The sequence below is a fragment of the Oncorhynchus masou genome, chromosome 20 (assembly GCF_036934945.1).
Source record: "Oncorhynchus masou masou isolate Uvic2021 chromosome 20, UVic_Omas_1.1, whole genome shotgun sequence".
In the NCBI taxonomy this organism is placed as follows: domain Eukaryota; kingdom Metazoa; phylum Chordata; class Actinopteri; order Salmoniformes; family Salmonidae; genus Oncorhynchus; species Oncorhynchus masou.
The window spans coordinates 65,618-209,796 of NC_088231.1; the positions used below are offsets into that span (position 1 = coordinate 65,618).

Sequence of the window (144,179 nt, forward strand, 5' to 3'; positions counted from 1 at the left end):
CAGTTAATACAGGTGATGAGTGGAGAACAGGGGGGATTCTTAAAGAAAAACGAACAGGTCTGTGAGAGCCGGAATTCTTACTGGTTGGTAGGTGATCAAATACTTATGTCATGCAATAAAATGCAAATTAATTACTTAAAAATCATACAATGTGATTTTCTGGATTTTTGTTTTACATTCTGTCTCTCGCAGTTGAAGTGTACCTATGATAAAAAATCCAGACCTCTACATGCTTTGTAAGTAAGAAACACTGACGATTTTGCAGGTTATCAAATACTTGTTCTCCCCACTGTATATAGATATATATATAGAGAGTGATATTTTCCTGCAAAGAGACGGAATCACTTAATAATTTATTCTGGTAATTCCCCTATGTAGCTGGTTTCTGATCACAAGTTCAGGAATAAAATCACAACATTCCCTTAAAATGAACCTTTGGAAAGCCAAGTCGGTCAATAATAATACTCGTAGGAAATGTTTTCGTGCAATTAGAATGGTTCAAAATGTATATAAAACATTTACAGCACAATTAAGTATATGGCACATGGAAACCAACCGAGGGTGGTCTATGGTGATAGGTGGGACAAAAGTGCTTATGTTAGGTAATATATTATTGTAATGTGATTGCTGTATATAAAAGTACCATGTTTGTCAAAATTATATGTAAAATGTACAGTACCAGTCAGTACTACTCATTCAAGTGTTTTTCTTTATTTTTTACTATTTTCTATATTGAAGAATAATAGTCAAGGCATCAAAACTATGAAATAAAACATACGGAATCATGTAGTAACCAAAAACGTGTTAAAAAAATCTTCAAAGTAGCCACCCTTTGCCTTGCACACAATTTGGCATTCTCTCAACCAGCTTCCTGAGGTAGTCACCTGGAATGCATTTCAATAACAGGTGTGCCTTGTTAAAAGTTCATTTGTGGAATTTCTTTCCTTAATGGGTTTGAGCCAATCAGTTGTGTGCCTCGCTTCCAGACCCTAGTCAGGGGAGCCCAGGGGAGCCTTCACTAGCCTGCTCCAAGGCCAGATGTTATGGTGTAATTCCAACATTTGAGGATCTTATCAGCTGCTAATGATGAGTTACTCTGGAATTCCACTGAAGTAGTTAACTTTTATTAAAACTTCTACATCATTTGAGGTAGTCCGAATGACAAAATAAAATAGTGGTCTAATGGAGCAAAAAGAGCGTGGCTCACAGTTCAGCTTCATCCCCGTCACAATTGCATCAAAACCGAAAGTTACCTTACTACGTTACCCATAATGCACTTCGGTGTTTTAAAGCTATAACCCTACTTTACCAACACTACCCCCACTCTGGATGGTGATTAGATCTAACACCACTCCAACACTCATACAAAGGCACAATACCCAATGGTTTTCATTTCAGTTACATGGACATTAGATATGTTACCCCTTTGGGTTCTTGAAAGTTAACATTTTCTCTTCTTCTTTTCAGTCCACAAAGACCTCTGAACTTGTCCTGTTCAGTAATAACTCCACTTGAAGGAGCAAGAAGTCCATTTACCCTAATTTCCCGAAAGCACATGGAGCGGTGGGTAGCACCATACAAGGGCTGTTGGTTTAAGAGGAGGATACCTAGAGAAAAGGAAGGCAAGTCAGTGGTTCCAGTACCTAGCAGTACATTATGTTGTTCCAGTATCTCTTCTGAAAAAGTAAGAAGGTTAACACTGTTCTATTTCAAGAATGTTACTTTCCGTTTACAGAAATACCTGGCTTTCTTCCCATACAAAATTATGGGAAGAAAGTTCCCAAAACATAAATGGCCCACGTCTCAATGCATAGAATATAAAACTGTCACAATTTACAGTCCCAACTACTTCAGTGTGTTTTGTTCTTTTTTATTTTTTAACACACATATATATATATATATATATTATATATGGAATTCCAGTCTGATTCATATATATATTTTAGCAAAAACAACAAATTGTTTACGTCCCAGAACAGTTTGTTTGTAACAGTTCAGTTCAACATCAACACCCAATCACCTAACCGGTTCCGTGGCCTTTTGTTCCTCTTTGGCCACCCTGTGGGAGTCTGACCAAAGCAGGGTGAGTAACAGTCCATCCTTGGTCTTGTTGCATTATGCTACCCCCACTAGACTGAACTCCATCTGTTGTCGCAGACCCACTCACAAAATAAGTGGTATCAAAAGCAAGCTCTGCGTCCTTCTCACTACCTTTGGCACTTTTGTTCATCCATGATCAGGTTGGGTAGATCCAGATCAGAATCGTGGAGGCCTGCATCCTAATCAGGCTACAAGATCTCTGCAGGTTGCCATGCTTCGGCGTGTGTGAACACCCAGCTGTTGTCTAGAGTCGTCCCGGAGTTGTATGGCTTGAGTTTGTATGACGTAAGGACCCTTATAGGATGGTAGGGGCTTCATAACTTTGTCCCACACCCACTTTATACGATTAATTAAGTACCATACTGTGTCACCAACGTTGTTGTGTATCCTTGCAGCATTCTTGTCATACTGCTTTTTGGCATGCTCCACAGACTGACCCAGCTCTTCCCTTGCATTCTGGTGAGCAAGTTCCAATCTGTCTTGTAGCTGTGCCACATACTGTGGAGGTGTCTTGGTGTGCTCATGATCGGGTGGCAAGCCAGCCACCAGGTCGATGGGTTCTGTTACTTCACTTCCAAGGAGCGTCATATTCGGAGTGAACCCTGTTGAGCTGTGCTTTGTTGCTCTATAGACCATCACGGAGAATGGAATCATGAGGTTCCGGTCCCAATGACAACGTTCTGTGGTGGTGGCTAAGATATTCTGTAGAGTGGCATTAAATCTTTCGGCGTGCCTTTCTGATTGTGGTCTGATTCCTATTCCACACATTCTTTGGAAGACTTCAGACTCGAAGTTGGAGCCTTGATCGCTGTGGAGTGTCTGTGGGGCTCCGTAGCGACACCACCATTCAGCTGTCAGAACTTCAGCCACTGTCACAGCTTGATCGTTTTGCAGAGGGTAGGCTTCCACCCACTTTGTGAAATAGTCTTGAACCACCAATATGCAGCGATTGTAGCATTCTGTCTCATTCATGGGGCCCATGAGATCAATGGCGATCCTCTCCATGGGTACTCCCATGCAGACAGTGCCCATGGGTGCTTGGGGCTTCCTCGGAGGTCTGGCTTTAGCTGGTACATGGTACATGTACGAGACCATAGTGTGACATCCTCTCTCATTCGGTACCAGTAGTATCTTGTCTGCAGCCGGGCAAGTATGCGTTCCACGCCAAAGTGACCGGCTACTGGGCCGTCATGCATCTGCTTCATGATGTCCGACCAGAACATAAGAGGTCTGAGTATCTGTGGGTAAAACACTGCACCTTCGGTACAGTAGAAGTGTCGTAAGAGAATGCAGTCTTTGACATAGTCTCTTCAACTGGCTCCAATAGGCCTTAGTCGCTGGCACGAAAGGCGACACATCTCCCCATGATGGGCGGTCCTTCCTTGAGCCATCTCTTGACGGGGCCTATATCAGAGTCAACCATCTGAGCTTGACATAATTCCTCAGTAGTCCATCCATGGAACAGAACAGTGTCACTTGCTTCAGTGAGGCAAATCTTTTCCATGTCCGATGTGCCATCTTCACTCTCCCGAACACCTGACTCCACGTCAACGGCAGCTCCAGGGAGTGTTGGCTGGGGTCTTCCCCCTGAACAGAGCTCCGTAGAAGTAGCTTCCACAGCATTATCTGCTATGCTGGAGCCGAAGTCACAGTGCACTTCCTGGTTCCTGAAACAGTCATTGTTCTGGGTAGGGTCCTGTATAGTGCAGGGGCAAGTCTGGCGGCAGGGCCTCCTGGACAGGACGTCAGCATTTTCGTGGTGCGTCCTAGACGATGCATGACCGTGAAGCAAGACCAGGCTTCTCGAGCCACCCCGCCAGTTGACCTTCTGGTTCCTTCATCCTTATGAACCACCGAAAGCTGCTGTGGACGGTGCGCACGATGAGCAGGTATTGACGACCGCCGGCTCCCATACGCTAGTACGCGTTCCTCACTATCCTGCATTTGGGACAAGACTGCTCCAATACCGAAGTTGCTGGCATCTGTATAAAGTTTGAGGTCGCCGCTGTTGAGTGGATAGCCCAAATTGGGCGTGGTGGTGAGTAGCTTCTTTAATTCTTTGAACGCCTCCGGGCACTCTCGCATCCACTGGAAACGAGCATGTCTCTTTGTAAGCTCATGAAGGGGCTTGTCTACAGCAGCAAAGTTTTTGACAAATCGTCGGCAGTACGAGGCCAGGCTACGAACTGACGGACTACTGAAACACAGGTAGGCTGGGGGCATTCTTGGACTTTCAGATTTTTCTGGTGATCTGTGGCGATGCCATGTTCAGAAACTATGTGTCCAAGGTAGGTAACCTGTCGGAACCCACTTGGAGGGTTTCAAATTCAGGTTGGCTTGGCGTCACCGATCAACCACTTGTGCCAGGCATTGGATCATCTCTGGGACATCCCTTCCCAGGATGATGATGTCATCAACATATACGAGGCAGGTCTCCCATTGCATTCTAGCCAGGATGCCCTCAATTAGATGTTGAAACGTCGCTGGTGCGTTGCAGAGCCCAAAAGGCATCACATTCCATTCAGAGGCCCTTCCTGCTGCAGAAAGCGGCCGCCTTACGGGCCCTGGGGGTAAGCTCTACCTGCCAATAGCCTGACGCTAGGTCCAATGTGCTAAACCATTTGGCCGTTGACAAGGTATCGAGGATACGAGGAAGAGGATCTACATCCTTAACAGTACGCTCATTTAGAGCCCTGTAAGTCCACACATAGACGGTATGTCTGGTCCTTTTGTGGCTTGGAGAGGCTACTCCAGTTTCAAGACTGCTGGATCTACTGGTCAGTTACTGCATCACAGGGGGCCCAGGAAATGTCTAAATGTCATGCTGTACAAGACTAGTGCGACCAATATCAGTGGGAAGAAGAAGAAATCACCGTAGGTACTAAGGAGTTGAGCCAGCCCGCAACTTTGTCTGCACTTAGCGCAGTAGAGTTTTCTGTTTACACCGACTGTAAGTGATCAGGAACTGCTGGGGAGACGAGACTAGTTTGTGGTGGCATGGAAGAAATATCAGTGGGTTGAACAACATCTGCTGCCTGGAGGAATCCGGCAGAGATGGTCGCCTCGCTTCGCGTTCTTAGGAAACGATGCAGTATTTTTGTTTTTAAATGTATTGTTTCTTACACTGTTACCCCAGGAAATCTTAAGTCTTATTACATACAGCCGGGAAGAACTATTGGATATAAGAGCAATGTCAACTTACCAACATTACGACCGGGAATACGACTTTCCCGAAGCAGATCCTCTGTTTGGACCACCACCCAGAACAATGGATCGGATCCCAGTAGGCGACCCAAAACAAAGGCGCCGCAAAAGGGGCAGACGGAGCGTGGTCTTCTCATATGCCTTATGATTAACGAGTCGTGGTGTGATCATAACAACATACAGGAACTCAAGTTATTTTGTTCACCTGACCTAGAATTCCTTACAATCAAATGCCGGCCGCATTATCTACCAAGAGAATTATCGTTGATCATAATCACAGCCGTGTATATCCCCCCCAAGCAGCCACCTCGACGGCCCTGAAAGAACTTCATTGGACTCTATGCAAACTGGAAACCACATATCCTGAGGCTGCATTTATTGTAGCTGGGGATTTTAACAAAGCTAATCTGAAAACAAAGCTCCCTAAATTTTATCAGCATATCAAATGCGCGACCCGGCTGGCAGCATTTCTGGATCATTGTTACCCTAACTTCCACGATGCATACAAAGCCCTCCCTCGCCCTCCTTTCGGCAAATCTGACCACGACTCCATTTTGTTGCTCTGAGCCTATAGACAGAAACTAAAACGGGAAACTCCCATGCTCAGGTCTGTTCAACGCTGGCCCGACCAATCTGATTCCACGCTTCAAGATTGTTTCGATCACGTGGACTGGGATATGTTCCGGATAGCCTCAGACATTGATGTATACGCTGATTTGGTGAGCAAGTTTATTTTGATGGCAGCATTTGCACAGAACTGAAAGCGCAAACCCAATGCTTTTCATCATGGCAAGGCGACCGAAAATAACATAACCAAATACAAAGAGTGTAGCCATTCCCTCCAAGGTAATCAGACGAGCTAAGCGTCAGTATAGAGACAAAGTAGAGTCGTAATTCAATGGCTCAGACACGAGACATATGTTGCAGGGTCAATCACGGATTGCAAAAAGAAAACCAGTCCCGTCGCGGACACCGACGTTGTGCTCCCAGAGAAAGTAAACAACTTCTTTGCTCGTTTTGAGGACAATACAGTGCCACTGACACGGCCCGCTTCCAAAACCTGCGGGCTCTCCTTCACTGTGACTACGGTGGGAGACGAGGAAGACCGGTATGTTTACTGTGTCTAAAAATGTTGACAGCGGACAGCATGAAGCCAAATAAATTAAGGCGTCACTTAAAGACATTACACCCCAATCACGCTGATAAGCCGCTTGAGTTTTTTCAGCGAAAACATGCCGAATATTGCCAACAATCGTCCCGCTTTGTGAACGCAACTTCAGTAAACCAGCAAGCACTGTTAGCATCATATAAGGTGGCGTACCAAATTTCTCAGTGCAAAAAAAAACACTCCATAGCAGAGGAGCTGATACTGCCTTACAGCATTAGACATGGTCTTTGTCATGCTGGATGACGCAAGTGCTGCAAAAATAAAAAACTATCCCTCTGTCCAATGACACTGTCGCCAGATGTATAAATGACATTGCTAACAATCTTAAAGAACAGCTGGTAGATTAACTCAAAGACAAATGTTTTGCCTTACAGTTCGATGCTGAGTGGACACACTGTGTTATACACAGAGAAGCACTGGCATCAAGGCACCTTTCCTCTGAATTAAGTGAGGTTATGATTGACATTGTAGGTGTAGTCAATTTTATAAAGATCAGACCACTAAAATAAAAACAAGAGTCTTCTCTGCTATCTGTGAGGAGATGGGAGCTGAACATCAAGCTGTGCTGTTTCACAGTGAAGCAAGGTGGCTGTCACAAGCAAAAGTCTTGTCTCGAGTTTTTGAGCTCAGAGAGTAGATAATGTTTTCGGAGCAGGAGCACGACCTTGCAGAAAAATTTAGTGATGAGAACTTTCTGGCAAAACTGGCCTACCTATGTGACATATTTGGAAAGCTAAATTAACTAAATCTACAGCTTCAAGGGAACGATAAACACCTCGCTCAGGTCACAGATAAGATCAGCTCTTTCACTCGAAAGCTTGCAATGTGGGGCAGGCGACTTGATGAAGGAAATACTGATTCATTCGAGAACCTGCATGAATTTGTTGACACTACTGACTATGATGCCACCTCAGTGATTCCATATATTAAGGAGCATCACTGATGGGATTCTTTAAAAAGTACTTCCCTGAAAACAGTTCCCAATATGACTGGGTGAGAGATCCTTTCAATGCACCAGCTCCAACTGGTTTCAGCTCTGCAGAGGAGAACTAGTTCATTGATATGACGTCTGACACCACATTGAGACTGAGGTTCACATCACAGACACTGAGTGAATTCTGGCTGAGTGTAGAGAGGCAGTATCCACTCCTAGGGCAGAGGGCCATGGGCATTCTTCTTCCTTTTGCAACATCTTATCTTTGTGAGACTGGCTTCTCTGCTGTTGCTGCACTGAAGACCAAGTACAGGTCCCAGCTAACGTTGAGCAGGAGCTGAGAGTTGCAGTATCATGCTTCAAACCCCGCTTCGAAAAGCTGTGCTCTGCAAAACTTGCTCATTGTAGCCATTAATCCTGACTTCCTCATTTTGATTTTAAAAAATCAGCACAAATTGTTTTATTCATTTTTGTTTTATAGGTCAGTGTTTCATATATTGTGCTCCTGAGTTAATGTTGCTGATCAATTTGAATGTATTATTATTTATTGATTATATTCCTTTTTTCATTTTTTTCAGGTGAATTGATGCACTTTGTCTTTTCTGTTACAGACTAAAAAACAATGTTATGCAGAGGTGTACTTTTAACAATTTTATAGACAAATTATACTATTTACAGTCGTGGCAGAGAGTTGGGGGGCGCGAAATGTTCACTTCTTCCTGGGGGGGACGGGGGGGACGTAACAGAAAATATTTGAGAAGTACTGCCCTAGACCCACTCCAATTTGCTTACTGCCCCAATAGATCCACAGACGAAGCAACTCGCAATCACACTGCACACTTCCCTAACCCATCTGGACAAGGGGAATAGCTATGTAAGAATGCTGTTCATCGATTAGAGCTCAGCATTTAATGCCATAGTACACTCCAAACTCGTCATTAAGTGTGAGAACCTGGGTCTCGACCCCATCCTGTGCAACTGGGTCCTGGACTTTCTGACGGGCCGCCCCCAGGTGGTGAGGGTAGGAAACAACATCTCCACCCCGCTGATCCTCAACACTGGGGCCCCACAAGGGTGCGTTCTTTGAGCCACTTCCTGTTCACCTCGCTATCATCCAGAAGGCGAGGTCAGTACAGGTGCATCAAAGCTGGGGCCAAGAGACTGAAAAACAGCTTCTATCTCTTGGCTATCAGACTGTTAAACAGCCATCACTAACATTTAGTGGCTGCTGCCAACATACTGACTCTAATCCAGCCACTTTAATAATAAAAAAATTGGATGTAATACATGTATCAAGTTCAAACAGGTGCCATTAATAAATGTAATGAGTGGAGGACAGGAGCCTCTTAAAGAAGTTACAGGCCTGTGAGAGCCAGAAATCTTACTTGTTTGTAGGTGACCAAATACTTATTTTCCACCATGATTTGCAAATAAATTCATAAAAAATCCTACAACGTGATTTTCTGCATTTTCTTTTCTCATTTTGTCTGTCATAGTTGAAGTGTACCTATGATGAAAATTACAGGCCTCTCATCTTTTTAAGTGGGAGAACTTGCACAATTGGTGGCTGACTAAATACTTTTTTGCCCCACTGTACATATTCTTATTCATTCCTTTGTGTGTAGTTGTTGTGAAATTGTTAGATATTGCACGGTCAGAACTAGAAGCACAAGCATTTCTCTACAATCACATTAACATCTGCTAACCATGTGTATGTGACCAATCAAATTTGATTTGATACTGCCCTTTTTTACTTTCACTGACTCGGTTGTAGAGCCTGATTGGGGATTTGATTATTGGTCTGTTCGTCAACCACAAACCTTTTCAATTAATCATTTAGTTGGGTTTAGTACCACGTTGCCCCTGACAGGTTCATGGAAGTGTGCGTTCCCGGGCACAATGTACTCACACCCTGCTTAGAGAACGGCTGCGCGTGCTACTGTTATGACATGCACCTTTGGTCTGTTCTTTGCGTTGAAGTAGGGCACCTGTTCACCAAACAGCAGTCCTCTGGCTCCTGAAATCAAGGCATGCCCGTGACTGCTCCTTCTGAGTAGTTTATTCGTCTTCACTGTCAGATGAGATATCTTAATGTACACGCCTGGGCTGCCTACCACGTAAACTGGATCTTGCTCACTTGGGGCGAGACTGTTTTCATCATTACATTCAGTGTGTAGAGCATCACTACGGATACATCCATGGCTGTCCTGCGACTTTGAGCGGTGGTTTTCCACAGGAGGCATGACTGGAGAGGAGGGCAGAGCTGCTGGCATCCTGTGTGGGTAATGGGAGTAAACAGCATCTACGGGGTATTTGCTGCATAGAGTATATGGTTGGCAGAGTTCAAAGGGTTAGTGCATCGAGTATACAGCATTTCAGTAATTGGCTGAAACACATTTCCAGAGAGAGCATTTTTAGGTGAGCATCTATCATGCCAGCTGGCATAGTTTTGGTTCTGACTTAGCTGTGATTCGATTCACTGTCACCCCCAATTCCGTTTTTCACATGGGACTTGAATGGATTTGTTTCTCTCCTTGGCTGTTTAGCTGACGTCTTTGACTCACAGCATGAGTCAGCCATATTAGCTGCGGTGAGCTGCATATTAGCTACATCTGAACTTGGCATACAGTTACTGTTAGCATTTGCAACATCATTCGCTCATCCAGTCGGCAAATGAGATTTGTGATTGCCTTTCATCAGTCGCTGTATTTAGCGACATGAATGGGTTTGAGTAGCACATTGAATCCTCACCATTTTACAACTTTAGCTAGAACATCAGCCACCACTCAGACAATGATGATTAACTTTATTAGCCGTTGTCTCGTGAAAGTCAAATTCAATTTATTTTGTGTTTTTCTTTTCATTTTGATTTCTCTTTGATATTCCGGAAGAATGTAAATAACTCACCGATGCAGTCAGGATAAATCCCGGATTAATCACCAATGTTACCTTTCCTGGCTGTCTTCCAGATTGTAGTCGGGGCGGTTCAGAGGAGCCTTCACTTGCAAGCTCCATGGCCAGAGCAACTTACAGATGTTCTGGGGTAATTCCCACATTTGGGGATCTTATCCGCTGCTAATGACGAGTTAGTCTGGAATTTCACTGAAGTAGTTAACTTTTATTAAAAATTGTACATCATTATGGTGTTCCGAATGACAAAATAAAATAGAGGGCTAACGGAGCAAAAAGAGCGTGGCTCACAATTCAGCGACAGTCACACATCAAAACCAAAAGTTAGCTTATTATGTTACACAAAATGCACACCAGTGTTTTAAAGTTATTCCCCTATTTTACCAACACAAGGTAGGGTTGGTATACAGAAAGATAGCCCTATTTGGTAAAAGACCAAGTTCATATTATGGCAAGAACAGCTCAAATAAGCAAAGAGAAATGACAGTCCATCATTACTTTACGACATGAAGGTCAGTCAATCCGTAAAATGTCAAGAACTTTGAACATTTCTTCAAGTGCAGTCACAAAAACCATCAAGCACTATGGTTATACTGGCTCTCATGAGGACCGCCACAGGAATGGAAGACCCAGAGTTACCTCAGCTGCAGAGGTTAAGTTCATTAGAGTTACCAGCCTCAGAAATTGCAGCCCAAATAAATGCTTCACAGAGTTCAAGTATCAGACACATCTCAACATACACTGTTCAGGGGAGACTGTGTGAATCAGGCCTTCATTGTCGAATTTCTGCAAAGAAACCACTACTAAAGGACACCAATAAGAAGAGACTTGCTTGGGCCAATAAACAAGAGAAATGGACGTTAGACAGGTGGAAATGTGTCCTTTGGTCTGGAGTCCAAATTGAAGATGTTTGGTTTCACCCGCCGTGTCTTTGGATGATCGGATGATCTCTGCTTGTGTATTTCCCACCGTAATGCATGGAGGTGGTGGTGTTATGGTGTGGGGTTGTTTTGCTGGTGACACTGTCTGTGATTTATATAGAATTCAAGGCACACTTAACCAGCATGGCTTCCACAGCATTACGCAGCGATACCCCATCCCATCTGGTTTGGGCTTAGAGGGACTATCATTTGTTTTTCAACAGGACAATGACCCAAAATACACCCCAGGCTGTGTAAGGGCTATTTTACAAAGAAGGAGAGTGGTGGAGTGCTGACATTGATTTGTTTAACACTTATTTGGTTTCTACATGTATCCATATGTGTCATTTCATAGTTTTGATGTCTTCACTATAATTCTACATTGTAGAAAATAGTAAAAAATAAAATTAAAACCTTGAATGAGTAGGTGTTCTAAAACTTTTGACCGGTACTGTCCAATTTCATGAAATACATTAAAAATAAATGAAAGGTTGGCTCAATAATAAAGGATCTGTAAAATGTAGTCTGGATGAACTTGTCCACCTCAAAAGAGCTCTATCCGTTCTCCCCAATTAAGGTGCCACCAACCTCCTGTAATTGAGACACAGACCATTCAAATATCTCTATCTTAAACAGATGCTTTTTTATGGGGATTTTTTTAATGCTAATTAGATTTCCGCAGGGGAGTGGACATTGACTCTAGGGGTATCAGACCGTGATACAGTGTCTTGGGAAGTTTTCAGACCCCTTGACTTTTTCCACATTTTGTTAGGTTACAGACCTATTCTAAAATTGATTTAACCTTTATTTAACTTCTTGGTGACGGGGCATTTTCACGTCCGGATAAAATATATGCCCAAATTCAACTGCCTGCTACTCATCCCCGGAAGTTAAGATATGCATATTATTAGTAGATTTGGATCGAAAACACAAGTTTCTAAAGCTGTTTGAATTATGTCTGTGAGTATAACAGAACTTATTTTGCGAGGACAAACCATTCAGATTTTTTTTTTTGAGGTCACTCTCTTTTCAATGGGTTTTCATTTGGAATCCAGATTTCTAAGGGACATTCTTGCAGTTCCTGTCACTTCCACTGGATATCAACAGTTTTTAGAATTTGGTTGAGGTTATTCCTTTGTGTAATGAAGAAGTACGGCCATCTTGAACAAGGGTCACTTAAAGTGTACTGTGAGATAGAGGCGTGTGACCAGAGAGCATGCTTCAGTTTGTTTTCTTCCTGTATTGAACACAGATCATCCCATCTTCAATTTGATTGATTATTTACGTTAAAAAAATACCTAAAGTTGTATTACAAAAGTAGTTTGAAATGTTTTGGCAAAGTTGACAGGTAACCTTTGAGATATTTTGTAGTCCCGTTGAGCAAGTTGGAACCGGTGGTTTTCTGGATCAAACGTGCCAAATTTATGGACATTTTGGATATATATCGACAGAATTAATTGAACAAAAGGACCATTTGTGATGTTTATGTGACATACTGGAGTGCCAACAAAAGAAGCTCGTTAAAGGTAAGGCATGAATTATAATAATTTATTTCTGCATTTTGTGTCGCGTGTGCAGGGTTGAAAAATCCTTTTCTCTCTTTGTTTACTATGGTGCTATCCTCAGATAATAGCATCGTTTGCTTTTGCCGAAAAGCCTTTTTGAAATCTGACATGTTGGCTGGATTCACAACAAGTGTAGCTTTAATTTTCTATCTTGCATGTGTGATTTAATGAAAGTTAGATTTTTATAGTAATTTATTTGAATTTTGCGCTCTGCATTTTCCATGGCTTTTGGCCATATCCCAGAGAGGTTAACTTGGCAAGTCAGTTAAAAACAAATTCTTAATTACAATGATTGTGTGCCTCCCTATGGGACTCCCAATCACAGCCAGATGTGATACAAACTGGATTTGAACCAGGTACTATAGTGACGCCTCTTGCACTGAGATTAATTATGTGCCTTAGATCGATGAGCCACTCGGGAGCAAAAACTGGTTTTCAGAAAATTTTGCAAATGAATAAAATAAAAAAAAAAAAACTGATATCACATTTACATACAGTTGAAGTAGGAAGTTACCTTAAACTGGTTTTTCAACCACTCCACACATTTCTTGTTGATAAACTATAGTTCTGGCAAGTCGGTTAGGACATCTACTTTGTGCATGACAAAAGTAATTTTTACCACAATTGTTTACAGAAAGATTGTTTCACTTATAATTCACTGTATCACAATTCCAGTGGGTCAGAAGTTAATGTACACTAAGTTGACTTTGCCTATAAACAGCTGTGATGATGTCATGGCTTTAGAAGCTTCTGATAGGCTAATTGACATAATTTGAGTCAATTGGAGGTGTACCTGTGGATGTCCTTCAAGACCTACCATCAAACTCAGTGCCTCTTTGCTTGACATCATGGGGAAATCAAAATAAATCAGCCAAGACCTCTGAAAAAAAATTGTAGACCTCCACAAGTTGGGAGCAATTTCCAAACGCCTGAAAGTACCATCTGTGCAAACAATAGTACACAAGTGTAAACACCATGGGACCACGCAGCCGTCATACCGCTCAGGAAGGAGACCTTTTCGGTCTCCTGTGGATGAATGTATTTTGGTGCGAAAAGTGAAAATCAATCCCAGAACAACAGCAAAGGACCTTGTGAAGATGCCGAAGGAAACATGCACAAAAATATCTATATCTGTCACGCCCTGACCTGAGTATTCTTTGTTTTCTTTGTTGTTTTGGTTAGGTTAGGGTGTGACATGGGTGATGTATGTGTTTTTTGTACTGTCTAGGGGTTTTGTAGGTTTTTGGGGTTGTGTACTATCTAGGTGTTTTTATACTGTATGTCTATGGTTGGTTCTCAATTAGAGGCAGGTGTGTATCGTCTCTGATTGGGAACCATATTTAGGCTGCCATCTTCTTTGGGTATTTTGTGGGTTATTGCCTATGTCTAGTTGCCTGTGTCTGCACTGTTTATTTAGAGCGTCAAGTTTGTTTGTTGTTTTGTAAGTTTGTTTTAGTGTTCTTTCTTCATTAAATATAGAACATGTATTCATATCACGCTGTGCCTTGGTCTCCTCTTTACGACGATCGTGACAATATCCACACCAAAACGAGTCCTATATCGACATAACCTGAAAGGCCACTCAGCAAGGAAGAAGCCACTGCTACAAAACCTCTATAAAAAAGTCAGACTATGGTTTGCAACTGCAAATGGGGACAAAGATGGTACTTTTTGGCGAAATGTCCTCTGGTCTGAAACAAAAATAGGACTGTTTGGCCATAATGACCATCGTTATGTTTGGAGGAAAAAGGGGGCGGCTTGCAAGCCGAAGAACACCATCCCAATCTTGGAGCACAGGGGTGGCAGCATCATGTTGTTGGGGTGCTTTGCTGCAGGAGGGACTTCACTTCACAAAATAGATGGCATTATGAGAAGGAAAATTATGTGGATATATTGAAGCAACGTCTCAAGACATCAGTCAAGAAGTTAAAGCTTGGTCGCAAATGGGTCTTCCAAATGGACAATGACCCTAAGCATGCTTCCAAAGTTGTGGCAAAATGGCTTAAGGACGACAAAGTCAAGTTATTGGAGTGGCCATCAGAAAGCCCTGACCTCAAGCCTATAGAACATTTGTGGGCAGAACTGAAGAAGCGTGTGCGAGCAAGGAGGCCTATGAACCTGACCCAGCTCTGTCAGGAGGAATGGGCCAAAATTCCCCCAACTTATTGTGGAAGGCTACCCAAAACGTTTGACCCAAGTAAAAACATGTGAAGTCATTGCTACTAAATACTAATTGAGTGTATGTAAATTTCTGACTCACTGGGAATGTGAGGAAAGAAATAAAAGCTGAAATAAATAATTCTCTCTACTATTATTCTGACATTTCACATTCTTAAAATAAAGTGGTGATCCTAACTGACAGGGAATTTTTACAAGAATTAAATGTCAGGAATTGTGAAAAATGTAATTTAAGTTTAAATGTAATTGGCTAAGGTGTATGTAAACTTCCGACTTCAACTATTTAGGTATTTAGACCCTCTTCTCAGTATTTTGTTGAAGCGATTACAGCCTTGAGTCTTCTTGGGTATGATGCTACAAGCTTGACACACCTGTATTTGGGGAGTTTCTCCCATTCTTCTCTGCTGATCCTCTCAAGTTCTGTCAGGTTGCATGGGGAGCTTTGTTACACAGCTATTTTCAGGTCTCTCCAGAGATGTTCGATTGGACTCAATTCTGGGCTCTGGTGGGGCCACTCAAGGTCATTCAGAGACTTGTTCCGAACCCAGTCCTGCATTGTGTTGGCTGTGTGCTTCGGGTCATTGTCCTGTTGGAAGGTGAACCTTCACCCTCGTCTGAGGTCCTGAGTGCTCTGGAGAAGGGTTTCATCAAGGATCTCTCTATACTTTGTTCAGTTCATCTTTCCCTCAATCCTGGCAAGTGCGTTAAGAACAAATTCTTATTTACAATAACGGCCTTCCGGGGAACAGTGGGGCTGCAGGTAGCCTAGTGGTTAGAGCGTTGGGTCGGTAACCGAAAGGTTGCTGGATCTAATCCCAGAGCTGACTAGGTAATAATCTGTCGTTCTGACCCTGAACCCACTGTTCCCTGGTAGGCCGTCATTGTAAATAAGAATTTGTTCTTAAATGACTTGCCTAGTTAAATAAAAATCCAGTTCATTCTGCTGAAAGTCCTCCCCACAGCATGATGCTGCCCCCATCATGCTTCACCTTAGGGATGGTGCCATGTTTCCTCTAGATGAGACGCTTCGCATTTAGGCCAATCTTGGTTTCATCAGAACAGAGAATCTTTAGGTGCCTTTTGGCAAACTCCAAGTGGGCTGTCATGTGCCTTTTACTGAGGACTGGCTTCTGACTGGCCACTCTACCATAAAGGCCTGATTGGTGGAATGCTGGAGAGAGATGGTTGCGCTTCTGGAAGTTTCTCCCATCCACAGAGTGACCATCGGGTTCTTGGTCACCTCCCTGACCAAGACCCTTCTCCCCAATTGCTCAGTTTGGCCGGGCGGCCAGCTCTAGAATGAGTCTTGGTCGTTCCAAACTACTTCCATTTAAGAATGGAGGCCACTGTTTTCTTGGGGATCGTAAGGTAATAAGGTATTTCAATTATTTATTTTAATAAATTAGCAAAATTTTCTAAAAACCTGTTTTAGCATTTTCATTATGGTGTATTGTGTGTAGATTGATGAGGGAAATTTGGGGGGGAATACATTTTAAGATAACGCTAATGTATTTTTGAGGAGGAAAAGTAAAGAGGTCTGAATACTGTTTGACAGTGTGCTGTTCTGAACCTATATATATTTTACGGACACAGTATATTTTACATTAGTTATGTTGTTATTTTTAGTCCCACCCTTCAGCTCCACCCAACCCCTCCCATCTATCTCTGAACCATCCATATTGGATTTTTTTTGCCATATATTTTTCAACTGTGCTGTGACGTTTCAGAAAAGTTCTGAACCTTTCTATTCTCATAGTTTCTAAAGATTGTAAATTAAAGATAAACATTTTTACTAAGATTATTATTATATTATTGATCGATTGACCAGGACTTTTCAAATCACCCAGCAGTTCTATTTGCAGATTTAGCTCCAGGTAAATGTTCCAAGACTTCAGTCAATCTTGAACCTGTGACCAAAAACAAGCTACATATGGACAGTGCCAAAACAAATTATCTAATGATTCTGTCTCTTCACAGCAAAATCAGCAGAGCTGGGAAGGTTATATCCCCCATATATGTATATAACATTCTATTGGTTGCAAGATTTTGTATAATCGTTTAAATTGAAAAACTCAAAGTTTTGTGTATCAGTACATTAACCATGTGCCATGAAATCGGTACATCAAAAATCTCTTCCCAACTATTTAGCCATCTATATGGCCCAGCTGTCAATTGTTTTTCTTTAAATGAAACTGGTATACTTTTTTATTCATCACAATTATCTTTAACCAATTTTGGTCTTTAATGCAGGGCCGACATACAAGTTGCCTCTTCCATTTTTGCAGTAATGCTGCAATTAGTTGGTTGTAATTTTGGGTGGGGCAGACATTTCCATATATTAATGTTAGCTACATGTATGAAATAACTCCACCAGTCCTATTTATGATATCATTTACAAAGATTATTCTGTTTTTTTAAATTTAATTAGTACATTTGAGTTTAACCATAATTGTCACGCCTGCTCCCGCTCCCCCTCTCTGGTGATCGAAGGTGCCAGGTGGCCCTTCATTGCGCACACATGTCACCTTCGTTACACGCATCAACCTTCAGCATCAGTTTTTTGTTTTGGTTGGTGACGTAGGGTCCGGGTGCTGCTGCCGAAGGAACTGGGGGTGCTTCATGCTGGCTCGAGAGGTTTCCTTGCCTCGGTTGGCTCGACAGGTTCGTACCCCACATCATGCCTCAGCCAGTTGGTCAGGCTCCCAAGCTTCAGCCGGCTTGTCAGGGTTCCATGCCCAGTCAGGCTCGCCCAGGTGGGATGCGCTCCATTGGACTCACCTGGACTCCTTAGTTTTGCTGATTGCCCCTCTATATATGTCCTTACAATAATAGTTGTTGTAATATTTGTTCTGTCTTTTGTGGTGGATTAAACTGAAATTGAAACCAACTTTTGATATATTACAATATACAGTGGGGCAAAAAAGTATTTGGTCAGCCACCAATTGTGCAAGTTCTCCCACTTAAAAGGATGAGAGAGCCCTATAATTTTCATCATAGGTACACTTCAACTATGACAGACAAAATGAGGGAAAAAAATCCAGAAAATCACATTGTAGGATTTTTAATGAATTTATTTGCAGATAAGTAAAAATAAGTCTTTGGTCAATAACAAAAGTTTATCTCAATACTTTGTTATATATCCTTTGTTGACAGAGGTCAAACGTTTTCTGTAAGTCTTCACAAGGTTTTCACACACTGTTGCTGGTATTTTGGCCCATTCCTCCATGCAGATCTCCTCTAGAGCAGTGATGTTTTGGAGCTGTTGCTGGGCAACACGGACTTTCAACTCCCTCCAAAGATTTTCTATGGGGTTGAGATCTGGAGACTGGCTAGGCCATTCCAGGACCTTGAAATGCTTCTTACAAAGCCACTCCTTCGTTGCCCGGGCGGTGTGTTTGGGATCATTGTCATGCTGAAAGACCCAGCCACGTTTCATCTTCAATGCCCTTGCTGATGGAAGGAGGTTTTCACTCAAAATCTCACGATACATGGCCCCATTCATTCTTTCCTTTACATGGATCAGTCGTCCTGGTCCCTTTGCAGAAAAACAGCCCCAAAGCATGATGTTTCCACCCCCATGCTTCACAGTAGGTATGGTGTTCTTTGGATGCAACTCAGCATTCTTTGTCCTCCAAACACGGCGAGTTGTGTTTTTACCAAAAAGTTCTATTTTGATTTCATCTGACCATATGACATTCTCCCAATCTTCTTCTGTATCATCCAAATGCACTCTAGCAAACTTCAGACGGGCCTGGATATGTACTGGCTTGGTGTGAGACATTCTTAATAATCTGCTAGAAAACCAGTTAGGTTTGAAGTATAACTTTGTATGACTGAAGCCTTCAGCCTTCAGTGAATATTTAATCATTTCTGCACTCCGAATTCATATTCATTATATAAATAGGCCCGTTATATTTTGTCTGTCTTGCCATTCTAATTTTAAAAAACAAGTCGCTAGGTTTAGGCAAGGCCATAAGCAAATAGATCACCTGGGACACCCTTAACTAAAGCGTTAAGGGTGATTTTTTTTTTCATGGTAGCAAGATATTATCTTGTTTTGTTAACTTTCTATTAAAATGTATTGTTGTGAGAATGTATTTATTTTTGGAAATGAATGTCGAGTATGTCCACTTCACCGTCAGACCCTTTTATTGGTAAACTAAACGTTAATGTAAAAGTTGTATTTTTTTGTGATCCAATAAGGTAGAGGCTACTCTTCCTGGGGCCCAAACACATTAAAGCACTTACATTACATGTAAAACAAAAGATAAAACGGTACATCATAAAACATTATTATACCACTACATATCTACAATACAAAATGTATAATACCACCATACAACAATATTACAATGTATGTGTGTATGCGAGTGCTAGTGCTTGTGTGCATATGCGTGTGTCTGTATCCTTGTGTGTGTCTCTTCACAGTCCCCACTGTTCCATAAGGTGTATTTTTCAGTTTCTTAAATCTGATTCTACTGCTTGCATCAGTTACCTGATGTGGAATAGAGTTCCATGTAGTCATTGCTCTATGTAGTACTCCCATAGTCTGTTCTGGATGAGCATTGTGAAGAGACCTCTGGTGGCATGTCTTGTGGGATATGCATGTGTGCTAGCAGTTTAAACAGACAGCTTGGTGCATTCAGCTTGTCAACACTTCTTACAAAAACAAGTATTGATGAAGTCGATCTCTCCTCGACTTTGAGCCATGAGAGATTGACATGCATATCATTGATGTTACCTCCCTGTGTACTTTTAAGGTCCAGCCATGCTGCCCTGCTCTGAGCCAATTGTAATTTTCCTCTTTGTGGCACCTGACCACACTACTAAACAGTAGTCCAGGTGTAACAAAACCAGGGCCTGCCTTGTTCATAGTGTTCTTAAGAAGGCAGAGCAGCCCTTTTTATTATGGACAGACTTCTCCCCATCTTAGCTACTGTTTTATGAATGACCATGACAGTTTACAATCCAGGGTTAATCCAAGCAGTTTAGTCACCTGAACTTGCTAAATTTACACATTATTCATTACAAGATTTAGTTCAGGATTTTAGGGTTTAGAGAATGATTTGAACCAAATACAATGTTTTTAGTTTTTGAAATATTTTGGACTAACTTATTCCTTGCCACCCATTCTGAAACGAACTGCAGCTCTTTAAGTGTTGCAGTCATTTCAGTCGCTCTAGTAGCTGATGTGTATAGTGTTGAGCCATCCGCATATATAGACACACTTGCTTTGTCTTTAGAAAATATTGAAAAAAGTAAGGGGCCTACACAGCTGCCCTTAGGTAATTCCTGTATCTACCTCGATTATGTTGGAGAGGCTTCCATTGAAGATCACCCTCTGTGTTCTATTAGACAGGTAACTCTTTATCCACAATATAGCAGGGGGTGTAAAGCCATTGCACATGTTTTTCCAGCAGCAGACTATGATCGACAATGTCAAAAGCCACACTGAAGTCTAACAAAACAACCCCCCCAAAATATGTTATCATCAATATCTTTCTTCATTTGTGTAAGTGCTGTGCTTGTTGAATGTCCTTCCATTTAAGTGTGCTGAAAGTCTGTTGTGAATTTGTTTCCTGTAAAATAGCATTGTATCTGGTCAAATGCATTTTTTCTCAGAAGTTTTCTAAGGGTTGGTAACAGGCTGATTGGTTAGCTATTTGAGGGAAAATGATCACATGTGGCAGCACTGATAAGGGGAGAGAGCCGTGGATTAGTGATGAAGGGGGTCGAGGTCAGTTCAGGTCACATTAAGGGAGAAGGAACAGTGTATTGCCCGTATCACTTAATATCCTGCCTAGCAATAAAAATGCAATGTTTCGAGAGAAGGAGGAGACTCCACACCAAATTGGGGTATATGGGTAATTCTGCAACTACGGGAACTTTTATGTCCACAGGGTCAATTTTGTGGATGTTATAAAATTCTTTATTTGTTAAGTTCGCACTACAATCACCCCATGTTTTTTTTCAACACCTCTCTATCAAGTATTTTAGCTACTTTTCAGATGCTCACTGTTTTGCCATTGTACCTGACAGACTTTTGAGCTTCTACTATGTTTTTCTATGAGAAAACATTACATTAATGTGTAATTATTCATGTTATCTTCGAGAGAAAGAGTCAATTAAATAAAATCTATATCAATATTTATTGTGAGTATGCCCTTTATATTGTTATTTACACAAAATATACCCGTCCTTTGGTAGTGGTGTCATTTTCACCACTGAGGGCAAATTCCTCTTTAATAAAGTTTTGTCAAGAGAATGTTAATTGAGTTACCATGGAAACATTGCGACACTGACCCACATGGCTGCAGAGGACAGTTGTTCCAGATGTGATGTCCAGAAGTTGAAGAAAAATCTAGGTAAATGTTGCTTGTGTAGATAATATTTTTATTGTCAGTCATTTCCAACCGGGCTGTAATTTGTGGTAGAATTTTGATTTTTAAAATATATTTGATGTATTTAGTCTAAACCATATGCTAGCTGTAATACTGGCCAAAGCATGCTAAGCAGTCTGTCATTTTTCTCCAAAAACAACAAAGTTTCATTTTCATCACAAACTTAACTGTGATGGAAATGACAGAACGTGGTGGAAATGACAAAAATCCTTTTTTTTTTACTTTAGGCTTTTATTTAATCATGTGTTAAATGACTTTAATCTAGAAAATGCTCCAATGTGTGCACAATTGCAAACCTTAAGTAGTATTTTTCTTTGTTTTTAGAAGATGCCACAAAAAAACAGCATAGAGGTCACAGACAAAAAAACGAAATAAAAAAATGATCATATACGACACCAGAAACATCTGCAAAAAGACGGGGAGTGATACTGGAAGAAAAAGAGAAGGGATAAGTGCTATCTATGAACTTACAAAGCCAGAACAAATAAGCAAGATATGGCAATGGAAATGCAACCAACGGAATAGAAGACAGACTTTAAAGAGAACAGTTGCAATGGAGATCTACCTATCAGGCAACGCAACACCTTATTGTCACCAGATGACTTGCAGCCAGAACATGAGGCCATCTTACCTGCCCTGATGCACGCCCTGATTTAAAAAAAATGTCACCTTTATTTAACCAGGTAAGCTAGGTGAGAACAAGTTCTCATTTGCATCTGCGACCTGGCCAAGATAAAGCATAGCAGTTTGACACATACAACACAGTTACACATGGAATGAACAAAACATAGTCAATAATAGAGTAGAAAAAAAGAAAAAGTCTATATACAGTGAGTGCAAATAAGGGAGTTAAGGCAATAAATAGGCCATGGTGGCGAAGTAATTACTATATGGCAATTAAACACTGGAATGATAGATGTGCAAAAGATGGATGTGCAAGTAGTGATACTGTGGTGCAAAAGGAGCAAAATAAATAAATACAGTATGAGGATGAGGTAGATAGATGGGCTGTATACAGATGGGCTATGAACAGGTGCAGTGATCTGTGAGCTGCTCTGACAGCTGGTTCTTAAAGCTAGTGAGCTGCTAGCTGATACCCCTTCCTCATCATCTACAATAGGAATGAGAAGTCTAATACTTGCTGGAAGGAAAAAGGTTGGAAGAGTTTGCTCAAAAACATAGAGATCTTTGCATGACATATGTCAAACTTGATAAAGCTTAACGGAAAACTGAGAAATACAAAAAAAGGTATGATCAACTGATGAAGAAGATGGATAGACAAGATTCCCTAAAGACAAAACAGAAAAAGGGAACTCCAAAGATCTTGAGAAGGATTTTATTGTTTTAAAATGCCATCACTGCAGAGTTAAAGCAAAAATATCAAAAAATGTGCAGTGCCAACGACAAACAAGTGGCTTCAAAAATGCTTAGAGGCAACATCCTGAGAAAGTATGGCCTGGTCAAAGCTGCAAACAGTGAATTTGGATTTTCAGTAAAAGCAATGTGTCAGGGTTTACCAGAATTGGACCCAGAAGCAGACCAGGACAAGGTGAGCATAAAGATGGTGAGTATTTATTAATCAATGAGAACGTGGAGGTAGATAGTTCCGGGTGGAGGAGCGGGCAGCGGAGGTGGGTTGATGGGAGTGGATAGGCAGATCCAATGGATAACAACACACTGGCGACGAGCAGACAGGGATGGGGTATGGGTTCCGGGTGAATGGCTCTACAGCAAAACAAACAGCGGTAAGTTAAAGGCAAGCAAGACGTACAAAACAATAAAACAAAACAAATTCTATAAACTGGAGGCTGGTTCGTGGGCACAACATACTGTTCATGGCTAACGATCCGGTAGGGAATGGATGTCAGGTCAGAGCTTTTAAAGGGGAGAGGTGATGATTAGGACAGGTGTGCAGATTACTGATGGGATACAGGTGCGGGTGAACATCGATCTCCCAACAAGCTAATTCGCCCGGCAACCAGACAGGGTGCGTTTCAGGACACCGGAAACACACTCCAGGGCAGAAACACAGGCAAACCCAGACTCAGGAAGCGGGATTCGTGACACAAAGAGAGCAAATGAAAACAGGCCAACAAGTCTTCAATACTCTAGGAAAAAGCAGTGTAACATAATTAGCACAGCCACAGAAGAGAAAATCACTAGATTCCATGAACATGATGTCAACAGTAGAGCAACAATTGGGAGAAAGGACACACTAACGAGGAACAAGAAAAAAAATCAGAAGCGCTTCTTGAATGGCATAATGCAGAACCATTATATTCAGAGATTAAAATGTACTACTATGAATCCTTTAAAATATGTATTTTGGGGTTGTCAAGACAACAATCCAGGATAGGGACACATGCCTCTGCAAAACCCACGCCAACCTCCAGTTCATGGTGGACAAACTACAACATCACAAGTGATCAGCTGCAGCAACAATCAAACCTTATTGAGTCTTTGTGCTGTGAGAACCTGAAGAAAGAGTGCATGTACACAGAGTTCTCCCTTTGCCAAGCCAAAGAGCTTTAAACATTTTCCTTTGATGCTGATGAGCAGACATGGTGGTTTGAGTGGAAAAATAAAGCTGAAGAGAGAGAGAAGGAAAATCAAAGAGGGAAACATGGAGAAGTTCACTGTCCATTTGACACTATAAGAAAAGATGTGTGGCACACTCCATATTCTACTGGAGGACATCAAACGATTGAAAGAGAAGTTGGGGAAACTCATGTACAACATTCGACACCAATACTCCAAACTGAGATAATTAAAATAGTATCTTGTGCATATTGACTTTGCAGAGAACTCAGGGGTGCAACTTTCACTGGGGATGGGGGGGCATGTCCCCCTCACATTCTGAAATTGTATTTTTGTCCCCTCCAGTTTTATCAAAATGAGGCAATTGTGTGCTTTAGGACCATACAGACACCTCCGAGTGGTAGGCTGTTTGGAGTGTTTATTCAACTGGTTCTACAGTGGTTGTTCAAAATGTTTGCAATAAAATATTGTTTTCAAGTTTGTTTGTTTTTTACATAGATTTTATTTCCACCACACTTTGTCATTTCCACCACACCCACAATTTTACGTAAATTAGTATATTATGTATAATTTACATTGATTGATTTGTTTTAGATAGGGAAATCATATGGTCACAAAAAGGTTAGGTGGAAATATCTTTTTTTTATGATAAATATTTTCAACTGTCTCAAAGGCAAGTTTAAATATTCAAGCATTGTGTTGAATTATTAATTTGAGGAAAACCTTTTCAAATAATATTCAATGCAAGTCAATGTACAAATGTATAAGAAATGTGTTATAAAATAATTGTATGATATTTCATTTTCAACTAAAATTGATGGGGTTTTTTTGTGTGTGAATTTTACCCCTTTTTCTCCCCAATTTCATGGTGTCCAATTGTTGTAGTAGCTACTATCTTGTCTCATCGCTACAACTCCTGTACGGGCTCGGGAGAGATGAAGGTTGAAAGTCATGTGTCCTCCGATACACAACCCAACCAAGCCGCACTGCTTCTTAACACAGCGCGCATCCAACCCGGTAGCCAGCCACACCAATGTGTCAGAGGAAACACTGTGCACCTGGCAACCTTGGTCATATTGGTATGAAGTGACGCTTATTATACAAGGTATGAAGTGCTGTGACCAATTAATAGGCACAAATACCCTAACTATTCTACAGGGAAGTTGGTAGCGCTACCTTGGAAAATAGTTAATAGAAGGTGGGGTTTAGAGATTGGAGTGAAGAAGTCTAAACATCCTGGACACCGTCCGGGGAAGCGGCAGAATAATAACTATTGAAATGGTGACCGGTGGACCCGGTGCTCCCGGAAATCAGGGCTAGTAGAAGAGAAGTTTAATGGAGCCATAGAGGTGCTGAAAAAGTCACACGAGCATTCTAGCAATTCGGCTCAAATATGGGAATATTTTGCAAACTGGATAAAATTGGTCAGCAATTCCCGGCTAACAGAAAATTCCAATCTAATAGAGAATTCAGGGAGGCAATTGTGACTTGGCACAATGACATAAAACCAGAATCAAAAGTGCAATATACCAGCGTTTTGATGTCAGCGTTCTATCAACAAAAATTACAAACCGATAAACCCGGAATTAGTAGATGTACTCAGTCTCAGAAAGACTGGGTACGTGAGTACATTGATGGAATTTGTACGTCGGCTTTGATGGTAGGTTTGAAACCTATGATCAAAACTGCAATTGCGAGGATATTTGACCAGCATTCTCACTGGAATGAAATAGTACAAGCGGTGTGGAGAGAGAAGCTAATTCCGTTTACTCCGCAGATGTATGAGCTGTTCATGCAGCCACAGTGAAAGTCACTAACAGTGGTTTCAATGGCCCAAGTAAGACAAGGAAACAGGGAGGAAAGGTGTGGGGCTATTCGTCACTGGAAAAGAGAGTGTAAGGTAGGAATTGAGCCCGCTGCATTCAGAGATGCAAGCATTGCATTTTTGTCAAAACAACAGCAACAAATCCTTTTGAAAGCAGCGGGACAGGAAAATGTTACATAGCAGTGTATGGCCTCGGTTCATCGATAGTGGTTCATAGAGATTACAGTTTCTATGTGAAGGGAGCCCAAGTCTCAAACAACATTTTAGAAAAGATGCCAGGGATCAAATATTGCGGGTTCCTTATCATGAGAAACGGGCTGAATTTGCCACGGGAAAAAGTATTTTGGATTGAAGAATCTGGGCGAAATGCCAGGGGGATGAATTCTAAAGGTAACAAATTAAAATGATCTGGCCAAACATTCCTTGCAAACTCAGAAAACCTAATCTCATGAGACATTATATGTTGTTTTATTATGAAATAGATTTACATTTTATGTCATCTTATTCTGAAATAGATTTATAGAATGGACGAAAAGGTGGAGGGGTCATGAAGAATTAGCATTGGCATTTTATGGGGAAAAGAGACCAGTGAATCGTTAGACTCAGTAGGTGAGATAATGTCGGCTAAATAAATGCTAATTAAACGATGGGGTGAATTAAAACAAACGTTTATGTTATGCACTTGAGTGAGGACCCAAAAGCGGATTAACAAAAACAGAGTTCTTTAATGAGAACACAGGAAAGACATAGATCCTCTTCAGACGTAGATAATGGCAAAAATAGACAACCCGCAGAGAGGGCGACAAATGAAACATAAAGTCCCTCTGATAAATAACAAGAGAGTCCCCTTCTTAGCAGCAGAGGAGAATAGCTGGGTTAGTGGCGACCGGCTGCAGGTCGCTCTGGGTAGGCGCAGGTCGTAGAGGAACAGTGGTACCTGATCTCATGTAGCATCAGATGAACTGGACACAGTGCAAACGAAAGACAGTTAGCTGAGTACAGGATGCACCTGCCAGGCAGATTCCGACAGGATAGGACAAGGATGAAGCAAACGAGACGATAGCTTGCTTCTGGCATGAGAAACTCAAACGAGAATCTGACACCGAAAGTAGCAGGAACAGAGAGAGAAATAGAGACCTAATCAGAGGGAAAAAGGGAACAGGTGGGGAAAGGGTGAACGAGGTAGTTAGAGGAGATGAGGAACAGCTGGAGAAGGAGAGAAAGAGAAGGTAACCTAATAAGACCAGCAGAGAGAGACAGAGTGAAGAGAAAGAACAGGAACAAGACATAATAAGACATGACGGTTTAATGATTGGAGTACGGGCAGTGGATTTACCATTATCATGTTTGGTTTAAAATTAATACTTCTGGATTGCTGATTAAGATTTCGCATAGTTTTATTTTAGTTTTATTTCACCTTTATTTAACCAGGTAGGCCAGTTGAGAACAAGTTCTCATTTACAACTGCGACCTGGCCAAGATAAAGCAAAGCAGTGCAACATAAACAACAACTCAGAGTTACATGTGGAAGAAACAAACATACAGTCAATAATACAATAGAAAAAGTCTATACAATGTGTGCATATCGTAGGATAAGGGAGGTAAAGGCAATAAATAGGCCATAGTGCCAAAATAATGGCAATATAACAATTAAACACTGGAGTGATAGATGTGCAGAATATGAGTGTGCAAGTAGAGATACTGGAGTGCAAAGGAGCAAAATAAATCAAATAAATAACAGTATGGGGATGAGGTAGTTGGATGGGCTATTTACAGATGGGCTATGTACAGGTGCAGTGATCTGCTCTGACAGCTGGTGCTTAAAGCTAGTGCAGGAGAAATGAGTCTCCAGCTTCAGTGATTTTTGCAGTTCGTTCCAGTCATTGGCAGCAGAGAACTTGAAGGAAAGGCGGCCGAAGGAGGAATTGGTTTTGGGGGTGGCCTGTGAAATATACAGTGCCTTGCGAAAGTATTCGGCCCCCTTGAACTTTGCGACCTTTTGCCACATTTCAGGCTTCAAACATAAAGATATAAAACTGTATTTTTTTGTGAAGAATCAACAACAAGTGGGACACAATCATGAAGTGGAACGACATTTATTGGATATTTCAAACTTTTTTAACAAATCAAAAACTGAAAAATTGGGCGTGCAAAATTATTCAGCCCCTTTACTTTCAGTGCAGCAAACTCTCTCCAGAAGTTCAATGAGGATCTCTGAAGGATCCAATGTTGACCTAAATGACCATCATTATTTGGACCGTATAGATTAATTAGATAAATATGTTTATGGTCCAATAACATATTTAAAATAATCCATCTACGTTGCAAATCTGTTTGAACAGTTTGCACATTCTGAAAAAAATATTGTTAATTAATATCAACACCCCTTTTGAGTTTCTTTGCCCATCGGAGAAGTTTATTTCGCCCCCAGTCCTTTTTCCACACAACTACATCTAAAATTGTTAAATACATTTCCTGTAAACAATAGATATTATATTCCTTCTCTTTAGCCAGGTAAATACTGATTGTCTTTTCTTATTAGCTTATTACCTGCTAAGCCATAACTGGCTATACTTATTTCACCATTAAATAAATCATAATACAGATTAACAAAGCATGTTTCTAGCACTCAAGCACGCTTTGCAATGGTACATTATTTATTAACTGATTATGCACACTCACACTTCATTTGCTCACACACACACACACACACACACACACACACACACACACACACACACACACACACACACACACACACACACACACACACACAATGACTCTACACATGCACACACACTCACATACAATCATTTGTGGCATACAGCAAGTCAGCCACCAGGGGGAGACTCGTCGAGGCCGGGTGACAGACGGTGTGTACATCATGAGATGATGGCTCCATCTTCTGGACATGCCAGGTCTCGACGGGTTCTCCAGCCAGGACTAATGGGAGCTGATTGGGAGTTGGTGTGTAAATCAAGGGCTGATTGCACACCAGCTGTGCAAGGCCCATAAAGCTGCCAGAAGGGCAGCACACAGGAAGAGAGTGGGGGGGAAGAAAGGACTCCCGTATAGTTGGGGATGGTTACAGAGGTAACAGGAGTGAGTGCAGTTTTGATCCTGGCAGGATACAGCAAGACCTGGAGCCCAGAAGACAGTATCCCGGAGAGGGTCTCATGGGGAGACCTATACTTTTCTTTTTGATTTCTTATTTAAATAAACACCCTTGAAACTGAGCTAATCCTACTCTGTTCGTGTCTGATCTGTGTAAACGTCTTGACCAAACCCCCTGGTCTGCCACATATCATATATCCTGATGCCTAGTCAATTTAGCCCTATACAAAGAGTGAGTTTCAAAAGTATTGGGACAGTTACAAAGTCCTGAATGAATAATGATGAGTGAGAAAAATATTTATGCCTCTAACTTTCTCACTCATTATTCACACTTCATTCAGGAGTATCCATAAATATAGTAGCACCCACTAATGTAGAAGTGTTTTGAAACATTCTATTGTTATTTACGGTAAAAGTGACCATGCATTTTTTTGGGACACAAAATAATCTGAAACACAACCAAAACAAGCAGGAAATGCATCCAACAGAGTCGCAAGCTTGATGTAGTCATTGCGTGCTATGAAAATGGGACCAAATGCTTAACTTTTTACTACTGTAATTACATGCAATTGAATTTGTCCCAATACTTTTGGTCTTCTAAAATGTACAAAAAGGGCAGTTCACCTGATATGGGTGACAATACCCTCAGGTTAAAACTGACAGTCTGCACTTTAACCTCACAGTCAGTCATTGTATCATTTCAAATCCAAAGTGCTGGAGTACAGAACCAAAACAACATCAAATGTGTCACTGTCCCAATGCTTTTGGAGCTCGATGTATCTACTCCTACCACTCCCAACACATTGTAAATATGGCATTGTAGATATGGTACTGGTACTGACCCTGTATATAGCTTACTTGCTTCCTCGTGTTCTAATTTCTATTTCTCGTCATTTTTTATTCTACTTTATACATTTTATAGTACTATTGATATTGATTACTGCATTGTTGGGAAAGAGCTCGCAAGAAAGGCATTTCACTGTATTTATGCACGTGACAATAAAGCATGAACATTGAAAACATCAAACAAGAAATGACAAACCGACAATATCTACTGAGATAAGCGAGTAACAGGACGCAGGGGGTAAAAGTTCCGATTGGAATCTGGCCAGAGCATTTTATCCAGAGCTCATGTGTCCCCCTCATCCTCGCTGGAAACGAGCCCAAGCTCCCTGTCCTTGTGCTGGCGTCACTCTCTACCCAGCTCCCTCTGGATACACTCTAACTCACTCAACTGTACATGCACACACTGAAGGTGCAGGGCCCATCTCTGACGGAGCAGCCTGAAAGGAAATGGGTTCATGTCGCTGAATGCAATGGTTGTCAGTCTTCTGTGAAGGGAAGGAAAAAGCAGTGTGTGATTTGTGTGTATCAGTTGTATATTTTGATGCTTATGTTGTCCAGTCACACACTATAAGTATATAGAAGTATTTTCAGCCCTGTTGACAATTGTTGACAAATTAATGGGAATTGTATTAAAATCGTTTTGGGGAGAAGAACAGTCTCTATAACCAGGTTTCCATCCAACCATTTAATGCGGATTAATTTCCTGAGGCATACTTGAGAGAATGGCACCGAAGGAGATGGCTGCTGTTTGATAATCCCGTATCCAATTGTGCTACTGTGTATGTCTTTTAGCGTTATTCGTAACTTATTTGTACATAATGTTTCTGCCACCGTGTCTTATGACCGAAAAGAGCTTCTAGATATCAGGACAGCAATACCCACCCATACCGGAGGAATACTTTTTCTTCAACGAGTCGAATGGGAAGGATTTACTTCAGATGCCCGACAAGGCCCTCATCCCCGTCATTTGCAGGAGAAATAGATGTCGGTATCGAGGACGAAGTTCCAGGTAAGGTCCAGATCTTGTAAGGATCTGTCGCCGAGAGGGTAATCTACCTTTACCATCAGTCCTATTAGCCAACTGTAATAAAATAAACAAACTACATTCACGTATATCCTACCAACGGGACGTTAAAAACTGTAATATTTTATGTTTCACCGAGTCGTGGCTTAACGATGACATGAATAACATACAACTGGCGGGTTTTAAGCTTTTTCAGCAGGATAGAACAGCGGCCTCAGGTAAGACAAGGGGTGGCGGTTTATGTATATTTGTAAACAACAACTGGTGCACAAAATCTAAGGAAGTCTCAAGGTTTAGCTCAATTGAGGTAGAGTATCTCATGATAAGCTGTAGCAATAGAGTATGTACATACCTGTTGGAGGAAATTATAGTTTAAATTATTAATTATGTATACATTTGTTTTAGAACCATTAAGTTTTAATATTATTATGTTATGGTATGAAATGTGTGGGTTCTTGGTTAAACTAGGACTGAAATTGTAGGTAAAACGAATGAATTGTCTGTACCTTGCTGGTTTAAGGGAGAAGGAGGGCCTCTTTTAGACAGATTGGAATGTTTGCTTTATGAGGGGAGTAGGAGACAATCTTCAGACCTGAAGACACTACGCTATTGTGTGGATCGGAGAGAGTGTGAGAAACTGATGACGTCATTTTTATCTTCTCTCTCTTAAATGTAGTGTTCTTTGTATTTTGGGTTAGTACTCTCTTGAATTAAACGCTGTTACCTGACTTTTGAGACTGGTCTCGATCTATTTCTTGCAAAAATGATAAACTTACAACTTATTATGAAATAGATAGAGTGTAAATTTGGTTTTGGCTACAAAACATATAGGAATTTAGAATTCCTCTAACAATTGGTCCTTCGAAGCCGGGATCTAAAAATCGTCTCTGCCATCTGGAGGTCGTCCGCCGGAAAAAATTGTGCACGTAATTTAAAGACTTATATAAATAATCATATAACCAAGCATCACTAGTTAGCCAATATTCTGGTTAACCCAGTTGTCCTCAGATAACTCTGGCCCCAGTGTCCAAGTCTAGAGCCTACGTGCAGCAACATGATTATCCTTGGACAACACAGCCCAAGGGAAGGACACTGCAGGATGGCTGCCATCACTCAAAATATACTCCCCGCAAACTACAAAGAACATCCTGCGCTTAGCAGATTCTCACAGCACAAACAAGTTTTGAGTGCCAAACTGGTTCACGGACATTTGCCTTTGGACGCACTCCTGTCAAAGCAGGAAACACCCTAGCCCAAGACAGTAACCACCTGTTCCCCTTATCTCACGCTTCCTTGACACACAGACATTTCATAAGCACGTACACTCACACTCCACTCCCCTCTCTACTGGTCGGGTGCCAAGAGCAGAGGACTCTGCTGTGCACCAATGGGGCTCCTGCTTTGGCTAGAGCAGGCCCACCCCCAACTCTTCAGGACCAGTCGGAAGACGACAAGACGAGAATCCACCTACATTATTCTGTGTACATATTCCGCTGCAAACTCTGTCTAAGCAGCCTTCTCAGCTGACTCCTTGCAGAGTCATATGATTAGGTCCATGCACGCTTAACTGCAAGACAAGATATCTCTGACTTAATAAACTGCCTTTTTGCTACACTTGATTCCACTCTGTCCAGCGTCGTTGATTTGGTCTCCCTCTCCAGTATTTGAACACCAACAAGACCTGGCCCCGGAATGGAGGTTAAAAACAGGCCGGTATACACTACAGATGGCAGATACGGTGACAGATTCAAACGAACACTGCTTTTCCCAGTCGGCAACAGGTCAGTAGAATTAATTCTCGATTCTCGGGGGATTTGAGTTCTTTGATTGGTGTTCTAAAATTTACAGAATTTATCAATAAGGGGAGATTTGCTATTCTCACAGGGTTTTGTATAACCGATATACACTGAAGCAGGTTCGAAATAACCTGTGGTAATGTGCACTACCGTAAATAAACTAAACTTAATCATGAGAGGCACACCCGCCCGAGATTAAGACGGGATATTAAATAGGTACTGGGGGATAGGACGGTGATCTTGTACAAATACTGGGCATGGGGAGACAGCAAGGGAATGCGCAAGATAACTGGATTGGTCATTTGAATTGTGGCAGTATTGATCATCGTTCTGATTCAACTAATACTACTGAAATATCCAAATAAGGAGGAGAGGGAACCTAAATCTAAAGGAATGGGATAAAAGCCAAATCTATAGACAGGAAAGTTCCATGCGAGAGGGAAGTCTAACAATTAGTGGCGTGAGATAACGATTATTAGCGTTCTTTAAAAGCTGACACAACCGGAAAATAAGATATTAACCAGGGATTTACAAACCCTGGGCTTATAGTTGTAAGGTAAGACCTAATATCTGATTCAAAAGTCAAAGCTATTGATAAGATTTCCATAAAAGAGACACACACATAGTCAGACAGAAAACCACTAAAAGTAATTAAGTAACGGTAAATTGCTAATTCGTAGAAAGACACGCACATATAATGTAAAATGAAATAAAGAAAGGCATAGATAAGTGATTAAATACCATAGCTAAGTAACGGTAAGGATGTTTAGAAATTCCTCAAAAGAAGTGTCGGAAACTAGCGGGAGATTACCGTTATAGGAGAACAAAGAGAATGGAAGGGAGGCGTCCAAATTCTGACTCAGACAAAGAACCTGAATGGAAACTGATATTACGAATATAGCCAGGAAGGGTTTTAAATTAGGACGATTTTCTGTGAATTCCCGATGTCGAAGTTTTGCGACTACGGACAATTATAATAATATAATTATTGGCGGGGAAACACAATCATTTTAATAGCGGAACACCAAGGTACAGTATTTCAGCTTCGAAACCGATAGACTAAAATTGATTTTAGATTGTAATTCACCTATTTGCATGTTTTGCCCGAAAAATACAGTCGCCAGTGTCAGTATAAAATATGAACTGAAACGTTAAAATGTGTTTAAGATAGAAAAAAGAAAGATGAAAAAAAACAAGATACTCTGCCCTCCGCTCCCACAGCGGGAAAAAGTGGTCAATTGGGTGGGGGTGGGGATCAAAACCTATAATCCTTCTCTAGTGGACCAGGCGTACAGAGATAATCCCGACGATGAGGTGGCTCAGAGGAGAGTGCAATTGCCGCTCCGTGCTGAGCCTCCCCCAGCTTATGATCTGGGAGTGGATGGTGTGAGTCCAGAGGGGCAGAAAGGCACAGAGAGAGAGCAGGAGCTGATTAGGGCAGTATTGAGGAAGGTGCAGACGGAAAGAGCATTGGTAGAGACTCAGATAGAGAAGGAGGAAAATAGGTCGGGGAGGGAAAAATATCAGACACCTTCACCGAATCAGAACCGATCGGGACTACTCAGAAAACCCTCTGATATAGGAGGAAAAATAGACCAAGGCATAGGAGAGATTCCCAGTAATATAGCAGGGAAGAAGATAGTGTAGAGAGAGAAGAGCAGTTTCTCCTGATAGAGCTACCCAACCCCCAAGCTGGGATAGAGGGCAACGAACCCACTGTTCGGATCTATCGACCCTGGACACAGAGGGACGTAGAACAGGCAGTAGAAGGAATTCCACACCCTAAAACCGGAATGGCAGGTTTTGAGAGAGATTTAAACAGACTGGCGTCCAGTTTCAGGCTAAACACAGGAGAGGTGCGGAACACCAAGGTACAGCAGTTAGAACCATAGTGGGAAAGGATTGGTTTGCTGTGCGCGGAGCCTGGGTGCCAACGGGGAATGAGACAGGGAGAAAATGAAACAGTCAGTCAGTACCTAGAACGTTTAAAAGATGTATTTAATGCCAACAGTGGTACGCCAGAACCAGCCCCCGGGGGGATCAAAATAATCCCCATCATCAGCAACTAAAAATAGCCTTATTAACTGGAATGCGCATTGAAATCAGTAAGGAGGTGAAAAAGAACTTAGTGGGGTGGGGGTTGGCAACTCTCGCAGAGTTAAAAAGATATGCGGTCCACCACGAACAGCACTGACAGACAGAAAAAAGGAAAAAAGATGTGGATGATATCCTGTTGTCTAACTCCTCACAGGAGGCCTGTAAAGAGGACACTCTTGCTCTGTTCCTCTTCTTAACTGACCAAGGTCACAAAGTTAATAAGGGGAAGTTACAGCTCTGGCAGAAACAAGTTCTCTATTTAGGACACACCATAACTCAGGGAGGGAGGACTCTCAATTCAACAAGGAAAACAGCCATTCTAGAAGCACCAAACCATTGAACAAAAACAGGGAATGATTAACTATTGTAGAGCATGGGTCCCACACTTTGCATTGCACACAGGGTTACTTAGTAAATTGATCTATGGTAAGGATCTACAGCTAAAGACAAAATAGTATGGACAAAAGTGGCGGAGGAACAGTTTGTGGCTATTAAACAGCTATTGATATCTGACACTGTTCTGGCATGCCCTAGGTATGACCGTGAATTCACACAGACTGTGGATTGCAGGGAGGGGTTCATGACATCAGTGTTGACCCAGAGACACGGAGGGAAGAATAAGCCGGTGGTCTATTATTCCTCCCGTCTCGATGCGTTGGCACAAGCAATGCCCCTGTGTTTGCAGTCAGTGGTGGCTGCAGCACGGGCTGTGGAGGACTCTGCCTGTGTAGTACTATACCATGATTTGACATTGAGGGTCCCACATGTCGTCTCAATTTTGTTATTGGAACATAAAATGGTGTACATGTCACCAGCAAGACATTTGTTTTGTACGATTATTCTGTTGAATATGCCAAACCTAACAATTGAGCGTTGTACCATTTTAAACCCCTCCACTCTAATTCCTATAGCCACAGATGGGAGCCCCCATGATTTGAGCCAGATCTAACTGATCTGCCTTTGCCAGATGCAGAAATAACTATGTTCGTTGATGGGTCTTCTAGGAAGAACCCAGATGGCTCAAATGCTACGGGTTATGCAGTAGTGACTCTCACTAAGGTGCTGGAAGCTGAAGCTTTACCAAAGAATTACTCTGCTCAACAAGCTGAAATTGTGGCCCTTACCAGGGCTTGTATATTAGGAAAGGGTAAATGCATTACGATACATACAGATATTGCTTATGCCTTTAACACTGTTCATGTATTCGCAGCACAGTGGAGAAACAGGGGCATGATAACCAGAGCAGGTAAACCCATTACACACACACAACTAATCTTGAATTGACTAGAGGCAATTCTACTACAAAAAAAATAGCCATTTGTAAATGCGAGGCACATACTAAGGACATGGACAGCGTCAGTATTGGGAATAGACGGGCAGATGAGGAAGCGAAGAGAGCGGGGGGGGAAACCACACTCACACATAGACTCACACTTAAAGGAGGAAGTTTATATCAACACCGAAATACTGAGGGAAAGTCAGCTTGGAGCCCCTATTAAGGAAATTACTAAATGGGTCAAAAAGGGTTTAGATCCCCTTTGTGCCAAATACCTCCCATCTACGGCTGTAGATAGGAGGTATTTGGCACAAAGGGGATCTACCGATTTTACCAAAGTCACTGTTAAAATATGCTGCTATATTGTTACATGGGCAAAGCCATGTATCAACAGGGGGTATGGTAGGGTTATTTAAACAACACTTTGTAGCATATGGAATAACTAACTATTTTAAAAACTTTTGCTCACGGTGCACTAAACGTAATTTGAGAGTCGCCAGGATAGTCAGGAAAGATGCTAAAAACTAGCAGCTGATACGTTAGGTAGGCATCATAAGATTTGTGGTGTTTCTTTGGATTGAATTAGGCTATGGGAGAGAGAGACTGGATGTCTGAATCGTAAAAAATTGTGGTAATGGATTCTGATGGTTGTGATTGTTTGATTTAACTTAGTTAAACATTGTGTTCTGACGTGTTTAGGTGGGATTCTTTGTTCCGGGACGGATGGGAGTTACCTAAAATAAGTAAATTAAAGGAGCCATGGGAGAATGCGAATGCATAATTATTAAATATCGGGGATTAAATTACGGATTTCTTACACTGAGAGATGTACGACATTTGCGGCAGAGGGGAAAAGGAATACATTGGATAATGTTATCAGGTTCAATTGTATCTAAGGGTAGCATGTTCATAGACGATAGACGATGTTAAAAAAAATGTATGATTAATGATTTGAGTCAAAGGGGAATTATAATTAGGTTTTAGTTATAGTTCACTTATTGAGTTTCTGAATCGAAGTAGCATAGTGAATGCTAGTTAGGCGTGTTGTGTCTCTCTTTTAGAAGTCTCCTGGGATTATAATTTTGGGGAGAGTGGGGGAGAGAGCGGCCATAAACGACCAAATTGAAAAAGGTCTGCAAATATATACACATAAAACAATTGTTAGAACTATTTGTTTTAGTGCAAAGGTATTAAGAGGACGCTCACATATGGAACCTTATGAGTTTTTATTTTATGGGTTTTAATTACATAGGTGATTATTTTAATTTAAAGGATAAGGGGTTCTTTGTCTAATATGGTATGACCTTTTGACCTTATCGTGGCTATCTTTTGGGGTCTGATCAGTCCCGGGGGAGAGCCATTTGTATAATGAATTGTGGTCAGTTGGGTTACTAATTTTAAGGTAAATTAGTTATAATGGAATAATAGTTTGGGGTTTAGAATTATTGGTTGAATCACTGAAGCTGATTTACAATATTAGCTGGGAAGTTTTTGAATTGGCTATTGTGGATATGAAAACAGAAAATTGTTATATTTATCATAGAGAATAAATAGGGGTGATAAATTACTGTAGATAAAGTGTTCCATGTTATTGTCAGATAGAATACTGCAGATCCCTGAAGTAGAGAGCTGGTAAGTGTAGGAAGGATTTCGATATGGTTAGCATTTGTTCAGGCTCTGGTTAACCATTAGGAGGTATTTTTAATAGTGTTGAATTTGACAGGAATATAGGACACCTGTGGTTATTTAGGATTATTGTAAGGATTAAGATAGATTGATTAAGGAAATGTAAGGACTTTAGACATGTTTTTTTTCTAAAATCAAACAGTGAGACGCTTAGTGGCATTTTGAGAGATAGTAGAGAAAGTAATTACTGTTTAAATTGGTAAATATATATATTTAAGAACATATATAAATAGCACAGATACTACTTAAACTAGATAAGCCACTGGACAGAGAATTGATACAGGATTGGGATGAATGGATGCCCAAGAGAGAATTGGACATACATGATATCGGTTATCAAAAGGGGGGTGGGTAAGTTAGTGGCCTATTGGATAAGAAACTAATAATAATAAATAAATAAAAACATTTTTTAGCTATCAGATAAACCATATGAGAAACTGTTTGTTAACCAAGCCTGTATGTCCAGGATTTTATGCATTACAGATGAACTACAGGTGAAGTCACTCAATCCAGTCCCAGAGGCTTGTTGGGGGGACCATACCAAGGACTTCTGGTGACAGCTAGCTGAAAGAGCTAGCCGGATTAATATCGCACGGCGGGAGGGTAAGACACATTGAAACTGTCAAACAATAACAGTGTTCGAGAGGAGAACTGGAATTAACAGAATTCCGGGGGCCATCTCTCGAATGAAGTATTCCTGCCTGTCCTATCACCCCTGTGTTTGTTCATAGAAGTGAAGATGTGTCTGGCTCTTGCTAAGTGATGTGTTCTCGGGGAGAGGGTGGGGCTTCACATGGAAGCTGTTCGTCTGAGCTGTCTTATCGTGGGTGACATATTCCTGATACAGCACGTCCTACTTGAGTATGCGGAGAGTGGTAATTTGACCCATGGTTTAGACGATGAGGATTTTGTTCCAAAATAAGCACAAGAGATCCGTAGTTCTGGGTAGACAGGAAGTTAGAGTAGAGGTTGGGAAGGATCTCTCAATGGAGTTTTATGTAGACCAAAATGGAGTCTAACTACATGGCAGTCTAGGACTCTGAGCCATTATGGCATATATCGGTGCAGGTTCCCATATTGATCGTGGACACAGGTCATAGCTCCTTTGGAGAGAGAGGGCTATATGAATCCACTCACCCAGTATGGAAGGAGGTGGAGTATAGTGAAGGTGAGAGTTTTTGATTGTAATCCGGAGAGAGGGATGCATTGCATAAAGATACGCCTAACCATTTAAACAGTAATGAAGGAGAATCTAGGGTTGTGGTATGATGGATATGACCAGTTCTTGGTCGACAACCTAGTACGGTTCTGGGTAGAGGAGTTTAGGCCGGTATGGTAAAGCTGTTCACGAAAGCAGGAATGCCAGATAATGACAGTTGTATTGATTTGCATCCCCAGGTTCCTCCCTTCACAGTAACCGGAGGAGATTATTACCGTTTGGCCCGGAACAGTACTCTTGGGAAATGATGTCAGGGCGAGATTGGACAGATTACCGACAGATTGGACAGGATTATGCTCCATTATAATGCCTTTCACACTCATTCAACACCAAGACATGAAGTATAGACAAATGGGAGAAAAGAGATTTTCCGTCCGGGTCTCTTATTGACTAAATATACTTTGATAACATTGGGGTTCCAAGGGGGGTGCCATATGAGTCAAAGCAAGAAATCAGATCCTAGCAGGATTAGAGTTAAGCATTTCCGGGGGGGGAGTCTACTCTCAATAAGAACGTGGACTGGATTAATTATATTTATGATAATCAACAGCGCTTTAACAAGTATACCAGAGATGCTATTAAAGGTTTTGCAGAACAGACTGCAGCAACCAGCTGGGTGGCGTGGCAGAATAGAATTGCATTAGATATGTTAATGGCTGAAAAGAGAGAAGTATGCGTGATTATCAGGACCATGTTTGTGCTTACATCCCAAGTAATACAGCTCCGGACGAATCAGTGCCCGAAGCCTGAGCTGGTTTGACCACCCTGACTCACGGTTTGGCAGAAAACTCTGGGGTGGATACTTCCTTGGGTTTGATAGTGTGTTTGGAAGATGGAAAAATTACAATTACTGTGTTATGGGCTACTTTCACCTGTGTGACTGTGTTAGTTTTGTATGGACGTGGTTGATTGTGTGTATGAAAGCTATCATTTCCAGGACTCTGGAGAAATTGATGACACTTCGGATGGAAATAAATGGACCAATCCTAAGCTCTGACCAGTGGAATACAAAATACATGGCTTGGACGTAATAGAAGAATCTGGATCCTTTCACTCGCAAGGAGACCATATTTGATGTTTAGGAAATTTAGATGTTTTCTTGTTTCAATGTATAGACTGTTTTTTCATGAAGATTAACGGGAAAATCCTGATAAGTAGAATTAAGATTCTGATGGTGGGTTAAAAACATTTGGTTTAAGGTTAGATTTGATTAATGATGGGTCTGATAAACATTTATAATAATGTTGGTTATAAGTCTATTCGTATGATAAATCTGATAAACATGTATAATAAGGTTAGTTATAAGTTTATTCATATTTTATTTTTTATGTTTGATAAAATTAGATGTAGATTTGAATGTATAATATTTCATCAAAGGGACAATTTGTTGGAGGAAATTATAGTTGAAATTATTAATTATGTATACATTTATTTTAAAAAAATTAAGTTTTAATACTATTATGTTATGGTATGAAATGTGTGGGTTCTTGGTTAAACTAGGACTGAAATTGTAGGTAAAACGAATGAATTGTCTATACCTTGCTGCTTTAAGGGAGAAGGAGGGCCTCTTTTAGACAGATTGGAATGTTTGCTTTATGAGGGGAGTAGGAGACAATCTCCAGACCTGAAGACACTATGCTATTGTGTGGATCGGAGAGCGTGTGAGAAACTGATGACGTCATTTTTATCTTCTCTCTCTTAAATGTAGTGTTCTTTGTATTTTGGGTTAGTACTCTCTTGAATTAAACGCTGTTACCTGACTTTTGAGACTGGTCTCGATCTATTTCATGCAAAAATGATAAACTTACAACTTATTATGAAATAGATAGAGTGTGAATTTGGTTTTGGCTACAAAACATATAGGAATTTAGAATTCCTCTAACAATACCCCAACCAGAAGCCATGGATTACAGGCAACATCCGCACTGAGCAAAAGGGTAGAGTTGCCGCTTTCAAGTATCCCTGAAGTTTATAATCCCGTTATGCCCTCCGACGAACCATTACATTTTTATGGCTGCAGGGGCAGTACTGAGTAGCTTGGATGAAAGGTGCCCATATCAAACGGCCTGCTCCTCAGTCATAGTTGCTAATATTTGCATATTATTATTGGATATAAAACACTCTGACATTTCTAAAACTGTTTGAATGATGTTTGTGAGTATACAGAACTCATATTAGCAGGCAAAATCCTGAGTTGAAATCAAAACAGGAAGTCAGAAATCTGAGTTTGTATGTTTTCACCAGAGTCCCCAATGAAATCCCCTTGAGATATGAATGTTGTTGCACTGCTAGGGGTTCCACTAGATGTCAACCATCAATAGAAATTATAATGAGGTTTCTATATTGTTGTGGGAGTGAATGAGAGCAGAATATATCAGATGTCCATCAAGCAGCCATTTTGTGATCGCGCTTTTTCCTCATGGTAGTCACTTGCGTTCCATTGCTCACGAAGACAAGAAGGAATACTGCGGTTGGAACTTTATTGAAGCTATATGTTAAAAACATCCTAATGATTGATTCTGTACTTAGTTTGAAATGTTTCTTCGACCGGTAATATATATTTTTGAAGTTTTTGTCAAATATAAGGCTGACCAGAATTAGCGTTTGGATATGTATTCCAAACGTGCTAACAAAAGAAGGTATTTGGACATAAATAACGGACATTTTCGAACAAAACAAACATTTATTGTGGATCTGGGATTCCTGTAGTGCTTTCTGATGTGGATCATCAAAGGTAAAGGAGCCATTTTTGCGGCTGTGGTGGTTTTACTTTTGAGCGCCGTCTCAGATTATTGCATGCATGTCTTTTTCCGTAGTTTTTTTTAAATCTGACACAGCGGTTGCATTAAGGAGAGGTATATCTATAATTCCATGTGTATAACTTGTATTATCATCTCAATTTATGATGAGTATTTCTGTTGAATGATGTGGCTATGCAAAATCACTTGATGTTTTTAGAACTAGTGAATCTAACGCGCAAATGTACACTCAGATTTTTTTTATATAAATATAAACTTTATCAAACAATACATGCATGTATTGTGTAACATGAAGTCCTATGAGTCATCTGAAGATAATTCAAGGTTAGTGATTCATTTTATCTTTATTTCTGGTTTTTGTGAATGCTATATTTTGCTGGAAAATGGCTGTGTTTATTGTGGTTTGGTGGAGACCTAACATAATCGTTTGTAGTGCTTTCGCTGAAAAGCCTATTTGAAATCGGACACTTTGGTGGGATTAACAACGGGAATAGCTGTAAAATGATATAAGACACGTGTATGTTTTAGGAATTGTAATTATGATATTTCTGTGGTTTGAATTTGGCGCCCTCTATTTTCACTGGTAGTTGTCATATCGATCCCGGTATCGGGATTGCAGCAGTAACAGGTTTTTAAATAGGCAAATTGCCAATACAGGACTAAGATTTTATCGTACAACACCGGCTCTGACGCTCGTCGGATGTGGCAGGACTTGCAAACTATTACAGACTACAAAGGGAAGCACAGCCACGAGCTGCCCAGTGACACGAGCTTACCAGACGAGCTAAATTAATGCTATGCTCGCTTCGAGGCAAGTAACACTGAAGCATGCATGAGAGCATCAGCTGTTCCCGGACAACTGTGTGATCACGCTTGCTGTAGCCCATTTGAGTAAGACCTTAAAGGTCAACATTCACAAGGCCGCAGGGCCAGACGGAATATCAGGACGTGTACTCCGAGCATGCGCTGACCAACTAGCAAGTGTCTTCACTGACATTTTCTATCCCTGACTGAGTCTGTAATACCAACATGTTTCAAGCAGACCACCATAGTCCCTGCGCCCAAGAACACTAAGGTAACCTGCCTAAATGACTACAGACCAGTAGTACTCACGTCTGTAGCCATGAAGTGCTTCAAAAGGCTGGTCATGGCTCACATCAACACCATTGTCCCGGAAACACTAGAACCACCCCAATTTGCATTCCGCCCTAAGAGATCCACAGATGATGCAATCTCTATTGCACTCCAAACTGCCCTTGCCCACCTGGACAAAAGAAACACCTATGTAAGAATACTATTCATTGATTACAGCTCAGCTTTCAACACCATGATGCCCTCAAAGCTCATCACTAAGCAAAGGACACTGGAAATAAACACCTCCCTCTGCAACTGGATCCTGGGCTTCCTGATGGGCCGGCTCCAGGTGGTAAGGGTAGGTAACAACACATCCACCACGCTGATCCTCAACATGGGAGCCCCTCAGATTTGCGTGCCCAGTCCCCTCCTGTACTCCCTGTTCACTCATGACTGCATGGCCAGGCACGACTCCAACACCATCATCAAGTTTGCCGATGACACAACAGTGTAAAGCCTGATCACCAACAACGATGAGACAGCCTTACAGGGAGGAGGTCAGAGACCTGACCATGTGGTGCAAGGACAACAACCTCTCCCTCAACATGATCAAGACAAAGGAGAGGATTGTGGACTACAGGAAAAGGAGTACCAAGCTCGCCCCCATTCTCATCGACAGGGCTGCAGTGGAGCAAGTTGAGAGCTTCAAGTAAGACAGTCGTGAAGAGGGCACGACAAGATTTGTCATGAGACTGAAAAGATTTGGCGTGGGTCCTCAGATCCTCAAAAGGTTCTACAGCTTCACCATCAAGAGCATCCTGACTGTTTGCTTCACTGCCTGGTATGGCAACTGCTCGGCCCCTGACCGCAAGGCACTATACAGGGTAGTGCGTACGGCCCAGTACATGCCATCCAGGAACTCTACACCAGGCAGTGTCAGAGGAAGGCCATAAAAATTGTCAAAGACTCCAGCCACCCTAATCATGGACTGTTCTCTCTGCTACCACATGGCAAGCGGTACAGGAATGCCAAGTCTAGGTCCAAAAGGCTTCTTAACAGCTTTTACCCCCTGCTGAACAGCCAATCAAAGGGCTACCCAGACCCCTCTTTTACGTTGCTGCTACTCTCTGTTTATTATTTATGCATAGTCATTTTAACTCTACCTACATGTACATATTACCTCAATTACCTTGACTAATCGGTGCCCCCGCACATTGACTCTGTAAACGTAGGTAGAGTGACCCTGTATATATCCTCACAATTGTTATTTTACTTCTGCTGTTAAATATTTGTTACTTTTATTTTCTATTTTTTACTTAACACTTTTTTTCTTCACTTCTTAAAGCATTGTTGGTTAAAGACTTGTAAGTAAGCATTTCACTGGAAGGTCTACACCTGTTTTATTCGGCACATGTGACAAATAAAATTTGATTTGATTTGAAAAGAAGTCATGACAGGCCTGAAGGAATTAATACATTTGTGGGTAAAATGTCCTAATGTTGACAAAACAAAATACGCTACACAAGGGTTAATCATTTTTTGGTCTGTGAAATTGATTGTGATAATTGCTGTGGAAACACCTTTATGTGCAAATATTGATATAATAACCGTCATAGCGAAGTAAGCGTAGAGTCACGCGTTTATATGTAACATTGTTTGTAGGCTTACCATCACCATGTGGAAAAGCATCAAGAGTGTCACGGCTTTCGTTGTGGGAAGGAGGAGCGGACCAAAATACAGCGTAGTTGTGATTAATTTTATTTAATAAGGAAACTATGCACGATGAAACTAGCAAAATAACAAACGTACGAAAACCAAAAACAGCCCTATCTTTTAATAAAAATAATTTATTACCTTCAATACCATTCATTCTTCACAACTCATAATTTTCATACATACTCCAATAATGGTATTTTAATTTAACTATACAACAACCCCAAACAAAACCTCAGGGGAGCATCTTCCCTCCCCGTCACCCTACAAACTACCTTTCCCTATCTCCCCGTCCCCTAATCTATCCCCTTACAAATCTAAATAACACCCAGCCCTAAACCCCCCTTCCACCTCTCCCGAGCAGCATGCTGCCCCCACTTCCTCTCCTCCCTCTTCATCCTTCCCCTCAAATCTCCTTCCACCCTCCTCACTATCCCTTCCACCCCCCAATCTCTCCCTGTCTTCACCATGTTCTGCCTGGCTTCCCACAGCCCCCTTTTAAAGAGACTCATGAGAAGCCAGAGCAGAAACCTGTCCCTATCTGTCCCTCTCGCTCTCCCTACACCTCTCTCTAACCTGGCCCACGTCAATACAACCCCCCCCTTACCAAACCTTACCAAAACACCCGTGCCCTAGCCCATACTACTCCGGCAAAGGCACAGTCCCAAAAGACATGGCGCACAGTCTCCTCCCTGCCACAAGAGGATCTTGGACAGGTGGGGGATTGCACCAAACTATACCGGTACATGATGGAACGTACCGGCAAGCACTTATGGAGGCCCAACCAATTAAGGTCCTTGAGCCTGTTGTCCAGACCCCGCGCCTGCACCCCTCCCAGACCACTTCCGAGATGCCCACTACAGGCGCCGGACTCCCTGCCTTTCTGACCTCCTCGTACAGGTGCCTGTGATCTAAACCTACTCGGGCAACTTCAACCTCAGGGTGCGCACGCAGCCACTTGGCCGCATGACCAAAGTGCCACGGCAGCTGTTCCGCCCGAGGACCCGTGTTAGACCACACCATTACGCTTCTCGCCTGATACGAGAAGAACACCCGCAGGAGGTAACCGGACGGGTGTATCACTGGATGAGCAAGCTCCGTTAACAAGAAAGAAACAAAAATTGCGTCCAGCTTGAGGGGGAAATGTGGTACCCCCCTACCTCCCTCCCCGATGGGACAGAGCATGCGTGCCCTGGCGACCCACTCGCACCTGCCACTCCACATGAACTGAAACACAAGCCTCTAGAGGCCTCCTCAGACAAGCCGGCAATGGGTAGATGTACGCCAAATACAAAAGAGATGGCAACACATCCACCTTTAGGACCAGGACTTTGCCCATAAAAGACCTAGCCTTCCACATTGCTAGCTTCCTCTGTACCACTGCGATACACATGTTCCAGTTTAGCGTCGCTGAGCCGGAGGTCTCAAAATGGACCCCGAGAATCCTCAGGGCCCCCTCACAGAGAGATAACCCCCCGGGCACATCCGTTCTACCACGCCGTCTTCCGAAAAACTTGACGGAAGACTTTGTATGGTTCAGAACCGCTCCCGACGCTCGGGTGAAATCGCCAAAGATGGCAAGGGACCTTGTCAGGCACGAGTCCTTGCACAGCAGCAAGGAAGTGTCGTCGGCGTACTGCGCATTCTTAACACGCAGCCCACCACTTCCAGGGATCAACAAGCCTTCCACCCTGTGTCTGCCCTAATGGCATCCCCCAGAGGCTCCATGTACAGAACGAAGAGGAGAGCCGAGAGTGGCACCCCTGCCTGACCCCAGACCAGAGGTCAAAAACGTCACCCAAGTGACTATTTACACTAACTCGGCACCCCGCTCCGACATATAATGTACGAATCCATCCTAAGAACTTCTCCCCAAATCCTAATCGACCTAACACTCTGAATAAAAAGGATCTATTCACGCGATCAAAGGCTTTCGCCTGATCTAGCGCTGCTACCATTAAAGGCAGTCCTCTATCTTCAACCCAAGCGATGGAGTCCCTGATTAACTGTAGGTTCCATCTAATAGAGCGGCCCTCTACCCCGCACGTCTGATCCTCATGGACGACGAGGGAAGGGCTGTGCGCAACCGGTCTGCTAAAACCTTTGCAAGTAGCTTGTAATCTACACACAGCATGGTCAACGGCCGCCAGTTGCCAAGGTCTGTTACTTCCCCCTTCTTATATAAAAGTGACAGCACACCAACAGCCATTGATCCCCCCGGGACCCCCGTCTCATGGATGGCCTTCAAGACTTCGAGGACCACTGGTCCAAGTATACCCCAAAACTTGAGATAAAACTCAGCCGGCAGCCCATCCATCCCAGGCACCTTCCCTTTTCCCATCCTCCTAAGAGCGCTCTCAACCTCTTCTAGTGAGATCTGGGCCTTCATCACTTCTCTAATGTCCTCCGGCAACCGCCTGGACAAGTGTTCTAAAAACACATTTCCCTGGTCTACATCCATTTCCCTTTCCTTAAATAAAACTTGGAAATGATCAGTTGTCACCCTGACCATATCCTTTGGTTCTCTAACTATACTACCATTTTCTTCCCTAACGCCATGCATTACCTTCCTACTCTGTCTGGCCCTAACCGACTTAAAGAACATAGCAGAACAAGTCTCATTGTGTTCTAGAAAGCCAATAGCTCCCTTCCGCTCCTGCAACTCCCTGAGCTGCGCCTTTAGGGTTGCGAATCCCTCCCAGTCAAACGACCCGCCGAGGTTGCCTGCCTCGTACTCAAGTTCAATTAACCTTTGGATACGATCCACCTCCCTCCTCTCCTCCCTTTTTTTCCTCTTGCAATACCCTATTATAAAAGCCCTAATTCTCACCTTAACTAATTCCCACCACTCTAACACCCCCTCGCACATGGACCGGAGGCCTTCAAGCCTCCAAAAGAAACCAAAAAACCCGTCAACAAAAGCCTGCTCCTCCTGCACATCCCGATCTAACTTCAAGTACCCCCTACCAAAGAGGCAGACTGGCGACCCCACCTGCAGGAGCACCCCGTCGTAATCCGAAAAGAAAACAGGCAACAGGCGCCCAGACAACTTACTCAAAGACCTGGGTACAAAAATATAGTCGAGCCTCCGCGCAACCCCCCTGGAGTTGCGCCATGTAGGACCGGCCATTTTCGTGTGCAGGCCACCATCAACCAGACCACGGCAAGCCATTAGCCCGGTGATGGCGCCTGCACTGCTATCCCCCCCTATTCCTAAATCTGTATTAAAGTCCCCCCCTATCACTAATTTATTATTTGTGACACACAGGGGCGTCAGACAGTCCACCATCTCCCTCCTGTCTGCCACCACTAATCTAAATTTACAATCCCTTATCGTGACATCCACCCATATAACCCTCCCCTGCATCACCACAAAAGAACCTTCCACTTTTACCTCCCTGTGCCCACACAAAATCCCTACCCCCGATGAGTGCACCCCCCCCCCCCAATACCCCAAACCGACTCCCCCTTGTCCCACTCCCTCTTAAACCTACTAACATCCCCTCCATCCCTCAGGTGAACCTCCTGTAAAAAACAAAAATCAAACCCCACACCCTCCAAATAACTAAAAACCGCCCTCCTCTTAACAAAATCTCTTAAACCCCTTACATTTAAACTAACAAAAGTAAAATTAGACCCCATTAAAGAATAAAATAAAAACATGTAATACACTCAAATTCTAAACCCAGACAGAAAAAAAACAAAAACAGGAGACTCACCCGATGCTCCCCTGCTCCATATCTACCGGTGATAACACCATCCTGGGTCTACCCCCACAATCCTCCCCCTCCCCAGTGCTGCAGCTTGATTGGAAAAAAAATCGGGGAGGCTGAGTCCCCAAACAAAAAACTCCCCACCTCCTCCTGTACCCAGTCCTAAGTCTTGTTAGGTGTGTCCCCACCCAACAGAAGTTGAAGGCCTGGGGAAACCAGCAGCAACCCAGAAGTTTCTCCCACCCCCATCACTCTCTTGGCCATCCCCTCCCTCTCACTGTCGGCCAATCGCACCCTCCTCTTCATTCTCTTCTTTGGTGATGGTGGCAGTGGAGAGATACCACCCTCCCCCCGCCAGCTCCTCCATCATACCCCTCATCTCTTTCACCAGGGCACTTTCCCCCCAGTCCACTTGCTCTTCCACCGTCTCCTTCCCCAACACTCCTCCCTCGCTTTCTTCTCTCTCATGCTCCTCCACTCGGTTGCCTTCTTCCGCCACTTTTCCTGTTTCTCCTACTCCCGTGCCTTCCGTTTCCTTCTCTCTTCCATCCGCCGCTTCTTGCTCCTCCTCCTTCCTTGCGGCCTTCCCCTCTGGACCTGTACTCTGGTCATGAGGCGTGCTTCCTTCCCCTCCTCTTCTTCCCCCATCCCCCGCTCCTGCTCCAACCCCAGCCGCAGACGCATATGACCTCTGACGAGCCGGGCACCCCCGCCACAGGTGTGCTGACGAGCCACATCCTTTGCACGTTTTAGGCTTGTCACAATCCCTCGCCTCGTGTTCCTCAGATCCACAAAATCTGCATTTTCTCGTGCTGCAGGAGGCGAAAATGTGGCCGTAGGCCATACAGCGCCTGCAAAATGGGGGCTGATGTGCATAAAACAACGTCCCCCTGTCAGCCCCTAGGGAGAACATAGCAGGAGGATGGAGGTAGCCACCATGTCCCTTTGGGTCCTCCCTGAGGAGGGCCTGGAAGCCTCTCCTCCCATTCCAAAACCCAAGGGAGTCTTTGAGGTGCCTTGCTGAGGAGACGTTATCCATGTATCTCCCCAGAAAGGCCCTCACCTCTTCATCCTTAACGTATGGGTTGTAAATGTTGACAGTTACAACCCTAAAGTTGTTCTTCGCCAGGCTTGTAATTTCATAGTGGCTCATCGGCCTCTCACCTCCCACTGCTCTTGCCCTTCTCAGGATATCATCGTGTTTCTCCTCTGTATATAGTGCCACGTCGTATGCTCCCTCCAACGAGTTGCCTTGGAAACAAAACACGTCCTTCACCGTCAGCTTTAGAATCCCCATCAATATTATCCTTCCAAAAGTTTCCCGTCCTAAAGGCTCCAACTCCTTTTCCTTCCAAGCAAACCGAATCGTGTTGGCCAGCCCAATCCCAGGGACCGACCGTGTTGATGTATTTTGCACCATCTCCGCAAGGAGAATGGCGCTCGTTCTCTTCTCTTCCAAAACAAGGAAAAAAGAAAAACCAAAGCGACTGAGCCTATCTGGTGCAAACTAACACAGAGACAGGAACAATCACCCACAAACACACAGTGAAACCCAGGCTACCTAAATATGGTTCCCAATCAGAGACAATGACTAACACCTGCCTCTGATTGAGAACCATATCAGGCCAGACATAGAAATAGACAAACAAGACATCCAACATAGAATGCCCACTCAGATCACGCCCTGACCAACCAAAACATAGAAACATACAAATAAACTATGGTCAGGGTGTGACAAAGAGTATATAGGCAGATGAAATAAGTTATGAACTTCACATGGTGGTTAAGTGCACATAATCATGCACATTTCCAATAAATATATATATTTTTTTAAGCTGATGACATGATCGTTGCTTGGCTGCCAATTATTAGATAAAATGATCTTTCGCTTACATATATTGTACTGTTCTAACTCTAAGCTGTACTCCCAAGGAGTACATGTTGAGTTAAACAGTTAGCTAAACTCTTACCAGCACTTATGCCCTTCAAGGAATAGGCAGGTGTTGTCTTTTGACAGGTTTAATGCAGAAAAGTGTGAAACTGCAAATACATATAACAATCTATGCACAGCAAATCAACAAACAAAGTTCACTTTTAAGCTAAGCTAGACTGAGCGAATGAAACTAATCACAGTGCTAATACCTGTAATGGCTATGCTAGATGTCCATTAAATTATTTTGAATGACGGCCATGCTACAATTGCTAGCGATTTCCAAACACATACAAAAGTTGTATGGAGTTACACATTTCTCAAAATAATGATACACATGTACAGATAATATTATAATTATGTTTACTTGCTGATATAGTGCCACTATAAGGGCCAAAAAAAACTAAGGGATGGAAATGGATAAATAGCAGTTAGCCTGAACACTGCAAGGTATTGTGTACAACTGAGTTCACTGTCACATTCTTCTTGTATGGTAAAAACAGGAAGTGAAATGATGACAACCAAAACTAGGTGGGGAAAAACTGAAATGAATCTATTAAAAGGTTCAAATACATTCCCCACCTGGCATCTTTTAAGATACCACTTCTAACATATTTACATAAACTTTTCTTCAGGGAACAAGAGAAGGACGATATCTGAGATGGGTGTTGAGAAGGTCTTGGAGACATTGTGTCGGGTTACTTTAAATTCCACCTTCCTGACCATTCCATCTTTTACACAATTACTCCCATTGGCCATTCATTATTTCTTGCCTGATTGTCCATCAATAGAACAATGTCTCCTTCCTTGAGGTTGGGTCGCTTGCTTTCTGATGGCTTTGTAGCGTGTTGAGGTATTCATTGCACCATCTGGCCCAGAATGTGTCCACCAGTACCTGAACTCTTTCACAGTTGCTCAAACAGGTTTCTATTTCTTTTTTTTCTTTTTACATGTACATTCTACAGTACAGACTGTTGGTCACAGATACCTTGTTGGTCACAGATACCTGTATCTGTTGGTCACAGATACCTTGAAAAAATACCTTTAAAAAAAGTTGGGGGCGTGGATCAGAAAACCAGTTAGTATCTGAGCAGCCTGACATCTCCTTTGCATAGAATTGATCAGGCTGTTGATTGTGGCCTGTAGAATGTTGTCCCACTCCTCTTCAATGGTTGTGCAAAGTTGCTGGATATTGGTGGAAACTGGAACACACTGTCGTACAAGTTGATCCATAGTATCCCAAACATGCTCAATGGGTGATTGTCTGATGAGTATGCAGGCCATGGAAGAATTCTGACATTTTTAGCTTCCAGGAATTGTGAACAAATCCTTGCGACATGGGGCCGTGCATTATCATGATGAAACATGAGGTGATGGTGGCCAATGAATGGCACAACAATGGGGCTCAGGATCTCGTCACAATATCTCTGCGCATTCAAATTGCCATCGATAAAATGCAGACGATATTGCCACTTAAATTTGCCACATCTTCACTTTGAGCCTACTAGAAAGTGTGTGCCCTCATGCCTGGGAGAAGCTAAAGTCATTCCACTTCCCAAGAATAGTAAAGGCCACTTTACTGTCTCAAATAGCCGACCAATCAGCCCGTTACCAACCCTTTGTGTTTGTGTTTGATCAGATACAATGCTATTTCACTGTAAACAAATTGACAACAGACTTTCAGCACGCTTATAGGAAAGGACACTCAACAAGCACAGCACTTACACAAATGTCTGATGATTGGCTAAGAGAAATTCATTAGAAAATGATTGTGGGGGCTGTCTTGTTAGACTTCAGTGCAGCTTTTGAAATTATTGATCATAGTCTGCTGCTGGAAAACGTATGTGTTATGGCTTTACACCCCCTGGTATAATAATGTGGATAAAGATTTGCTTGTCTAACAGAACACAGAGGTTGTTCTTTAATGGAAGCCTCTCAAACATAATTCAGGTACAATTAGGAAATCCACAGGGTAGCTGTTTAGGCCCCTTGCTTTTTGAAATTTTTACTAACGACATGCCACTGACTTTGAGAAAACCAGTGTCTATGTATGTGGAAGACTCTACACTATACATGTCAGCTACTACAAGCGACTGAACTGACTGCAACACTTAACTTCTTGCGTCGAGCAATCCCGTATCCGGGAGCATAATCATAGCCTCAAGCTCATTAGCATAACGCAACGTTAACCTCTCTGGGCAACCCGACACGCAAGCGTCCCACCTTGCCAACAATAAATGCAAATGAGCTACGCCAAATGCTAATAGCACTCGTTAAAACTCAAACGTTCATTAAAACTCACATGCAACAACCCGAAATACCAGAAGGGGACGTAAAACAAAAGAATTAGCGTAGCCGGCGCTACACAAAACGCAGAAATAAAATATAAAACATTCATTACCTTTGACGAGCTTCTTTGTTGGCACTCCTATATGTCCCATAAACATCACAATTGGGTCTTTTTTTCGATTACATCGGTCCTTGTATACCCAAAATGTCCATTTATGAAGACCGTCAGATCCAGGAAAAACACAGTTTTTAAACGCAACTTTATTTTTTTAAATTAAAAAAGTTGCCTATAAACTTTGACAAAACACTTCAAACTACTTCTGTAATCCAACTTTAGGTATTAGTAAACGTTAATAAACTATCAAATTGATCACGGAGCGATCTGTATTCAATAGCAACAAGTCTGGAAAACGTAGTCCACTTTTCGGCTTCCATTTTTTCCAGCTGTGGACCTGAAGACCGGATGTGCCTATAACTCATCTGACCAAGGATTTAGTTCCATCGAAATCACAACACTGGCGACATCGTGTGGAAGCTGTAGGAACTGTAATCCCATCCTTAAGTATTGGAAGTATCCTTCCAATAGACAATACATAGACTGGCGGATTGATTTTTTCTCCGTTGATTTTGTGATCAGGTTTTCTTGCGATTTTGACCACGGAACTCGTTCTGTTATAGTCACAGACACCATTGAACCAGTTCTAGAAACTTCAGAGTGTTTTCTATGCACACATACTAATCATATGCATATACAATATTCCTGGCATGAGTAGCAGGACGTTGAAATGTTGAGCGATTTTTAACAGAATGTTGAAAAAAGTAGCCCGATCTCTAACAGGTTTGAACTATTCATGAAAATCGCAAATGAAATGAAATAAATATATTGGCTCACAAGCTTAGCCTTTTGTTAACAACACTGTCATCTCAGATTTTCAAAATATGCTTTTCAAACATAGCTACACAAGCAATTGTGTAAGAGTATTGATATCTAGCATGGCATTAAGCCAAGCATTCAGCAGGCAACATTTTCACAAAAACAAGAAAAGCATTCAAATAAAATCATTTACCTTTGAAGAACTTCGGGATGTTTTCAATGAGGAGACTCAGTTAGATAGCAAATGTTCAGTTTTTCCAAAAAGATTATTTGTGTAGGAGAAATCGTTCCGTTTTGTTCATCACGTTTGGCTAAGAAAAAAAACTGAAAATTAATTCAGTACAACGCCAAACTTTTTTCCAAATTAACTCCATAATATTGACAGAAACATGGCAAACGTTGTTTAGAATCAATCCTCAAGGTGTTTTTCACATATCTATTAGATGATAAGTCATTTGTTTGGTTTCTCCTCTGAAGCAAATGGAAAAATGCACGCAGCTGGGGATTACGCAATAATTGCAACGGAGGACACCAAGCGAGCACCTGGTAAATGTAGTCTCTTATGGTCAATCTTCCAATGATATGACTAAATACATCACAATGCAGCAGACACCTTGGGGAAACGACAGAAAGTGTAGGCTCATTCCTTGCGCATTCACAGCCATATAAGGAGACATTGGAACACAGCGCCTCCAAAATCTGGGGCATTTCCTGTTTGAAATTTCATCTTGGTTTCGCCTGTAGCATCAGTTCTGTGGCACTCACAGATAATATCTTTGCAGTTTTGGAAACGTCAGAGTGTTTTCTTTCCAAAGCTGTCAATTATATGCATAGTCGAGCATCTTTCGTGACAAAATATCTTGTTTACAACGGGAATGTTTTTTTATCCAAAAATTAAAAGAGCGCCCCTACATCGAAGAAGTTAACAAAGAGTTGCAGTTAGTGTCAGAGTGGATGGCAAGGAATAAGTTAGCCATAAATATTTCTAAAGCTAAAAGCATTGTATTTGGGACAACACATTCACTAAACCCTAAATCTCAACTAAATATTGTAATAGATAATGTGGAAATTGAGCAAGTTGCGATTACTAAACTGCTTGGAGTAACCCTGGATTGGCCACGGGCTGAGAACGCACCCTTGTGGGCCCCAGTGTTGAGGATCAGCGGGGTGGAGATGTTTCCTACCCTCACCACCTGGGGGCGGCCCGTCAGAAAGTCCAGGACCCAGTTGCACAGGGCGGGCCGAGACCTAGGGTCTCGAGCTTAATGACAAGTTTGGAGGGAACTATCCGCAAACTTGTCATGGGGTCTCGACCCCGCCCTGTGCAACTGGGTCCTGGACTTTCTGACGGGCCGTTCCCAGATTCAAAAACCATGTGCACATCTAAAATTTTGCAACCTGTATTGGCGCCGCGGTCAACATTTGGTCCTCAAGTAAAAAAACGTTAGAAACAGTGTTGTTACCAATTTTTCAATTTTATAAAGGGCAAACAAGTTACCTCCTCCCTACCTTCTCCCCCTTCTACTTGACCACTCCATTTTTGTGCAAATGCTGAAATCAGTTGGTTGTAATTTTGGATATAGAAAACATTGCCATATACTGTATGTTTGTTAACTGCACATAACAGACATAACTCCAGCTTTCCTATAATACCATTAAAGATAATTCATTTCTTATTGTTTCAAATACTTGTCTTATATTATTTCCAATGTACCTTCCATGTAAGGAAACCTGTCTGATCAGGATGAATAATATCTGCCAGTTTTTTTTATATCTATTGTGCTATGCGTTTTGCTAGGATTTTTTTTAGGAGTGATTCAAATATGATAATAGTAGATCTTCGAGTAGATAAAAAATTGTATAACGTTCAACTGGTATGCCATTCAGCCCTGGAGTTTTCCCTGGCCTAAAGGCTTTAATTGCATCAAGTTCCACCTCTGCAATTTAGCCCTCACTGTCACGTCCTGAACATAGAGAGCCCTTATTTCCCTATGCCTGCTCCTCGCACTCTCCCTCGAGTGCGCCTTCCCAGTCAGGTATGTCCTGTGTCTGCTCCCTGCACTCGCCCTGAAGTGCCTGTCACCAGTCCGGTGCCATCTGTGCCGGCCCCACGCATCAGGCCTCCAGTGTGCTTCCTCAGTCCAGAGCTTCAGGCGACGGTCCCCGGTCCGGAGCCTCTGGCGACGGTCCCCGGTCCGGAGCCTCCATAGGAAGGCTCTAAGGCAGGAGCCTTCCTATGTGCCGATGTCCAGTCCAAACACGGCGTCCAGTCCAGCTCCATGGCAGGAACCCTCCTCTGCGCGGATGCCCAGTCCTGACATGGCGTCCAGTCCCGTTCCATGGCAGGAGTCTTCCTCTGCACCAATGACTAGGCCAGGGCCGGCGTCCAGTCCCGCTCCATGGCAGGAGCCTTCCTCAGCATCTAGGTCCAGTCCAGGCACTGTGTTCAGCCTGGGTCCATGGCTGAATCCGCGGGATGATCGGGTTCTCCGGCCCACACCAGAGCCGCCACCAAAGATGGTGGATCCGCGAGCTGAGCGTGTTCTTTGTCCCTCACCACAGAGCCTCCCCCGATGCGGCAGATCCGCGGGATGAGTGGGTACTTCGCCCCGTACCAGAGCCGCCACCGAAACTAGACACCCTCCCTAACCCTCCCTTTTGGTTTAAGGTTTTGCAGCCAGAGTCCGGGGGGGGGGGGGGTACTGTCACATCCTGACCATAGAGAGACCTTGTTTTCTATGGTAGAGTAGGTCAGGGCGTGACTGGGGGTTAAGTCTAGTTTATTATTTCTAAGTGGGGTTCTAGTATTGTTTTTCTATGTTGGTGATTTTGCATGATTCCCAATTAGAGGCAGCTGGTAATCGTTGTCTCTAATTGGGGATCATATTTAAGTAGCATTTTTCTCTTGTGTTTTGTGGGATATTGTTTAGGTGTAGTTCTATGTTAGCACTCCATTGTCGTCATGTTTCATTCTTTCTTTATTGTTTTGATATATGGTTCACTTACTTTATATAAATAAAAATGTGGAACCCAGATCACGCTGCACGTTGGTCCGAGTATGTTTCAAAAGATTGTGACACTCACACAAGTGTTTCTGTACAACTGTTAATTTTACACTATTATTCAGGAAATCATTACTTACAGTTAACTTCAGTTAGTGGAAATGGAGGAGACTGAAAAGAGAACATACGCATAAAGTACTTTGCTTCCTCCTTCAAAATATGAATTGGTGAATCATGGATGACTGTAGGTTTCTGTAAATAATGTTTGGTAGCATTTATATGTTGAAGATTCAACAATAATTGGTTTATTTTTCACAATTTTCCATCCAATTAGCTCTATTTTGTATAATACATTATACTTGATCGTTCCAAATAAGTTAGTCATTTTATTTTTCTTATTCCTCTAACTTATTATGTGCCTCTATGATATCGTTTTTATTGCTATCCATCTGTACTGCTATTTCTTGTATTTCCTTTGTTTATATGAACTCTTTTGACAAAAATGTTTTTTGTTTGAAAGAATATTGAATTGCATGACCTCTAAAAGGCACATTTAAAAGTGTCCCACACAATAATCTGCTGTACATAAAGTGCATTCGGAAAGTATTCAGACCCCTTGACTTTTTCTACATTTTGTTACATTGATTAAATTAAATGTTTTCCTCATTAAACACTGTACTCCATAATGACAGTGGAAACAGTTTTTTACAGTTGAAGTCGAAAGTTTACATACACCTTAGACAAATACATTTAAACTCAGTTTTTCACAATTCCTGACATTTAAGCCTAGTTAAAATGCCCTATCTTAGGTCAGTTAGGATCACCACTTTATTTTAAGAATGTGAAATGTCAGAATAACAGCTGTTATTTCTTTGATCACATTCCCAGTGGGTCAGAAGTTTGCATACACTCAAATAGTGTTTGGTAGCATTGCCTTTAATTGTTTATCTGGCTCAAGCATTTTGTGTAGCCTTCCAAAAACTTCCCACAATAAGTTGGGTGAATTTTGGCCCATTCCTCCTGACAGAGCTGGTGTAACTGAGTCAGGTTTGTAGGCCTCCTTGCTCACACACACTATTCCTGGTCTAACCACAAATGTTCTATAGGATTGAGGTCAGGGCTTTGTGATGGCCACTCCAATACCTTGACTTTGTTGTCCTTAAGCCATTTTGCAACAACTTTGGAAGTATTTTATTTAACTAGGCAAGTCAGTTAAGAACGAATTCTTATTTTCAATGACGGCCTAGGAACAGTGTTCAGGGGCAGAACTGCCTGTTCAGGCATATGTTAACTGCCTGTTCAGGGGCAGAACGACAGATTTGTACCTTGCCGCCCCGAAGTATGAGTATGTATGAGCCTCATTGTCCATTTGGAAGACCCATTTGTGACCAAGCTTTAACTTCCTGACTGGTGTCTTGAGATGTTGCTGAAATATATCCACATAATTTTCCTACCATCTATTTTGTGAAGTGCACCAGTCCCTCCTGCAGCAAAGCACCCCCCACAACATGATGCTTCCACCCCTGTGCTTCACAGTTGGGATGGTGTTTGTCGGCTTGCAAGCCTCCCCCTTTTTCCTCCAAACATAACGATGGTCATCATGGCCAAACAGTTCTATTTTTGTTTCAACAGTCCAGAGGACATTTCTCCAAAAAGTACCATCTTTGTCCCCATGTGCAGTTGCAAACCCTAGTCTGGCTTTTCTATGGCGGTTTTGAAGCAGTGGCTTCTTCCTTGCTGAGCGGCCTTTCAGGTTATGTCGACATAGGACTTGTTTTGTTGTGGATAGATACTTTTGTACATGTTTCCTTCAGCATCTTCACAAGGTCTTTTGCTATTGTTCTGGGATTGATTTGCACTTTTTGCACCAAAGTACGTTCATCTCTACGAGACAGAACGCGTCTCCTTCCTGAGCGGTATGACGGCTGAGTGGTCCCATGGTGTTTATACTTGCATACAATTGTTTGTACAGATGAACGTGGTAACTTCAGGCATTTGGATATTGCTCCCAAGGATGAACCAGACCACAATTTTTTCTGACTCCTTGGCTGATTTCAGTTGATTTTCCCATGATGAGGCAAAGAGGCACTGAGTTTGAAGGTAGACCTTGAAATACATCCACAGGTTTTCCTCCCATTCACTCAAATTTTGTCAATTAGCCTATCAAAAGCTTTTAAAGCCATGACATCATTTTCTGAACATTTCCAAGCTGTTTAAAGGCACAGACAACTTTGTATGTAAACTTCTGACCCACCGGATTTGTTATACAGTGAGTTAAAAGTGAAATAATCTGTCTGCAAACAATTGTTGGAAAAATTGTGTCATGCACAAAGTAGATGTCCTAACCGACTTTCCAAAACTATAGTGTGTTAACAAGAAATGTGTGGTATGGTTGAAAAATGTATATTATTGACTCCAACCCAAGCTTGTAGCGTCATACCCAAGAAGACTGTAGTTGCTGCCAAAGGTGCTTCAAAAATGTACTGAGTAAAGGGTCTGAATACTTACGTAAATGTGACATTTCAGTTTCATTTTTTTTGCAACAATGTCTAAAAACGTGTTTTTGCTTTGTCATTATGGGGTATTGTGTGTAGATTGATGAGGGGAAAAAACTATTTAATACATTTTAGAATAAGGCTGAATACTTTTTGAATGCACTGTATGTTATTCTTAGGGCTAGGAGTCCCACTAGCTGGACAACATCCGGTGAAACTGGAGGGGCGCAATTCAAATAAATAATCATACAAATTGTGGATATTAAATATTTAGGTACATACAAGTATCTTATTTCAGTTGAAAGCTTAAATTAATGTTAATCTAACTGCACTGTCCAATTTAGCTATTACAGTGAAAGCATGCAATGTGATTGATTGAGGAAAGGTGCCTCTTATCAAAATATTTATACACTGGCACAGGTTTCACAAATTCACAAATAGCAATTAAATATTCAATTTCTTTTTGAAAATCCTCCTCTAATTTGTCATCCAAATGGTCCCAGCTATAACATGTAGTGTCGTTTTGTTAGATAAAATCCTTCTTTATATCCCAAAAAGTCAGTTTAGTTGTCGCCATCGATTTGAGTAATCCACTCGTTCAACATGCTGAGAAAGGAATCTGAAAATCTACCCCTAAATTTTGTTTCAACAAGTCAAAATATGTTTCTATTTACTCCTCAGATATCCTAAAATGTAATCAAACTATAATATTTCTTACAGAAAGAAGTATGTTCAATAGGAAACCAATTTTAGCACGTGCGTCTGGTCTTTATCGCGCACCCAAATATGAATTTCCAAGACTGTCCCTGTACTAAAACGGATCATTCATATTAGTTTTGAACATAGACTGCTGACACCCTGTGTAAGCCAAAGGAATTGCATCCTGGGAGCTAGAATTCAGTATGCCCCTATACTTTCCATTGTAAGCGCAAGGTCACTCAAAAAAGAAAATCTTTGGATTTTCTCTTGCCATACCTATTGTGTTATAGTCTCCTACATTATTTTAACATTTCAACTCATTCCAAAACAAAGAGAATCCCTTGAATAAGTAGGTGTTTCCAAACTTTTGACTGGTACTGGAGACTAATTAGCCAAATAAATGTATCATCCAATATTTAAAATGATCCACCTTCCTTTCGGATCTGTTTTGACAGTTTATACATTCGGATCGAATTTGTTATTAATTAATATCAACAGGCTTCCCTTTGAGTACTCTCCAGGAGGAGTTGGGGCTGCACCAGTCTTCTAAGCCAGGAATGTGGAAGGGGTTAATATGAAGGGTGCTTCAGAAAAGACAGGAACCAAACTTGTGTGGGACACCTGGGTGACTTCATGCTAAATGTCATGTAGCTCACCCATTCCTGAAGTTATCAGTCAGAAACGTTGCACACCTACAGTTGCCCTCTTATGTTATCCATCAAAATTATCTCCAGCATCCTATCTGACTGTGTGGCTATTCTAGTACATGTGAAAGATGATACCACAACAATAAAAAACTTTCTTTCTCTTTTCTTCCACCAGATCTACTGTGTTATATTCTCCTACATTCAATTAACATTTCCACAAACTTCAGAATGTTTCCATTCAAATGATACCAAGAATATGCATATCCTTGCCTCTGGGGCTGAGCTACATACAGGCAGTTAGATTTGGGTATGTCTTCAGGCAGAAATTGAGAACAAAGGGATGCAGCCATAACAGGATTTAACATGTTGATAGAGATTTGGTAGAACTGATTTAAGTTTCCCTGCATTACCTCCTGCCACTAGGAGCGCCACCTCTGGGTGAGTGGTTTGCTTATTTCCTTATACAGCTGACTGAGTGTGGTCTTTGTGCCCGCATCTGATTGTGGTGGTAAATAAACAGCCACAAAAGTATAGCTGAGATCTCTCTAAGCAAGTAGTGTGGCCTGCAATTTATCACAATATACTCTACTTCAGGCGAGCAAAATGTAGAGACTTCCTTAGATTTTATGCACCAGCTGTGTGCTGGTTGTTCTAAATTGCCGGTGCAGTGTGTATCCCGCTAGAATATCCATGTCGTCATTCAGCCACGATTCCGTGAAACATAGGGCATTACAGTTTTTGATGTCCCGTTGGTAGGATATTCGTGATCGTACCTCGTCTAGTTTATTGTCCAATGATTGCACGTTGGAGAGTAATATTGACGGTAACGGCAGCTTTCCTACTCGCCTTCTATCCGGCTCTACTTCCTCTGCATCGCTTCCTTATTCAAATAATTGGGATGTCTGCCCTGCGGGGTGTTTGGAAAATATTGTGTGAGTCCTGCTGTTGTTGTTGAAAAAATCTTTGTCTAATCCGAGGTGAGTGATCGCTGTCCTGATATCCACAAGCTCTTTTCTGCCATAAGGTATGGTTGCAGAGACATTATGTACAAAATCATTTACAAATATTGCAAAAAAAACACATAATAGCACAATTGGTTAGGAGACCGTAAAACGGCGGCCATCTCCTCCGGCTCTGGCAAACAGTGGTGCTGTTTCCCCTTATGTGGATTTCAGCTTTAAGCGCTAAAGTGCTTTTAATGTGCACAAATGTCATCACGTAGAGCTTTTTATCCTGTCTAGGACTGTGTTCCTCACCAACAGCCAATGAAATTGCAGGGCGCCAAATACAAAGCAATAAAAATCTCATAAATCAAATTTCTCAAACAAACATTAGGCACCATTTTAAAGATAAAATTCTCGTTAATCCAGCCACAGTGTCTGATTAAAAAAAATGCTTTACAGCGAAAGCTCCACAAACGATTGTTAGGTCACCTGGTGAGAAAAACCCAGCCATTTTTCCAGCCAAAGAGAGGAGTCACAAAAAGCACAAATAGAGAAAATGACCTTTGATCTTCATCAGATGACACTCATATTACACAATACATATATGTTTTGTTTGATAAAGTTCATATTCATATGCAAAAATCTTATTTTACTTTGGCGTGTTATGTTCAGTAGTTCCAAGACATGCAGTGATATTGCAGAGCCACATGAATTCACAGAAATACTCATTATAAATGTTGATGAAAATTCAAGTGTTATGCATGGAACTTTAGATAAACTTCTCCTTAATGCAACCGCTGTGTCAGATTTCAAAAAAACTTTACAGAAAAAGCATAATCTGAGAACGGCGCTCAGAGCCCAAACCAGCCAGAGAAATATCCGCCATGTTGGGTTGTCAACATTAGTCATAAATAGCATTATAAATATTAACTTACCTTTGATGATCCTCATTAGAATGCACTCCCAGTAATCGTAGTTCCACAATAAATGCTTGTTTTGTTCGATAATGTCCATCATTTATGTTCATTTATGTCCAATAGCTTCTTTTGTTAGGGCGTTTGGTAAACAAGTCCAAAATCGCGTTCAGGTCCAGTCGGACGAAAAGTTCAAAAAGTTATATTACAGGTCGAAGAAACTTGTCAAACTAAGTATAGAATCAATCTTTAGGATGTTGTTATCATAACTGTTCAATAATGTTCCAACCGGAGAATTCCATTGTCTGTAGAAAAGCAATGGAACAAGAGATACCTCTCATGTGAAATGCGCGTGACTGAGAACGAGGCTGCTGGCAGACCTCTTAGTCAAACAGCTTCCATCCGGTCCCCCTTCACACGAGAAGCCTGAAACAACATTCTAAAGACAGTTGACTTCTAGTGGAAGCCTTAGGAAGTGCAAAAATAACACATATCCCACTGTGAATTTGATAGGGGCTGAGTTCAAAAACTACAAACCTCAGATTTCCCACTTCCTGTTTGGAATTTTGTAGGTTTTTGCCTGCCATATGAGTTCTGTTATACTCACAGACATAATTCAAACAGTTTTAGAAATGTCAGAGTTTTCTATCCAATACTAATAATAATATGCATATATTAGCATTTGGGACTGAGTAGGAGGCAGTTCACTCTGGGAACAATATTCATCCAAAAGTGAAAATGCTGCCCCCCATCCCAAAGAAGATTTATCTGTACAAATTCAGTTTGATGGAAACACACCTCTGGTGGGAAAATGTGCATATTATTTTTAGAATAGTTGCACGGAAATCTGCTGCCAAATGGATGGTAACCTAGCTTCTGAGATCACAAATAAAATAAAAATGACTGACAAGTAAATGTGTCATCACAAGGCAATTAACATAGTATATTGTTGCACTACTGCAGTTGATTTAATTGCCATCAATCAGATTGTCCTTCATTAGATCTATAGAAGAGCTTAGGGGATAACATATCTACCTGCTGTCTGTGATGGTTCTGGTGATGAAACGGAGGTACTGATAGATATCCACACTATGATGAATCTTTAGAATGTCATCTTCTGTGTATTTGAAGAGCGCCAATGCATAGCGAAATATCACCTGTAAAAATGTGATAAACTATTATGTCCATTAAGTAGTATTGTTTCTTGCTACTATGACAATAGTGAATGTGTACAGGATAGTCAAGGTAATTTGTAAAGTGACTATGCATAGATAATAAACAGTGAGTAGCAGCAGTGTAAAAACAAAGGAGGGGGGTTTCAATGTAAATAGTCCGGGTGGCCATTTTATTAATTGTTCAGCAGTCTCATGGCCTTTTAGACCTAGACTTGGTCGCTCCGGTACTGCTTGCTGTGCGTTAGCTGAGAGAACAGTCTATGATTTGGGTGACTGGAGTCATTGACAATTTTTTGGGGCCTTCCCCTGACACCGCCTAGTATATAGGTCCTGGATGTCAGGAAGCTTGACCCCAGTGAATTACATAATCCTTTTTGTTTTTTGGATATAAGTGCTTCCTTTATTACTGATAAATAAAATAAACACTTGTGTAAATGAGGGATACAAAGTATATTGAAAGCAGGTGTGGTTCCAAAGTTAATTAAGCTATTAAAACATCCCATCATGTATAAAAATGCCCAGTTGCCCATTATTTTGCCCACCATAGCTAGAAGAGATCTTAGTGACTTTGAAAGAGGGGTCTCAAAGGAGCATAGGGGGTTTAAAGTGTGTGTGTGTGTGTGTGTGTCAGTTACCAGATCTCAACCCAATTAAACACATGGGAGATTTGGGAGTGGCACCTGAGACAGTGTTTTTCACCATTATCAACAAAACACCAAATTATGGAATTTATCGTGGAAGAATGGAGTCGCATCCCTCAAATAGAGTTCCAGTTGTAGAATCTCTGCCAAGACACATTGGAACGGTTCTGATGGCTTGTGGTGACCCAATGCCATATTAAGACACTTTATGTCCGTGTTTCCTTTAGTTTGGCAGTTGCCTGTATATTTAAATTACTTATTGTCAGGACCCGGTTACGAACCTGGGTCTCCGGAGTGAGAAACAGTCACTTAACCAACTGAGCCACGAATAGTCAGCAGAACCCAGAAGATGAGGCAGACACAGCAGTACTTAAGACGGTGTATTTAATAAAGTAAAAAAGGAGAAGTCCTTAAATACAAAAATGGCAAATCCAAAAGGTGGTAGGAATAGCACAAAAAAGCCTCAAGAGATACTCAAAAACAAAAACAGAATTCCACAAGAGCATCCACCGGAATCAACAAGAATACACAGAACACTAGGGCTGGGTGCTAACATACAAACACAGAGCACAGAACTGAGGGAAACTAAGGGTTTAAATACAATCAGGGGAAACGAGGCACAGGTGCAAATAATAATGGGGAACAAGGGAAAAACATAAGGTCAAAAAGCACAATGGGGGCATCTAGTGACCAAAACCCGGAACAACCCTGGCCAAATCCTGACAGAATCCCCCCTAGGAACGGCTCCTGACGTTCCTACCAGCTCTCTCAGGGTGGAGGGCCCTGAACTGACGAATGAGGTCAGGGTCCAGGATGTCTTTGGCAGGAACCCAGGAGCGCTCCTCGGGACCGTAGCCTTCCCAGTCCACCAGATACTGCCAGGACCGCTGCACCCGGCGGGAATCCAGTATCCGATGGACGGTATAAGCCGGCTGGCCTCCATTACACGAGGCGGAGGGGAGGTCTGTCTGCCGGGACAAGGGGAGAAAAAACAACAGGTTTTAATGAAATGTGAAATGTGGGATTAATCTTAAGGGATCTGGGTAAGTGTAGGCGATAAGAAACTGGGTTAACTCTCCTGGCAACCTTGAAGGGACCGATGTATTTTTGGGACAGCTTGCGAGACTCCACCCGTAGAGGTAAGTCTCTTGTGGAGAGCCAGACTCTCTGGCCGGGGCGCAGGGTAGGCCCGGGACGGCGACGTCTGTTGGCTTGTTGTTGGTACCTCTGTGAGGAACGCATAAGATTAAGACGGGTCTTCCTCCACATAAGCCGACAGCGTCTGACGAACTTCAAGGCTGAAGGCACTCTGACTTCTGCCTCCTGGTCCGGGAACAATGGAGGAGCATAGCCAAACTGACACTCGTGCGGGGACATACCAGTGGAGGAGGAACGCAAGGTGTTGTGCGCGTATTCGGCCCAAACAATAAAGGATGACCATGTGGACGGGTTGTCACGAGTCATACATCGGAGGGTGGTTTCCAGCTCTTGATTCATCCTCTCTGTTTGGCCGTTGGACTCCGGATGGTACCCTGAAGATAGACTGGCAGAAGCCCCCATGAGTTGGCAGAAGGCCTTCCAAAACCTTGAGGCGAACTGGGGACCTCTGTCAGAAACCATATCTTGAGGAATGCCGAAGACTCGGAACACATGATTAATTACCAACTCAGCCGTTTCCTTGGCAGAAGGTAACTTAGTCAGAGGGACGAACCTGGCCGCCTTTGAAAACCTGTCGATAATGACTAGGATAGTAGTATTGCCATGGGATGGAGGAAGTCCAGTAATAAAGTCCAATGAGATATGGGACCAGGGTCTGTGGGGAACAGGTAAAGGGTGAAGGAGTCCTTGAGGGCGGAGGTGAGAAGATTTGCCCTGGCAGCACACGGGACAGGCATTGACGAAAGTGGCAACATCTTCTCTTATGGTAGGCCACCAGAACTTACGCTGGATGAACTCCAAGGTGCGACCTACGCCCGGATGACAGGTGAGGCGAGAGGAGTGCCCCCACAGAAGGACCTGAGTCCTCACTGCCTTGGGGACAAACAACCAATTGGCAGGACCTCCTTTCGGGTCCGGTTCGCTAGCTTGAGCACGTCTCACGGTATCCTCAACTTGCCACGAGATCGGAGCCACAATCTTAGCAGCAGGAAGGACAGGCATGTCCGTGTCATCTCGAATGGCAGGAGCGTAGACTCGGGACAGGGCATCCGGTTTGAGATTCTTCGACCCGGGCCGATAGGTGAGGATAAACTGGAATCGATTGAAGAAAAGAGACCATCTAGCTTGTCTAGAGTTCAACCGCTTCGCCTGCTGGATATACTCCAGATTTTTGTGGTCCGTAAGCACTTGAAACGGGTGAGAAGCCCCCTCGAGCCAGTGTCTCCATTCCTTCAATGCCATCTTAACCGCTAGGAGTTCACGATCCCCTACATCGTAGTTCATCTCAGTCGGGGTAAGCCGGTGTGAGAAGAAAGCGCACGGATGAAGCTTCTTGTCTTCACCCCTCTGAGACAGGACAGCTCCAACACCAACCTCTGATGCGTCTACCTCCACCACAAATGGTTCATCCGTAGTCGGTAGTATCAGGATGGGAGCAGAGAGAACGCGCTGCTTGAGTCCTTGGAAGGCCGTCTCAGCTTCTCTTCCCCACAAAAACCTTGCATTGCCACCCTTGGTTAAAGCTGAGAGAGGGGCTGCCACCAAGCTGAAGTTCTTGATGAACTTGCGGTAGAAGTTTGTGAAGCCCAGGAAACGCTGAACTTCCTTAACGGATTTGGGGGTGGGCCAATCCGCTACCGCCCCTACCTTCCTGGGGTCCATTTGGACTCGACCGGGTTCCACTACAAATCCCAGGAATTGTACTCGGGATGAATGGAATTCACATTTTTCCGGCTTAACGTACAGATGGCTGTCCAGGAGGCGTTTGAGTACTTGTCTGACATGCTTAGTGTGTTCTTGAAGGGAGCTCGAAAAGATGAGGATGTCATCCAAGTAAACGAACACAAATATGTTAAGCATATCCCTAAGCACATTGTTTATGAGCGCTTGGAACACCGCTGGGGCGTTGGTCAGGCCGAAGGGCATCACCAAGTATTCATAGTGACCAGTAGGCGTGTTGAAAGCGGTCTTCCACTCGTCACCAGGTCTGATCCGCACAAGATGGTATGCGTTCCGCAGGTCAAGCTTAGTGAAAACAACTGCTTCCTGGAGCAGCTCGAAGGCTGTGGCCATAAGGGGTAGCGGGTAACGGTTACGGACGGTTATGGCATTGAGTCCCCGGTAGTCGATGCAAGGACGTAATCCACCGTCTTTCTTGGCCACAAAGAAAAAACCCTGCTCCCGCCGGGGAGGTGGATGGACGCATGAGGCCTGCTTCCAGAGCGTCCTTGATGTAGGTATCCATAGCAGCTCGTTCGGGTGGAGATAGGGAAAAGATCCGACCCCTGGGGGGCAAGTGCCCGGAAACAGGTCGATGGGGCAATCGTAAGGTCTATGGGGTGGTAGCATGGTGGCCCTCTGTTTGCTAAACACCAGTTTGAGGTCATGGTAACACTCGGGAACTCGGGTCAGGTCGATGGATTCTAAAGACTCGGGAGTAGAACTCGGGGAATTCTGGAAAATACAAGTAGCTTGGCACGTAGGACCCCACTGCTTGATAGTGCCCACAGACCAGTCGATGTGAGGGTTATGGCTGTGAAGCCAGGGGTATCCAAGGACGAGAGGGAACTCGGAACAGGAGATCAAATGAAAGTTCATCAATTCCTGGTGTTGTGAAACTGAAAGTCGCAAGGAGGTAGTGACATGAGTGACAAGTCCAGATCCCAAAGGGCTTCCATCCAATGTAGTGACCCTCATGGGTTCACTTAGAGGTTCAGAGGGAACGCCATTCTCCTTCGCCCAGACACCATCCATGAAGTTACCTGCGGCTCCAGAGTCTACCAAGGCTTGAAGGTGAAGCTTGTGGTTGTCCCAGGAGAGGGTGACTGGAATGAGCAGACGGGAGTTGGACGGATGGGAGGAGGTTATGTTTCCGTTACAGTTCCCCCGGTCTGTACGGGACAGAGCGTTTCCCTGGAGCCCGGGACACGTGGAACGGAAATGGCCCGGTTTGCCGCAATATAGACAGCGCGCTCCCTCATCCGGCGGTCTCTCTCAGCCTGGGAGATGCGTCCAATCTGCATGGGTTCCGATGGAGCCAGCGAGGATAAAGGTGGGGACTCGGAGCTGGGACTGATAGGGGCTAGAGGTCTACGGTTGAGTTCTCTCTCTCTCAGACGCTGGTCAATGCGTGAGGCCAACTTGATCAGGGACTCGAGATTGTCCGGTGGTTCCCGAGTGGCCAGTTCATCTTGGATAGTGTCGGAAAGGCCTTTCAGAAAGCACACCGTGAGCGCCTCGTTGTTCCAGCCACTTGCTGCTGCCACCGTGCGGAACTGGATGGCATAGTCCGTCACGCTGCGCCAACCTTGGTGGAGAGTCAGGAGCTGTTTGGCTGAGTCAGAACCACTGCTTGGGCCTTGAAACAGTCGTTTGAATTCCTCAGCAAAGGCAAAGTAGCTGGCACAGCAGGAACTATGGGCATCCCACACAGCAGTAGCCCAGGCCAGGGCTTTTTCCGACAGCAGGGTGATGATATAAGCGATCTTAGACCGGTCGGTGGGAAACGACGAGGGTTGTAGCTCAAAGGAGAGAGAACATTGGGTGAGAAACCCTTTACAAGCACTTGGATCACCTGAGAACCGTTGGGGAGGTGGAAGACGAGGTTCAGCCAGGGGGTTAACTGCCATGGGTACGTGAATCTGAGGTACTGGGACGGGAACTGTTGCCGGGGTAAGACGATCAGATATTTGCTTAATGGAAGTCAGCATCTCCGACAGAAGATGACAATGTCTAGCCATTAAGGCCTCTTGCTGAACCAGGGCGGCTTCGTGGCATTGGACAGTCTCCTGGTGGTGGGACAGCATGGCAAAAAGGTCCTGGGAACTGGCTGCCTCTGGGTTCATTTTTGGGCTCTGTGTTTCTGTCAGGACCCAGTTACGAACCTGGGTCTCCGGAGTGAGAAACAGTCACTTAACCAACTGAGCCACGACTAGTCAGCAGAACCCAGAAGATGAGGCAGACACAGCAGTACTTAAGACGGTGTATTTAATAAAGTAAAAAAGGAGAAGTCCTTAAATACAAAAATGGCAAATCCAAAAGGAGGTAGGAATAGCACAAAAAAGCCTCAAGAGATACTCAAAAACAAAAACAGAATTCCACAAGAGCATCCACCGGAATCAACAAGAATACACAGAACACTAGGGCTGGGTGCTAACATACAAACACAGAGCACAGAACTGAGGGAAACTAAGGGTTTAAATACAATCAGGGGAAACGAGGCACAGGTGCAAATAATAATGGGGAACAAGGGAAAAAACATAAGGTCAAAAAGCACAATGGGGGCATCTAGTGACCAAAACCCGGAACAACCCTGGCCAAATCCTGACACTTATTGTCATTTCTCAGTACTACCATTAGAGACCCATTCTGGAAATATGTCTAAAACACCAAATAACCACTCATCCGACTATTATTGCAATGGTATTCCTCTCTGAAGAATTTGTCTCAATTACCTTTATGAAAAGTAACTTTAATATGGTACAATCCACACATCAAAACATCAATATCACTGAAATATACGTTCAAAACCTGTCATCTGTAACCTGTAACCTAAAAACCCCAACCCCTTCCTCAAGACCCATTGACCTTGGTGCCCTCGTACAGGAAGGCATCCCAAATTCTGAGCAGGACGTCACTGGTCAGCCTCTCCACAAACGCAGCTAGGAACCAGTCGGAGGTGACCAGGGACACGTCCACTCCGTGACAGTGGAAATGGGCTGTTCGTCTCGGCAACTTCTCTGCCATAAAGTCCTTGAGCACGCGCTGCTCCACCTGAGATTAAGACACATTTACATTTACATTTAAGTCATTTAGCAGACGCTCTTATCCAGAGCGACTTACAAGTTAATTTTTTTAACCTTTTTTATTTAACCAGGCAAGTCAGTTAAGAACACATTCTTATTTTTTCAATGACGGCCTGGGAACAGTGGGTTAACTGCCTGTTCAGGGGCAGAACGACAGATTTGTACCTTGTCGGCTCGGGGGTTTGAACCGGTTACTAGTCCAACGCTCTAACCACTAGGCTACCCTGCCGCCACACAAGATGGGTTAAACAAACCTTTCTGTCCCACCACAGTCTAAACCCAGTTCACACTCCCTATGAGTGGGTGAACAACCAACACAGGGTTCTACACTAACCTTTTCCAGTGGTGGCACCAGAACATTATTTGGTCACATCAATTTTGCTATATATTTTTGTAGTCCTGCATTCCATACAGAACCAGGCTAATAATGACTAGCCATCTTTTAAATGAGCATGCCCTTGTGTTCTTACATTGATTTGGATAGATTTACTGTAACAGCAAAGAAAATAGTTAAAATAAAGTGCAAAATGTATTTTTTGCCATGTTCTTTTCTGCAAAATCCTTTAGAGGGCAGAATAAAAAATAAAATAAAGATTATCGATACCAAACGATACCATGACAAAAAAGGTATATACTGTATAATATAGCGGAGGACTGATTTTCATTTTTTCTCTCTCAAAATCACACTTTTTTTAAATAGGAAACAACAAAATTGGATGTTCCAAGTCCACCACAATGTTTAAACTACATCTGGGGACCATTTTTTAGGTCTGGAAAAAAAATAACTTTTTTTGTATATAGTTACCTTTTAATTCAGGTGAGAACCAGCCAGACAGTTTGGTTTTCTGTGTTTCTGTAGCCCACTTGTGATGAAGTTTTAAAAACAAAATGGGCACTGGATTGATGCAAATAATCATGATTCTGCTACTTTGTAGTTACCTTTTAATTGACTTTCCATCTACCCAAAAACAGTGATAGTGGTAAAAGAATAATGCATTTTTTAATAGGCCTACCCAATGGCATTATGCATTGACATTCACATAATTTTTTACATTCTAAAATATGACAGAATAATGTGGGCATGATAAAAAAATAACAGACCTCTACATGCTTTGTAAGTAGGAAAACCTTCAAAATCGGCAGTGTATCAAATACTTGTTCTCCCCACTGTAGCTCCACTCCCATTCCCCAGGCACTCTAATTTGTTGACTTCTGTAACCGTAAAAGCCTTGGTTTCATGAATGTTAACATTCGAGCCTCCTCCCTAAGTTTGTTTCATTCACTGCTTTAGCACACTCCGCCAACCTGGATGTCCTAGCCATGTCTGAATCCTAGATTAGGAAGGCCATGAAAGATCCTGAAATTTCCATCCCATTTTCCGACAAGATAGAACTGCCAAAGGGGGCGGAGTTGCAATTTACTGCAGAAATAGCCTGCAGAGTTATGTCATACTATCCAGGTCTGTGCCCAAACAATTCAAGCTTCTACGTTTTAAAACCCACCTTTCCAGAAACAAGTCTGTCACTGTTGCCACTTGTTATAGACCCACTACAGTCCCCAGCTGTGCCCTAGACACCATATGTGAATTGATTGTCCCCGTCTATCTTCAGAGTTCGTACTGTTAGGTGACCTAAACTGGAACATGCTTAACACCCCAGCCATCCTACAATCTAAGCTAGATGCCCTCAATCTCATACAAATTATCAAGGAACCTACTAGGTACAACCCTAAATCCATAGCCATGGGCATCGTCTTAGCCATGGGCATATCATCCTGACCAACTTGCCCTCTAAATACACCTCCGCTGTCTACAACCAGGATCTCAGCGATCATTGCCTCATTTTCTGTGTGCGAAATAGGGCCGCGATCAAATGACCACCCCTCATCACTGTCAAACGCTCTCTAAAACACTTCAGCGAGCAAGCCTTTCTAGTCGAACTGGCCCGGGTATCCTGGAAATATATAGAAATCATCCCGTCAGGATTCCTGGTTGCTCTTTCAAAGTGCATTCCCCACCATCTTAAATAAGCGTGTGCCATTACAAAAATGTAGAACTAAGAACAGATATAGCCCTTCGTTCACCCCAGACTTGACTGCCCTTGACCAGCACGAAAACATCCTGTGGCGTTCTGCATTAACATCGAAAAGCCCCCGCGATATGCACATTTTCAGGGAAGTCAGGAACCAATATACTCACTCAGTTAGGAAAGCTAAGGCTAGCTTTTTCAAAACAGAAATTTTCATCATGTAGCACTAATTCCAAAAAGTTTTGGGACACTGTAAATTTCATGGAAAATAAGAGCACCTCCTCCCAGCTGCCCACTGCCCTGAGGAGAGGAAACATTGTCACCACCGATAAATCTACGAAAGTCGATCATTTCAATTAGCATTTTTCTATGGCTGGCCATGCTTTCCACCTGGCTACCCCTACCCTGGCCAACATCTCAGCACCTCCCGCAGCAAGGTTCTAAATGACCGCCATTGATAAAAGACAGTACTGTGCAGCCGTCTTCATTGACCTGGCCAAGGCTTTCGACTCTGTCAATCACTGCATTCTTATCGGCAGACTCAATAGCCTTGGCTTCTCAAATGACTGCTTCGCCTGGTTCACCAACTACTTCTTAGCCAGAGTTCAGTGTGTCAAATCGGAGGGGCTGTTGTCCGGACCTCTGGCAGTTTCTATGGGGGTGCCATTTTCTCTGTTTCTCTGATCAATGATGTTGCTCTGCTGCTGGTGATTCTCTGATCCACCTCTTCACAGACGACACCATTCTGTATACATCTGGCCCTTCTTTGGGCACTGTGCTAACAAACCTCCAAACGAGCTTCAATGCCATATAAACAGTCCTTCCATGGCCTCCAACTGCTTTTAAATGCAAGTAAAACTAAGTGCATGCTCTTCAACCGATCGCTGCCCGCACACTCCAATCCAAAATGACATATAGAATCGGCTTCCTATTTCGCAAACAAAACCTCCTTCACTCATGCTGCCAATCAAACCCTCGTAAAACTGACTATGCTACCAATCCTCGACTTCGGTGATGTCATTTACAAAATAGCATCCAATGTTCTACTCAGCAAACTGGATGTAGTCTATCACAATGCCATCCGTTTTGTCTCCAAAGCCCCATATACTACCCACCAATGGGACCTGTATGCTCTCATTTGCTGGACCTCACTACATATTCGTTGCCAAACCCACTGTCTCCAGGTCATCTATAAGTCTATGCTAGGTAAAGCCTCGCCTTATCTCAGCTCACTGGTCACATAGCGTCAACCACCTGTAGCACGCGCTCCAGCAGGTATATTTCACTGGTCATCCCCAAAGCCAAAACTTATTTTGGCTGCCTTTCCTTCCAGTTCTCTGCTGCCAATGACTGGAATGAATTGCAAAAATCACTGAGTCTGGAGTCTTATTGCTCCCTCTCTAACTTTAAGCATCAGCTGTCAGAGCAGCTTATCGATCACTGTACCTGTACAATACCAATCTGTAAATAACACACCCAACTACCTCACCCCCATAGTTACTTATCCTCTTGCTCTTTTGCACCCCAGTATCTCTATGTGCACTTCATCATCTGCACATCTATCACTCCAGTGTTAATGCTAAATTGTAATTATTTCGCGTCCATGGGCTATTTATTGCATTTCCTCCCTACTCTTCTACATTTGCACACACTGTACATAGATTTTTCTATTGTGTTATTGACTGTACGTTTGTTTATGTGTAACTCTGTGTTGTTGTTTTTAGTCGCACTACTTTGCTTTATCTTGGCCAGGTTGCAGTTGTAAATGAGAACTTGTTCTCAACTGGCCTACCTGGTTAAATAAAGGTGAAATAAAAAATTTAAAACAACTTTCAAAATCGCTGAGCCTCTCACATTAAACCACCACCTTTCCTGTAGTTTTTTTTGTCTTTCCAACGTAGTGGTGTGCACAGACGGGGGTCACACACTACAAGATTCTTCACTTCGTGAGGATTGTCGATACCACACTGTCTAGCAAAAACAATGATGTGATTAGATTTAACATACTGTAGCTACAACAAGCTGCAAGCTTATAAACGTTTTCAGTCAGACATTCACGCTTGCCATAGAGTTGAAATGTCTACCCAACATTTTGAATTTAATAACATTGCTTGTTCAAATCAGAGCTGCAACTATTTGACACTTTGGCTTGGGTTAAAGGCAAGTACAAATGCATACTAGTAGTAGTCATCGCTCCTGCTTGAGAGTCTCCTGGGTGATGAAAAACAAGCTATTGCTAATCACCATTTGTTAGGAATTTTATGAATAAATGACTAAACAATATCCCCATTATAAATCAAATCAAATCAAATTTTATTTGTCACATACACATGGTTAGCAGATGTTAATGCGAGTGTAGCGAAATGCTTGTGCTTCTAGTTCTGACAATGCAGTAATAACCAACAAGAAATCTAACTAACAATTCCTAAACTACTGTCTCATACACAGTGTAAGGGGATAAAGAATATGTACATAAGGATATATGAATGAGTGATGGTACAGAGCAGCATAGGCAAGATACAGTAGATGGTATCGAGTACAGTATATACATATGAGATGAGTATGTAAACAAAGTGGCATAGTTAAAGTGGCTAGTGATACATGTATTACATAAGGATGCAGTCGATGATATAGAGTACAGTATATACGTATGCATATGAGATGAATAATGTAGGGTAAGTAACATTATATAAGGTAGCATTGTTTAAAGTGGCTAGTGATATATTTACATAATTTCCCATCAATTCCCATTATTAAAGTGGCTGGAGTTGAGTCAGTGTCAGTGTGTTGGCAGCAGCCACTCAATGTTAGTGATGGCTGTTTAACAGTCTGATGGCCTTGAGGTAGAAGCTGTTTTTCAGTCTCTCGGTCCCAGTTTTGATGCACCTGTACTGACCTCGCCTTCTGGATGATAGCGGGGTGAACAGGCAGTGGCTCGGGTGGTTGATGTCCTTGATGATCTTTATGGCCTTCCTGTAACATCGGGTGGTGTAGGTGTCCTGGAGGGCAGGTAGTTTGCCCCCGGTGATGCGTTGTGCAGACCTCACTACCCTCTGGAGAGCCTTACGGTTGAGGGCGGAGCAGTTGCCGTACCAGGCGGTGATACAGCCCGCCAGGATGCTCTCGATTGTGCATCTGTAGAAGTTTGTGAGTGCTTTTGGTGACAAGCCGAATTTCTTCAGACTCCTGAGGTTGAAGAGGCGCTGCTGCGCCTTCTTCACGATGCTGTCTGTGTGAGTGGACCAATTCAGTTTGTCTGTGATGTGTATGCCGAGGAACTTAAAACTTGCTACCCTCTCCACTACTGTTCCATCGATGTGGATAGGGGGGTGTTCCCTCTGCTGTTTCCTGAAGTCCACAATCATATCCTTAGTTTTGTTGACGTTGAGTGTGAGGTTATTTTCCTGACACCACACTCCGAGGGCCCTCACCTCCTCCCTGTAGGCCGTCTCGTCATTGTTGGTAATCAAGCCTACCACTGTTGTGTCGTCCGCAAACTTGATGATTGAGTTGGAGGCGTGCGTGGCCACGCAGTCGTGGGTGAACAGGGAGTACAGGAGAGGGCTCAGAACGCACCCTTGTGGGGCCCCAGTGTTGAGGATCAGCGGGGAGGAGATGTTGTTACCTACCCTCACCACCTGGGGGCAGCCCGTCAGGAAGTCCAGTACCCAGTTGCACAGGGCGGGGTCGAGACCCAGGGTCTTGAGCTTGATGACGAGCTTGGAGGGTACCATGGTGTTGAATGCCGAGCTGTAGTCGATGAACAGCATTCTCACATAGGTATTTCTCTTGTCCAGATGGGTTAGGGCAGTGTGCAGTGTGGTTGAGATTGCATCGTCTGTGGACCTATTTGGGCGGTAAGCAAATTGGAGTGGGTCTAGGGTGTCAGGTAGGGTGGAGGTGATATGGTCCTTGACTAGTCTCTCAAAGCACTTCATGATGACGGAAGTGAGTGCTACGGGGCGGTAGTCGTTTAGCTCAGTTACCTTAGCTTTCTTGGGAACAGGAACAATGGTGGCCCTCTTGAAGCATGTGGGAACAGCAGACTGGTATAGGGATTGATTGAATATGTCCGTAAACACACAGGCCAGCTGGTCTGCGCATGCTCTGAGTGCGCGGCTGGGGATGCCGTCTGGGCCTGCAGCCTTGCGAGGGTTAACACGTTTAAATGTCTTACTCACCTCGGCTGCAGTGAAGGAGAGACCGCATGTTTTCGTTGCAGGCCGTGTCAGTGGCACTGTATTGTCCTCAAAGCGGGCAAAAAAGTTATTTAGTCTGCCTGGGAGCAAGACATCCTGGTCCGTGACAGGGCTGGTTTTCTTTTTGTTTTCTTTTCTTTTCGGAATGAACTTTTAAACCTGATTTGACTTGGTCGAGAGGAGATTCATTCTAGAACCAATGACATCATATTTTGTATATAAACTGTTGTTCGTGGTTACATGGCAGCGCGCTCCGAGAATAAATACTATTATCTATTTTTGATAAGACTGGTCTCCGTCTATTCTATGCAAATAAGAATCTTACAAATTCTCATAAAATAGACTAAGTGAATTCAGTTAATGAAAACATATTGGAATAATGAAATTATATCAACGCCATTCTTAAAACTTGTTGTTGTACATCTCACACTAAAAGAGCTTTGCAGATTTTGATCCAAGTATCGGGAGGTCAGGGACTGCTCTAAGACGAGATCCGTAGGCCTTCGATTGCGTCTCTGATGCACTCACACTAGGCAAGCGATGGTGACGGCCGTGTGTCCCGAGTAGGCAACGACATGGGGATTTTGTTTCCGATCTCAAAACCTGTTTGGAACAGCAAAATCGGGGCCAAAATCTGTAGTGTACTGTTTCATGTTTTTAAAATGAGAAAGTGACAAAGGTTTATTTGTAGTGGAATGCTTTGTATGGAAAACCAAGTTGAAGCCAACATTCAATGTCATCTAGCTCATAATAATGAACTGAAACGGTGGGAAACAAACAATAGCGCCTGTATCTCTCATAAAAATGTATCATAAATAAAATCACGGAACTAACGTGACCAGGTAAATTGTTTTCACTGGCACCCTTGTGACTGATAAAAAAAATGTAGAGTCAAACGTCCCAAAATGACAGATTTGGTAACAGTATCGAACCCTGAACCACTGCTTGAATTTTTATGCTTCACTAGCTGCTCCATTCGAGTGTTTTTTGTTGTTTTTTGTTTTTGTTTCACATTAAAGTACATTACAAGTACATTAATGGATATCCACCCACATTGCAACTTCAGAAAAACATATATTAAAAACTATTAAAGGGATCGTTTCACATACCTGAGATGCTGTTAGAGTCTTGCCATAGAAGTCCTGAGGCATGATGGTCTCGACAATGGCCACCAGACACCAGAAAGCATCTTCCTCGCTCTGCAACACTAGCAAGGCCATTGCAGCCAATCTGACAGAAAAAAAAGAAGGCAGATATAGCAATGACAAGACTAATACAGTTACTGTGTCCGAATACACATACTAGCATACAACATACTTAAACTGCATGTTATGTACCTATCGTCGCATAATATTTAGAACCTACTGTTTAGTAAAAAGTATGCAGTATGCCACGGCTCCTGACTGGCTGAGTAGGTGGGGTGGGGCCGAGTGCAGGTGGATTTTCCAAATTCAACAGACACTAACCAGCCTGATAATAGCTCATTTCCAATTCTATTGATTTCTCTATTCTCGGAATAGAATAGGAATGGAGTTATAGGCCTACTCAGGTTGGTTATAAGCAGACTACCAAATTCGAGGTATAGCCTACCATAGCCCATATAAACAATCTATCCTATTTAAAAAGCACTGAAGATAGAAACACATCATTTGGTTCCATTTTAACATACAGTATTTTTTAGTGAAACAAAAGTGCTGTAACATAAATACATTAAATTAAATAGCACACACCAAAACTTATCAAAATGTTTAAATCAAAAGGGTATTGCGCAGCAAAACGTGGACAGCATCGCAAATTCAGAACCACTGTGCAGCAACATAATAAACTAAAGCACTGATCATTGGGAACAAGATCAGAATGACTGCTAAGGCTTGATCCATAAATTAAATAATTCAATAGGTAGCTTACAAAACTATAACAATCCATATGTTCAAATCAAAAGGCATGGCTAACATGACATCAATAATGCATCCACATCCCGAGTCCCGTTGCCGACACATTCACAAATCGAAAGATGTTCAGTATTTTGTTTAAAGGCTCCGACGAAGGCCAACAAGTTTTCAATGAGAAAACAGAAATCCACTTTGGGTAAAAATAGTTCTTATTTCTTATGTAGCTTACGATAAAATAATTGTGATCATTTTAAGGAGGACAAAAACTACTTAGGTAACATTTGAACACCACTGCAGAAGCTTCGCTTCCCAGTGAAGTAACCTAGGGCCTAGGTTACCTAGGAACTAGGGCCTATCACTTGCCGCCCATCTATTCCAATGCAATGTGGAAAAGTGTGCATCGAATTCTACTAAATAAAGAGCCATACTCGATGTTCAAAAATTAACATACTATAAAACATTATATTTTTGCTTACTGAGAATTTATCATGCACAATTTTCATTGTTTCCATGTATTGGTTGATTTCGGTGTGAAATTAACCGAAATTAGTATGACATCTGGGCATTTAAACTATACTTCAAAAGGCTACTATTTAGGATGGAAGTATGGGTATTCGGGCACGGTCAATGCCTCCTCATAGTTAGTACAAACCCAAAATTGTATCCCATACATTAAGTTTCCATCCACAGTTTTTATGGGAGTAAAGTCATGCCATATATTTTTAATAAATCACGGTACAATTTTATGAATACGGTTTGTTTGTTCAACATGGTAGGATCTTTTTGGAACTGGAAGCACCTTTATGCGTAAATATTGATATAATAACCATCATATCAAAGTTAACTTGGAGTCAAGTGAGGGTATGGTGAAGTAAGTTATGATGAATTTCACAGGGTGGTGAAAGTGCATGGTGATGATTCTGATAAATATTGAGGGGCTTATTCTGCTGACATGATGATCAATGCTTGACTGCAGTTTGACAAAAGTATTCTCGCTATTATCCATAATAATCTCATCATGTAGACTAGCCTACCCGCACTGTGTATGCAAGTTGTTGGCTAGACTGCACATGCCAAGACCAGAGTTGGCACATTTGCTATTCAACGCAACAGTTTGTGACAAAACTATCGGTAGAGTTGAAAATGTGTTGGAAACACATTGATAGTCACCACCCAAGTCCGTTTGGTGGAAACACACAACTGAATGGGAAAATGCACATATTTTCTTTAAGCAGATTTTTATAATACAGTGAATTTGGAAAGCATTCAGACCCCTTGACGTTTCATCATTTTGCTACGTTACATTATCATTTTGTTACGTTCAAAAGTGAATTAAATCGTTTTCCCCCCTCAATCGACACACAATACCCCATAATAACAAAGCAAAAACAGGTTTATATAAACTTTTGCTAATTTATTACAAATGAAAAACTGAAATATCACATTTACATAAGTATTCAGATCCTTTACTCAGTACTTTGTTGAAGCACCTTTGGCAGTGACTACAGCCTCTTCTTGGGTATGACGCTACAAGCTTTGCACACCTGATTTGGGGAGTTTCTCCCATTCTTCTCTGCAGATCATCTCAAGTTCTGTCAGGTTGATTGTGGGGAGTGTCACTAAACAGCTATTTTCGGGTCTCTCTAGAGATGTTCATTCGGGTTCAAACCCGGGCTCTGGCTGGGCCACTCAAGGACATTCAGAAACTTGTCCCGAAGCCACTCCTACTTTGTCTTGGCTGTGTGCTTAGGGTCATTGTCCTGTTGGAAGATTAACCTTCGCCCCAGTCTGAGGTCCTGAGCACTCTGGAGCTGGTTTTCATCAAGGATCTCTCTGTACTTTGCTCTGTTCATATTTCCCTGGATCCTGACTAGTCTCCCAGTCCCTGCCACTGAAAAACATCCCCAAAGCCACCACCATGCTTCACCGTAGGGATGGTGCCAGGTTTCCTCCAGACCTGACGCTTGGCATTCATGCCAAAGAGTTCAATCTTGGATTCATCAGACAAAAGAATCTTGTTTCTCCATGGTCTAATATCTTTAGGTGCCTTTTGGCAAACTCCAAGCGGGCTTTCATCTGCCTTTTACTGAGGTGTGGCTTCCGTGTGGCAACTCTACTATAAAGGCTTGATTGGTGGAGTGCTGCAGTGATGGTTGTCCTTCTGGAAGGTTCTCCCATCTCCACAGAGGAACGCTGGAGCTCTTTTAGAGTGATCATCGGGTTCTTGGTCTCTCCCTGACCAAGGCCCTTCTCCCCTGATTGCTCAGTTTGACCGGGTGGACGAACGGGTGGACGGTCGTTCCAAACTTCTTCCATTTAAGAACAATGAAGGCCACTGTGTTCTTGGGGACCTTCGATGCTGCAGAAATGTTTTGGTACACTTCCCCAGATCTGTGCCTTGACACAATCCTGTCTCAGAGCTCTACGGACAATTCCTTCAACCTCATGGTTTGGTTTTTGCTCTGACATGCACTGTCAACTGTGGGACCTTATATAGACAGGTGTGTGCCTTTCCAAATCATGTCCAATCAATTGAATTTACCACAGGTGGACTCCAATCAAGTTGTAGAAACATCTCAAGGATGATCAATGGAAACAGGATACTTGTACCTGAGCTCAATTTCGAGTCTCATAGCAAAGGGTCTGAATACTTATGTAAATAAGGTATCTGTTTTTTAACATTTCTAAAAACCTGTTTTCGCTTTGTCATTATAGGGTATTGTGTGTAGATTGCTGGAAAAAAAGATTGAATACATTTTAGAAAAAGGCTTTAACTGTATTTAGTCAAGTGGTCTGAATACTTTCCAAAGCCACTGTATATCTATAATATCTGTTGCCAATTGCATGGAACCCTACATGGAACAAAAATATAAACGCAGCATGTGAAGTGTTGGTCCCATGTTTCATGAGCTAAAATAAAAGATCCCAGAAATGTTCCATACGCACAAAAATGTATTTCTCTAAAATGTTGTGCAGACATTTGTTTATTGTTAGTTTACTGTTAGTGAGCATTTCTCCTTCGCCAAGGTAATCCATCCACCTGACAGATGTTGCATATCAAGAAGATGACAGCATGATCATTACATAACAGCATGACAATTACACAGTTGCACCTTGTGCTGGGGACAATAAAAGGTCATTAAAATGTGCAGTTTTGTCACACAACACAATCTCACATATGTCTTAAGTTTTAAGGGAGAGTGCAATTGGTATGTTGACAGCAGGAGTGTCCACCAGGGCTATTGACAGAGAATTTAATGTTAATTTCTCTACCATAAGCCATCTCCAACTAATTTTAGAGAATTTGGCACTCCCTATCCACATCGACAGGACAGTAGTGGAGAAGGTGGAAAGTGTTTAGTTCCTCGGCGTTCACATCACGGACAAACTGAAATGGTCCACCCACACAGACTGCATGGTGAAGAAGGCGCAACAGCGCCTCTTCAACCTCAGGACGCTGAAGAAATTTGTCTTGTCACCAACAAAACTCACAAACTTTGACAGATGCACAATCGAGAGCATCCTGTCAGGCTGTATCACCGCCTGGTACGGCAACAGTTCCGCCCACAACCGTAAGGCTCTCCAGAGGGTGGTGAGGTCTGCACAACGCATCACCGGGGGCAAACTACCTGCCCTCCAGGACACCTACACCACCCACCTACACCAGGCCAAAAAGATCATCAAGGACAACAACCACCCGAGCCACTGCCTGTTCACCGCTATCATCCAGAAGGCGAGGTTAGTACAGGTGCATCAAAGCTGGGATCGAGAGACTGAAAAACAGCTTCTATCTCAAGGCCATCAGACTGTTGAACAACCATCACTAACATTGAGTGGTTGCTGCCAACATACTGCCTCAAATCTGTAGCCACTTTAATAATTAACAATTGGATGTAATAAATGTATTACTAGTCACCTTAAACAATGCCACTTTATTTAATGTTTACATACCCTACATTACTCATCTCACATGTATATACTGTACTCTATACCGTCTACTGCATCTTGCCTATGCCATTCGGCCATCGCTCATCCATATATTTATATGTACATATTCTTATTCATTACTTTACACTTGTGTGTAAAAGGTGGTTGTTGTGAAATTGTTAGATTACTTGTTAGATATTACTGCATGGTCAGAACTAGAAGCACAAGCATTTCGCTACACTCGCATTAACATCTGCTAACCATGTGTATGTGATCAATAAAATTTGATTTGATACATCTATCCGGCCTCAACTGGAGACCATGTGTATGGAGCTGTGTGTGCAAGCAGTTTGCTGATGTCAACGTTGTGAACAGAGTGCCCTATGGTGGATTATGGTATGGGCAGGCTTAAACTACGGACAACAAACACAGTTGCATTTTATCATTGGCAATTTGAATGCACAAAAGTACCGTGACGAGATCCTGAGGCCCATTCTTAGGCTAATTTTTTTAAGGCATCTGTGACTAACAGATACATATCTGTCTTCCCAGTTATGTGAAATCCATAGATTAAGGCCTAATGAATTTATTTAAATTGACAGATTTCCTCATATGGAACTCAGTAAAATCTTTGAGATTGCTGCATGTTGCATTTATATCTTTGTTCAGTATAGTTACTGACACAGTACTGAAGTGTACAATTGTTTTACTCCACAAAGTTAGTTAAACAATGGAAGATTTCTATATATTTTCTATATTACAGAAGATATCAACAAATAAAATAGTTTTTTTTTTTAAGTCTTTGAATGTACCTGTTGAGGCCCTGGCAGTAGCCGACAGACCGGTTATGACAAGAAAAGGCTAGGAGGATACGATGTAGCTGCCGGACGGCACGCTTGCGGGGAAGGAGAAGTGGCGGTTCCCCCTCAGAGTGGTCTCCAGGTCCAACCAGATCTGCTGCGAGACCCGGTGGGCCGAAGCAGCATGGCTCCTAAAGCATATCTGTTGGTACCAGTGGGGCTGGCGCTCTCTCAGGGAGCGGGTGCGGCTCCACACTATCCAGCGCCACACACGACGCCTGTAGTGGTGCGGCACGCCCTTTCTCAGAAGCCTCTTCAGCTTCGGTGAGGCCACCGCCTTGTCTGATCGTCTGCCATCAAAGTGCTGTGCCCAGCGGCCCCAAAGACACTCGCTGTCCCCCTCCTCCTCCTTCTGTTGTTGTGGGGGATCGTGGGAATGAATCCCTCATGCTTGCAGTTTGGCCAGCAGCTTCATATCATCCATTTGGATGTCAGTGGAGATTCTAAACCCATACTCATCATATTCCCTACACAACACACAAATGACGACAGCTCATTAACTCTGCTAGGAAGTTCTTTGTATTTTCTCATGATTAGCATCACTTAACTTTACCAACAAGTACTCACAAGAAATGATAGGAATCATAAGTGTGATTACAATGAACACTCTTACTGAGGTTAACTTACCTGAAAATGTTTCAATTAATGCTACACACACACACACACACACACACACACACACACACACACACACACACACACACACACACACACACACACACACACACACACACCTGACAGGGTTCAGTTCCAGAATGTCCCTCCCGCCTTCCCGAAGAGCGTCGGTGATCAGGGTCTTTATGGCTTCCCTGTGTCTCTCCAAACCTCTGCTCTCCTGTAACTTGAAGAGGACTGTCAGAGACCTGCTCTCCATCCGGAACACCTTGGCCTCCAGATGGGCACACTGACACATACACATACACAAGAGGAAGAAGGAATGTAACAATTTACAAGGTACACTGTTACTCATCTGGATTTAAGCATACTACAAATACATACAGTACTTATTGTCTCAAAAAAAGACATGCTTTTGGGGATTTTTTAGAGACCATGCTTTTACTATTATTTCCACCATGATCCACTAGGTTTGCTGCATGTAGAAAATCCTAGGATTCAATCAATCAATGTCTGGTTGTGCGTGTGTGTTTGGTGGGGGGGGGGGGTGTAGAATCACTGATCTCCAAATAGTATTCAATGCCAAATACGCTTATATGCGATTATGATTAGCAGACCAAAACCAAAGATGGTGGATAGATGATGTTCACTCAGGCTGTTTACAGTTGGAAAAAAATGCCAGTTCCGCTTCAAATTATGTAGACAACGCCACACACATTTACATAGAAAAATCCTAAACGTTTCTTGTCTGTCACGAATGTTGAATAAAATAAAATGTCAACTTTGCCGATTGTCCGTGGTGTTGGTAGAAATTTGAGACAAAATATACCCAGGAAATTATTATTAAACCAACTTCAATGCGCAGGTCTATGTGTGTGGCAGTCAATATGTGCTTTGCTCAATACCAAAGGTACATGTTAGTATATATGCGAACCATGCATACTAACCAAAGTCTTGCAGGTGTTTACATGGTTGTGCGCATGTGTCAGGTGAAATGTCAACTTCAGTACGGTGATCTAAAAAGTTGGGTAAACAATACTTTCCTGTGGATATTTTTTCTCAAATGATGAGCAGCTGAAGGACCAACACCATTAACAATCGGCAGAGTAAGTTCAAATATAATTGTTTTCAACATTCCGGCTTGTAGAAGACCATTTCTAGAATCATGTTCCAGACAGTGTATTTAGACATTCACTGTCTGGTCCCTAGGCAAAGTTCCGGTCTACTTAACTGGGTTTGTCTCCCATAGACACCAATGCAATAGGGTTTTCCACTAGTTACCACAGCCACAAAGTCAAAATTGCCAATATTGTGTATATTCATGAAAACAAAAATATTTGGTCATAATTTAAGGTTAGGGTTAGGCATAAGGTTAGCAGTGTGGTTAGGTATAGATTTTAAGAAGAGAAATTGTAGAAATAGGCAGGGTTTAGACTTTGTGGCTGTGGTAACTAGTGACGACAATGCAATAGCAGCTGGGTCCGGTCTCATCGCTTCCTCTTCAGTCTCTGCCTACATCTCCCCTGGCTTAAAGACGCAGCAGGGTCAAGCTGATGTCTGTATTGGCTGTGCAACATTTACTGTGACACAGTCTCTGCAGAAGTCAGGACAATCATACCTCTTGCACTTCGCGCAGCAGCACAGAGCTTCTGAGCAGAGCTGTTGTGAAGGAAGAGTGTCTGTTTATGCTGGACCTACGATCAATCAATCATGTCAATGCAGAACTATACAAAGCCCTCCGCATTGTTACAAATTTTGGGAGGCACACGACGATGTGGTACAGAGCTCAATTTAGCCTCTGCATGCCTCCAGAGGCTCCGCAATTGCATCACACCCTAAATATGGAGCCTCGGACCACAATTCCGGATCAAGCATAAATTGGCTTTTAGGTGATCCGCCCCCCCCCCACCAAAGACACACCAAACCAGACATTGATTGATTGATTGGAGATGGCTTGCATCAAATTAAGAACATTTCTTAGAATGTTCTACCTGTTCTACCTGCAGCAAACCTAGTGAATCATGCTGGAAATACTAATAAAAGCAAAGTGCCTCAATAAAAGCCACAAAAGTAAGTATTCAAGTAAGTATTCTGAGTCTTGTAGGCCTCAATGTTGTCCTTGGGGAGGGAAGAGAGCATTTAAATGTAATGCCTTCAGTACATTTATAAAGTGTATTTCAAGTTTACAGAGGTTGCTCCTGAATTTTTGTTTGATATACTGTTATTGTTGTAGGAACTATTTCACAACTGAAAAAACATCAGAGACTCCCCTCCATCTTCCAGAATGTGAGTTAGTGAGTGGGTGTGTGTGTGCTTGCAATAGTTCTTTGATGCTGCATAAATATTGCAACGGCAGGTTTGATTGAATACGGGCTTCACTCTACTAAGAGATGTCCATCTTGATCCTCCCAATACTGGTAATTTAAGTGGAAGCCTTCAACTAAAGTGACTTACAGCCCCATGCTCTAGCTAGCTAGTCCACTAAGCCATTGAAACCTTCCCCACCTTAAGATTCCTAATCTCCTGTCTCAGCTGCTCCTGCGTTTCAAGGACAGTCCAACCGCGAACGAGGCTTCGCTGGGGGTCAGCCAAACTCTCAGCCACTTGTTGGGACAGATGGAGGACCAACTCTCTCAGCCTGGTTCCTCTCAGCCAGTAGCCGGAGGTGATCCTGAGACTCGGCCACACAGTCGTGCCGCAGCAGTGGTGCAACCTGCAGGCCATACGAATGATCTGTGTTGCACTCGCCTTGATTCCATGGTTGTGAGTTGGAACTCTTCCATTCACACTCCGACCTCGGGGACTCTACTGCAGGAGTCAATTTCTCCTGCTGGGCCAACTCCAGGGCCTTCTGCAACAGGGATACTAGATCCTAAAAAGGAAGTGACATCAGAGATTACAGGGACAGGCTTAGATGTGACACCCAGCAGGTGGTCGCTATAGTACAATGTGTCAACAGTTGTCAACAGTTGTCTAATTAACATGATCTTGGGTAAAATGTTTGACATGGACCTCAGAGAAATATAGGGCTACATAGACACTTGCGATGTATAGCTGAATTTAGCTTTTTTTACTGATACAGAAATATTCCAGGACTGAGTCGTTATGTTATTCCAGACCTCACCTTCTGGGCCTTGACCTGGCCTGCCAGACTGAGCACTTCCTGTTGAAGACGGGCGGTGTCTGGAGGCTCTTCCTGCTGTGGACTAGCAGTCTTGTCTGTGGGGTTAGAAGAGGAGCCCTCACTGCTTAGGGAGCTCTGGTGTCCCTTTGGTGCCTCTATCTCCTGGACCCACTATGTTTTTGGCCCATAGGGCTCAATATTTTTTTTGGAGCTGTGCAAAGAGAAAAATGGTTTTCAATTACTTTAAAAAATCACTGTTAATTACAAAGGTGGGATTGGTGGTTATATAATAGTGAAAATCTTTCCCACGGGCACCATCCACTCAGCATTCACAGGTCTAAACAGACTGGCTGGCGCTCAATGAAGCCGCTGTCATATTGCTTTCTACTATCCAGCCCTTTCATATCCATGAACATCCAAAAAGGGGGATCAGGTGGTCTAGGAGTGACCTACGTGATTTGTCCTGGTCAAAATATGGAGGGGCCAGGATGTCTTTGAGTGGCAGGAATGGATCCCAGAGTTCCTCCCAGCTGAGGCTGTGGCTGAGCTCCTCAGAGGAGCGGCTCCGGAGTAAGTATTCCTTACTACAACCACAGATGGACATAAACATACAGTAAATAATCACACACTAACTCTTTTTATGTAAAACATTTAAACTATACATTTGTTTACAAAGACTCAAATTACAGTTAAGTAAGCTTATATTTTGGGTTATGATAGGGTAAGACAGTTGTACTTTGCTCATGAGGTATTTCTAAGTTATATTCTTCAAGAATCAATGAGTAGATACAATTACTTTTATGTAGTTCTGTCCTTGAGCTGTCTTTTAAAACATGTATTAACCCATGATTTTTGTTGTGTGTGGATCCCAGGAAGAGTAGTTGCTGCATTAGCAACAGCTAATGGGGATCTTAATAAAATACAACATTCTGATATTTCCTCCCAGTCTAAAAAGCTATGTCAAATTTCTAGAGTGAACCAAGACCAATTCTGTTTAATGTGTGTGTGTGTGTGTTTGCAGATGTATGAATAGGGTTCATATTTGTGTATACTGACTGAATTCCTGTCGGAGTGTGTCTGAGAAGGACGTCACTCAGCGTGGCGTATCGTCGTAGTGCATGGTGACTGGTGACCATTCCCAGCTTTCCAGAAATGTTCCCATGATGCCACCTCTTCAACTGGAGCTGCTTCAGCCAGTATATCATAGATGCGCAATTCACAGCCTGAAATTCAAGACAGGTTTTGAGACTGACCTGAAGTAGGACCTCAGGGGAACATTTTACTTCCAAATAAATAACTTTTCTAAGCACATTTGGAGTGAGGAAAAAAACAGAAATAGCCCCAAAACGCTATACCACTTATAGTGGTACTTATACCGCCTATCTAATACAGCATTAAAGGTTTAATGGAGCTGAGGTCCTTTGATTCTCTTTACTGTTTCAGAGCATGCTTCTCTGTCGTGTTTGTATAGAATCTATTGAAAAATGTATACTTTAAAGAGGTTGGGGGAATGATGCCTATGTAAGGTCCAAATTTAACTCATTTGTCCTGCTGTGGGTGATTTGCATTAAACTTGGTCAGGACATTGAATTATGCGTTTCATAGAAAGGTGGTAGGAAGGTTGTGGGTGTGTCCACTTTCTTCTTGTCATTGGTTGAACATATGTAGACAGCTGTGATCTTAGACTTCCTCAAGGCACTTCCCTCTTTCCCACAGATGAAACACCACTTGTCTAAGATTTCAGCACCAACAGCCATAACCACAACCCTCTGTACACTGTACTCCGCCAGACCTACTTCATGGGACTGCTGAGCTGCACTTTATCAGACTTTGCACACTCAATGGAAAGACTTCATATTCCTTATTTAGTTATTTCTATGTATGTCACTATATTGAAATGTGCAAAAGCCTGTTGTCACGCCCTGACCATAGAGAGCCCTTGGAACTGGACGGACCCTGAAGGGCGTGACTAGGGGCTTTTCTAGTTACATATTTCTATGTTAGTGTTTTGTATGGTTCCCAATTAGAAACAGCTGGTAATCGTTGCCTCTAATTGGGGATTATATTTAGGTGGCCACGTTTCCCACCTGTGTTTGTGGGATATTGTTTTGAGTGAGTGCATTCAGCACCATGTAGTTCACGGTTGTTTGTTTATTGTTTGAAAGCTTCACTTATATAAAAGATGTGGAACTCAACACACTCTGCGCCTTGGTCCGTCCAGTTCAACAACTGTGACAACTTATTTCTTTGTAATCATCAATAAACCATTCACAAAAATGTCTGCTTTTAGTTTTAATGCACCGTATTGCTGGAAATGCACACAATACCGCATAATGTCAAAGTGGAATTATGTTTTTAGAAATGTTTACAAATGTATTCAAAATGTTAAAACAATGTGCTTAACAAATGTGCTTAACAAGTCAGATAAAAAGATGCATGGATTCACTCTGTGTACAATAATAATGTTTAACTTTTTTTTATAACTACCTCTTCTCTGTAACACAATTATCTGTAGGTTCCTCAGTCAACCACAAAGACCAGGGAGGTTTTCTAATGCCTCGCAAAGAAGGCCATGGGTAAAACAAAAAAAATGCAATTCAATATCCCTTTGAGCATGATGGAGTTGAGCATTACACTATCCAAAGTGTATCAACATACCCATTAGTGCATCAATACACACAAAGATACAGGTGCCCTTCCAAACTCAGTTGCCATAGAGCAAGAAACGGCTCAGGGATATCACCATGAGGCCAATGGTAACTTTAAAACAGTTACAGAGTTTAATGGCTGTGATAGGAGAAAACTGAGGATGGGGATCAACAACACTGTAGTTACTACACAATACTAACCTAAATGGCAAAGTGAAAAGAAGGAAGCCTATACAGAATACAAATATTCTAGAACATGCATCCTGTTTGCAATAAGTAAAACCGCAAAAACATGTATTTTTAATTTTTATAAGAGTACATGGTCATTATTAAGGCCAGATTGTTCTTCAAGATGTTCAAATGTTCATAAATGACCAGCAGGGTCAAATATAATCACAGTGGTTGTAGAGGGTGCAACAGGTCAGTACCTAAGGAGTAAATGTCAGTTGGCTTTTCATAGCAGAGCATTCAGGTTGAGACAGCAGATGCCGTAGAGTGAGAGAGAGATGATAACAAAAACTTTGGCAGCCACGCCATTCTAAAGAGGTTAATTCTATCTGTACGATTTGTTGCAAGATTATTCAATTTAATTAGATCTGCTTTCATATTGTTGAGTAATGGAATAAAGTTATATTTATATATTTGTTTGTTGTAACTTATTTTTTTTATTTTTTTACCTTTATTTTACTAGGCAAGTCAGTTAAGAACAAATTCTTATTTTCAATGACGGCCTAGGAACAGTGGGTTAACTGCCTGTTCAGGGGCAGAACGACAGATTTTGTACCTTGTCAGCTCGGGGATTTGAACTTGCAACCTTTCGGTTACTAGTCCAATACTAGTCCAATACTAGCTCTAACCACTAGGCTACACTGCCGCCCCTAAGTATCCTAAGTATTTAATATTTTTTTGTGGTCCACTTAAAGGATTGCTGTAGATTGTGAGTAATTTATTTTTATTTTTCCCTATTGTCATATATGAATACTTTCTGAAGGCACATGTTGCGCTTGGACAAGTTTACCTTGAGGGTGAAGGTGCGCTCGGGTGTTTGAATGTAGAAGGTCCCCTGGTCTGCCTGTGGTAGGTCTCCCAGTATGGCATTGGACAGGTCAATCCATCCCAGTGGATTCACATCCTGGGCAAACTTGTAGTAGACAAGCTGACGCTCCTTCTCTTTGTATATGAACCAGAGGGACCTCCAGACCTTCAGTGGCCTGCTCAGCTTGTCTAGATACCCGCATAACGTGGCGGCAGCAGATACCACTGGGCTCTGCTTTCTGGACTCAGTAGGAAAACTGTCCCCGTCTTTGTTTAGAAAGGCAATGTCATTCATTCCGTCTCTGCCTGCTTTCTCCACCCCAAATCAAATCAAATATTATTTGTCACATGCGCTGAATACAACAGGTCGACCTTACCGTGATATGAATGCTTACTTTACAAGCCCTTAAGAAAACTAAGAGTTAAGAAAATATTTACTAAATAAAGTAATATAGTTAAATACATTTTTAAAAGTAACACAAAAAAATAACAGCACAATGACACCAATGTCCAATCAATGTTCAAGTTTCATAGGTTTGTTCAAGTTTAAGCTGCCCCTAAGCACAAAAGGCGCCTAGATCTGAAGGAAAGTTTTCAAAAGTAACTTCAATTAAACACAGAAAAATACATAAGAGAATGTACAAATTTGTTACAATTTATACATTACTACTCACTTGATCAAAGAAGACAAATTAACACTTCCACAAATAAACATACAGTATCATACTTGACAAAGGTCAGCAAAACCTTTTTTAAACTGCTAGTGGAGTCCAACTGAAGAAGCTACAGGGTGTGAGGTTATTTTTAAAAGGTTGCATCCAGAGTTTTAGGTTACAAAACTGTAGTGTACACATGTACAAATCTAAACATTGCTACTATATATACACCATTCCACCACTGCCATATGCCTACTACCAATATGTTGTTACTGTGAAAAGTATATTTCTAGTAGGGTTAATTAAATAAAGTAAAATACTTACTCAATTCCTTTTGGCACGAGACATTGAAAAATCTTCTCATACTTCTGGGAGCTACCAAGTTGACCCCAAATGTGGACAAAGCCAGCATACTACTGCATCTGATGCACATACAGTAACTATTGTACAGTAACTAACTATTGGCACCCTTGATAAAGATGAGCAAAAAATACTTTATAAAATAAATAATACAAATAATCAGCTATATTGTATGAAAAAAGGGGACATTATACTATTTTATACTAATACAATTGCTCAGAGGAAGATATTTTGTTTAGCAAGTAAAAAAGAAAAAAATATAGGAGTAAACATTATTGGCACCCCTGTTTTCAATATTCTAGCACCCTCCCCTTGTGAGGATGACACAGTTTTTCTAAAATGTTTTATGAGATTGGAAAACACATTCCTCCATTCAGAATTTTCCAGATCCTTGATATCCTTCATCTGTGCTTATGGAGTGCCCTCTTCAATTCAAACTACACGTTTTCAATAGTCTATGGACTGAGACGGCGATTGCAACATGTTGATTTTGTGGTTAATTAACAATTTATTTGTGGATTTTGATTAGTACTTGAGGTTATTGTCTTGCTGGAAGATGCACTTGCGGCCAAGTGACAGCCTCCAAGCAGAGGCAACCAGGTTTTTGGCTTAAATGTCCTGGTACTCAGTGCCAGATTACCGAATGGGCATGCAGAGCACGTGCCCTGGGGAGGTCAGGGCCACAAATTCTCTGAACTAACTGGTGAGAGTTATTGTTGCCTGAACTAAAAACGTGAAATCAAAATGTTTTTCTTTTTTTTTTTGGCCCCCTTGGAGTTCGGGGCCCCCTGGGAGATCGGAGCCCCCTGGGAGGTTGGCTCTGAACTAACTTTTGAGAGTTATTGTTTCCTGAAGTAAAAACACTTGAAATGAAAGCGTTATTTTTATTGTGGGATAAGCTAACATCAAATCAAACAGTATTTGTCACATGCGCCGAATACTGTCCTGGTAGCAGGGACAACGTTTTCAGAAAATGTCGACAGAAACAAACATCATCCTCGGTTCTTGAATCTAAATCAACCTGACCCCAAAAGAGAGAAGGTGAGAAAAAGACTGCTCATGACCAATCCAGAAACCGGATAAACATTGGAATTAACATTGAAAGGTGGAGAGCATTGAAAGGTTGGAAGAGTGATGACAAAATGGCCACTGTTCTCAAGGATTGATAGGTAAGTTTTGGATTGTGTTTTTAGTTACTAACCTTAGTGTTCAATGTTAAAGCTAGCTAACACGGCTTCTTAGCTAGCTAACACTTAGCAAGATAACATTGTCTGTATTCACACTGCATTGTACTCAAAGGAATCTAACGATAGCTACATCATGTAGCTACACTACATAAACTCCACAAGAGACCCAATGCCTTTATTTTAACTACCTAACGTTACCTAGATAGGTAGCTAGCTAAAGCTAGATATGCAAATTGTTGACACAATCATGTTTGGCTTGTAGATGACAACTTTAGCTAGCTAGGTGGTCAACAGCATTTTCAGGCCAGTACCCCCCCCCCCCCCCATCTAGCTATACACTTTAGTACAGGAACATCACACTAACATGTATTTCTCAGGGAGAAACTGATGAAGAAATGTTGGTAGACTATGGATAAAAAAATTTATGGCCCATAGTCTTTTTTTCCCATCGGTCTCACACACAGGGCAGCAGTGCTCCTTTTCCTCACACAGGCCAGCCACCCTTCAACCGCCCTTAACCCCCGACGGGTGACACTACAACTGCAAGTCAGAAGCAAAACGCTTTTCAGCTTCAAGCCAGTGGAATGCCGACTCCCTCTCGCCATTTATTTGTATATATTTATTGATTTTATTGTTTAAAGGTCGACTTTGGGGAAAACCTAAAGAAAACAGCTTTTCTTCCCCTTTCCCTTTAAACTGTATAATTGATCAATGCACCAACATACCAGGTAATTTAAAGGGAAACTTCACTGCTAGATACTATTTGGGGTGTTTTTCCAGTCTCCCTACATAATTATGAGTGATGAGAGCATAGCCACAGGAAGTAGGGGTGTAGGACTGAAGCACCCCTTTTACAATTAGTGTGTCCTTTGTGTTTCACAGATTGCACCATCACGCAATCACGGGAGTAGATATGGTTATCCTTGTTCAATAGGGCCTTTGGACTGGTCTCAACAATGTTCCTAGCTGCCAGGATATTGTAGAATATCTAGGATGATGGAAGCCATACTTCCTTGTTCCCACACTCGAAGGCAGGATTTTCAAAACTAGGGCAGTACTAGTTTACAGGTTCATGGGAGCTATGTTACAGTGCACTGTCTATCCGAGACTGCTAAATAATAAGCTACAATGACTGCTTCTGATGATTCCTTTTTCCAAGAATATTTGTTTTACATAGGAACATACAGTTCTATTTATTTGTGCTGGAATACAGAGACCAGAAAGCAGTGGCTAGCTAACTAGCCTAGCTAGCTTTGGTGCCTCTCATTATGAGCAAAACTGAACAAATGTTTTGATGACGATGGAGTAGAGTAAAGGAATGACTTTGACTTGATGACTCATATTACTCTTGGGGTATCTATACCTAGCTAACGTGTGTCTGTGAGAAATATCGTATTCGACACCATGTTGCAAAAGTAGGAATAGACTGTACACAATGATTGCCCATGAATGTGTAATAGCGTTTTCATTTGTATTTACTAAGTATCACCATTAGCTGCTGCTACACTTCCTGGGGTCTAGCAACATTAAGGGAGCTATATACAATTTAAATATTACATGACTCACTACTCACTTCCTCAGTCATACTCTGGACCTAGTTTTGTTCAGTGGAATAAATATTGTGGATCTTTCCTCATAATCCTGGACTATCGGACCACCATTTTATTACGTTTGCAATCGCAACAAATAATCTGCTCAGGCCCCAAACCAAGGATCATCGAAAGCTGTGCTATAAATTCTCGGACAACCCAAAGATTCCTGATGCCCTTCCAGACTCCCTCCACCTACCCAAGGATATCAGAGTACCTCACGTATACTCCCTCTCCGGCCTCTTGGTCATCAGTCTGCTGATTATCCCGCACACCTGTCACCATCGTCTCGCACACCTGCGCCTCATGACACTCACCTGGACTCCATCACCTCCTTGATTATCTTCCCTATATCTGTCACGACCCTTGGTTCTTTCCTCAGGTGTTATTGACTCTGTTTTCATGTTGGTGCATTGTTTGTGTTTAGTGTTCATTGTTTCTTTTATTTATTAAAACACTCACTCCCTGAACTTGCTTCCGGACTCTCAGCGCACTCGTTACGGAATTACACCTCACCTAACAGAAGCATCAGGGAGTGTTTTATTATTTTATTTTTTGTGTCTCTACTGCACCTGCTGTCTCTAACTCTGAATGATTGGCTATGAAAAGCCAACTGAAATTTACTCCTGAGGTGCTGACCTGTTGCACCCTCTACAACCACTGTGACTCTTATTATTTGACCCTGCTGGTTATCTATGAACGTTTGAACACCTTGGCCATGTACTGTTATAATCTCCACCCGGCACAGCCAGAAGAGGACTGGCCACCCCTCAGAGCCTGGTTCCTCTCTAGGTTTCTTCTGAGGTTCCTGCCTTTCTAGGGAGTTTTTCCTAGCCACCGTGCTTCTACATTTGCATTGCTTGCTGTTTGGGGTTTTAGGCTGGGTTTCTGTATAGCCCTTTGTGACATTGGCTGATGTAAAAACAGCTTTAAAAATACATTTGATTTGGGTTTATACCGATTTTTTTCTTTACCTAAAAATTAGCTTTTTGAAAATATAACTTCACAGACATATGAAGAACCATCAGGAAGCTAGGCACATTGGGAGCACACTATCAACCAACAGAGGAGACAGCAGGGAGATTACTACCACCTGGTTGCTGAACTTTGTCTAGATGGAGCACGCCGTCACCAGTACTTTAGAATGAGCCAAGAGCAAATTAACAATATTCTGTCTACAATTGGGCCAGAGCTCAGAAGGCAGATTACAAGGTACAAGGCGGCTACTAAGCCACAGAAAAAAAAATTTTTAGGTAAGTAAATCGTCCGTGTCTGTATATGAACCTGTTTTTCTTTTCTTGTTGGGTTAAAGTTATTTTGTGAGGTGTTCGGATCTTTCCATGAAGGAGTATGTTGTTCCTTCATAGCGTAAAGCTGTTGGTACTCGTCGATTTCCCTCAGGATCTCCTTAGTGTCCAGATTGGCTCTTTACTCCAGCCAGTTCTTTTACGAAAAGATAACAATGTGTCTTCCCCACGACGATGACAGGTGGCTGTAGTACAGCCAGTTAGAACTCGTGGAATACACGCAAAAAAAGGAACGCAAACTTGCAATCCCAGCCGTAAAGGCTAACCGCGTCGTGGAATCCTTAGAAACTGTCACGCCCTGGTCAAAATATATTATGTTTATCTACATTTATTGGGTCAGGCCAGGGTGTGACATGGGTTTATTGTGGTGTGTTTCGTCTTGGGGTTTTGTGGGGTGTATAGCATAGTCTATGGCTGCCTGAGGTGGTTCTCAATCAGAGTCAGGTGATTATCGTTGTCTCTGATTGGGAACCATATTTAGGCAGCCATATTCTTTGAGTGTTTCGTGGGTGATTGTTCCTGTCTCTGTGTTTATGTTTCACCAGACAGGCTGTATAGTTTTTTCACGTTTCCGTCTGTTGTTTTTGTACATTTCAGTATTTTCATGTCTAGTCATTTTCCATTAATAAATATGAGTAACCACGACGCTGCATTTTGGTCCGCTCCTCCTTCAACAGAAGAAAGCCGTTAGAGAATCACCCACCACAACAGGACCAAGCGGCGTGGTAACAGGCAACAGCCGCAGCAGGAGCAGCGTAACAAAACTTTCTGGACTTTGGAGGAAATCCTCGACGGGAGAGGACCCTGGGTTAAACCAGGGGAGTGTAGCCGCCCCAAGGTGCAGCGAGAGAAGGAATGGACATGGGAGGACGAACTGGACGGTAAAGGACCCTGGGTTCAGCCTGGAGAATATCGTCGTCCCAAGGAAGAACTGGAGGCGGCGAAAGCGGAGAGGCGCTGGCATGAAGAGGCAGCACGGCGACGCGGTTGGAAGCCCGAGAGTCAGCCCCAAAAATTTCTTGGGGGGGGGGGGCTCACAGGGAGTATGGCTATGCCAGGTAGGAGACCTGCGCAAACTTCCTGTGCTTACCGGGGGCTAAAGAGACCGGGCAGGCACCGTGTTATGCTGTGGAGCGCACGGTGTCTCCAGTGCGGGTGCATAGCCCGGTGCGGTACATACCAGCTCCTCGTATTGGCCGGGCTAGAGTGGGCATCGAGCCAGGTAAAGTTGGGCAGGCTCGGTGCTCAAGAGCTCCAGTGCGCCTGCACGGTCCGGTCTATCCAGTGCCACCTCCACACACCAGTCCTCCGGTGGCAGCTCCCCGTACCAGGCTTCCTGTGCGTGTTCTCGGTCCAGTACCACCAGTGCCAGCACCACGCATCAGGCCTACAGTGCGCCTCGCCTCTCCAGCGCTACCGGAGACTTTCTCCTCACCTGCGCTGCCGGAGTCTCCCGCCTGTTCAGCGCTGCCCGAGCCTTCCTCCTCTCCTGCGCTGTCTGAGCCTCTCGCCTCTCCAGCGCAGCCGGAGTCACCCGCCTGTTCAGCGCAGCCAGAACATTCCTACTCTGCTGCGCAGCCGGAGTCTCCCGCCTGTTCAGCGCTGCCCGATCCTTCCTCCTCTCCTGCGCTGTCTGAGCCTCTCGCCTCTCCAGCGCAGCCGGAGTCACCCGCCTGTTCAGCGCAGCCAGAACATTCCTACTCTGCTGCGCAGCCGGAGTCTCCCGCCTGTTCAGCGCTGCCCCAGCCTTTCTCCTCTCCTGCGCTGCCGGAGACTCCCGCCTGTTTAGCGCAGCCCGAGCTGTCAGTCTGCATGGAGCAGCCAGAGCTGTCAGTCTGCATGGAGCAGCCCGAGCTGTCCGTCTTCATGGAACAGCCAGAGCTGTCAGTCTGCATGGAGCAGCCGGAGCTGCCAGTCTGCATGGAGCTGCCAGTCTGCAAGGAGCTGCCAGTCTGCAAGGAGCTGTCAGTCTGCATGGAGAATCCAGAGCTGCCAGTCTGCAAGGAGCTCCCAGTCTGCAAGGAGCTGTCAGTCTGCAAGGAGCTGTCAGTCTGCAGGGAGCTGCCATCTGCAAGGAGCTGTCAGTCTGCATGGAGCAGCCAGAGCTGCCAGTCTGCATGGAGCAGCCAGAGCTGCCAGTCTGCAAGGGGCTGCCAGTCTGCAAGGAGCTGTCACCATGTTTGACAGGGGGGATGGTGTGGTCAGAGTGATGAGCTGTGTTGCTTTTACGCCAAACATAACGTTTTGCATTGTTGCCAAAAAGTTAAATTTTGGTTTCATCTGACCAGAACACTTTCTTCCACATGTTTGGTGTGTCTCCCAGGTGGCTTGTGGCAAACTTTAAACGACACTTTTTATGGATATATTTAAGAAATGGCTTTCTTCTTGCCACTCTTCCATAAAGGCCAGATTTGTGCAATATACGACTGATTGTTGTCCTATGGACAGAGTCTCCCACCTCAGCTGTAGATCTCTGCAGTTCATCCAGAGTGATCATGGGCCTCTTGGCTGCATCTCTGATCCGTCTTCTCCTTGTATGAGCTGAAAGTTTAGAGGGACGGCCAGGTCTTGGTAGATTTGCAGTGGTCTGATACTCCTTCCATTTCAATATTATCGCTTGCACAGTGCTCCTTGGGATGTTTAAAGCTTGGGAAATCTTTTTGTATCCAAATCCGGCTTTAAACTTCTTCACAACAGTATCTCGGACCTGCCTGGTGTGTTCCTTGTTCTTCATGATGCTTTCTGCGCTTTTAACGGACGTCTGAGACTATCACAGTGCAGGTGCATTTATACAGAGACTTGATTACACACAGGTGGATTGTATTTATCATCATTAGTCATTTAGGTCAACATTGGATCATTCAGAGATCCTCACTGAACTTCTGGAGAGAGTTTGCTGCACTGAAAGTAAAGGGGCTGAATAATTTTGCACGCCCAATTTTTCAGTTTTTGATTTGTTAAAAAAGTTTGAAATATCCAATAAATGTCGTTCCACTTCATGATTGTGTCCCACTTGTTGTTGATTCTTCACAAAAAAATACAGTTTTATATCTTTATGTTTGAAGCCTGAAATGTTGCAAAAGGTCGCAAAGTTCAAGGGGGCCGAATACTTTCGCAAGGCACTGTACCTCTGATGGCAGTAACTTTACAAGCACTAATTATGGTCAATTTAGACTGAGAATAGTATCTAGTTATGGTAAGGGGTGAAATAAGTATAGCCAGTTCTAATTGTAACGGTTTAGCAGATCATAAAAAAAGATCAGTCTTTACATGGCTAAAGGAAAAGGAATATAACATATACTGTTTACAGGAAACTCACTCTAGTTGTGTGGAAAAGGAATGGGGTGGATAAATAATTTTCTGTCATGGACAAAGGAACTCAAAGGGTGTGATGATATCAATTAACAAAAATGTTGATCTGACTGTGCAAATAGTCAGGAATGATTTGCAAGGAAGGTGGATCCTTTTGAATATGAAAGTGGACGAAAAATACATTTGGCTCATCAATCTACATGGTCCAAATCAGGAATATCCAGACTTCTTTCAAAACATTTATACCAATTTATTGAACTTACAGACAACAAATGATCTAATTGTTATGGTAGGAGACTAACAGTGTTGAGTACCTCAATGGACCGTAAAGGTAATCACTCTACAAACTATCATCACCTTAAGGAAATCACAAATATTATGGACACATTAGAAATGGTGGACATTTGGAGACTAAAAAACCTAGTGAGTGAGATATACATAGTTTATCTGATATACATAGCCTAGTGAGATATACATGGAGAATTAATCAAGCTAGCAGTCTTGACTACTTTCTTGTCTCTTTCTCTCTTGCATCAAAGGTTAAAAAAGCTTTAATAGGAGACAGAATGCGGTCGGATCATCATCTAATTGGCATTCACATAACACTTATAGATTTTCCAAATGGACGGGGATATTGGAAATTTAATCAAAGTTTACTAGAGGACTTAGGGGTGTACTCACTTTTGTTTCCAGAGGTTTAGACATTAATGGCTGTGTGTTGAGTTATTTTGAGGGGACAGCAAATTTACACTGTTATACAAGCTGTACACTCACTACTTTACATTGTAGCAAAGTGTCATTTCTTCAGTGTTGTCACATGAAAAGATATACTCATATATTTACAAAAATGTGAGGGTGTACTCACTTTTGTGATATACTGTGTCAGGATTTGGCCAGGGTTGTTCCGGGTTTTGGACACTAGATGCCCCCATTGTGCTTTTTGACCTCATGTTTTTTCCCTTGTTCCCCATTATTATTTGCACCTGTGCCTCGTTTTTCCCCTGATTGTATTTAAACCCTTAGTTTCCCTCAGTTCTGTGCTCTGTGTTTGTATGTTAGCACCCAGCCCTAGTGTTCTGTGTATTCTTGTCGATTCCGGTGGATGCTCTTGTGGAATTCTGTTTTTATTTTTGAGTATCTCTTGAGGCTTTTTGTGCTATTCCTACCACCTTTTGGATTTGCCATTTTTTTGTATTGAAGGACTTCTCCTTTTTACTTTATTAAATACACCGTCTTAAGTACTGCTGTGTCTGCCTCATCTTCTGGGTTCTCCTGACTATTTGTGGCTCAGTTGGTTAAGTGACTGTTTCTCACTCCGGAGACCCAGGTTCGTAACCGGGTCCTGACAGAAACACAGAGCCAAAAATGGACCCAGAGGCAGCCAGTTCCCAGGACCTTTTTGCCATGCTGTCCCACCACCAGGAGACTGTCCAACGCCACGAAGCCGCCCTGGTTCAGCAAGAGGCCTTAATGGCTAGACATTCTCATCTTCTGTCGGAGATGCTGACTTCCATTAAGCAAATATCTGATCGTCTTACCCCGGCAACAGTTCCCGTCCCAGTACCTCAGATTCACGTACCCATGGCAGTTAACCCCCTGGCTGAACCTCGTCTTCCACCTCCCCAACGGTTCTCAGGTGATCCAAGTGCTTGTAAAGGGTTTCTCACCCAATGTTCTCTCTCCTTTGAGCTACAACCCTCGTCGTTTCCCACCGACCGGTCTAAGATCGCTTATATCATCACCCTGCTGTCGGAAAAAGCCCTGGCCTGGGCTACTGCTGTGTGGGATGCCCATAGTTCCTGCTGTGCCAGCTACTCTGCCTTTGCTGAGGAATTCAAACGAGTGTTTCAAGGCCCAAGCAGTGGTTCTGACTCAGCCAAACAGCTCCTGACTCTCCACCAAGGTAGACGCATCAGAGGTTGGTGTTGGAGCTGTCCTGTCTCAGAGGGGTGAAGACAAGAAGCTTCATCCGTGCGCTTTCTTCTCACACCGGCTTACCCCGACTGAGAGGAACTACGATGTGGGGGATCGTGAACTCCTAGCGGTTAAGATGGCATTGAAGGAATGGAGACACTGGCTCGAGGGGGCTTCTCACCCGTTTCAAGTGCTTACGGACCACAGAAATCTGGAGTATATCCAGCAGGCGAAGCAGTTGAACTCTAGACAAGCTAGATGGTCTCTTTTCTTCAATCGATTCCAGTTTATCCTCACCTATCGGCCCGGGTCGAAGAATCTCAAACCGGATGCCCTGTCTACGATCCTGCCATTCGAGATGACACGGACATGCCTGTCCTTCCTGCTGCTAAGATTGTGGCTCCGATCTCGTGGCAAGTTGAGGATACCGTGAGACGTGCTCAAGCTAGCGAACCGGACCCGAAAGGAGGTCCTGCCAATCGGTTGTTTGTCCCCAAGGCAGTGAGGACTCAGGTCCTTCTGTGGGGGCACTCCTCTCGCCTCACCTGTCATCCGGGCGTAGGTCGCACCTTGGAGTTCATCCAGCGTAAGTTCTGGTGGCCTACCATAAGAGAAGACGTTGCCACTTTCGTCAATGCCTGTCCCGTGTGCTGTCAGGGCAAATCTTCTCACCTCCGCCCTCAAGGACTCCTTCACCCTTTACCTGTTCCCCACAGACCCTGGTCCCATATCTCATTGGACTTTATTACTGGACTTCCTCCATCCCATGGCAATACTACTATCCTAGTCATAATCGACAGGTTTTCAAAGGCGGCCAGGTTCGTCCCTCTGACTAAGTTACCTTCTGCCAAGGAAACGGCTGAGTTGGTAATTAATCATGTGTTCCGAGTCTTCGGCATTCCTCAAGATATGGTTTCTGACAGAGGTCCCCAGTTCGCCTCAAGGTTTTGGAAGGCCTTCTGCCAACTCATGGGGGCTTCTGCCAGTCTATCTTCAGGGTACCATCCGGAGTCCAACGGCCAAACAGAGAGGATGAATCAAGAGCTGGAAACCACCCTCCGATGTATGACTCGTGACAACCCGTCCACATGGTCATCCTTTATTGTTTGGGCCGAATACGCGCACAACACCTTGCGCTCCTCCTCCACTGGTATGTCCCCGCACGAGTGTCAGTTTGGCTATGCTCCTCCATTGTTCCCGGACCAGGAGGCAGAAGTCAGAGTGCCTTCAGCCTTGAAGTTCGTCAGACGCTGTCGGCTTATGTGGAGGAAGACCCGTCTTAATCTTATGCGTTCCTCACAGAGGTACCAACAACAAGCCAACAGACGTCGCCGTCCCGGGCCTACCCTGCGCACCGGCCAGAGAGTCTGGCTCTCCACAAGAGACTTACCTCTACGGGTGGAGTCTCGCAAGCTTTCCAAAAATACATCGGTCCCTTCAAGGTTGCCAGGAGAGTTAACCCAGTTTCTTATCGCCTACACTTACCCAGATCCCTTAAGATTAATCCCACATTTCACATTTCATTGTTAAAACCTGTTGTTTTTTCTCCCCTTGTCCCGGCAGACAGACCTCCCCCTCCGCCTCGTGTCATTGGAGGCCAGCCGGCTTATACCGTCCATCGGATACTGGATTCCCGCCGGGTGCAGCGGTCCTGGCAGTATCTGGTGGACTGGGAAGGCTACGGTCCCGAGGAGCGCTCCTGGGTTCCTGCCAAAGACATCCTGGACCCTGACCTCATTCGTCAGTTCAGGGCCCTCCACCCTGAGAGAGCTGGTAGGAACGTCAGGAGCCGTTCCTAGGGGGGATTCTGTCAGGATTTGGCCAGGGTTGTTCCGGGTTTTGGTCACTAGATGTCCCCATTGTGCTTTTTGACCTCATGTTTTTTCCCTTGTTCCCCATTATTATTTGCACCTGTGCCTCGTTTTTCCCCTGATTGTATTTAAACCCTTAGTTTCCCTCAGTTCTGTGCTCTGTGTTTGTATGTTAGCACCCAGCCCTAGTGTTCTGTGTATTCTTGTCGATTCCGGTGGATGCTCTTGTGGAATTCTGTTTTTATTTTTGAGTATCTCTTGAGGCTTTTTGTGCTATTCCTACCACCTTTTGGATTTGCCATTTTTTTGTATTGAAGGACTTCTCCTTTTTACTTTATTAAATACACCGTCTTAAGTACTGCTGTGTCTGCCTCATCTTCTGGGTTCTGCTGACTATTCGTGGCTCAGTTGGTTAAGTGACTGTTTCTCACTCCGGAGACCCAGGTTCGTAACCGGGTCCTGACAATACTGAACATGTAATAGTGCCAGACATGCACACAAACATATACAGTTGGCATTGCTGTTATGATTTTAGTTGTCCTTGATGTCCTTTGTTTTAAATGTATTGTTTAGTTTTATTTTATTTTATTTTTTATTTTTGTATTGTTGTTTACTGTTTTCTTCTGTCTTTTCCTTTTTTTCTTTAGTTCATTCTCTTGGTTGTTGGTACATTGGGGGGTTCTTGGGGGTGGGGAATGGAATTAATTGTATTTTTGATTTTGATTTTTTCTTCCTGGTGGGACTGTGGCAGGGGTCTCGAATGGTTGAGGGACAGCTATTGGGGAACTGTGGGGGGATCTTGGAGTGTTCGGGTTCACGTTTTTTGGCCTGGTGGTAGATCGGTCAACATGCCCTTGAGCAGGGCATTGACCCTGGATGCTTCTGTGTGTCGCTCTGAATGGGAATCTGTTGGATGACTGGTATGATGTAGTTATTGAGCGGCTTCACTGGAAGTATATTGTATGTTTCGAATATTCAATAAATAATCAAAAATAAACTCAAATGAACTTATCCTCTGCAGCAGAGGTAACTCTGGGTCCTCCATTCCTGTGGCAGTCCTCATGAGAGCCAGTTTCATCATAGCGCTTGATGGTTTTTGTGACTGCACTTGAAGAAACTTTCAAAGTTCTTGAAATGTTCCGTATTGACTAACCTTCATGTCTTAAAGTAATAATGGACTGTAATTTTTCTTTACTTATCCTCTTGAAACTCCCCATCCCGGATCCGGGATCGTGAATAAAGCCTCAGGCTCATTAGCATAACGCAACGTTAACGATTTCTGAAAATCGCAAATAAAATGAAAATAATGTGCCTACTCTCAAGCTTAGCCTTTTCTTAACAACACTGTCATCTCAGATTTTCAAAATATGCTTTTGAACCATAGCAATTCACTAATTTGTGTAAGAGTATGCTAAGCTAGCTTAGCATTTTGAGTAGCATTTAGCACGCAACATTTTCACAAAAACCAGATAACCAAATAAATAAAATCATTTACCTTTGAAGAGCTTCGGATGTTTTCAATGAGGAGACTCTCAGTTACATAGCAAATGTCCAGTTTTTCCGGAAAGCATCTTTGTGTAGGAGAAATCGCTCCGTTTTGTACATCACATTTGGCTACCGAAACGAACCAAAAATTCAGTCACCAACAACGTCAAACTTTTTCCGAATTAACTCCATAATATCGACCGAAACATGGCAAACGTTGTTTGGAATCAATCCTCAAGGTGTTTTTTCACATATCTCTTCATTGATATATCGTTCGTGGAAGCATGCTTTCTTCTCTGAATTCCATGGAAAAATACTTTGGCGCAGGACACTGGGCGGACACCTGGTAAATGTGGTCTCTTATGGTCAATCTTCCAATGATATGCCTACAAATGCGTCACAATGCTGCAGACACCTTGGGGAAACGACAGAAAGGGCAGACTCATTCCTCTCGCATTCACAGCCATATAAGGAGACAATGGAAAACGGAGCCTCAAAAATCCTGCTCATTTCCTGGATGCCGTCTCATCTTGGTTTTGCCTGTAGCTCACGTTCTAGGGCACGCACAGAGAATATCTTTGCAGTTCTGGACACGTCAGAGTGTTTTCTTTCCAAAGCTACCAATTATATCCATAGTCGAGCATTTTTTTGTGACAAAATACTGCGCTTAAAACGGGCACGTCTTTTTATCCAAAAATGATATAGCGCCCCTAGAGTTTCAAGAGACTATTATGGTTATTGTTGGCATGATTATTGCCATAATATGGGCTTGGTCTTATTACCAAATAGGGCTATCTTCTGTATACCCCCTACCTTGTCACAACACAACCGATTGGCTCAAACGCTTTAAGCAGGAAAGACATTTGAAAAATTTACTTTTAAGAAGGCACACCTGGAAATTGAAATACATTCCAGGTGACTACCTCATGAAGCTGGTTGAGAAATACCAAGAGTTTTGCAAAGCTATCACCAAGGCAAAGTGTGACTATTTGAAGAATCTCAAATATGAAATATATTTAGATTTGTTTAACACTTTTTTGGTTACTACATGATTCTATATGTGTTATTTCATAGTTTTGATGTCTTCGCTATTATTCTACAATGTAGAAAATAGTAAAAAATAAAGATATAACAGTGAATGAGTAGGTGTTCTAAAACTTTTGAATGGTAGTGTACTGTACATTTCTAGACAACTGTGACCCATCCACTTAGCTAGATGTGGCTTGGGGGTGGTTATAGCATTTATTTCACATGCCCCATGAATTTCGCCAAGTATGTCGGGTAAGTGTCATCTAATAAAATGTTTAATATGTATAAAATATTTTTATCTGGATTTGACATTGCTACTATGCACGTAATCATTTCACGGTACAGTTAACACCTTCTGTATCCTGTGCATTTGACACATTTTGTTTGATATAGTGTTTGTTTACCAGAGACGGTAATGTGAAGAACTGCACCAAGTCAGATTAGGATATAGGCCAAGGACTAGATAGTGTATTTTTAACTGGAATTGTTCCTTATTGTAGACAACTACTTTGACCATATTTAGTTTTGAAATCTTTGGTTGTTTACTAAACTACTCACTCTGTTTAGCACACAGTCTCATGTGAATCCTTAAAGAGACAGGTGGGGTTAAGGTTTAAGAGGGTGTGAACAATGTTGAATGGGTGTAGACAAAGAAGTGCTTCAAGGGCCATTTTCTCAAAAGTGGGGTTGCAAGTTTATCAACTTTCAAAGCAGAATTTATTTCCCATTGTTCCATTTCTAGCCCTGTGTGTCTACTTTTATCCAATGTAAAAAACACAATTTCAAATTTTGCTACATAAGTCCGAAACAAGGCGGTCGGTCACATTTGTCTAAACATCAGACTTACCATGGTTACTCCATGGATACAGTTGAAGTCGGAAGTTTACATACAATTAGGTTGGAGTCATTAAAACTAATTTAGTTTTGGCAAATCGGTTAGGACATCTACTTTTTGTTTACAGACAGATTATTTCACTTAAAGTTCACTGTATCACAATTCCAGTGGGTCAGAAGTTTACATACACTAAGTTGACTGTGCCTTTAAACTGCTTGGAAAATTCCAGAAAATTATGTCATGGCTTTAGAAGCTTCTGATAGGCTAATTCAAATTTATTTATATAGCCCATCAGCTGATATCTCAAAGTGCTGTACAGAAACCCAGCCTAAAACCCCAAACAGCAAGCAATGCAGGTGTAGAAGCACGGTGGCTAGGAAAAACTCCCTAGAAAGGCCAAAACCTAGGAAGAAACCTAGAGAGGAACCAAGCTATGAGGGGTGGCCAGTCCTCTTCTGGCTGTGCCGGGTGGAGATTATAACAGAACATGGCCAAGATGTTCAAATGTTCATAAATGACCAGCATGGTCAAAAAATAGTAATCACAGGCAGAACAGTTGAAACTGGAGCAGCAGCACGGCCAGGTGGACTGGGGAAAGCAAGGAGTCATCATGCCAGGAAGTCCTGAGGCATGTTCCTAGGGCTCAGGTCCTCCGAGAGAGAGAAAGAAAGAGAGAATTAGAGAGAGCGTACTTAAATTCACACAGGACACCGGATAAGACAGGAGAAGTACTCCAGATATAACAAACTGACCCTAGGCCCCCGACACATAAACTACTGCAGCATAAATACTGGAGGCTGAGACAGGAGGGGTCAGGAGACACTGTGGCCCCATCCGATGATACCCCCGGACAGGGCCAAACAGGAAGGATATAACCCCACCCACTTTGCCAAAGCACAGCCCCCACACCACTAGAGGGATATCTTCAACCACCAACTTACCATCCTGAGACAAGGCCGAGTATAGCCCACAAGATCTCCGCCACGGCATAACCCAAGGGGGGGGGGGGGCGCCAACCCAGACAGGAAGATCACATCAGTGACTCAACCCACTCAAGTGAAGCACCCCTCCTAGGGACGGCATGGAAGAGCACCAGTAAGCCAGTGACTCAGCCCCTGTAATAGGGTTAGAGGCAGAGAATCCCAGTGGAAAGAGGGGAACCGGCCATCATATGAGTCAATTGGAGGTGTACCTGTGGATGTATTTCAAGGCCTACCTTTCATCTCAGTGCCTTTTGCTTAACATCATGGGAAAATCTAAAGAAATCAGCCAAGACCTCCGAAAAAAAATGTGGACCTCCACAAGGTCTGGTTCATCCTTGGGAGCAATTTCCAAACGCCTCAAGGTACCACGTTCATCTGTACAAACAATAGTACCCAAGTATAAACACCATGGGACCACGCAGCCGCCATACCGCTCTGGAAGGAGACACGTTCTATCTCCTAGAGATGAACGTACTTTGGTGTGAAAAGTGCAAATCAATCCGAGAACAACAGCAAAGGACCTTGTGAAGATGCTGGAGTTACAAAAGTACAGGTACAAAAGTATCTGTATCCACAGTAAAACAAGTCCAATATCAACATAACCTGAAAGGTCGCTCAGCAAGGAAGAAGCCGCTGCTCCAAACCCACCATAAAAAAGCCAGACTATGGTTTGCAACTGCACATGGTGACAAAGATCATACTTTTTGGAGAAATGTCCTCTGGTCTGATGAAACAAAAATAGAACTGTTTGGCCATAATGACCATCGTTATGTTTGGAGGGAAAAGGGGGAGGCTTGCAAGCCGAAGAACACCATCCCAACCGTGAGCACGGGGGTGGCAGCATCATGTTGTGGGGGTGCTTTGCTGCAGGAGGGACTGGTGCACTTCACAAAATAGATGGCATCATGAGGGAGGAACATTATGTGGATATATTGAAGACATCAGTCAGGAAGTTAAAGCTTGGGTCTTCCAAATGGACAATGACCTCAAGCATACTTCCAAAGTTGTGGCAAAATGGCTTAAGGATAGCAAAGTCAAGGTACTGGAGTGTCCATCACAAAGCCCTGACCTCAATCCTATAGAACATTTGTGAGCAGAACTGAAAAAAGTGTGTGCGAGCAAGGAAGCCTTCAAACCTGCCTGAGTTACACCAGCTCTGTCAGAAGTAATGGGCCAAAATTCACCCAACTTATTGTGGGAAGCTTATGGAAGGCTACCTGAAACTTTGACCCAAGTTAACAATTTAAAGGCAATGCTACCAAATACTAATTGAGTGTATGTAAACCTCTGACCCACTGGGAATGTGATGAAATAAATTAAAGCTGAAATAAATAATTCTCTCTACTATTATTCTGACATTCCACATTCTTAAATAAAGTGGTGATCCTAACTGTCTTAAGACAGGAATTTTTACAAGTATTAAATGTCAGGAATTGTGAAAAACTGTGTTTAAATGTATTTGGCTAAGGTGTATGTAAACTTCCGACTTCAACGGTATATACTTGAAATCATCGGCCACTTTATTAAATGGATCACTAATCACTTTAATAATGTCACTTTAATAATGTTTACATATCTTGCATTACTCATCTCAAATGTATATACTGTATTTCATACTTGCCTATGCCGCTCTGTCATTGCTCATCCATACATTCATATACTCAAATTCCATTCCTTACTTAGATTTGTGTGTATTAGGTAGTTATTGTGGAATTGTTAGACTACATGATAGATGTTGCTGCACTGTCGGAACTAGAAGCACAAGCATTTTGCTGCACTCACATTAACATCTGCTAACCATGTGTATGTAACCAATAAAAATAAATTTGCTAACTCTTCCCACCTGAGAACACATACAAGAGGCAAGGTCATGGCTAGAATAGATCTAGCTTTTGTCAAATTAATGTCAGAATTGAATTTTCTTAGCAGGCTAGAAGAATTTACACAGGTTAAGATTATTAAGTTAAGGTTAGGAAAAAGGGTTAGGGTTAGCTAAAATGCAATACATGTCAACTTTTGAGGTAAATTTGACAAAAGCTGGATCCTTTCTAGCCATGACCATGAGACCCCCACATCAAACCACACCCAGAAAACAAATTGACGGTTGAATTCAGTATGCTGCTGGAATTTCTTAATGAAACAAATCTAAACCGAGGCATAATCAGTAAGTACAGTTGCCCTTTAAGATTAAAGCATCAACCCTGTTACAATCAATCCTGTCACTTTTATAGGTGGGTGGGTTGAAACATCACAACAAAAATGTGCATACAACTCCAAGGTGAAAGGCTATAAATATCTTTGGGCAATCTTGCATGGAATTGCCCAGGCAGGACATTGATTTTAAGTCAATCAAATCAGTCCAACTCACCTTCACCACATTTTCATTAGTAGCAATCTACAGGCCTGATGAGTTATATAACCATTACCACTAATAAACCTAAGGACACAACAGCATCTAGTGGTTTAAGTGTAGATACTGCTACATGCATACATGGGGCGACAGGGTAGCCTAGTGGTTAGAGCGTTGGACTAGTAACCGGAAGGTTGTGAGTTCAAACCCCCGAGCTGACAAGGTACAAATCTGTCGTTCTGCCCTTGAACAGGCAGTTAACCAACTGTTCCCAGGCTGTCATTGAAAATAAGAATTTGTTCTTGACTTGCTTGGTTAAATAAAGGTAAAAAAATATATATACACTCAAAAAATTAGGGGTTCAACAAGGGTTCTTCTAAGATCCTAAAAGTTCTTCAAAGGGTTCTCAAAGGGCTTTTGGCACTGAAAATGGTCCCCAAAAGGTTATTCCAAGAACCCTATAGGAAGTGGGGTTCATCAAGGAACCAACTTGCCTAGTTAAAGTTTCAAAAAAAATATTTTAAAAGGAACCTCCTTAGTTCTTCTTCCTTAGTTATGCCCAACTGAAACATTTGGACTTGAATTTGAAAGGACAGCAGGCACTTAACTGAAAAATGTAAAGATATCCTCAATTTAAGGTAAGGTTTGTCCCTTGTAGTATCTAAATTGGTATTGTTTTATGATGATACCATCTATCTTTTCATATTTGGCTCAGAACAGGGCAGCACGGCTGGCCCTTGGATGTACACAGAGAGCTAATATTAATAATATGCATGTCAATCTCTCATGGCTCAATGTGGATGAGAGATTGACTTCATCACAACTTGTTTTTGTAAGAAGTGTTGACAAGCTGAATGTACCAAGCTTTTTGTTTAAACTACTGGCACACAGCTCGGACACCCATGCATACCCCACAAGACATGCCACAAGAGGTCTCTTCACAGTCCCCAAGTCCAGAACAGACTATGGGAGATGCACAGTACTACATAGAGCCATGACTACATGGAACTCTATTCCACATCAAGTAAGCAGTAAAAATATATTTTAAAAATATATTTAAAAAACACCTTGTGGAACAGCGGGGACTGTGAAGCAACACAAACATTGGCACAGACACATGCATACACACACACACACACACACACACACACACACACACACACACACACACACACACACACACACACACACACACACACACACACACACACACGATAACATACGCACTATACATACACATGATAAAATACGCACTATGCATACACATGAATTTAATACTGTAGATATGTGGTAGTGGTGGAGTATGTGCCTGAGGGCAGTCTGTGAATGTCTGTGAAGTCTGTGAATGTATTGTAATGTTTTAAAATTGTATAAACTGCTTTAATTTTTCTGAACCCCAGGAAGAGTAATGGGGATCCATAATAAATACAAATACAAAACATGCCAGAGGATATATTGGAGTTTACCTCATATTTGGATTTGTTTAATTTTGTTTAATTATGCTTTGCCACTAAAATGATAATAAACACTGAGAACAAAAATATTGTGTTATTGTTATGTGTATTATCACTATTAATAATAATAGGGGAGGGGGGCGTAGTTAAATAAATCAACCCAAAAGGTTGTTCAAAGGGTTCTTCGAGGAGCCATTAAAAGGGATTATTGAAATAACCCCCAAAGGGTTCTTCAAAGAACTTACAGGGCCCACAGGTTCAATTTGAAGAACCCGTGTAGGATACTCCAGGTACTTTTTCTTTTTAGAGTGTAGATAATATCCTCATAATCGAAAATAGACGTAAAAAAAACCTGGACAATTTCCTTCATATTAACAAAAGTCTGACTTGCTTTGTTTCTGTAAAAGAACTTCCACTTCTTTACCAGCTCAGTGACATGTTTTTTAAATGACAGTTTGTCATCAAGCCAGATACCAAGATAGTTGTAGGAAGGAACTCAATTTGTGTACCGTTCAAACTAGTCATTACAAATTCATTTAAATTTGGGTTGTGGGCCTTTGCATTTAGCACTAACTTTAGATACAATAATAGTGCTTGACAATAATAGGCTTGAAAATTAGACTTCAAATGTGAAAAGGCTTGGCCAACCAATGGAGCAATGGAATACAACACTATTGTCTGCATACAAATAAATATATTTTTTACATCATTACCAATGTTATTTATATAGATTGTAAACAGTAGTGTGCCTCGTATCGAACCTTGGGACACCACTTTATGTAACTCAAGGAACTCAGATTTGACCCCATCGACCTTGATGGCCTGAGTTCTGTCATTGAGATAATTATGAAAACATCGGCAAGCATCACTACCCAACCCTATCGAGGGCCGCTTATTCAACAGAATAACACTGTCTACAGTATCAAACGCTTTTGACAAGTCTACAAATATGGCAGAACAATTCTTTCTTTCATCTATAAGGCATTTGTAATATCTGTTTGCTAAGGACTGTGGCTGTTTTTCTTCATTGTGCTGTATTTTTGATTTGTCTATGAATTGTATGTGCAGGGGTCCCTTGCAAAAGAGACCCTGGTCTAAATGGTGACTTCCTGTTTAAATAAAGGTAAAACAAATACAATTTTAATACATTCAGACCTGAACATAGCACCATTTTAAATTGCCCAAGTTGCATCAGAGCATCCAATTTCAGTGTATTTTGCAGTTGGTTCCGGCAATGAGGTGCATTAAAACTAAAAGCGGAGTTACCTAATTTGGTAGAGATCCAAGGAGACATTAAGAATACCATTTACAGATGTGTTACTGGTCCTTGACCCTCATCCCGTGCTGCTCCATACCCATCAAAACTGACACCACAGGTCCTGGGTTTCATCATTACGCATGCCTGGCACTCATCATTACGCGCACCTCACAACTCCTCACAACTATAGACGTTAGACATGTTAGACATGATAATGCATGTTACATGTTTCATTGCCCCACGTTGCAAGGATCTGTACACAATTCCTGCAAGCTGAAAATGTCCCAGTTCTAGCATGGCCTTCATACTCACCAGACATGTCAGTCATTGAGCATGCTGGGATGCTCTGGATCAACATGTACGAGAGCGTGTTCCAGTTTCCGCCAACATCCAGCAGCTTCACACAGCCATTGAAGAGTAGTGGGACAACATTCCACAGGCCACAATCAACAGTCTGATCAACTCTATGCGAAGGAGATGTGTCGCGCTGCATGAGGCATATATATGGTGTTCACACCAGATACTGACTGGTTTTCTGATCCACACCCCTACTTTTTTTTTAAGATACAATATCTGTGACCAACAGATTTGTATCTGTATTTCCAGTCATGTGAACTCCATACATTAGGGCCTAATGAATGTATTTTAATTGACTGATTTGCTTATATGAACTGTAACTCAGTCAAATATTTGAAATTGTTGCAGATAGCGTTTTATATTTTTGTTCGGTATAAATGACTATCGCCCCATAGCACTCACTTCTGACATCATGAAATGAAGTGCTTTAAGAGGTTAGTTAAGGATCATATTACCTCCACCTTACCTGACACCCTAGACCCATTACAATTTGTATATCGCCCCAACAGACCCATGGACGACATAATCCACAGCATTGCACTGCACACTGCCCTATCCCACCTAAACAAGATAAATACCTATGTAAGAATGCTGTTCATCGACTACAGCTCAGCCTTCAACAGCATAGTGCCCTCCAAGCTCATCACTAAGCTCAGTGCCCTGGGTCTGAACCCCTCCCTGTGAAACTGGTTTCTGGACTTCCTGACGGGATTACCCCAAGTGGTGAAGGTAGGCAACAACACCTCCGTCACGCTGATCTTCAACACGGGGGCCCCACAGGGGTGCGTGCTCAGCCCCCTCCTGTACTCTGTGTTCAGCCATGACTGCATGGCCATGCAAGGAGTTGCAGAGAGTTTTGGAATGGGTGGCCAGTAATAAACTGGCCCTGAACATGTCTAAAACGAAGAGCATTGTATTTGGTACAAATCATTCCCTAAGTTCTAGACCTCACCTGGATCTGGTAATGCATGGTGTGGCTGTTGAACAAGTTGAGGAGACTAAATTACTTGATTCTAAACTGTTATGGTCAAAACATATAGATTTAATGGTTATAAATGATGGGGAGAGGTCTGTCCATAATAAAGAGATGCTCTGTTTTTTTGACACCACACTCCAAAAAGCAAGTCATGTGTCAAGTCATGTGTGGTCAAGTGCTGCAAAGAAAAACCTAGTTAGCTGCAGCTGGCCCAGAACAGAGAAGCACATATTGCTCTTCATTGTAATCAGAGAGCTATTTTAAATACTATGAATGCTCGTCTCTCTTGGCCAAGAGTTGAGGAGAGACTGACTGCATCAGGTATTTTTCTAAGAAACATTAATGTGTTGTAAATTCCAAATGGTTTGCATAGTCAACTTACACACAGCTTTGACACGCACACTTACCCCACCATACATTCCACCAGGTTTTTTTTCACAGTCCCCAAATCCAGAACAAATTCAAGAAAGCGTACAGTATTATATAGAGCCATTATTGCATGGAACTGCCTTCTATCTCATATTCCTCAAATTAACAGCAAACCTGGTTAAAAAAATAGATGACGTAACATCTCAAGGCACAACGCCTCTCCCCTATTTGGCCTAGATATTTTGTGTGTATGTATTGATTTGTAGGCTTCAGTATGTGTGCCGTTTAAAAAAATTATGTAGTTCTGTCCTCAAGCTGTTCCTGTTTATAAATGTTCTGTATTATGTCATGTTTCATGTTTTGTGTGGACCATAGCAAGAGTAGCTGCTGCTTTCGCAACAGCTAATGGGGGTCCTAATAAAATAGAGATTGACTTCATCACTACTTGTTTTTGTTAGAAGTGTTGACATGCCAAATGCACCAAATGCACCTGCCAAGATGCCTGTTTGAGCTACTAGTTACATGATGTATTGTTTTTCCATATCTCCATCCATGGCTAATTTAGGAAAGGGACAACTTTAGCTAGCCAGCCAACTGAGGACAACAACACAAGATGCAACAAGTCAAGTTGTTTCTGTCAATGAAGTATGCTCTCAATGCGATTTGATAGGAGTGAGGACAAATCCAAACTGGCTTCCCCCTTGACACTTTTTTTTGGTGTGTCAGGAACATTCACATTTGAGCTCGTTCAGTTCAGCTCGAGACTGATTGGCTATTATTTTACACCTGTTTCTTTTTAAAGAAAGGCCAAATGTTTGCTGGCTTCCGTTACATTCAATGCTAGGGGTGGCAACAATGTCATAGTATTTTGAACTAGACAGCATCAGATAGATGGCCTACACATACAGAGGGGCTCTTGTGAATGTAAGGAAAATTATGAAACCCAGAGAGACAAAAGATAAATAATTGTATATTTTTTTCTTTGTCATTTTTAGGGGAGGCCGGCTTCCCTTGGCAACCTTGAAAACATGCCACTGTCAATAATGCCACGTTCAAAACAACTCGGAATTCTGAATTGGGAAATCTCTGACTTCAGTTCGTACTCTAGAGAAAAAAAATCGCGTTCCGACTAAACACATTTTTGAAAGTCCATCAAACTCGGAATCCCAAATCGGAAACTCGGGCATCTTTCTATAGCCCCCGACTTCCCGACCTGAAAATCACCGACGTCATGGTTTGACCTCGTTTTTTCCGAGTTGTCTTGAAAGCACCATTAAAGTAGGCGGTACAAGTAGTAGAAGGTTCTGGAAGTTCATCGCCAGGACGGGGGTGTTTATAAGTTAAACAAGGTCCTTTCTCTCAACGGCCGTCTATTGTAACAGGTAGCTAATCACAATTTAATGGTGTTTTCATTCTGCAAAAAGTAATGTTCCTAATTGGTATAGTAATAAACTACTAGCTAAGCTACTACTATCAGTTAGCTAGGTCGTGGATAGCTGGCCAGCTAACGTTAGCCTAGCTGGCTACCAAACCAAGGTAAGTTACCTAGCTGGCTAGCTAACTTTATCGTGTTGGATACGGGAAACTAGCTAGATGGGTCTCTTGTTTTGTTAGTAATAATGTAACGTTAGCTAGCCAGCGTTAATGACGTGGCTAACGTTCGACGCTAGCTAGCGCTTCTAGTATTGGCAAAGACCGTAACGTTAACGTGGAACCATGACTTTATATTTCATATCAGAGAAATAACCCTAATAGTAAAACATTAATGTTAAATTGATACACACCATTTTATAGAGTTCCCATAAGCCCATGTCACAGCGCTTGTTTACAGACAGAAGACAGTAGACTAACGTTATCTGTGCTAATTAATGTTAGCTATCTGCGTCTGAGTGAACACCTAACGTTTACCTGTGTGTAAACTGAAGACAAACGCCACAAATGTGTCACTGAAAAATACTATCCTCTGCAACTGTTAAACCCGGTTAAAACACTATACAGTAATTATGTATTTAACATTTGAAGTTGATATGAGAGTACAGGGATTTATATTTCTAGAACCGTACCGCAATTGAGAATCGATTCACGTTTATTTGGTTGTTTTGGCTTCCAGAGCCCTTTAAACCTAACATAATTTAGTCCAATATTGGGCTCCCATAGCTATGTGGATCTGTGCAAAACTACTACAGTAAGTATCTCTCTTTATTTAAAGATTTCTTGCTGATGAAAGAAGAGCCATATGTTTGAAAGCCGTATCCCAAGCGATGAATATTGATGCTAAAACACAGCGTCAGCATTGTAGTTTACATAAACCGAAGCTGACAGCTGAACACTAGGGAGAAAGCAAATGTTTGTTAAAGAGTAGTGTTAAGATCACATTTATTAGTGACAGAATGCATTTTAAAATTCACGCACAGAAATACTTTTGTTTTGACAAAACAATTATTTTATCGATAGGAGTGTGGGGGAAGATACTTGTTGTGCACGTAAATCGGAATTAAGGATAAGAAAGATTACACTTCTATTTCACACCATAGCCTGCCGAATTTGCAAGATAATTTCTCTTATTTTTATTTGTGGCATGGAGTTTGACTAGCCATGTACATTTACAAGCCTGCTAGAGTTGTTGGCATTTGGCCAAGCAATAAATATGGTTGTATGCTGGAAGAAGCCTGATCTGGATTGTGAAGCTAACTGAAGCTGATTTTCTGTAGATACCCTGAGTAGATCTAGCTTGCTTTGTAGTAGGACACCCCTCAGGTCTGTTAAGCATGCGCTCACAGAAGTCTCACGCTGTTGAGCTTCTGGGTTCAGAAACTCAGATGTTAAGCGCTAACCCCTCATGTTGAAAATATATGTTGCTATTCACCAACTTTGTTTCTAATGCTATCTGATTGGGATATTTCTATCATGAAGTTGCAGTGGTGGGGAACTTGTCATACCAATAAGTGGTTTCAAATGCAAATAGAATGGCATTAGTGCTGAGCGATTAACTAATTGACCAACTTCGGTTAAATTATTTGATTTCCATGTGATTTTTTTCTTTTCTTTCTGGGTGCAATGCTCAGTTTCTTTTAGATCAGATCAAGCCCAAACTCTTCCCAACAGGCCAATATTCTACATTAACTGCACTAAACATAATCCATTGAACGCCTAGTTGCTTCGTGTGCTATCTACATGAAAGTACAATCTAAGATTTGATAGTTTGTGTTCAGCAGTCGTAAAGTATGCCATATTTACTTTGAAGAACTACTAAGATAATGATTTTGTAAGACTGCATAGCCCCCCCCCCAAAAAAAAATCAATGTCTTTATATATTTTTTTATAATCTATTTCTGAACCAACCTCAAAGCACATCGCTCAGCACTATGTCATACAGGAAGAGAAACTGACACTTGTGTGAATTTTTTTTATTCTGCAGACTGTAACCAACAAGAATGGTGAAGGAAACCGGCTTTTATGATATGTTGGGTGTTAAGCCCAATGCCACACCAGATGAGCTGAAAAAGGCTTATCGTAAGCTGGCCTTGAAATACCACCCTGACAAGAACCCTACGGAGGGGGAGAAAGTGAGTGGAAGTATTCAGGAAACCACTTTGCGTCCATGATGGTCAGAGTTTATTTTTGTCGCACCACCTTTATCTTTGTGAGCTGTGTATGTTATAAACAACGTAAAACTCCTATGAATAGGTTCTGATTTATGACTAGTGGTTGAGTGGAGATAAGTTATTCATGCCAGTGTAGCAGAGTTAAGAGGTACAGTATGCTCACTCCACAGCTAGCTTGACATTTCGTAGATGGATCTATACAATTGGTTCCTATTGTATAGCTCAAGTTTTTTTCACATTATCGAGCGGGTGGTCACGTGTGTTGGCAAGGTAGAGGACTCTGGTTCAAGCCCAGTTGGAGGCAAGTTCAGAGCGGGAGCGATGTATGCTAATCCAGCACATTGATGCCGGTTATGCCAGGTTATTTTTAAGAGATGAATATGGAAAATACATAAATTGTTTCTACAGTTGTCAGAAAATTCTAGTAAGTTTAATATTTTTGAGTACTAGTTGAGATTTCTATTAGTAGTTTGCACTGAGAATTGATCGCGTTTGGGCCTGTAACCGAAAGGTTGCTTGATTGAATCCCCAAGCTGACAAGGTAAAAAATCTGTCGTCCTGCACCTGCACCTTTCAGTTGTACAACTGACTAGGTATCCCCCTTTCATTCAGTTTTTTTCTTTTTTCTTCCCAGTTTAAGCAGATATCTCAGGCATATGAGGTGCTGTCAGACTCCCAGAAGAGAGAGGTGTACGACCGGGGAGGGGAGAAGGCAATAAAAGGAGGGGGCAGCGGAGGTGGCGGAGGTTTTGGATCACCCATGGACATCTTTGACATGTTCTTTGGAGGAGGTGGCCGACTGCACCGGGAGAGAAGAGGTAAAAACCAAATGAAGTACAGAGACAAATTACTTTCCACAGAAGACTTCAAATTCTGGCCTTTGTTTTCTGTGGTTCTTCTTAACTTCTCTAAAGCTAATGCTTTGCCCCAATGTGCTCTCAACCTAGGAAAGAATGTGGTTCATCAGCTCACAGTCTCTTTGGAAGACCTCTTCAATGGCGCCACGAGGAAACTTGCTGTCCAGAAGAATGTTATTTGCGAGCGATGTGAAGGTGCTACGTTACTACACATGTAACATTGTTGGTTAACATTGGTCTTGATCAGTCCCTTATTAAAAGGGATGGATGAAAATGACCAGTGTGGTAACCCTAAAGTCATCAGGTTGAATAGCCCTGTGTGTTCATGCATGGATTGGATGTCATTTTTAAAATTGTTACGTATCACATTATGAACAATGAACTGTTAGAGGTAAATGCCTCGGCTAGGGTAAAACATTTTTAAGATTATCATCGTACAATGCCCAAACTGTATTGTTTGGTTCCATTTTTGTTGCTCTGACTATAAAATGCATACATAGATGTTCTTTCTTACTCCAAGTACATTTATACAGCGGATCATTAATCCACAGAATCGCTATCTGTTGACTAGCATTTACCGCCCTGTCAAACGCAGCATGTGAGGTTCTGTTTAACAGTGATGTAATGAGAGTTACTGCTGCAAACGACTGGGGTGATGTGGACTGACATGGCTATGGTTTGGTGTAGGTCGCGGGGGAAGGAAGGGTGCGGTGGAGATGTGCATGTCCTGTCACGGCACGGGCATGCAGGTGCGCCTCCACCAGCTGGGGCCGGGCATGGTGCAGCAGGTGTCCACCGTGTGCGGGGGTTGCCAGGGCCAGGGCCAGCGCATCAGCCACAAGGACCGCTGCAAGGCCTGCAGTGGACGGAAGATTCTGCGGCAGAAAAAGATCCTGGAGGTCCACATTGGCAAAGGTGAGGTGGTTGATTAGTTGTCCATCAATTGAAGTCTTTCCACAGCTCACAATTGACAAACATATTATAGTTAATATGTACAATAAATTAAAATGTCCTACCCTGAATGTTTTTATTTGTTTTGTTGCTATAAGGTCCAACAGTTCTTTGACTCCTTTGATTTGTGTGGAGTACAATTGTCAAGAGCATAGACTGCCTAAATTGTTCACTATGTTTGTGTAGCGACGTGGGGGGTTGGGGGTGGGTTAAGCATGTTGACACGGGATGCGCCTGGGCCCTGTTGACACCGTTACCTGACAGACCAAGCTGCCTGTGGATGGGAATGCTAGCCGAGTGACTGCCAATTTAACAGGTAAAAGTGTGAAGATTTTCTTTCTCCATTTTGAGGATGTAGGAGGTTTTTTAGATGTTTGTCCATTTAACCAGATTTTTGGATGTCTGTTATGTGATGTCTGTTTCTTCACTTCTGGTCCTGGAGAGCTACACAGCTAATAGCTGATTCATGTAGTCAAAATTTTGATGAGTTGGATCTAGAGGTCGACCGATTATGATTTTTCAACGCCGATACCGATTAATGGAGGACCCAAAAAAGCTGCATTTAAAAAACAAATTGTAATAATGACAATTACAACACTATCGAATTAACTTATTTTAACTTAATATAATATAATTTAGCCTCAAATAAATAATAAAATATATTCAATTTGGTTTAAATAATGCAAAAACAAAGTGTTGGACAAGTAAAAGTGCAACGTGCCATGTAAAAAAGCTAGGGTTTGAGTTCCTTGCTTAGAACATATGAAAGTTGGTGGTTCCTTTTATCATGAGACTTCAATATTCCAAGGTAAGAGGTTTTAGGTTGTGGTTAATAGTATTTATAGGGCTATTTCTCTCTCTCCCATTTGTATTTCATATACCTTTGACTTTTGGATGTTCTTATAGACACTTTAGTATTGCCAGTGTAACAGTATAGCTTTCCTTTCCTCGGCTCAAACCAGGAACACATCGACAACAGCCACCCTCGAAGCAGCATTACCCATGCAGAGCAAGGGGAATAACTACTCCAAGTCTAATAGCGTACACCCCGCTAACTAGCTAGACATTTCACGTCGGTTACATCAGCCGTTAGGCTGATAGGCTTGAAGTCATAAACAGCGCTGTGCTTGCGAAGAGCTGCTGGCAAATGCACGAAAGTGCTGTTTGAATGAATGCTTACGGGCCTGCTGCTGCCTACCATCGCTCAGACTGCTCTATCAAATCATAGACTTAGTTATAACATAATAACACACAAATACGAGCCTTTGGTCATTATTATGGTAGAATCTGAAAACTCATTTTGAGAGAAAAAAACATTTTCAGTGAAATACGGAACTGTTCGGTATTTTATCTAACGGGTGGCATCCCTAAGTCCAAATATTCCTGTTACATTCAATGTTATGTCATAATTACGTAATATTCTGGCAAATTAGTTCGCAATGAGCCAGGCTGCCCAAACTGTTGCATATACCCTGATTGCGTGGAATGAACCCAAGAGAAGTGACACAATTTCACCTGGTTAATATTGCCTGGATTTATTTTAGCTAAATATGCAGGGTTTAAAAATATATACTTCTGTGTATTGATTTTAACCTCTTGAATCTATAGGGGCGCTATTTCATTATTGGATAAAAAAAACGTGCCCGTTTTAAGCACAATATTTTGTCACAAAAAGATGCTCGACTGCATATAATTGACAGCTTTGGAAAGAAAACACTCTGACGTTTCCAAAACTGCAAAGATATTATCTGTGAGTGCCCCAGAACTGATGCTATAGGCGAAACCAAGATGAAACTTCAAACAGGAAATTAGTAAAATTTTTGAAGCTCTGTTTTCCAATGTCTCCTTATATGGCTGTGAATGCGACAGGAATGAGCCCACAATTTCTGCCGTTTCCCCAAGGTGTCTGCAGCATTGTGACATTTGTTGCATATCATTGGACGATTGACCATAAGAGACTACATTTGCCAGGTGTCCGCCCGGTGTTCTCCGTCGAAATTGTTGCGTCATCTTCAGCTGCAAGTATTTTTCCATGGGATTCAGAGGAGAAAGTAGACTTCCACGAACGATATATCAATGAAGAGATATGTGAAAAACACCTTGAGGATTGATTCTAAACAGCGTTTGCCGTGTTTCAGTCGATATTATGGAGTTAATTTGGAAAAAAGTTTGCCGTTTTGATGACTGAATTTTTTTGGGGTACCCAAACGTGATGTACAAAACGGAGCGATTTCTCCTACACAAAGAATCTTTCAGGAAAAACTGAACATTTGCTATGTAACTGAGTCTCCTCATTGAAAACATCCGAAGTTCTTCAAAGGTAAATGATTTTATTTGAATGGTTTTCTTGTTTTTGTGAAAATGTTGCTGGCTGAATTCTAGGCTTATAGCTATGCTAGCTATCAATACTCTTACACAAATGCTTGTTTAGCTAAGGTTGAAAAGCATATTTTGAAAATCTGAGATGACAGTGTTGTTAACACAAGTCTAAGCTTGACAGCAAATATATTTATTTCATTTCATTTGCGATTTTCATGAATAGTTAACGGTGCGTTATGCTAATGAGCTTGAGGCTATAAATAGTATCCCGGATCCGGGATTGCTCGACGCAAGAAGTTAAGAAAGGCATTGTTTATGGTTAGGTACAGTCGTGCAACAATAGTTTTTTCCGCAAATGCGCTTTTTACCCCTCTGGGATATGTGGGACGATAGCGTCCCACTTTGCCAAAATGCAGAGCGCCAAATTCAAATAAATGCCTATAAGAATCAAACTTTCATGAAATCACATAATTTGCAAGATAGCAAATTTTAAAGCTGCACGTGTTGTGAATCCAGCCAACATGTCAGATTTTAAAAAGGCTTTTCGGCGAAAGCAAACGATGCTATTATCTGAGGATAGCACCATAGTAAACAAAAGAGAACCTATTTCAACCTTGCAGGCGCGACACAATGCAGAAATAAAAATGTAAATCATGCCTTACCTTTGACGAGCTTCTTCTGTTGGCACTCCAATATGTCCCATAAATGGTCCTTTTGTTCTATTAATTCCGTCCATGTATATCTAAAATGTCCATTTATTTGGTGCGTTTGATCCAGAAAAACACCGGTTCCAACTTGCTCAACATGACTACAAAATATCTCAAAAGTTAACTAAAATTTGCCAAAACATTTCAAACTACTTTTGTAATACAACTTTAGGTATTTTTTTAACGTAAATAATCAATAAAATTGAAGACGGGGTGATCTGTGTTCAATACAGGAAGACAACAAACTGACACTAGCTTTCTGGTCATGCGCCTCTATCAAACAGTACACATGAAGTGACAAGACTGGTGACATCCAGTGGAAGCGGTAGGAACTGCAATCAAGTCCCTTAGAAATCTGGATTCCCAATAAACTCATTTGAAGAGTGACCTCAACAACAAATTCTGAATGGTTTCGCCTGCAACATAAATTCTGTTATATTCAAAGATGTGATTCAAACAGTTTTTTTAGGAACTTGAGTGTTTTGTATCCAAATCTACAAACAATATGCTTATCTTAGCTTCTGGGCCTGAGTAGCAAGCAGTTTACTCTGGGCACCTTATTCATCCAAGCTACTCAATACTGCCCCCCCCAGCCATAAGAAGTTACCTGTCTCATCCCCCTCAGCTACACTGATTTTGAAGTGGATTTAGCATCTGACATCAATAAGGGATCATAATTTTCACCTGGTCAGTCTGTTACGGAAATGTAGACTGTTTTGTCCACTGTGTATGCATGCAGTGCTTTCGGAAGGTGTTCAGACCCCTTTACTTTTTGTTACGTTACAGCCTTATTCTAAAATGGACTAAATTAAACATTTTCCTAAATATGCACACAATACCACATAATGACAAAGCGGATAGATACACATTTTTAGATTTGTCTTTATTTTTAATATATTTGGGGAAAAAATACTATTTACCTAACTATTCAGAATCTTTGCTATGAGACTTTAAGCTCAGGTACATCCTGTTTCCATTGATTATCCTTGATGTTTCTACAACTTCATTGGAGTCCACCTGTGGTAAATTCAATTGATTGGACATGATTTGGAAAGGATCACACCTGTCTATGTAAGGTCCCATAGTTGACAGTGCATGTCAGAGCAAAAACCATGCCATGAGGTCGACGGAATTGTCTGTAGAGCTCCGAGACAGGATTGTGTCCTGCAACAAGTTTCTATCCAGAAGGAAGGTATTTTCTTGCTCCCCGCGAATCTGTTTTGAAAAAGAACCCCTTTATTTATTTTCTACAAAATGTTGTGGCTGCTGTTTTCACATTGTAGACACTGGTACTGTGCTGGAGATGATTGATAAGGGGTGGAATTGCCCATTTAAAAAAAAATATAAATAAAATGAAATAATGCTCACTCAGCAAGATCACTAGGTGTAACCTTGAGTTACTAAAGCCTTTGTGAATTTATCCAATGGACAGCCATAGTGAAATCCCTATACTGAAGCAAACTAGTGTGTGTGTGTTGTGCATTTCAGGTAAAATAACACAAGGTCCTCTACTCCGCCAATTAATCCACACACACAATGGTCAACCGAATCGTTTTTCGTCATCTCTCTTCTAGGCTTTCTCTTCTTGACTTTATATTGCGATTGGCAACTTTCATAAATTAGGTGCATCTGGTTGCCAAGGGATAAAATAGAAGTCAGTTCTATTTGTGACGCAGATTGCGCTGCAAGTCCTGCCTCTCCCATCTCCTCATTGGTTTATAGAAGTTGGTACCCACCTGCCATCTCCTCCTTGGTTATACCGACGTGGGTGACTAAAAAAACGTTTGTTTTGTGCTTAATGGGATTGAGATCCGGGCTCTTTCCTGGCCATGGCAGAACACTGACATTCCTGTCTTGTAGGAAATCACGCACAGAACGAGCAGTATGGCTGGTGATATTGTCATGCTGGAGGGTCATGTCAGGATGAGCCTGCAGGAAGGGTACAACATGAGGGAGGAGGATGTCTTCCCTGTAACGCACAGTGTTGAGATTGCCTGCAATGACAACCAGCTCAGTCAGATGATGCTGTGACACACCGCCCCAGACCATGACGGACCATCCACCTCCAAATCGATCCCGCTCCAGAGTACAGGCCTCTGTGTAACGCTCATTCCTTTGACGTTAAACGCGAATCCGACCATCATCCCTTTTGAGACAAAACCGCGTCTCCTAAGTAAAGAGCACTTTTTGCCAGTCCTGTCTGGTCCAGCGAGGCAGATCCTTGTCCGGAGAGGACCTGCCTTACAACAGTTCTACAAGCCCTCAATCCAGCCTCTCTCAGCCTATTGCGGACAGTCTGAGCACTGGAGGGATTGTGCGTTCCCGGTGAAACTTGGGCAGTTGTTGTTGCCATCCTGTACCTGTCCTGCAGTTGTGAGGTTCGGATGTACCGATCCTGTGCAGGTGTTCTTACACGTGGTCTGCCACTGCAAGGACGATCAGCTCTCTGTCCTGTCTCCCTGTAGTGCTGTTTTAGGCGTCTCACAGTACGGACATTACAATTTATTGCCCTGGCCACATCTGCAGTCCTCATGCCTCCTTGCAACATGCTTAAGGCACGTTCATGCAGATGACAGGGCGTCTTTCTTTTGCTGTTTTTCAGAGTCGGTAGAAAGGCCTCTTTAGTGTCTTAAGTTTTCATAACTGACCTTAATTGCCTACCATCTGTAAGCTGTTAGTGTCTTAATGACCGTTCCACAGTTCATTGTTTATGGTTCATTGAACAAGCATGGGAAACAGTGTTTAAACTCTTTACAATGAAGATCTGAGGTTATTTGGATTTTTACGAATTATCTTTGGTCCTGAAAGGGACTTTTCTTTTCTTTGAGTTTATGAATTTGGTACCCTGGAGCGTTTCTTGAATTCTACAAATGCTTTGACAAGAATGGAAATGAACTGAATATAATTTCTGTAACTAAATTTCATGCGACCACATCTCTGGACCAGGATAGTATGGATCTGGTTACCAAACGCTCTAGGATCCAAATCATCTAGGGATATGTGAATGTGCCCTAAATGTTCCCCATGGCATGGTTGCGTGTGAACGCCATTACCAGAATTCTGATCAGTCTTAATGCAGTTAAATACGGGCCAGTTGCGTTACATTAATCCTAAATTGTTGCAGGTATGAAGGATGGGCAGAAGTTAGTTTTCCACGGGGAGGGAGATCAGGAACCAGGACTAGAGCCTGGTGACATCATCATTGTCCTGGATCAGAGAGTCCATCCAGTCTTCACCAGGTAAAAGATTAAACCTCTCATGCCAGTTCTTATTCACTACCTACCTCTCTACCCTATGTCTATATCACATTGTCTGATTGGACCAACAAATGTGTTTTTGCACATATTTGGCAGTTCCACATGAGATCTTTTATATTCTTCAATAATGTATTGGTCTGTACTAGCCTATAGACTCCTTTCTGTGTTTGCAAACATTGCTTTTGAGGGCGACGCACGCAAGTTGGTGGGAGTTGTTATAGAAGGCCAGCAAAAAAATGCTCTCTTTACATGTTGCTTATGAGTGCTTTTCACACTACTTTTGGATTATTATTGGGTTTTAAGGCTCGTATGAATATCCTGCTTCATGCAAATCAACAGCATTATAAGTAAACATTTCAACCAGTAAAATGGCTCTTTGGCTAGTTTTTAAACGTATGAGAACCCAAAAAGTTAATAAAAGTTGTGTTACTGTGTGACATCAGTGTGTCGTGTACTGGAAAAAGATCTATATCTTGGCTTGTAAACAAAATGAAAATTTGGCCAATTTCAAGAACTGAATGAATTTTCAGCAACAAAAAATCTCCATTTGAGAGCCAGTCGCTTCTCAGTTCTTGATTTTTCACTTCCTGAATTGAAATGCAATTGATCGCAGTCCGGTTGGTATTGACTGTGCTCTATTCTACAGGCAAGGGGACAATCTGATCATGACTATGGAGCTGCAGCTGGTGGAGGCCCTGTGTGGTTTCCAGAAGCCTTGTCAAACTCTGGACAACCGACGTCTCCTCATCACCTGCCACCCAGGTACACTTCCTAGATTATTTCACTTAACAGAAACCTTGTACAACATTGTGCACATTTTTTATGCATTTAAAAAAGAAACAATTATTGTGGTGTTGCACGGTATCTAAATGTCATGATACTTGTACCGTAGTACCGTTTCATATGATGCTACCAAATTTGTCGGTCCTACCAATCTAAAGAACCTGCCATAAGTTCAATTTAAGCAGTAGCAACTAGGCTCTTGTATGTTCAATGTCCACTTCACTTTCATGCGCATCTCTCGTGTGGCAGCTGTGATCAGCCAGCCATCACCTACTTCTCTCTGTCCACTCTTTCTGCGCATCTATTCCTCCATTAGTTTTAAAAATATAGGTTAGTGGTGATAGCGAGCGGGTACACAGACCCTGACTCTTCTGTTACATTTGGTACATTGGAGCATTTTATTGCCTGGTGTAACCAAGAGCACAGGCCAGTCTAAGTAGACTTTGCACGTGCAAGTTTGCGGTCATGCAGCCTCTGAGTGACTGGAAATGCACAACTTAATGACAGGCATTTTTGCAGCATTACAGCCAAGAAAACGGTGTCTCTAGCTCAAATGGTTAAAGATATGACCCATATTATCAGCGCTACTTTTTTTTTTTTTTTTCCTGCATCATTTTGCGCGCATTTGATATGAGTTCAAAACCATGTTGTGGGCCATTTTAAACTAATCCCGGGTCGTTATTATTGGTTTGATAACAAAAAATATTGTCATGTTGCCTAGCTAGCTAACAACCTGCTCACTTGACAGTACAGTGGTTCCTCCTTTAAAAATTATGAGCTTACACCGCAGTAGGTACCCAGCGTCATGGCTTCATTGCTCCAGACCATGGCTCTCTAAGGCAACGCATCTTGGTGCAAGAGGCTTTACTGCAGACCTTGGTTCGAATTCAGGGCGGCGCACAATTGACCCATAGTCATCTGGGTTTGCCGGGGTAAGCCTTCATTGTAAATAAGAATTTGTTCTTACCTGACTTGCCTAGTTAAATAAAGGTGACAACTGCAGTGCAATTAAACTGGCGACAACTGCAGTGCAATCAATATTAGGTGAACAGTGACCGGTGTTAAAAATACAACTAACTTGTTATGCAAGTGTTACACACCAACAGATGGTGAGAACCTACACCAGACGAGCAATTCATTTCAACAATGTTCATTTTAATTTGACTTTACAAACAAGAGGGCTTAATTGGAGTCTTCGATGCCTAAACCTATATAAAATAGTAGTTAAAAAAAAATAGGCCTACTTACAATTGCAACCGGTCTCCCATCCGCACAACACCGGGATTCTTTAGCTAAATAGCCCAGTACTGTACTGCCAACCATCACTTTGTACAGCGCCTGTTAATTTGTCATTGAATCACAGCCTACTTCACCAAACGGGTGATTTAACAAGCACAAGTGCTGTCGTTGTACCAATGTGTACCTAAGCATAAACATCAATGCCTTTCTTAAAATCAATACACAAGTATATAATTTTAAACCTGCATATTTAGTTAATATTGCCTGCTAACATTTCTAGGGAAATTGTCACTTTTCTTGCATTCTGTGCAAGCAAAGTCGGGGCATAGTCAGCAGTTTAGGCCGCCTGGCTCGTTGCAAACTGTGAACCATTTCTTCCTAACAAAGACCGTAATTGACCATTTTTCATAATTATGACATAACATTGAATGTTGTGCAATGTAACAGCAATATTTAGACTTAGATAAAATATGGAACGGTTCTGTATTTCACTGAAAGAATAAACGTTTTGTTTTTGAAATGATAGTTTCTGGATTTACCTTATTAATGATCTAAGGCTCATATTTCTGTGTTATTATATTATAATTAAGTCTATGATTTGACAGAGCAGTCTGACTGGGCGGTGGAAGACAGCAGCAGGCTCATAAGCATTCATTCAAACAGCACTTTCGTGCATTTGCCAGCAGCTCTTCGCTGTGCTTCAAGCATTGTGCTGTTAGGCTTGAAGTCAATCAACTCAGGAGATTAGGCTGGCAATACTAAAGTACCTATTAGAACATCCAATAGTCAAAGGTATATGAAATATAAATGGTATAGAAATAAATAGTCCTATGATAACTACACCCGAAAACTTCTTACCTGGGAATATTGAAGACTCATGTCGACCGATTATGATTTTTCAACTCCGATGCCGATTTATTGGAGGACCATAATAGCCGATACCGATTAATCAGACTTTTTGTTTTGTAGTAATGACAATTACAACAATACTGAATTAACACTAACTTAATATAAGACATCAATAAAATCAATTGAGCCTCAAATAAATGAAACATGTTCAATTTGGTTTAAATAATGCAAAAACAGTGTTGGAGAAGAAAGTAATGTGCCATGTAAAATAGCTAACATTTAAGTTCCTTGCTCAGAACATGAGAACATATGAAAGTTGGTGGTCCCTTTTCACATGAGACTTAAGAGGTTTTAGAGGTCTTAGGTTGTAGTTAGTATTTATAGAACTATTTATCTCTATACTATTTGTATTTCATATACCTTTGACTACTTGGATATTCTTATAGGCACTTATAGTATTGCCAGTGTAACAGTATAGCTTCCGTCCCCCTCCTCGCCCCTTCCTGGGCTCGAACCAGGAACACATCGACAACAGCCACACTCGAAGCATCGTTACCCAGTGACGTTTGAAACAGTATTAGCGCACACCCAGCTAACTAGCTAGCCATTTCACATTGGTTACACCAGCCATTAGGCTGATAGGCTTGAAGTCATAAACAGCGCTGTGCTTGCGATGAGCTGCTGGCAAAACGCACGAAAGTGCTGTTTGAATGAATTATTACGGGCCTGCTGCTGCTCAGACTGCTCTATCAAATCAGACTTAATTATAACATAACACACAGAAATACGAGCCTTTGGTCATTAATATGATCGAATCCGGAAACTATATAATTTCGAGAACAAAACTTTTATTTCAGTGAAATACGGAACTGCTCGGTATTTTATCTAACTGGTGGCATCCCTAAGTCTAAATATTCTTGTTACATTGCACCACCTTCAATGTATGTCATAATTACGTAAAATTCTGGCAAATTAGTTCGCAATGAGCCAGGCAGCCCAAATTGTTGCATATACCCTGATTCTGCGTGCAATGAACGCAAGAGAAATGACACACTTTCACCTGGTTAATATTGCCTGCTAAACTGGATTAGTAGTTATAACTAGTAATTATGATTGTTTTTTTATAAGATAAGTTTAATGCTAGCTAGCCATTTACCTTGGCTTCTACTGCGTTCGCGTAACAGGCAGGCTGCTCGTGGAGTGCAATGGTTAGAGCGTTGGACTAGCAACCCCCGAGCTGACAAGGTGAAAATCTGTCGTTCTGCCCCTGAACAAGGCAGTTCACCCACAGTTCCTAGGCAGTCATTGAAAATAAGAATGGGTTCTTAACTGACTTGCCTAGTTAAATAAAAGGTATAAAAAAATCGGAAATCGGCGCCCAAAAATACCGAATTTTTTGTAATTTTATTTTTTTAAATAAACTTGAAATCGGCCCTAGTTAATCGGCCATTCCGATTAATCAGTCGACCTCTATATCAAATGCGGATGTTTATATTAACTACATTTTAGTCGCACTTCCACCCAGCTCCACGACCACAGGTAAAACCTTGCTGAGACAAATATATTCATATCGTCAATTTCTCTAGCCAAACATCTTGATGGCCTTTGTCTGTCAGCTTGGCAGAGTTATGGGAAAATGTTTTCAGTTGATGCCGAACTTGTTCGATCAGGTTTAAATCAGGAGACCTACATGTAGAGATGAGAAATACTTTTAGATATACTGTAGGCCTACCGAAGGTGTTGTAGGTCTTTGTTTTTATTTAACCTTAAAGGTCTACTTACTCTGCTGGCGTTTTGACCCAGTTTATGCCCTCATTTGAAATGCAAACCCTGGCGGCATTGTGTGTTTGGTCATTGTCTGCATTTGGAGAAGAGATTTTTTTTTAGTCTAACAGCTAAAATTAGTACAATAATAGAAATATACATGTAAATAGGCCTAAACGTAACACAATATTGCTATAATCCTACCTTGAAAGAAACAATATGTACCCAGAAACACCTTTTCTGACAGGGTCCAGCATACCGCTTTATGATTTCTTCATCAATGAAATCTTGAGCCATGATACCTGAAAAAGGAGGCAACAGGGAATTATTGTGGGTAGGCATGTAACTTTTGCTTTGTAAATGGTCAAACTTTACCATCAAATATAGGCCTGGTCCCTGGCGAAAAATTGCCCCCACACATGGAGTTTGAGCGGATTTCTTTAGCAATTTTGAGCAAATTGACATTGAATGTCTCGCCAGCTTTGGTCAATGCCTGGGCCTGCAGGACGCAAAGCTCTTTGTCAGATGAATCATTGGGTCGAAACTACAGAACAGTACAAAACAAGCCAACACACATGGTTAATGTTCTGATAATTAATAGTAAATATGAAATTTCTTACAGAGCCTTTCTAGAAGTCCACGCAAGTTTCTTCAACTGTCTGACTGTAATTAGAGCGACGTTGATGACGTGCCATGATGCCAGCAGATTAGTTTGCCTTTGTCGATCTCGCATCCTCTTCATGAATATAAGCAAGTTTTTAATAATTTTTTATCACAAGGGACATAAACAATAACTAGTAATGCTGCATACTCAAATATTGCTATAAATTGCTGAGGTGTTACTTTATTTTACCTTTTAACTAGGCAAGTCAGTTAAGAACATATTCTTATTTTCAATGACTGCCTAGGAACAGTATGTTAACTGCCTTGTTCAGGGACAGAACGACAGGTTTTTACCTTGTTAGCTCAGGGATTCGATCTTGAAACCTTTCAGTTACTAGTCCAATGCTCTAACCACTAGGTTACCTGCTGCCCCAAAAGAGAACAAAATTATAAAAGTATGAAAATATGAAATATTTTGACGTAGTGTTGACAACTGTGAAATGAGGCTTGAAATTACTTGTTTCTAAATATAGTGTAATCAATTTATAAAATGCCTATGAGATTTCTCCTTCCTTATAACTGTAAAATGGGGTGCCTGAGTGGCGCAGCGGTCTAAGGCACTGCATCTCAGTCCTAGAGGCGTCACCTAAAGACACCCTGGTTCGAATCCAGGCTGTATCACAACCGGCCGTGATAGGGAGTTCTATAGGGCGGCGCACAATTGGCTCAGCATCGTCCGGATTTGGTCGCTGTAGGCCGTTATTGTAAATAAGATTTTGTTCTTAACTGACTAGAATAAAATAAATACACATTTGTATATTTAGTGTTAGAATGTAGAAAATATGCAAAGGTCTCTCGATCAAAATGTCTGCCCCCATCGCTGTGAACGAAAGGAGAGTTCCTAGCCAGACATCTCATATTAATCTTGTCTGTGACTGTTTTTTGTTTAAAATCTAAAATTTTAGATTACTGACTAAATCGCTCTGAATGTGCTACAGCAATGAAACCATTCTTCTGCTGTGTTACGATTTCAGGCATAGGGGTTTAGCCACTAACATTAAATGCTATGACGTGGGGTTCAGCCATGAGTTGATGGACAGTCTGAAGAGCGAATTAAATCATAGGAGGGACATCCCAGCTTCAAGTGGTGTCAGATTTCACATCCTGCTTCACACAGGCAACATACATACTACTTCCTGTGTCCGTAAGAATGCTCAATGCTTGCCATTTCGATTTATGGTGTCCACCGATCGATTTCAACGAAATAGACGGTCGGAACCCTTACCAGAACCACGTAGGTCCCCTAAACAGGGGACTTTACAACGTTTGTTGCCTAATGTTTTTAAAGTTGGGAGTCGTATGTGTTTTGGGGGAGAGAGGGATCAGGAGGGAGGGAGTGTTAACTGAAGCGTAAAGATTTCATGCAGTGTTTTCCCCTTACTGTCACAATGACATTGTAATGGTGCCGGAGGGGATGGCTGCCGTTTTTATGGGCTCCTAACCAACAGTGCTATTTCGTTTTTTTTCCCCCCTCATTTTTGTAACTTGTTTTGTACATAAAGTTGCTACTGCTGTCTCTTATGACTGAAAATATCTTCTGGACATCAGAACAGCGATTACTCACCTTGTACTGGACGAAGATTTTTTATTTTAATGAGTCCGACGCAAAGGATATACTGCTCTCTGCAGACCAGGCCCAAATCCCTGTTATTTGCGTGAAGAAAAGGCTACAGAGATAGAGGGAGAAAGAAGGTTGGGGTGCCTCGTTAGGATTCGTAGGCGAGTGAGTAAATCGTCATTACCATCAGTTTTATTGGCCAACGTACAATCGCTGGAAAACAAACTTGATGGTCTGGACGGTAGATCATCTTACCAATGGGCCATTAACTGTAAAAATCTATTTTTCACCGAGTTGTGGCTGAATGACAACACGGATAATATAGAGCTGGCTGGGTTTTCCGTGCATCGGCAGGACCAAGCAGCTACCTCTGGTAAGACGAGGGGTGGGGTTGTGTATATTTGTCAATAACAGAGGGTGCACGAGGTCTTAATATTAAAGAAGTCTTGAGGTATTACTTGCCTGAGGTAGGGTACATAAGCGGTAGACCACACTTTCTACCAAGAGTTCTCATCAATATTCATAGCCGTCTTTGATACTTGGCTTAGTAAAATGTTGGTATCATGACAGGACTAGTTTAGTCTCTTAAAATATTTTTTACCTTCGCAGGGGAATTGATCAAACCTGGCGACAAGAAGTGTGTCATGAATGAGGGGATGCCCATGCACCGCCGGCCGTTTGAAAAGGGACGCCTCATTATCCTCTTTTCGGTATGTTCTGTGAAACACATCTTTCAATGTGTTCCACCATTCAGGACTTGATACTGTAGTTCAATATCTATCTTTGTATTTATTCTGAACAAAAATATAAACAAAACATATAAAGTGTTGGTCCCATGTTTCATGAGCTGAAATAAAAGTTCCCAGAAATGTTCCTAATGCACAAAAAGCTTGATTCTCTCACATGTGCACAAATGTATTTACATTCCTGTAAGTGAGCATTTCTCCTTTGCCATGATAATCCAGCCAGCCTGACAGGTGTGGCATATCAAGAGGCCTGATCATTACACAGGTGCACCTTGTGCTGGGGACAATATAAGGCCACTAAAATATGCAGTTTTGCCACAACACAATGCCACAGATTGGCATGGTGACTGCAGGGATATCCACCAAAGCTGTTGCCAGAGAATTGAAAGTTATTTTCTCTACCGTAAGCCAACCCAACGTCATCATAGAGTGTGGCAGTACTTCTGACTGGCCTAACACCAGGTGTAACCACGCCAGCCCAGGACCGCCTCATCTGGCTTCTTCACATGAGAGATTGTCTGATAACAGCCACCCGGACAGCTGATGAAACTGGGTTTGCTCAACTGAAGAATTTCTGCACACTGTCAGAAACCATCTCGGGAAGCTCATTTGCATGCTCGTCGTTCTCACCGGGGTCTTTACCTGACTGCAGTTCGACGTCGTAACTGACTTCAGTGGGCAAATGTTCACCTTCAATCACCACTGGCATGCTGGAGATATGTGCTCTTCACAGATGAATCCTGGTTTCAACTGTTCCGGGCAGATGGCAGACAGTGTATGTGTTGTGTGGGCAAGGGGTTTGTGGTGGCGGTAGGGTTATGGGATGTGAAGTCGTAAGCTACGTACAACGAACACAATTGCATTTTATCGCTCACAATTTTAATGCACAGAGATACTGTGATGAGATCCTGAGGCCCATTGTCCTGCCATTAATTTGCCGCAATCACCTCATGTTTCAGAGAATTTTGCAAGAATTTGTACACAATTCCTGAAAGCTGAAAATGTCCGTTCTTCCATGGCCTGCATACTCACCGGATGTGTCACACATTGAGCATATTTGAATGCTCCGGATCAATGTTTACGACAGCGCGTTCCAGTTCCTGCTAACATCCAGCAACTTCACACAGCCATTGAAGAGGAGTGGGACTACATTCCACAGCCTAATCAACTGTATGCGGAGATTTCATGCGGCAAGTGGTGGTCACACCAGATACTGACACTGGTTTTCTGATCCACGCCCCTACTTTAAAAAATAAAAGTGAAATTATTTGTATTTAGTCATGTGAAATTCTATATTTCTATGGACTGATTTCCTTATGAAATGTAACTCAGTAAAATCTTTGAAACTGTTGCGTTCATATTTTTGTGCCGTGTGAATATATTGGGAAATGGTGTCCTAATTCGCCCGTGACCCCCACAGGACGGCGCACAATTGGCCCGGCGCCGTCCGGGGGAGGATTTGGACGGTGGGGCTTGCCTTGGCTCGTGTCCTAGCGACTCCTTGCGCTTGCAAGCTGACTCCGGGCAGTCAAACAGTGTTTCCTCCGAAACATTGGTGTGGCTGACATTTGGGTCAAGCAAACAGTGTGATAATTAGGCGGCCAGGTGGGACATATTTTGGAGGACGCATGACTCTACCTTCACTTCTCCCAATCACATTGAGGAGTTGCAGAGATAGCCAAGGGACCTAATTCAGGGAGAAAACAGGGTCTGGTTAGTATTGGGATGGGAGACCATCTGGGAATACCAGGTGCCTTAAGCTAAAAAAAATATTTAAAAAGTAAATGGTGTCATTCATTCCCTCAGTTAAAATGTATTAAATTGCTTGACAAACTACTGCTGCAGACTACTGCTGTTTTATTAAACCACTGGAGACTTAGTCAACCATACCAACCTTGTGGCCATTTTGTAGTATAACTTTTATTGTGATTGTGTAATTGACACAAGTCTGCACTGTGTAACTCGTAACGTGGTTGCTCTACTGTTTCAGTTGCTTCTTAATTTACATTTTTTTTAAAGAAAGTTACGGCGTAGAAATTAAACCCATTTTCTTTTTGCCGAAGGTGGTATTCCCCGAGGCCAACTTCCTCCCCAAGCACAAGCTGAAGGAGCTAGAGCACTACCTTCCTGCCAAGAGGGAAGCGGAGCAGCCTGAGAGCATGGACGACGACCTCTACATATACACCGACCTGGAGGACTGTGACCCGGCCAGAGTAAGACGCAGCCAATACCATTACATGGAAGAGGATGACAACCCGTCCGCTGGCGGGGTCCAGTGCCAGACCTCATAAGACCCCGTCACATCACTCCAACCTCAACCCAGCCCCCTCTGGAAACGTGCACAAACCGCATCTTACATTTTATTCTCTTAACTTACAATGCTAACTGTGGTGCCGAAGCGGTCCTTTGGGCTGGATACCCGGATCTATGTTCCAAGGTGACTTGGCTGTCTTTTAGTTGGATCGTGTGCCTGAGTGGAGGAAATGGATTTCTGGTTAAGTTCCTTAGATGACCAGAAATGAAGATTCTGAGATTTTGGAAGCGCTATGGATGCTGTCACTGACATTTTTTTTGTTATATATATGTTTGATTTTTATGGTGTTTTGATTTGTAAATTAGCAGGTTTTGAGCACCCTCTGTCCATTTGATGTCACGGTTAGTACCGTTTGGGATTTTGTGGTGTCCAAAGGTCACGAGAGAAGATAGTTGGAAGCTATAATTCATGTTGCCAAATTGAATCCTCACAGCGAAGAACCATATTGGCCTATTTCCATTTTAGAATAAATGTTTTTGTATACCACATCAGCATAGTTTAGGAGATACTTGCCAATTATTACACCAATGTTTTTGTTTAATTAATTTTTAATGATATGTTATCTACATTTCATAATGCATATTGACCTTTTTGTGGTTCTTCATCTGCTGTAATATGGTATAATATGGTATACTTCGTTAGGTTCAACTGATGATGAAAAGTTATTTACCCCATTTTTACAATCAAGAGTTGTCTGTTTAATTCCTCCATTCTTCATGGGAATTAGTCAAACTAAATAAACTTTCCATAGACCTCTCAAGAAGTTCTGCTACTGGTACCTATGTGCTGTGACTGTCATAATTGTCTTGGGATTAAAATAAACTTAATGGCTAGTCTTCTGCTGCCAAGTTGAAATGATTAAACTCTTAGTCTCATACCTTTTACCTCAGTGAATGGTGTGCTTGTTGTGAAGCCAAAAAGTGCAATGTTACTGCGTTCGGAGACCAAATTCACAGTAAAGGCTGCATACAGTGCATTTGGAAAGTGTTCAGACCCCTTGACTTCTTCCACATTTTGTTACGTTAGCCTTATTCTGAAATGTATATATTTTTAAGTCATCAATCTACACACAATAGCCCATAATGACTAAGCAAAAACAGGTTTAGACAAAACATTTTTAAATATCACATTTACATAAGTATTCAGACCCTTTTACTCAGTAATTTGTTGAAGCACCTTTGGCAGCAATTACAGCCTCGCCTTCTTGGGTATGACGCTACAAGCTTGGCACACCTGTCTTTGGGGAGTTTCTCCCATTCCTCATTTCAGATCCTCTCAAGCTCTGTCTGGTTGGATGGAGAGCGTTTCTGCACAGTTAATTTCAGGTCTCCAGAGAAGTTAGGTTGCGTTCAAGTCCGGGCTCTGGCTAGGCCACTCAAGGACATTCATAGACTTGTCCCGAAGTCACTCCTGCATTGTCTTGACTGTGTGCTTAGGGTTGTCCTGTTGGAAGGTGAACCTTCATCCCAGTGAGGTCCTGAGCACTCTTGAGCAGGTTTTCATCAAGGATCTCTCAGTACTTTTCTCCGTTCATCTTTCCCTCGATCCTGACTAGTCTCCCAGTCCCTGCCACTGAAAAACATCCCCACAACATGACGCTGTTACTACCGTGCTTCACAGTTGGGATGGTGTCAGATTTCTTCCAGATGTGACACTTGGCATTCAGGCCAAAGAGTTCAATCTTTGTTTCATCAGACTAGAGAACCTTGTTTCTCATGGTCAGTCCTTGAGGTGCCTTTTGGCAAACTCCTTACGGGCTGGCGTGAGCCTTTTTTATTGAGGAGTGGCTTCCGTCTTGCCACTACCATAAAGGCCTGATTGGTGGAGTGCTGCAGAGATGGTTGTCCTTCTTGAACTCTGGAGCTCTGTCAGTGACCATCGGGTTCTTGATCACCTCCCTGACCAAGGCCCATCTCCCCCGAATGTTCAGTTTGGCTGGGCGGCCAGCTCTTGAAAGAGTCTTGGTGGTTCCAAACTTCTTCCATTTTAGAATGGAGGCCTCTGTGATTTTCAATGCTGCAGACATTTTTGGTACCCTTCCCCAGATCTGTGCCTTGACACTCCTGTCTTGTAGCTCTACAGATAATTCATTTGACCTCATGGCTTGGTTGTTGTTCTGACATGCACTGTCAACTGTGGGACCTTTTACATAGACAGGTGTGTGCCTTTCCAAATCAGGTCCAATCAATTGAATTTACCACAGGTGGACTCGAAGTTGTAGAAACATCTCAAGGATGATCAATGGAAACGAGGCACCTGAGCTCAAAATTGAGTTTCATAGCAAAGGGTCTGAATACTTAAGGTATTTTTGGTTTTCAATACATTTGCAAACATTTCGGAACATTTCTTTTTTTGCTTTGTCAATATGGGGTGTTGTGTGTAGATTTGAGAAATGTGTTTAATCCGTTTTAGAAAAAGGCTGTAACTGGGAAAAAAGGTAAAGGGTCTGAATACTTTCCAAATGCACTGTCATCAGTCGGGCATGACCTTTACATGTCAATCGCATTATAATGTGGTCCAGATTTAATCTAGGCCTTACTATCTATGACTACTGTTGGAACAATATTGTGAATATGGAAGAGAAAATAATTATTCAGTACGTTAAGTTTTGTCTGGTCCTAATACAACTGATCCAATAATTCACCATGTTTGTCTATGGTCATATTTATAATTAAATGCTAGGATGTTTCTCAGGTGTTACTGGTGACCTTTTTGGCGTAGTTGAAGCACTGGTGCGTGTAACAATTTAATTTCCAATGGCCTTAGAGCCATTATAGGAAAATGTATTCATTGTATACACAGGGTACAGTGCTGTGAAATATCAAGAAAGTACACATTAAAGTTACTGATGCCCAAATACACGGAATTGAACAGGAGTGAGTAGTAGTGAGCACTGATAGCACAACTTTTCAAGGTACTTGTATCCCTCTACTCATTAGTTTACATATATAGCAGTCATACACATCTGTCTGTATATAAGTGTCCTTGTACACATAAATACAGGACGGAATACATAACATTAAGCAAGGTTACAAAATTAAACACAAAAAAATGTGATTTTGATTTAAGAAATTTGTTCCTAAGTATTCCCATGCATAATAGAGAGCTGTGATCGTATACAGCTATAAGCAAGATAGCAAGCAAGATTTGAAATTCTTTGTTTTAGTCAAACATACAGTAGGGGGAAAAAAGTACTTGATCCCCTGCTGATTTTGTACATTTGCCCACTGACAAAGAAATGATCCGTCTATAATTTTAATGGTAGGTTTATTTGAACAGTGAGAGACAATAACAACAAAAATAATCCAGAAAAATGCTTGTCAAAAATGTTATAAATTGATTTGCATTATAAGGGAAATAAGTATTTGACCCCCTCTCAGTCAGAAAGATTTCTGGCTCCCAGGTGTCTTTTATACAGGTAACGAGCTGAGATTAGGAGCACACTCTTAAAGGGAGTGCTCCTAATCTCAGTTTGTTACTTGTATAAAAGACACCTGTCCACAGAAGCAATCAATCAGATTCCAAACTCTCCACCATGGCCAAGTCCAAAGAGCTCTCCAAGGATGTCAGGGACAAGATTGTAGACCTACCTACACAAGGCTGGAATGGGCTACAAGACCATCACCAAGCAGCTTGGTGAGAAGGTGACAACAGTTGGTGCGATTATTTGCAAATGGAAGAGACACAAAAGACCTGTCAATCTCCCTCGGCCTGGGGCTCCATGCAAGATCTCACCTCGTGGAGTTGCAATGATCATGAGAACGGTGAGGAATCAGCCCAGAACTACACAGGAGGATCTTGTCAATGATCTCAAGGCAGCTGGGACCATAGTCACCAAGAAAACAATTGATAACACACTACGCCGTGAATGACTGAAATCCTGCAGCGCCCGCAAGGTCCCCCTGCTCAAGAAAGCACATATACATGCCCGTCTGAAGTTTGCCAATAAACATCTGAATGATTCAGTGGACAACTGGGTGAAAGTGTTGTGGTCAGATGAGACCAAAATGGAGCTCTTTGGCATCAACTCAACTCGCCGTGTTTGAAGGAGGAGGAATGCTGCCTATGACCCCAAGAACACCATCCTCACCGTCAAACATGGAGGTGGAATCATTATGATTTGGGTATGTTTTTCTGCTAAGGGGACAGGACAACTGCGCTGCATCAAAGGGACGATGGACGGGGCCATGTACCGTCAAATCTTGGGTGAGAGCCTCCTTCCCTCAGCCAGGGCATGGGTCGTGGATGGGTATTCCAGCATGACGTTGACCCAAAACACACAGCCAAGGAAACAAAGGAGTGGCTCAAGAAGAAGCACATTAATAAGGTCCTGGAGTGGCCTAGCCAGTCTCCAGACCTTAATCCCATAGAAAATCTGTGGAGGGAGCTGAAGGTTCGAGTTGCCAAACATCAGCCTCAAAACCTTAATGACTTGGAGAGGATCTACAAAGAGGAGTGGGACAAAATCCCTCCTGAGATGTGTGCAAACCTGGTGGCCAACTACAAGAAACGTCTGACCTCTGTGATTGCCAACAAGGGTTCTGCCTCACTGTTCAAATAAACCTACCATTAAAATTATAGACGGATCATTTCTTTGTCAGTGGGCAAATGTACAAAATCAGCAGGGGATCAAATACTTTTTGCCCCTCACTGTATCTGTTTGGGTTTTTTTGCTGTCACATTTTCCATCTCAATTATTAGTAATTATATTCCGGCCCCCCGACGACCATCCAATCCAGAAATATCGGCCTGCGGCTGAATCTTGTTGATGATCCCTGATATTAAGTGTGCATTCTTGACATGTAAATCTACAAAAGTCTGCAGCTGAGAAATATTCAAAGTGCCTACATATTCTTGTGTACTGATACCTACATGTAATGAAGCACTGTGCAAGAAATGCATTTAAATAGCTTGAGGTAACATGCTTGCATGACAATTCTATATGTACATAATACAGAAGATATGATCTACAACAAATGTATTTGTTTTGCATTAAAACTGTCCAGAGGTCTCTGAGAAGGTATATCACAATGAAAGAGATGGAAGTCTCACCAGAAATCTCTCACAAAATCTCAACCAGCCCCAACTGAAATATGGTCACAAAAATATATTTTATTAATTTTAGAATAATGCTGTAACGTAACAACGTGGAAAAAGTCAAGGGAGTCTGAATACTTTCCGAATGCACTGTGCATGTAAATAAACTGCGGAAATAGAACTGAGCTTATGTTCTCAGTCTTATAAGAGCTTACTTTACTTCACCACTGATAGGACAAGAGTTAAGCAAATAGGGGCAGCAAAAACCTTTAAGGTCTGTCACCCAGAGCCTCATACCATCAGACATAATGATGGAAAAAGGAGACACAGAGGATAACTTAAGGGTATTGGGAGCCGTTCGTGCCACACCACAATCACAGCGAACCTGGCTTAGCTAGTTAACATGCTACATGGCAAAAGAGCTAAGCTTACTCTCAAGAGTTTATCTTCAGCTTTCCTGTGACAGTTACATTCCCCAGCAAGAAAACCAAAGAATTTCGCTAGGCCTTATGTGTGATGCACTTCAAGAACTATCTGAATTGTCACTCGAGCTCCAAAAGAGAGACTGAAAAATTATTACTGCACACAGGGCAGTCACCAGGGAAGCGAGGGAATTCAGTGCAATGGCAGAGCAGCCAGGCCGACACACAACTCAGCTCGAGAGGGATTCCTGAGAACTCTTTCCAAGGCGTCAAACCTAATGGTGGAAGTCCAAGCGACAGAGTCCTTAATCAGAGGGAATTTTTCAAGAGTTTGGCAAGGAACATGGAGGCTAGAGTGTTCTCTCAAGGAGGACGAGCAGTGGACAATACAGGATACAGCCAGTTCATAGAGAAGCTGAAGGTGCTTTGCCTGCAATACTGGCCGGAGGACGCAGGAGCCCTGTATGGAAAATCAGATAGAATCTCTCTACCAGTGGTTTGGCATTGACAGTCCACGTATGGTCATACTCATACGGGCCTACAGGCAGTACAGGGACACTAATGGTAATGATAAAGGATACATTCCAGATGGACGTAAAGAGCTGTTAAAGACGGTCAGCACCATCCCCATCTCCAGTGCAGAATGCGAGCAGGGATTTTCTCAAATTAATCTGATTTGCACCTCAACCTGCGCCTCTCTGCGTACCTCCACCATATCAGGGCTACACCTTCTGAAGCTAATTGGCCCACCCCTGACCCAATTCAACCCAGTCCTCTATGTGAGGTCATGGATTGCTAAAGGACACAGATGTGTCACAGACACCAGGAGCAAAACAAGAAATATGGAGGAGAAGACACACAAGAAAATGTCTGTGTTCTGGGAGGTTTTGGAAAACTAAGGTAGGAACATCTTTTTCCCTTACAAACTTGTTCTGTACTTGTGACGTTAATCTGAATATGCACTTCAAATCAAATTATTGTGATATGTTTGTTCAACTGCTACATTGATGTCTTGAAAAGTATATGAAGTTCGAGTCTTGTAAGCCCCACATCTATGTGTGCAAATGCATGGCGGGGGTTTCTGCAGTGATGCCTAAAAATGTTGCTGGACATTGATGTCTTGAAAATTTGGCTATAATAAATTCAGACTTGTAAAGCCCCACAGCTAAGTTAGAGTATGTGGGCATAGTATATGTTTGAGACCGGTGGCTGCGTGAGAAGTGCGCCAGTATCACTCACATAACTAGAATGAGATTCACTTTCTATGATCTCTTTCCCTCTCTGCTCCAATAGAGCCTGAACTCTCATCTCTCAAGCGTTGCACTTAACATTTATTTAGTCTCTGTCAAAGTAGCCTGCCATTTCAATAATTTGCGTGGTATTGACAAAGATTCTTCCAAAGTCTCCAGTCATGTAAATTGACGTAGAATTGCATGAAATGCATTTATAAAAGGCCAACATTTTCTGAACGTTATGCTACTAAAAATGTACCCCATGTGTGCAACTTCTGTAAGAGTGTCTACTCTACTGCTCTATGGCACTACGCAAATGCGATGATATGAATGCAATGCTTCATTATAAAGTTATAAATTCGGCCCCCTTGAACTTTGCGACCTTTTGCAACATTTCAGGCTTCAAACATAAAGATATAAAACTGTATTTTTTTGTGAAGAATCAACAACAAGTGGGACACAATCATGAAGTGGAACGACATTTATTGGATATTTCAAACTTTTTTAACAAATCAAAAACTGAAAAATTGGGCGTGCAAAATTATTCAGCCCCTTTACTTTCAGTGCAGCAAACTCTCTCCAGAAGTTCAGTGAGGATCTCTGAATGATCCAATGTTGACCTAAATGACTAATGATGATAAATACAATCCACCTGTGTGTAATCAAGTCTCTGTATAAATGCACCTGCACTGTGATAGTCTCAGAGGTCCGTTAAAAGCGCAGAAAGCATCATGAAGAACAAGGAACACACCAGGCAGGTCCGAGATACTGTTGTGAAGAAGTTTAAAGCCGGATTTGGATACAAAAACATTTCCCAAGCTTTAAACATCCCAAGGAGCACTGTGCAAGCGATAATATTGAAATGGAAGGAGTATCAGACCACTGCAAATCTACCAAGACCTGGCCGTCCCTCTAAACTTTCAGCTCATACAAGGAGAAGACTGATCAGAGATGCAGCCAAGAGGCCCATGATCACTCTGGATGAACTGCAGAGATCTACAGCTGAGGTGGGAGACTCTGTCCATAGGACAACAGTCAGTCGTATATTGCACAAATCTGGCCTTTATGGAAGAGTGGCAAGAAGAAAGCCATTTCTTAAAGATATCCATAAAAAGTGTTGTTTAAAGTTTGCCACAAGCCACCTGGGAGACACACCAAACATGTGGAAGAAGGTGCTCTGGTCAGATGAAACCAAAATTGAACTTTTTGGCAACAATGCAAAAAGTTATGTTTGGCGTAAAAGCAACACAGCTCATCACCCTGAACACACCATCTCCACTTTTAAACATGGTGGTAGCAGCATCATGGTTTGGGCCTGCTTTTCTTCAGCAGGGACAGGGAAGATGGTTAAAATTGATGGGAAGATGGATGGAGCCAAATACAGGACCATTCTGGAAGAAAACCTGATGGAGTCTGCAAAAGACCTGAGACTGGGACGGAGATTTGTCTTCCAACAAGACAATGATCCAAAACATAAAGCAAAATCTACAATGGAATGGTTCAAAAATAAACATATCCAGGTGTTAGAATGGCCAAGTCAAAGTCCAGACCTGAATCCAATCGAGAATCTGTGGAAAGAACTGAAAACTGCTGTTCACAAATGCTCTCCATCCAACCTCACTGAGCTCGAGCTGTTTTGCAAGGAGGAATGGGAAAAAATGTCAGTCTCTCGATGTGCAAAACTGATAGAGACATACCCCTTACAGCTGTAATCGCAGCAAAAGGTGGCGCTAAAAAGTATTAACTTAAGGGGGCTGAATAATTTTGCATGCCCAATTTTTCAGTTTTTGATTTGTTAAAAAAGTTTGAAATATCCAATAAATGTCGTTCCACTTCAAGATTGTGTCCCACTTGTTGATTCTTCACAAAAAAATACAGTTTTATATCTTTATGTTTGAAGCCTGAAATGTGGCAAAAGGTTGCAAAGTTCAAGGGGGCCAAATACTTTCGCAAGGCACTGTACATATGAGATGGGTAATGTAGGGTATGTAAACATTATATTAAGTACTAGTGATATATTTTCCATCAATTCCCATTATTAAAGTGGATGGAGTTGAGTTAGTGTGTTGGCAGCAGCCACTCAATGTTAGTGGTGGCTGTTTAACAGTCTGATGGCCTTGAGATAAACAGATTCTTTCAGTCTCTCGGTCCCTGCTTTGATGCACCTGTACTGACCTCGCCTTCTGGATGATAGCGAGGTGAACAGGCAGTGGCTCGGGTGGTTGTTGTCCTTGATGATCTTTATGGCCTTCCTGTGACATTGGGTGGTGTAGGTGTCCTGGAGGGCAGGTAGTTTGACCCCGGTGATGCGTTGTGCAGACCTCACTACCCTCTGGAAAGCCTTACGGTTGTGGGTGGAGCAGTTGCCTTACCAGGCGGTGATACAGCCCGACAGGATGCTCTCGATTGTGCATCTGTAGAAGTTTGTGAGTGCTTTTGGTGACAAGCCAAATTTCTTCAGCCTCCAGAGGTTGAAGAGGCGCTACTGTGCCTTCTTCACAACGCTGTCTGTGTGGGTGGACCAATTCAGTTTGTCCGTGATATGTACGCCGAGGAATTTAAAACTTACTACCCTCTCCACTACTGGTACCAACATTGTCAGAGCAGAGCATGAGCTGAAGGAGGTGATTCAGGGCCTGGATGATGCTCAGATACAGGACAACCCTCTCAAAAAAGGTATCACA

At 42.3% G+C, this 144,179-nt stretch overlaps 1 protein-coding gene, 1 long non-coding RNA gene and 1 pseudogene across 3 annotated transcripts; 2 read left to right on the forward strand and 1 right to left on the reverse strand.

The window, feature by feature from the left end:
* Positions 1–29,986: 29,986 nt before the first annotated feature.
* Positions 29,987–90,255, reverse strand: LOC135506440 (TBC1 domain family member 2A-like; annotated as a pseudogene).
* Positions 32,247–39,284, forward strand: LOC135506639 (uncharacterized). The gene is made up of 3 exons (XR_010450545.1): positions 32,247–32,508; positions 35,831–35,866; positions 38,049–39,284. It is a non-coding gene; the product is annotated as an uncharacterized LOC135506639 (long non-coding RNA).
* Positions 90,256–114,449: 24,194 nt separating the features above from the next.
* LOC135506642 (dnaJ homolog subfamily A member 1-like) lies at positions 114,450–137,493 on the forward strand. 2 transcript variants are annotated; one of them, XM_064925959.1, is made up of 9 exons: positions 114,450–114,574; positions 116,611–116,758; positions 117,432–117,615; positions 117,745–117,849; positions 118,342–118,569; positions 124,756–124,870; positions 125,535–125,650; positions 132,354–132,454; positions 134,554–137,493. In XM_064925959.1, the coding sequence occupies exons 2-9, from the start codon at positions 116,627–116,629 to the stop codon at positions 134,779–134,781; spliced, it is 1,209 nt and encodes a 402-aa protein (XP_064782031.1). In that variant the 5' UTR covers positions 114,450–114,574; positions 116,611–116,626; the 3' UTR covers positions 134,782–137,493. The 2 variants fall into 2 exon arrangements, with proteins under 2 accessions (XP_064782031.1, XP_064782032.1); XM_064925960.1 differs by lacking the exon at positions 114,450–114,574 and adding an exon at positions 114,588–114,728.
* Positions 137,494–144,179: the final 6,686 nt, after the last annotated feature.

Bases quoted from the DNA above. Each gene is read 5' to 3' on its own strand.
- LOC135506642 (XM_064925959.1), top strand. From the start codon at position 116,627: ATGGTGAAGGAAACCGGCTTTTATGATATGTTGGGTGTTAAGCCCAAT. The intron at 117,616-117,744 runs GTAAAAACCAAA...CTCTCAACCTAG, and splicing joins ACTGCACCGGGAGAGAAGAG to GAAAGAATGTGGTTCATCAG. The intron at 117,850-118,341 runs GTGCTACGTTAC...GGTTTGGTGTAG, and splicing joins TATTTGCGAGCGATGTGAAG to GTCGCGGGGGAAGGAAGGGT.